The following is a 139,978-nucleotide window of genomic DNA, read 5'->3' on the forward strand; positions in this document are numbered from 1 at the left end:
GGTTAACTGGGGCTGAGGGCGGGGTTCGAGGCAGGAATGTACATTTATCCAGATTTTAAACAGCCACCTTGGCTGGGTGACTGGGAGACGGTGACTGGGGGACGGGTGACTGAGAGACGGGTGACTGGGAGACGGGTGACTGGGAGACGGGTGACTGGGAGACGGTGACTGGGAGACGGTGACTGGGAGACGGGTGACTGGGAGACGGTGACTGGGGGACGGGTGACTGGGAGACGGGTGACTGGGAGACGGGTGACTGGGAGACGGGTGACTGGGAGACGGGTGACTGGCAGCAGCGTCCCAGCCATCGGCACCAGGATGATGCTCACAAACACTTTGAGACTCCTCCTGACTGCAGCATTGCAGGAGAACCTCCACAAGACGTTAGGGCACTTACCTGTAGCTCGTGTTTTGCTGCTGCTTCTATTTATTCATTTGAGAGGAGCCGGAAGCTTTGGCTTCAGATTAGAAATCAGACTTTGTGCCTCCCCTGGTCAGCTCCAGACACTTCCAGAGCTGGAGCCAGGAAGGAACCACAAGCTCGTTAGCTGGGAAGCAGCGTTTTATGGAGGAGGTTGTTTATGTCTCACGTTAACAATAACACTTGAACCACTTCCGCATCTCCAGCAGCATCTGGGTCACTCCATCAGAGCACCTGCGCTGCGCAGGCCCTCAACCCTTACCAAGTGCTTCTGTCCGGACCAGATGGTCTCAGCTGGAGTGTTCTAATCCCCAAAGTGCCAGAGGGGTCACCAACAACCAGGTGGACTCGATGATGTTAAAGGTGTTTTCTAACCTAAATGATTCTGTGACGGGTGAGGGATGTGGACCCAAGCACAGGAGGAGGCGGCAAAGACCAGGAATAGCTCACCCCATCCTTCCATGTCTCTTCAGCTAAGAGATGGTTTAATTTCCCTTGTTCTTAAACCCTCTAGCCCTGTGTGTCCTTTCCAACCCTAACGATTCTATGGTTCTATGACACAGAAAGGTTTCACAAGCGCAGCCTGGAGGGTCGGGGAAGCAAAGGCAGGACAGCGAGGAAAGGGTTTGAAGAGTTGAGCTGGTTCATCTTGGTTTGGCTTTTCTATGGCACGGCACGTTCTGCTCGCTCACAGCCACCACTTCTGCCGAGCGTGTCGAGGGAGGGGAGGAGAGGAAGGACCCGCAGGGCCCCGGCCACAGAGCTCACACAGCCACCGCTCGCATCCCCAGGACCCGCAGCTGCCGACCTGCATTTGAGCTCTAGGAAAGCTCAGGCAACTGCATGTAAATATTTAGAGATATCCATATGCTAAAAATAGCCCCATCTCTGCAGCCACGGCTCTGGGCTGCCTGCAGGGAGTAAGTTACGCTCCCACGTAAAGGTTTGGCAGATGTGATCCACTTACACAGCCCTGGTGCCATGCAGGCATGGCGAGACCTCCCAGGTGTGAGCAGGAAGAGAGGACACAAACACCCTTTGGACTTGCAGCCTGGTGATCCGGGGCTGGAAACCAGCTTTCAGATCTGTGATGTGCTGCCTGGAAAACCAGAGTAACAATCCCAGGACCCCAGCCTGGTTTGGGTTGAAGGGACCTTAAAACTCACCCAGCTCCAACCCCTGCCACGGGCAGGGACACCTTCCACTAGGGCAGCTTGCTCCAAGTCCTGTCCCGAAGCTGCTATAAACCCCTTTGCATGCCCCAGGAGCCTGCTGTGAAACGTGGCTCCTCTGCAACGGGCGTGAGCAGAGAGGGACAAGACCCTGCAGGAACCATCACGGCTCAGATCAGGCACTGCCACCATCGGCTCCTCCACTTCCCAGCCTGCCCACAGCCTCTCCACCAACCCCTCCCCACGGTGGTTCCCAGCCCCAGGAGGTGCCAGCCTGGGGACAGGGAGCTGGGAATCGGGTGTAGACCGAGGTGGGCAGCGGGAGCCGGGGCAGGGATGCCGCAGTTACCCGCTGTGGTATCACTCTGTGACTTGCTGCTGCCCTCTGCAGTTGTTTCTCCGCGTTGTAAATGCAAAATACTGGTACCATGAAGGGATAATTCTAGCACTTTATGATAGCGAGTGAGGGCAGGGGACACGGCCTGTCTACCCGCGTTTGGAGAAACATCCCATGTTCCTCATGCACCCAAAATCCTGCCCACACGACCCTCCCTCCTTCTCCCCCACGCTGTGTAATGCTCAGCACTGCTGGAGCCCACTCAATCCTTTCACGCCTTGAGGAAAGCATTATGTGGCTCATCAGTAATAGTGACAAGACAAGGGGTAACAGGTTAAAACTTAAGCTTAGATTGGATCTAAGGAGGAAATTCTTTCCTGTTAGGGTGGTGAGGCACTGCAATGGGTTGCCCAGGGAAGCTGTGAATGCTCCATCCCTGGCAGTGTTCAAGGTCAGGTTGGACAGAGCCTTGGGTGAGATGGTTTAGTGGGAGGTGTCCCTGCCCATGGCAGGGGTTGGAAATGGATGATCTTAAGGTCCTTTCCAACCCTAACTATTCTCTGATTCTATCATTAAAATGGTTACAAATCCCTGAAATCTCAGCAGACATTTGCACTGAACCCCCAGGAATTCTCAGTGTGTAACCAAGTTCAATCCCTGTTTCATAAAGGAACTAAATCTCTCATGAACCACTGCAGGAGGGACTACTATGCACTGACCAGGAAACATACCCCGGGACAGCCAAATAGCTCACCAGACATGTACCACCGAGGGGCTCCTGTGGCTGCACAGGAGCATCAGCATGTGCTGAACATCACTCCCACTAGAGGAAGCTGAGTGAGGAGCATCTGCCTAATTCATCAGGAAAAGGTAAATCCATGGTCAAATCCACAGCTGCGTGGAAACCAACCCTGGGGAACTTCCTCAGTGAGCAAATGGTAAAGCTGGCAACAGCTGGGACACCCCAGATCAGATTAGAGAGGGAGCAGCAACAAGGAACAGGACACTGGGAACCAGAGGGATGAAGGGCTGGGGGATTCTGTCACCTTGTGCCTTACAGGGAAGTTGTTAAGACAAAGCAGGGTCAAACCGGCAAGATCTGTCCTGCAGGAAAACTTTACCCTCAGGTGATGAGAAAGCAAAGCCTCCAGAATCAGAAACATGAACTTAACAGTTGGAAAAGCACAAATATTTAGCAGGAACAGTGCCCCAGTAAGGATCTACCTTGAATAGTCCAGTCCTTTGGTTCCAAACTCTTGTTCTGAATTCATTCCAGCTTCACCCACGAGGAAGTTGAACGAAATGTTTCCTTCTCTAACAGAAAGCTAAACCTAAGCCTAAAGAGAAAGTCTCTGAGCTCAGAAAGCAGCATCTCAGTACAAGAATCTCTTTTATTTTTACAGTGCAGTGATTGAAACAACGTAGAAATTCCCCTCTCAAAACTGCATTTATATCACAATGTCTGTCAGAAGGCAACGCCTGTGTGTTGCTCTGTTTTTAATCACAAAATACTTCTCTGGACACCAGAAATCACAGTTCTGAACACTATACACTTCACTATTCCAAAGACTAATTTGTCATAATTTAAATCTATCTTATAAACAATTCCTTTTAAAAAAACGTGGAAGATAAAAAGAACTCAAGTATTAAACTCAAGGCCTTGATTATTATTATTTCCTCCTTTTTTTTAACAAAGATACTTTAAGAAATGTATCAAAATGGTAAGTGTGGCTGCCCCGGCTGCTAGTCAGGCTCTGTGACACACTGCTCCACGATTTCACGCAAGTTCGGGTTCTCCATCGCAGCTGCTACTCTCTCCTTGTCATTGATTTGCTTGTTGACTGCAAAACACCACATGAGAAGTGAAGTCAGAAGCAGTTTCTTCTCAGTGTTCTCTTTAGGTGGAAGATGCTATTTGCATAATGCCCCAGGTGAAGTCAGAACAAGAGCTGACAGGGCACTGGAAGTTCAAGTTACAGGGCCAAGAAGCTTGTGCCAGGCACAGTAGAAGGATGACAAGACAAGAGGCGTATGAGGGTGCTCAAGAGCCAGCAGTCAAAGGACAGAGGGTTAATAGGGGATTGGGAACAAAGCAAATGAAAGCTCAGTCACAGAAACAACCACCAGAAACCAAAGGTTTTTGTTACTTTTCTAGTTCAGGAAAAGAACGTCAGATGCTTTAATGGCGTATCTTGAAATGAAGTGTGAAATTTGCAGCTAATTAGTAGCCCAGGTTCTATTTCTAGTCACTGAATCAAAAAAACTTGATTTTTGCCACACAAAGACAGCTGATGCTTAAGAACAGAAAGTCCTGGGACACTGCCTGGCCAAAGGCTGTAAAAAGCTCCTTCAGACGGTGATGGGCCACAGCTCTGAAAGAATTCCAGTGTCCTCTAAGCTTTATTTTAAACCCCAATTGAGAAGCACGTATTTTTGTATGATGATGCTAAGATAGTGAGATCAACCAGTCAGGCGGTTCTTCATGTTAATGATTCAGCAGCACAGACTGGGGGGATTTCTGCTTGGTTCACTTTAAAGCTTTGACAGTGTATGCATTTACAAAAGGTTTGTAAGGTAGGGGAAGAAAAGGACTTCTCAAAAGCACACAGACACAAGGCTGAGGCAGCACTCATTCACAAGCTCCACTTACTGTCTTCTTCAGTGGAATGTGTACCTTCAGTTATGTAGATTTCCAGCTGGAGGGGAGAGCAGGAGTGTTAGATGCACACATCAACAGCTGAATAAATTCATTCCTGGAGGAAAAACTTGCACAGCACACATGCAGCGTTTGTCACGCACACTGATACAAGTGTACAGACAATGGAAGGGGATCGGCGGCAAGAGCTGAGCTTAGACTTCACTGCAACACAGTCACAAGACAACCTCCTCCCTCATCTCAGAGCAGCAGCACTAACACTTCTGTTCTTTGAAACTCTGGATTTGAAATTACCCTCTTCCAAGAGGCAAGAACCCAAATGACAGCTGCTGAGGTGAGGAAACCCCCTGAAGCCCAGCATTCAGAAGTGCAGCAAGAAATGGTCTTTTGTAAAGGAAAGAACCAAGTCATTCGCAGATCCCTTCAGATGCTACACTGTGCTCCAACATCCCCTCCCTCCACAGGCAAAGGACAAGCTCTAAAAAGACCCCACATCTTGGAAATTAGTTGACCCTGCAGCATACACCCTCTTAAAGAGAGCTTGGCATGCACTCATGTAGTTTAAAGGAAGTTCTAGAAAAGGTACTTTACCTTATGTCTAAAAGGCAAACATCTCTGAAGTTTTATTCTTAAACAAAGGCCTGTTTAAACAAAAGAGAGAAGAGATTTTCTTCTAAAATTCAAGGTTTGAGGTGCATTTTCAGAGAGTTCACATTTAACAATCAAAAACCAGTATAACTGACAACCTTCTTTTGTGTTCTGAGCAGCACAAGCCACAGGAGACTGAAGTTTGTGGTTTGACCCTTTGGATGTGGCTTCTCAGTTAAGCTCACACCCGCCTGACAAGCTTAGGTCTCTAAACACCTCCTAGACACAGGAAAGCAGAGGAGTGTTGTAGTTCATCTCTGGGAGTGAGATCCAAGCTCAGGGACACCCCCAGCACCAGCCCACTGCAGTTTCCCCACAAGGCCTGGCTTTGCAATGAGCTACCCACAGACAAAGCCACACCACAGCTCCAGTTTGCCCTTGGGCTGAGCCAGTGGTACCAGCAATAGAAGATACTCCCCAGAAGAGAAAATACTCCTCAATTAGAGTACTCTGTACAGACAGAGAAGTTTGGGAAACAAAACCCAAACTATTTACTGCCTCCATTTTTACATACACTACCCAGCTCTTTTAACCAGTTCCCACAGCACTGTCATGTAATAGCAGGAGTTGCTGTGCTTCAAAGGTCACAGGATACTGATAACTCACAATCAAACAGCCACCACAGACCTGGTGGACATTTAAGTGCTGAGAACACGATTAGCACAATGTTTAAGATCTGGTATGTGCATCATTGATCCTCAGGCCCGAGCCTTAACCCACTGACATTCCGAACAGGGTCAGCCTATAAATAACTTCCTAGTGCTTGGCATGCTAATGCTTTACTGCCTATTTTACTTTCTGCATAAACTTGCAAAGGTTTATTAAGGCATAAATACATGTACTTCTGCATTACATTAAAGACTTATTTTCCCTTAAATCTTTAAGACGCACTGGGATATCTCAGCATTGATATATAATGGTAAGAGATGTTAATCTTGGCACATTTAAACAAATCATTTTAGAGATCTCAGACATGATTTTCCAGATGCAATCTCTGCATAAATAAGAAAAAAAAAGGAAAAGCAGCCAGTGTAGATTCTCATTCAATTTAATGGCTTCCAAACTCCTAAGGGTTCAGAGCCTTCTTTGGTATCCTTGTTTTGCAGCGTGGGTTTGTTGTATGTGTGTGGGAATGAAGAACAGCCCTGCAGGTAAGGGGAAGATAAGAGAGATTTGGAGAACATGAAGAAGGAATTCTGGGCTACTTCCCACGAGATTTGAGAGCTTCCCTTTGAAGAGTTTCCCTAACTTGCTGAAAACAGATGGGTGTCCCCATATTTCCTCTGCTTTTGTGTCTGTTTCATTGCTAGCAGGGCTCTCAAGATGGTCAAACTGCTGACAAAGCAATACTCAATTTTAACCAAGACCGAAATTACTCAAACAACCTAAAGTTAACTTTACACTCACTAATACAGATGTAATGAAACGGGAATCTTACCAATGAGAGTAGCCAAAGAGCAATGAGGTACTGTTGGTGTAAACCTGATGATAACCAGATACTCGTCTTCTCCTATCTCCTGCACTTCAGCGCAGTTTTCTGTTACCACTTCCAGTTCTTCCAAAGTATTCGGCTTCTCCGGGTCCCGGATAGTACGGATTATATCTAGAGCAGAACACAAGTGACCAACAATAAAGGTAAAAGGCTCTTTTATTAGGAATCACCTTTTTTGTCGTTTGTTTGCCACCGTTTCCCCTTTTATTCTTTTTACATAAAGCTGCAGGGTGCTGCCTAAACTCCTCACTGCCTACAACCCAGCAGTGCCTCACAGCTCGATGATGTGTTTGGATCCTCAACGCAGCATTTCCAGAGGTAAAACCTCTCTGTATCTTACGGTAGCTGCAGTCACTCAGTAACAGCAATCTCCCCTTCGCTGGCTCACCGGCTGACCCTTCCGGAATGACTTGCCTTTCCAGGTGTGTCCAGCTCCTCTTGTCCAAGGTGATGAAACACCAAGGAAACTGCCCCCAGTGCAGGGGCTGAGCCCAGCCCTTTCCCGCACGCTCACCCGGGAGCTGGGAAGCAGCAGCACCCACGGCTCAAAGGGAGCAGGGATTCAGTTCCCAGCACGCTCCCTGCTCAGGATCCCACTAACAGGGACCGTGGCACATGCCCCGTCCCAAGGTCACAGCATCCAGCCGCAGCCGGGGGCTGGCGGTGGGGCTGGGGGAAGCTCACCCTTACATGGTGCTCCCCAGCACCCCAAGGGTGCCCCCTCCGCACCCCACAGCCCTGACAGCGATTCCAGCCCTCAAGCAGGACAAGCACCCTGCCCTCCAGCCCCACCCCCAGAGCAGCCGCCTTCACCCCAGCCCCTCAGGGCTCCACACACACCCCCTCAGCGCCCACAGGGGCTGGGCAGGGCCCGGCTTCCCCCCACCCCACCCCACCCCACCCCGCCAAGGGCACAGCAGCCGCGGCCGCCCTGTCCCCTCGCAGCGCCCCGCTCCTTCACCACCCGCCCCACAGCCCCCTGGCCCCAGCCCTGCTCGAGGGAGCCCCCAGCAGCCCCCCGACACTCACCGTAAACCTCGAGCGCCTTGTCCTGCTCCATGGCGTGGCTCCGGGGGGCATGGCAGCCCCTACGCAGCCCGGAGTACCGCAGCACCCTGCTCAGCGTGTGCGACAGCAGCCCCAGCACCAGCGACATCCTCCCGCTCCGCCATGGGAGAGCGCGAAACGGACCCTCGCGGCCACCGTCCTCCGCCAGCGGGAGCGCCTGAGGGGCGGAGCCTGGTAGCGATGGGCGGGGCCACGCCACAGAAGCTCCGCCCACTGGGGGGGCTGCGGTGCGCCCGGTGCTGTTCCCGGTGTCCCGCTGTTGTTGACCCTTCTCCGGTACCGCGGCGCCGTCAGGCCCGTCCGCTCCCGCACAAACACCCCGCCCCGCCGCGCTTTGCCCCGGGGAGCCGCACGCTTGGCAGCGGTCACGCTTCTAACGGACCGTGTCGGAGGGAGCCGGTTCCAGCTTCCTCAGGCGGCTCCGCCGCGCGCAGGGCCTGCACACAGGCCGCCGGGGGCAGCCGCCTGCCTCGGTCCCACCGGGCTCAGCGCCATCCTCTCAGGGGGACTGCAGCTCCCAGCGGGCATTGCCGCCCCGCCCGGCGGTGCTGGCCCGCGGGGCCTGCTGGGAGCTGCAGTCCTGCCGCGGGACTGGTGAGCGCCGTCAGCTGAGAGGAAGGAAGGGGCGTCCCGCCCAAGATGGCGGGGTGCCGGTAGGCCGGTGGCGGCGGCTCCGTGAGGGGATGGAGCGGGCGAGGCGGGAGCTGCGGGTGCTGCTGGCGCCCCTGTCCCGGGACGCGCGGGGCTCCCTGCGGGACGCGGCCCGCGTCCGGCTGAGCAGGGCCCAGGACGCTCTGGGCAGCCTCCTGGTCCCTGGTGGGATCTACCTGGAGTCCCTGGCGCCCGGCGGAGGCGGCCGGACCCGGGGCAGCGTCCTCCCGGGAGCCTGGGCGGAGTAAGTGGCGGGGGGCCGCGCAGGGCAAGGGGAGGCCGGACGGGGTCCCCGGCACCGCCCCGCTTCGGTGAGAGGCGCTGGGTGGGCCCCGGGAGGGAGGAGGCGCCGGGCAGGGGCTGAGGGGGCCTGAGGGAGCCTGGCCTCGAACGGGAGGCTCTGCACGGAAATGCCTTTGCTGGAGGGGGGGTTGATTTATATCGAGTTGTTTGTTCAGTTGTGGGTGTATCCATCATGGGAGATCGCAAAGGAAAAAAGGCAACGAAGAAAATGTGTGTGGTTTTGTCGAGTTTCTGGTGAACAGTTTCATAGAGCCCTGACTTCCCTGTCCGAGAGCAGGGGCAGGCTCCTGTGTGGGACAGCCGGCAATCACATGATGTTTTTCATCTGCTTTGGTAGCTTCTAATGCTGAGTCAAACCCACGGCCACACGGCAATTCTGGTGTGTCTGGTGACAAGCAGTGCCGGGGGGTTTCACTGAGGGGCCTCTCCGTGCTTCCTCTGCCCATTTCCCTCTTGTAGGAGAGCGGGGGTTGGAGACACACCTGGAGAGTCTGTCAGCCTGAGCCAAGGGGAGGCAAAGCATATGGGAATGGGCAGAATGCTCTGCTTCTCCCTAGCTGACAGCGCTGGTGCTCCTCGTCCAGGTCCCGAAGCGCAGCTCTGCTCACACTCATGCATGAATAAAAGAAGGAAACACACAGTGATAGAAATCCCCTGTATTCTTGAGAGGAAGAGCAGTAGGGGTTCCTCCTGTGCTGTCTTGCATTGCAGTCTCTGCTGGGGTGAAATACCTTCTAGTGTTGGGGAGGGATGGGGTAGGGGCAGCATCTGCACTGCAAAAGGTTAAGGTTACAAAGTACATCAGCCAGAACTGTTCAGTGTATGGAAGGTGGAAAGAGTGAGGTCAATAAACATACTGACTGTTGTATCTTCAGCTTCATGTGGGAGAGCACAGAAGATGATCCGCAAGCAGGCAAGACCAAAATACTGGCTCTTGGTAAAAGTCATGAACTGTTTGTCTATGAGTTCACTCTTGAAGATGGAAAATACAACCCGGCTTCCCTGCACAGTTGTAAGGAAGATACACTTAGAAAGCTCCTTGAAGTTAAAAACATTAGTGAGTACATTTCCATGTGTATTCTGTATTTGAAAGTATTCTAATTCTGCTTCTCCTGGTGGAAAAACGGAGGCGGTAGTGTTGCACGGGAGGGACGTGTCCCACTGACTTGAAGTGATCAGTAGCAGTGCTAGTGAAAAGTAATAGTGACATTTCTGTGTTCAAAGATGACGTTGTTGGGGGGAACGAAACTGTCGTCGGGTGAGGTGTTTGGGTGAGATGAGATTAAAATACACTTTTGATCTTGAAACTGATGGGAAGGAAATAGAGAAGGGTCTTCACTAACCCTGTGAAGAATAAGGATGCGTTCAAGCTCATGTTCTATGATTAGCACATGTAGTGTGCAGTTAGGATGCACAATCACTGCAGGCCTTTGATCTTCCACATGTTAAACAGTCTCTCTGGCTAAAGTGTTTTTATTTCTAAATGCAGCTTTTCTTTTCAGTGCTGACCATTATGTGGTGATTTTTTGTGTTCTCCGTAGTACTCTACATAAAAATCCAGCACTGTTTTAGGCAGCTGTTGTAAAATCAGTGCTGCTGGTGTAGAAAGTGAGATTTAAACCCAAGGCAGTCATATGTGTGTCTTCCTCCGTGACAACTTTTATTAAGGTGGTAGCAGAGGCAATGAATTTGAGCTGCAATTTTCTTGGGCTGTCTTTACAAATAAAAGGTACCAGACTATTATAATCCTAAAATACCTTTACATTTACAGGTCTGTCTTCAATTTTCTCTTTGAGGATACTGTCTTTTAAAAACAACAAGTGCACGCTGCTGCTCAATACCTTCATTGTTGTGCACCTTGCCTTTCATGGAGAAGACTCATCCTTACAGACGAGCAACTGCTTTACCCTTGATTTACCTCCACAAGTTTTGGATAGAATCACAGATGTCCACTTCTGCAGACGGATCCTGTTCCTGTTGGATAGCTCTGGCTGGATTTGTATCCTTTGTGGCAGTGAGTAGCTGTCAGTGTAAATGATCTGGAAGTACAAAGTTGTTTCTCTTTTCTGTCAGGGTCAAGCAGAAATTTCTTGAAAGACATTGGAGCATCTGTTTAGAAGATGCTTTCAATAAAGGGGTGTGTAGGGAAGTGCCAGATATTGCTGTAAAAATGTAGTCATGTATCGAATGTAGTTTTTCAACATGCCACTGGAAATCTGTTTCACACCGGAGTAACGGTTTTCGGTGTTTTGATAGGTGGGTTCCACATGTTGTGTTGTGCAGAGATGGACCACAAAGTCAGCAGCAGGTCGCCCTCTTCCACTTCTATGTCATCTCTTTGTTGCTCAGTCTCAGGCCTGGTGTTTTCTTTGACACTTTTTAAAGACATCTTTGACTCTTTTGATGGTGCAAATCTAGGAAGCATCAATGTAGCACTGTGGCAGGGGGACGTGAAGGGTGAGGCCACGAGTCCAACCACTGCAGTGCCACTCACTGCAGTGAGAGTGTCACACGATCTCAGTGCTGCTGTGATCATCAGTTCCTCCCACTGTGCCATCCTGGTGGATCTGAACATGTACTTCAGGTGTGTTTGTAGCAGAATTCCTGAGTGAAAGGTTTGAGTACAACTAACAAAAAGTGCCTGACCTTGGTATTGTAGTAGTTGAGGTGCTGAGCTTTTTAATTTGAGTTCCGGCTTTGTGGTAGAGGTGAAGTTTAACATTTATTTATTTTCAGACAGTTCCCTGAGCATTTGCTCTGTAAGAGGGATCCAGAAAAACTTCCAGTGAAGCCTCCTGAAGGACTTGATGAGGATGACCTTGCTAGTTCTGACTATAGCATGCAGCTCCTGTCCTTGCCTTTCCGCACAGACAGGTACATAATGAACATACCTCTATACCAGCCTGGGGTTTGCCTCCTTTACATCACTGATAACAAACTGCTGCCTCTTCTTTACTGGAGTTGTGGCAAGTAAAATCAGCTCATTTTGCTTTAAATCTTTTGATGTTAGGAAATGGGCCGAGACAACTTTACGTATGTCATCCGGCAGCTTCCAAACAGTAATTGCTGTTTAGGGTGTTACCTTTAGTTTGAACCAGTATTGACAGATCTTTGTATTCCAGGTACTTCACAGTTGTGTGTTTAGCGCAGATGAGCGCATGTGTATTTTGTGTTCATGTAAAACTTTTTAACCATGTTGTGACCATTAGTATTAGAGGCATAAATACTGATAAAATGTTTTAATTATAACTAGATGCCAATGTAAGAAATACTCAATTATGGAATTAATTTAATCTTACTTTTTTTTTAACTGATGGGGCATTTTCTGTGGAGAAAAGAAAATATTGTGCTAAAAATGCTCAGCTTGAGGGACATTGTCAGCTAGTGCAGCTGTGATCATTTAGCTCGGCTGCAAACAGTATTTACATAGAAATAAACAGGACATGTGAAGGTTAAAATGCAAGGTGCTGTGTGGAATCTATACGCTTAAAATACATGTTATTTAACTGAGAAAACTCATTATTCTTGGGGTAACACCTGGTGCTATAGGTGACTTCTTTCTTCACCCCAGGTCCTGGAAGGCGCACTTATCCTCGCTGTATGATAAAGTAAGGAGAAGAAAACCAGGTTCTCCAGATATGGTGAACGACTTGACTTTACCTTGGTATCAGTTTTTGAACCATCTTGAAGACCATGATCCTGAAATCTCTGAAGATTCTGAAACAGTGGTATCTTTTGTTCCATGGGTTCTTACCTGGGCACTGTCCAAGCCATCACAGAGCAGTGGTACAAACCCCAGGAATGCACCGCAGCAATGGAAGCAAATCCCCAAAGAAACACCACAAGAAGTGGTGAAACTGGAGTGTAAATTGGTGACTGGAGTTAAAGCCCTGTTTGTAGTACTGACAAATGACAGAGGGTTGACTCTTGCTGTCTGGGATTTCGAGTCGCAAGATGTGACCTATTACCGCTTTGGCAAAAATAGTGTATATGTGGATTGCAGCGAGGAGGTGCCACTATCTCTGCTTCTGACAGGTGAGGGGGTTTATAGAATTCTTCTCATGTAGCCTTCTGATAAAAGCCTTTTTTTTCTTAGTGCTCTTCTTTTCTGTCCCCTGTTGTCTGATTTTTAATGCATTCTTGCTGAGGTGAAATCCAAATGGGGCTACTGCACCTTCGCATCATTATTTAGGAAGAGAGGCACTAGATAGAAATCCTGCTGTGTAGCACCTTGCCGATTTATTTGTAATTGTGGTTTCATTCTTTCATTCAGAGCATGGTCTGTCCTTAGTTCTCTTTGGTGTAACTCAAGAAGAGTTTCTGAATAGACTGATGATCTACAGCAGCGCTGGAGTTGTAGATGCTGTTTGTCACCTCAATGGATGGGTTCGGTGTTCAATTCCCATACAAGCACTAGAGGTAAAGAAATCTGGTTTGTGTCTTGCAGATGACAAAAATGCTTCTTTAAAGTAATGAATTCAGTTTAGCAATGTTAATGGTGGGTTTAAATGCAATTAAAAGTATGCCTCAGTATCCTAGGGGCAAAAATTAGTGGTTTAGTTATTAAATAAACCATTGAAACAACGAGTAATGCAGGTGAGTAACCCAAAGGAAGTATTCAGAGTTCTGATTCTCACAGTACTTATCTTATATCCCAAATCAAACTCTGTAATAGATTGCTGAATTAACATTTTGCCTCTGAAGATAGGGGGCAGGGTTTTTGCAAAGCCTGTTAAAGGAGCATGGCAGGTACCTACCAGGTCATCTTGTTATTTTGGGCTACAGGTTCTCATAGTTTAAATGTCTTCTTTTTTTCTGCATGTTCACTTGGTCAACAAATCTGAAGTACAAATATTAGCAGTGAGCATACAGTACATATTTTAGAATACATAGCTAATTGTTCTGCTGCATGTTTGTCTAGGCAGGTTTGGAAAATCGTCAACTAGACACAGTAAACTTGTTTTTAAAAAGCAAAGAAAGTCTTTTCAGTCTGTCTGCACCCAGCTCTGGACCTGAGCAGTCTCCTCATAGTACATCCCAGTCTTACCTGAAAAGTAAGTAAAAAACTTTCAGCTACATAGAGGTTTAAATTGAATTGCCTTGGTATTTATGGCTGTGTTTGTAAGAACAGATTGAATTGCCTGTGCCTCTGTGTTTGGATGATGCTATATGGCAGCTTCTCTGCTTCTGGAAAATAAGGGAGAAATGATACATAATGTAAGGGGTTTTCTGGTTGTGTTCTGGTATTGGCATACGCATTGTAAGCATCTTGATGTGAAGGCAAAGCATGTTACATACATTGTTTGACACATTTTGTAGCATACCTTTATGACTTTCCACTGGAAGTTTATATCTATGTGAGCAGACATATGGTGGGTTGCAGATGGTTTAACTTCTTGTGTAAATGTTGCAGATTTGGAAGAGCTAAGGCCAGCTTTAAACTTGCTTTGCTCAGCAATCAAAGAAAATGATACAGAGTCTCACAGCAAACACTTTTCTGAGCAGCTGCTAAACCTCACCTTGACTTTCCTCACCAAGCAACTGGACGAAATCTTTGTGCACACTGAGGGTGAGATTACTCATTTTGAACCATATGTAGTAATGTGTCATTAGTTGTCGGAACCACTAAATTTTTTATATTAAAAAGCCTAGGTTTGCCTAGAAATAACAACAACAAAGTGCTAGAAAGAAGTGAATGAAAGATGTTGCTTAAAGGGAAACATGAGAAATTAATCTGGCTAGAGTATCTGTGTTAGCCCAAACAGCTACAGTCAGGCTCACAGGTCAGCCAGGATACTATCAACAGGATCTTTTTGGGATGGCTAAGAATGGCATGATGGGACTTGCAGCTATTGCTAAATGCTTGGTGGCAGTGCTGTTAAGTGGTATGAGCAGCCCTCAGCTGCTCCTGCTTTTCTCAATGCTACCACTGAAAATACTCTGGCAAAATATTTGTGTGGCTGTGGAATGGAATAGACCAGTTTAAGAAACTGATACAGCTGAAAATAAATAGCCTACCAGGTTATTTTTTATCTGGATCACTTCCCAGTCCGATCAACTGGGTGGCAAGAGAGTCACACATTCCAGGATAACCGAGGGGTGGCTGGGAGCAAGAGGCAGTGTCTGGTGGGTTGCAGACTCAATGTGGGACTGTGGGAATGCTTACTCTGGCACAGTTATGGAAAGATTGCTCTTTGCACTACAGCCTGAAAGGTTCAAGAATAGAGCCACAGCTCATAGCTAGTGAGTATTAAAATGGCAGCATTCCAGAGGGGAATTCTGTTTTGCTAGAGAAAGCTGTTGAGAGGGGGTGCCATGTCCCACCATACAGCATGCTGTCCTGCTGCTTGGGTCTGGGTTGCTGCCTCAGCAATGCTTCTTAGTCAATGGACCAACAGGCTCTGCATGTTAAAGCAGACCTTATTTCTTCTGAGAGTAAATGGTGCAGACCAGTAACTGTTCATCTCTTTTTTTCCTACGTGATTTTTAGTAGTCTTTGTTTCTTACTGCATGAATGTTAAGTTGAAAAGTCCCTGCGTTTTAAATGGGACTTACCCTGGTAATAATGGGATGGATTGATAAAAAAATTCAGTTCTTGTTTGCTTGTCCCTGAAGGAGAAAACACACAGTGAGGACAGGGGGTGCCTCTGGAGAATTGTGACTGTGTCTTGGCAGTGTGCTGGTAGTGGTGGGAGGTACCAGTACCTGCCCAGGTCACACTGCAGGACAGAGCTCTCTCCTCTGAGGTGTGTTCTGCTTATTAGTCAGGAGAACACATTCAACATTACCAAGCATTAAAAGTGCTGTATTGTTCATTTCTGTTTAACTGGTGTCTTGGATGCTTTTGACAGAACCTGATGAATTCCTGCAGAAGGCTGCAGATATTTTAACTGATTACGTTATTAAACTGAGACAATTCCTGAGAAAATATCCTCAACCACAAATAAAGCCCGTGCACACAGGAAGTGATCCTGATGAAGAGCTGCCTGAACTAGAAGAAAGCCACATGTGGGAAAAACTGACCCCAGAGGTAAAAATGAGTAATCAATTTCTTATAACGCTTCTTAAGTATATTTAAGGAAATTACTGATATGGAAATGTATTTAAAATGTGGAAAAAAAATCAGTGTAGGATTTATAAAGATTGTAACCCTGAAGATTATTGATATCAGTTCATTCCTTTTTTTCCCCTTTTTAGGAAGTCATTGCTGAGGCCATCTTAAACAACAAAATGCCAGAGGCCCAGACCTTCTTCCGGAAGCATCAGCATCCGGCTCAAAGTCTTCAGGAATTTACTCAGACAGGTTTGAACCTGGTCTATGACCGGCTTCTGAAGGACAACACCAGAGAGGCCTCAGAACTGTTAAGAAACATGGTGAGAGGTGTTCAGTAAGCATGCTGATCTCAACCCTTCTTGGTGACTAATGAAATACATGAGTGCTGAGAGGATGGGAAGCATTTAGGTGTCTTATGGATGCATTAATTCTGCCAGATACATGTATTACAGTGAAAATTAACTTGTTTTAAAGAACTGTTTGCTCACTAGTGCCTTCAGCATGCTGAGGAGCCTATTTGTGTGTATTGACTGATGTGATGATCAGCAAAGTGTAAAGGTGATTCTGGCAAGTCAGGTAGTAAAGGATATGCATGCTGGAGACATATCCAGCGTATCCTGATGTCATATCCAGACATGCTGGAGACATCTGGCAGACCCCTGGGTTATGCCATCTGTGGTAACTGGTGAAGTGAATATCACAGTTTGCCTTTAAAAGGTTATGTGCTTTGGAAAGTGAGCAGGTGCCCTCGTTCTGTCACCGTACAGTTTCTGTACGCTGCACACTGCATTTGTACAGTTTGCATACAATGAGTGTCTCCTTTTTGTTAGGGCTTTGATGTGAAGGAGGAATTGCGTAAGATCTGTTTCTACACAGTTGATAAGCACGTACGAGATCTGTTGGTAAGTGTAGTTTTCTGTCCAACTGATGTTCTCAGGTCTGAAGTCTGCTGTGTATTTATGCTGAGAGAAATAGCTGTATTGATCATGCTTTCAGAATGGGAACAGGCAGGTTTGTCCCTGCATCCTTACAGTGCAGTCGCTGGAACATGCCATTCACATGCCTGTGCTCTTTTGTATTTGCAGTTAAAGTAAAAATGGATTAAGAAGTCATTTCTGTGTTCTGGCTCTGATCTAGTTCCCATCTGCTTGCACACGCTGGGAAGTCCTGGCCCTCTTGTAATTTAAGTGTATTCACTCAATGCTTCCAGCTTTATTTCCTACAGTTGGTTGGTTAACTGCTTACACTTGCAGGATCATTTACAACTTTAATATCTTATAAGTAAATAAAAATTGTAATTGGAGGTTATACTTTCATTTGAATTAAAGGTGAAAATTTTACGAGAAGAAAATTATTTTTCTGAGAAAGAGAAGAAAATGATAGACTTTGTGCATCAGGTTGAAAGCTTTTACTCGGAATCCTCCCAAGAAAATAGAGAGATTCAATCTCTTGCCAGGTAATGCGGGCTTATTGGTTCTCATTATTAATTGATAATGTTAATAGGATTTGTAATATGCTGGTTTCTTCATGCCTTATGATTTATTGCACTAACAAACACAGTCTTCTGTAATTTAATTGTTTTCATGCTGGTCTTCATTTGCAGAACCAAGGGTCAGTGTGGGAACAGGTTACTTGTTTCATTAATGTAACAATCAGTTGCTGTCATGTTCTTTCCAGACTAAGCCATGATGTACGGTTATCAGTGTAACAGCAGTCTTCTGTTCATGTCATCACCTCCATAAATGAAGTATTTTTATAACAAATGATATAATTAGCATTATTAATCAAATGAAACATGTTTCAAATGGAATGTTTGCTCTAGTTTTGATTGCTGTAATAAAGCAATCTCCTTGAAAAATCATTTTACAGTTAATTGTAAAATGTCATGGTATTTATCAGTTGCTATGCCAGTTTGGGAAAAATGAGGTAATTCTCTGCTCATTGCTCTCGCATGAATTCTCAGACTTGTAGCTGAAGTAAGTCCCTCTTCAGGGGGAAGAACAACCCTCTTCAAAATGGACTGGCAAAATTTGCTGACCCTTGCATAGAATCATAGAATAGTTAGGGTTGGAAAGGACCTTAAGATCATCCAGTTCCAACCCCCCCTGCCATGGGCAGGGACACCTCACACTAAACCATCTCACCCAAGGCCTCATCCAACCTGGTCTTGAACACTGCCAGGGATGGAGCATTCACAACCTCCCTGGGCAACCCATTCCAGTGCCTCACCACCCTAACAGGAAGGAATTTCCTCTTTAGATTCAATCTAAACTTCCCCTGTTTAAGTCCTATCACTACAGTCCCTAATGAAGAATCCCTCCCCAGCATCCCTATAGGCCCCCTTCAGATACTGGAAGCTGCTCTGAGGTCTCCATGCAGCCTTCTCTTCTCCAGGCTGAACAGCCCCAACTTCCTCAGCCTGTCTTCATACGGGAGGTGCTCCAGTCCCTGATCATCCTCGTGGCCTCCTCTGGACTTGTTCCAACAGTTCCATGTCCTTTTTATGTTGAGGACACCAGAACTGTACACAATGCTCCAGGTGAGGTCTCACAGGAGCAGAGTAAAGAGGCAGGATCATCATCTATGTGTTAGACTGTTTTTAAAAGAGTACTAAAGAAGGTTCTACTGCAATTCTTCATTGCAGTTTCAAGAACTGGAGAAAGGAACAAGACATTTCTGGACATTCAGCTGTTCTGGACTCCTTGAGTTGCGATAGACGTCGGGTACCCAATAGGAGAGTCAGAGTGATGTTTAACTGGGCCCAGTGGTGGGATGAGCTCATTCAGGAAATGATTCTTCTCCCCAGAAAACCACGCCAAGGCAAGTGTTGTGTTACTGAGGATTCAGAAGAATTTGGAACTAAAAACGTGTCTTTGACTTAGTATTGTGTAGGAGTGGCACTGATACAAATAAAGTTTGTGCTACCACAGTAGCTCATTCAATTTTTGTCATTGAAAATGGGTGAAACAAGTGGTTTTATTCTGTTGTCTTCTGGCAGGGATCTGTGTTTTTCCTGTAGGGAAAAACTTGGAACTAGCTGAAAGGGACTTTTAAATGTCATCTTCTGCTATATTTTGTAGAGCTTATTACACTGTGGTATTACATTTAGCTTTTCCAACCTAAAGCTCTAGCAAGCTGTAACAGCATACTTAATCTCAACGTGATATTTGCAACCATTCATTAAAAATATGTACATGTATAAGTGTCACTATTTCCCTTGGTGGTGTCTGTGCTGATTTCATCACTTTGCCTTTCCGAAACACAGAGCTCAAGACATGTAATCCCGAGGTCCTTTGGATGCACTTGACAGCCCAGCATGATTGGCTTAATATTTGTTCCTGGATTGAAGAATCTGAGCCCAGCCAGGCCTTGTGTGGAGAAGCTAACTGGCCCCCACTTACTCCAGACATCATTGACAGGAACATGTTATGTAGTAGCTACATGAGGAATGACATATTAAACAAGCTGGCAAGGTATGTGCCCTTGATGCATTGTACAGCTTCCAGTCTTAGCTGAAGCCAAAATCAGATATTTACAGCAGTACATGTTAGTAACATCTTTGATATGTATTGATTTTTATATTGTATTTAGTGCCTTTTTTTTAAACAGCGCAAATCCATTAATAAATTGAATTTTAGTCTTGTACTTGCACTTTGTTATCTGAAAACAGTGAGAAACATGAGAGCAATAAAAATCCTCCATCAGCCCTTTGATCTTTCACAGTGATTACATTTCTGATGCCCATTTTAATGCACAGAGCATGTCACTCTTTATGCCTCATTCTCTGCAGTGAACTGTAGTAACTGTGGTATTGTTTGATACTGTCAAAGGTATTCTGGCGTGTTGTGTTTACCTCAGTAGTGAAGGTACTTCCCCAAGAAGGAAAGGTCTGCTTTGTTATTTTGAACTGAAAACACCCCTCAGAGCTTGCTGAAGAGGTAACTGTCTCATCAGTGCCTGTGCTTTCTCTCTTTCCTGATAGAAATGGAGTTTTTGTCTCTTCTGAGTTGGAAGATTTTGAACTTCTGCTCCAGAGACTGTCCTACCTCGGGGGAGTTCTGCAAACTCCTCACCCTGTTCCAAAGTACAGTGCTGCAGGTGGCTTGGACTTCCACGCTCGTTTCGTCCTTCACTGTTTAGAACATAATTTGCAGTATCTGTTATACACTTACTTAGACTATTACAGGTATGAAGGCTTTTCACCCCTCAAATCTTGTGCATATTTAAATAATGAAACACTTCTAATAGTTGGCAGTGAGAGTTTCCTCAACCCTTCTTGTTTGGCAAGAAAGGCTGCTTGGGTCACGGCAGGGTCATGCAGTGAAATACTGTGTGAGGGTTCGTGCTGTATTCTGAAGCTTTATTTAGGTCATCTCATCAATATGAATTTGTGCATCACTCATCAAAGGAAACAATTACAGTTGTCATTAGTATAATGTTATAAGCAATAGAATCTTAAAGGCACCAGGACAGCTGGTTCTTCGCAAACTCTCACTTGAGCACAAGTATGAGTTCAGTCTTGATACATTCACAAATAAAGAAATTGCTGGTTTGCATCTAAATAAGGATTAGCTGGGGTTGGAAGGATAAAGCAATATTTGGTATTGCAACTATATGAATGCATTCCTCTTAATGAGTACCTTGCAGTTAAAATTTCATAGCTGTAACTCCACTGTAACTGTGTAATTATTAAGAAAATAGAAATGGACCACAAAAAAGCCAATAATTTGGGGGGGGGGGGGGATTTGTTTGTTTGTATAATCAATTTTAGTTTGCATAAAAGACTGTGCAGAGTGGTATTTGTGAGTCAAGTCCCTTCTTCAGAAAGTGTTTGGGGTTGGCAGGTCTGGAAACTATTAGTTTGATTTACAGAGGCAAACAAGCACAGGAACAGAGAAGGGAGACGTCAGTGGTGCCACATGGGCTTAAGCTGCACAGCTTGTGGAGAAGGGTGGTGTGATTTGTCTGTTTCATCCAAGTGGATGGAATAAGCCACTGTAGGAGCAAGTTAGAAGCTCTTACTTTTTAATGCAGTGTTATACTGGGACAGAGGATGGTTACAAATCCTGTAATTTCACTCGTTTCCAGTTTAACTTCTTCAAATTGCCCAATTTTGGATAACAAGGAATTGCATGAAGCACATCCCTGGTTTGAATTCCTGGTGCAGTGTCGAGGGGTTGCCAGTAACCCACAAGGTAGGAGTCCAGCCATGCAGGACCTGGTCCCATGCTTATGCTGCTGAGTCTGGGGCACAGTTGGGTTTAATTCTCTGCTCTACTGCAGACCTTTTCATGTCCATGGCAAATCATCTGTATGTGCATTAATTCCTCATCTCTAAATTGAGGATTACAATTCCTGCTTAAACTGGACATAAAGATTTGGAGGCTGTAGATATGTTAGAAACTTTTTGTTTATGATCATCATTACCTCCAATTTGGTTACATTCCCAGCAGGTTGAACAGGAGAATTCATAAGAAAATCCATATATGTTAAAAGTAAAGATTCTTCTAGTTCTTGTGGTGCATTTTTAGTTCATTGCCTCTTGGATTATGTGTTTGCTTTTTGGGGGTTTTGTTGTTGCCATTGAAAATCAGTAAAATTTGTGCCCTTTCACTTCTTTTGGGAACATTTCAGCTTTTGTAGAGCCACACATTGATAAATGATAAAAATAAGCCCAAGTGAAGCTTTTTCAGGAAGTGTGAGCAGTGTAGGATAAAGAATTGAACCAATACAACGCTGAACTGTGGGACTCAATCCAAATCCACCTGTGTAGGTTAAGCTGTGGTTTGAAACTGGGAAAAGCTTAGTAAAATTTCGGACAGCTTTTCTTTGTTTATAAGTAAATTGAGAAAAATAACTGTTAACAACAAAACCCTAGCATTTTTCCGGGTCACAGAACAGTTGTAATGCATGATTTAATGATGTAGTACTCGTTTTGCATGAAATTAAATCTTTCTTCTTTTCTTTCAGATCCGAAGATGATTTTTCAGGCTAGTCTAGCAAATGCTCAGATCCTGATTCCTAGTAACCAAGCCAGTGTGAGTAGCATGCTGCTGGAAGGACGTACACTGTTAGCACTTGCTACTACAATGTATGCACCTGGAGGTATTGATCAGGTACTGTGTGCAGCAAATGGGACTTTCTGTGTTGTCTCCACATGCCAGGTTCCCATGAGGTAGTTTGGTGCATTCAGAGATTGTTTTATTATGTTCCTAATGCAGTTACTCCTTCCTAACAGAATCATTTTGCTTCCTTGCAATGCAGGTTCTTCAGAATGAAGATATGGAAAATCCTCTAAAGAAGGTTGATCCACAGCTCCTAAAAATGGCATTGACTCCTTACCCCAAGCTCAAAGCTGCTCTCTTTCCACCGTGTACTCCTCATGGAATTCTGCCACCTGACATCTCTCTCTACCATCTTGTTCAGGTACACAGAGTGCTTCTCAGTAGTGCTTTTTGGCAGAACAAAAGTAAACTAAGAGAAGCTTATTTTCAGCTAATGCCTGGAGGGTGGGGACCACATGTTGTTTCTTTGGAATCCTTCATTTGGAGATAAAGTTTATAGCTTCATTCTGAACAGGTTTTTAAATGGTATCTAAGTAGTGTGAGTCGCTTCCCCCTGTTCCTCAGACAGGTACAGACAGTGTTTAACTGCAGCAATCTGGCATGTGAGAGCAGTGATACTCTTGCTGTGCTTAGCGGGTAGGTTGTTCAGTATTACAGAAGTTAAAATGTTTTTTGAAATTTAGGATTAAAGGATAGTGTCTCCTGGAATGTCCTAACACATTCCTGGGCAAATGCCTTTCACTTCAGATCTGTGGTATGAGAAAACCTGAATGCTGGAAGAACTAATATGTATTATTCATTATTAGGGAAGTGCTGGCCTTGCTAAGATCACAGTTTAGAAAACACTTAAGCATGTTCTTCCCCTTTTGCCCTAGATCAAAGTTCACATCTTTCCTTGCACTTGTTTGTATTCAGATCATGCAGAGTAGATAAATATGCGCCTTTGAGAGAGAGCTGCACAAGGCAGATCACTGCTGGATAGCAGCACAGGCCATTCCTGATTCTCTGCTACTGTAGCTCCCTAAAATATTCCATAGTCTGATGTGAAAATCTTAAGCTGTCTCAATGTATTTTCTTTCTAATCTTTCAGTCATTAGTGCCCTTTGATCCCACTAAACTGTTTGGCTGGCAGTCAGCAAATACTCTTGCTGTGTCAGGTATGTTACTTTTCAAGTTTTCTATGCTTTCCTAGCCTGAGCACCTGGGATAAAACACCTTCCAGTGAAGTGACTTGGCAGATAAAGCTTACTCAAAATGCCAATTCTTTTACCAAAAAAATAGGGTCATTTACTAAAATTTGTTTTGAAATTAAGTCCTCAATAGGTTCCCTTTCTCCATTAAGCTCTTCACAGAGTTCTGTCTAAAGATATTATGAGACAGAAAAGCAATATTTTCTTCTAAAAGCAAGTTGAGGGTTTATAAGTGATCCAGAGTTCTGATTTTACAATGAGAATCGGAATTTCAGTGGGTTTGGGTACGCTGAGATTTGAATTAGGGCAAGAGGAGGGGTGCCTGATTGTCAGCTCATGTTTTGTAGCTGCAAGTCATTTTCTGTATGTAATCCAACTGTTTATCAGCTCATAATAATAATGATTCTTTCTAGATGCATCAAGTGACTTTCCTCACTTTTCATCCCCTGAACTGGTGAACAAATATGCTATAATGGAACGACTGGACTTTTTGTACTATTTGCACCATGGACGTCCATCATTTGCTTTTGGTACATTTTTGGTCCAGCAGTTAGTAAAGAGCAAATCCCCCAAACAGTTGTAAGTCTTCTCAACAATGACAGTCAGACAGTTCTTTTGAAGTTATAATCTAGCACATGGAGTAACATTTAATCCTTGCCAACAGCCATCAGGTGGTGTGCATGGCATCACTTGAAATTTTGGGTCTCGTAGGAGACTATTCAGTCTAGCATCAAGTAGGATAAAAATCAAATATCACCTGAGTGAGGGTGACCTTTGTGTTGAATTGCCTAAATAAATCTGCACAGTGAAAGTAAGGGATGAAAACTGTTCCAGTCATATCAAACACAGGTAGGCTTCTCTTCCAAGGACCTGAGCCTCTAGATCACTGTAGAAACAAGATGTCCCTTTGACTTTTCATTTAGTTAAATTAATAAGACAAATTTACTGGAGATTAAGAAGATAAATCTACTGGAGATTGAAGGAATTAAATGTTCTGGCTGAAGCTTCAAAACCATGTGGTCAAAAGGATACTTTCAAATTACACATCCTGCTTGAATATATTAAATTTACTATGAAGTATATTCAAAATTAGTAGGAATTACATCATAACAAATTGCTTTGTTTCTAGAATGCCTAGAATGCAGCTGTGTATTAGTCACTATTTGTTTCTTTTCCTCATTTCTATACAAATCAGTTTCACTTATGTAAACAGCAAAGATTCTAAAATATAAATACGAAACTTTTTGTTAATATAGATACGAAACTTACGGGTTGTAAGTTTCTTTCATGCTACTAAAGGCTGTACATTTAGTAAATCTTGTAAGTACTTGTTTATGGGAGGAATATTCATGTTTGGAAATTGGTTACAAATCACGTATGCTAACTTGCTCTTTCTGTTCCAGGATTCAGCAGGCAGGGAATGAAGCCTACGGTTTAGCTCTTTCTCTCTTCAGTGCACCTTCAGTAGGAGCAGCCTGTGCCTGTTTCCTGGAATTACTCGGTCTCGACAGCCTCAAACTCAGGGTTGATGTTAAAGTTGCAAACATGATTTTCAGTTACAGAACAAGACATAAAGATTCTCAGCACAGTCAAATAAGAGAATCTTTGGGTAAGGGTGTCTTCTGTTTGCTTTCAGTTAGGGTACTCTGTATACATTGGGAAGAGAAGCAGGGATGGGTTGAAAGATGCTTCTCAGGAATGCAGTAAAAGCATCCTGTCCATTGAAGGGCTGAGAATTTTGCTCTTTTATTCCTGCTTCATACTGACTTTGAGTGCATGTCAAACAGGGCAGGACTGTAATGTGACATGCAGCCAGACCTGCAGGAGTGTCTAACAGACACTATGCAACAGCTGGTGAAGGCTTAGTTTAATACTTAGTAAGGTTCAGCCTAATGTAATAATATAACTAGAGGATTAAACAAGGGGCCATTTCCAAATCTTTTTTCTCTCTCATACTTGAAAACTATCTTATAGCTGCAGTAAAATCAGATGTTCAAAGCTTTAATGAAATTATTAAATTTATAATAATAATTATTACTAAGGATTTATCCTAGGAATACCTTTAGAAACTTGAATTTCTAACCATAGGTCCACAGGTGTCTTTTTGTCCTAACTAGGAAACTATTTGGTACTTTTGAAAATATTACCCTTACTCTAATCCCAAATAACATCTCAAAAATAATAATATGTTCTTTTAAACAGTTGAAAAGTTAAGAAAATTGGCTGATGGTGACAAAGCAACTGCAGCAGAAATTCTTACCTCCTTAGAAGAAGCCTTTTGGGATGCAGTTGAGCAGCAAGGAATAATGAAGTGAGTAAATCATGATTTAAAGGATTATGCTGGCAAATGGAATTGAGCACTGAATTTTACCATTTGTGTGTTCAGATAATACAAAAAATATCCACATGGGCTTTATTGCAGTAAACTGAACAACAGTGTTTGAATTTAGAGTCTTGTCCTGGTATTTCAAATACTAGAGGTAGTAGAGGCATGTGGCAAGAATAAGGAGGTGCAGTCAGCATGTTGGACAAGCTGCTCCACAGAGTTCTTGCAGCACATTGAGAAGGGAACATCATTGACTTAGTTTCAAAACAAGCACTGTCCAGGTAGGGCAATGTATCTGCTGTGGTGGGTGGGAATGTCCACAGGGTGCAGGACTGGAGCTCCCACAATGGAATGTGACTTAATCTGTGGTGAAGTCCATGGAAGTGCTGGTGTGGCCATTTGCAGGCAGTGGATCTCAGGCCACGTGATGAGATTGTACATTGTTAACGTCTGGTATAAATGCGAGTTTATTACAGCTGAAGCTCTTTAAATCCCATACAGGACATGCAGTGACTCTAGAAGGCAGTGGTCTTTGGTAATGCAGTTCTGTAAACTCCATAATATCAGACTGAGTACGTCTTACCTGAAGGAATGTGCCAAATGCAATGACTGGCTGCAGTTCATCATCCAAAGCCAGCTGTACAGCTACCAGCCAGATGAGGTAAGCTACCTTTGTCTGATTTTAAGTGAAGACAGAGTTTGTCAAGAGTGTTCTTCCTGTGTGATGTTGAGAAAAAGAGGGAAAAAAATAGGTTCTTTTAACAAGGGAATATTACATTGTGGAGACAACATAGAGAGAAACCAAATCTTCCATTTTTGGTTTAGAATGTAATTTAAAAATTAATAAAATATTACTAGCATGTAAAAATGAAAAGCAGTTTGGGAAGGGTAATGTGAGGAGGCTAACTGGAAAATTCCAGGTAAGATGATAACGAGCAGGCCTAGGAATTTAACCTGGATCTTTTCACTGTGGTCTTGAAAAATATGTAATTACACAACAGCAACTAACCAGACACTTTTCATGGTGTGTTGGTAGTATGAGAGATATGACAGAAATGAGTGTCTCTATGAGGCATTTTAGCTTCATGTAGGAGGGTGAACTTCAGTATTTTATTAGACAGAACACTTCTCTAGGTCTCCAGAATTGTTCTAAAAGTCAGAATTGAAGAATGCTTTGTATTTTCTATGTATTTAATGCTTTGGTCCTTCTGCCCCCTCTTTCTCTTTGGATCTCACTCTGTATAGATGCTTTTGGTTCTTTTTTTCCTAGGTCATTTCTGTTCTTCAAGATTTCACTCCCACTTTACAAGATCACTTGATGTTGGCTTTGGAGAAGCTACCCGGTGTGTGTCCTGCTGCAGGGAGTGCTGGAAGCAGTGCTGCCAGTGTGCTTAAGGGCAGATATGCAGATAGCCTCTTCCAAATCCTTTTTCAGTGTCAGGGGAACTCAAACCCTTCACGTTACCTTTTGACTGCAGGATTGAGAGAGCAGGCTCCCATTCTGAGTGTCTTAGCAGCATGTTTCCAAGTGAGTATTGATGAAGTCATTCATCTCTTAGAAGAATAAGTAATGAAAAAGTGATGGTTGTGCGTAATCATGTGCAGTGGTAGATATGATTCTGTGATTCATTGAGGGGTTTTCTCGGTGTTTATAACAATTGTGACTATTGTGACACATTTCACCAAGTAGTACATAATGAGGTTATTCTATAAACCATCGTTCTGTCTTCTGACAGGATGCAAACATTCTTCATTGTCTCTGTGTTTGGGTAATTACTACTGTGGATGATGCTACCAGAGCTGAAGCAACAAACCATATTCAGAGCTCAGCAGAAAACCATGAATGGGATCTTCATGACCTGGCAGTTATCTGGAAAGTGTTTTTAAGAAAGCAAAAAAGTAGAACACTTCTGAATGGCTTCCAGCTCTTTTTAAAGGTATGGTAATGTCTTTTTAAGTGTATCTGGTATGGTGTTGAAGAGGTAGCCCACAGATTCTCCCTCTGTCTTGCTGTTAGTGGCCTGGATAACCTGGGTGCAGTCCACTGAAAATCCCAATCAAGTAGGAAAATCTTGAATGGAAGTTCTTCCAGTTATTACACATTTGCAAATCAAGTATCAGCCTTGCATGCAGTTTTAATAAATTGGAAGTTTATTGCTCTGCTACTGAGGAAGATAAATGCTACATTTATTGAGGTACTTTTAGGAAAGAATTCTAACCTGGTTTTGTGTCTGCAAGGATTCCCCTTTACTGCATATCCTGGAGATGTATGAACTGTGTATGAACTGTAAAAAATACAGTGAAGCTAAAACCAAACTGGACAAGTTTCAGGAAAGTTTCACAAAAGTAAGTATTCATTTTCTCTAAATGCCATTGCTTGACTCTTCCCTTACTAGAATGGGATCTAATGTTGTATATGAAAATAGTGACCAAGATGTTTCAGAAATGATTTCAGTTCTTCCCTTTCCATCACAGTTTTCTAGTTCCCTGAATATCCTGGTAATGAACATTTCATGTCATTACTGGTTTTCCTTCCTGCAATTCAAGCTAGAGCTACACTGGTTTACCTGTGTGCTGCTCACACAGCATATATGCTTATCAAGTATACAGAAGTATGACAGGAGCTATTGATCTAGCAATTTATTTTATCTATCCATTTCTGATCCCTCTTGCATCTTTTATCTCTTCCATGATTATCAGGAGTAATTTGCGGTCACCCTTTCATAAAATTTACTACTTTCGGATCAAAGTCAAACTTGCATCTGTAATAGATTGCTGTCCCTTTAGCAGTGGCAGTTCATTGTTTCTTAAAGGAGGAAGCAGATCCAGTGCCTTCCATTTCCAGCACAATTCCCACCAAAATGCAGAGTATAGTTGCAAAAAAAGAAAAACCCAACACTTAAAAGACTTTATCTACACAGCTTAAAACCGAAGATGAGCCAGCAGCCTCAGAATTCCCTGTGCAGTGGTTGGAATCACAAACCTTGTTTCTTCTTGAATTGATGATGCAGCAATGTAGAACGGAATATGAATTGGGAAAGCTCTTACAGCTGCTTGCTGCAGCAGATGGTCTTCTGCTTGATGGTAAATACGGCTTCCTCTGTTAGCTGGTGTACCTCTTTAATCTAAAGACCACCTAGAGTGTTTCTGGAGTGAGTGAAAGTATTTACTTTAAGTGTATTCATACTGTGTAAGGATTTATACAACCAGACTTGGTCCTTACAGTGAGTTGCAGTTGTGAAAGTGTAACTGTGTGCAAGTCTGGGAGAGTGATTATGTGCAAGTGTTGTGGAGGAGTGCACGGATTATCTGCAGAAGTATTTTACTTATGGATTTAGAGCTGACTTTCAGTCCCGTGAAAGCTTTAGAGTGTAAGATCTGTGCTCCTCTGGCAGGGTTGCACGCTGAAATAAGCAGCAGTTATTTCCTCAGGTTTAAAAGCCTTTAGATGTTTCTGCTCTCTTACAACAGGCCCCTACGTGAAGAAACTCTGTGCACTCAGTGAGATCCTCAAGGATTCCTCCATAGCAATTAATCGCTCCATCCTAACCAGTTCTGATCTGGAGACATTCCAGAGTGAGTGCAGATCGATTCTGGAGCAGCTGCAAGAGAAAGGGATGTTCTCACTGGCTCGGGAGGTAGCAGCACTGGCTGAATTGCCCGTGGACAGCGTAGTTACACAAGAGGTACAGTAGAGTTAAATAGCGATACTCACCTCTTACTCCTCCCAGTACTGGCAGTGTTGAGAACGTTAGTTCTCAGCCTTTTTGAAAACCATTTTTTTCTTTAAATCACTTTTTATTTTAAGTGCAAGTACAGCAGACAAGTTGGCTGTGGGTGCTGAGCTGAAAGGGACAGTGTAGCTTTCCTTATTCTCTTACTCTCTTCCCTTGCTATGCAGTCAGTTTTATTTGGTGAGTAAATAGGTGGATTTGTTGCATATTGAGACACTGAATATCAGTTCAGTTTCTCACTATGTTGGCCATCCAGTGTGAATTTTCTTTCTTGGAAAGACGGGTATTTAAACTCTCTGTGAATTTTGCAGGTTCTAAGAGATCTGCATCGTTTAAGAGAGCTTGGACTGTGGCACCAAACCCAGACAAGAACTGAATTCTGGAAGAAATGTAATGACAGCTTCATGAAAAACTCGGTCTCCAGCAAAGCTGCATCTCGTTTCTTTTTCGATCAGGCAAACACGGTATTTGAGTCTTTAGCTCATGAGAAGATAACCAGCATCATGGAGAGGCATTTGTTGCTTACCCTGGCTGGCCACTGGCTTGCCAAGAGTGACTCGGTGTCATTGCATGAGTTGGAGGCAATAGAGAAGCAGATCTGGATTTGTCGCATCGCACAACCGTCACCCACTGCTGAGGGGTCAGGCACAGCAAGATTCTCCTCCCATGTTGCTGTGAGCCCAGATCTTACCTTTGATGACTTAGCAAAGGAATTTTCTTTCTCAAAGCTACCTGCTCTCAACAGACCAGAGTACTTAAAACTAGAGGGGCTTGCATTCAGAGAGTCTCAGCAGACCTTGACTTGTGATGAGGAGCAGTCACTCAAGGTTCTGATCGGGTGCCTCCTCGATGAAGGCAGCGTGCATGAAGCCAGCCGTGTTTGCCAGTATTTCCACTTCTACAGCAGAGATGTTTCACTGGTTTTGCACTGCAGAGCTCTGGCCTCAGGGGAGGCTGATCTAGAGAACCTACACCCAGATATTCAGACTCTCCTTATAGCAAGAGAGAAGTCATCTGAAAGCAGCACATCTGAGCACAGCAGAGTCCTGAGTGGTGAGTAACTTCAGCCACATCACAAGTAATACCATTGTTGGGTTCCACTGGATTCTCCTCTTCTGTGACAGTGTTAATTTCCCTCAGCATTTCTGCAGGAAAGAAGGTCTCTGTGGCAGTGGGTTATCTCCTTGGTTCATAAATCCTCTGGTGAAAGGAATTTGAAGCCTTGTAACATACATTGCTTGTATGTGCTGCAGGCAGGGTGCTTCTGTAAACAGTTTCTATAGTCTCTTAACCATTCATTTTTTTATACTTCACATTTCTGTTCTGATAAAGTAGCACTGAGCTTCATCAATATTCCTGCTTTTGGAAGACACATGCTAGTAAATCTTGAGTGTGTTTCTGGATCTGAAACAAGGAAATGCTTTAAGTAATGATTCTCTGAGTACTCTGTACATTGTAAAGGGTTTAGTGTTTTGTATTAATAGCAAGGCTAAGGCTGATAATGTTGATATATAAAGTACTCTGTGCATATTTGTGAAGTCTGAATGAGAAAGCTTTCAGCTGGAACGTTACTTTCTGATACTAACATCTGTAAAGTTTAATAGAAACAGAAGGGAATAAATGAAGCCTAAGCTGCTGAACCCTTATGTTCTCATATGCCTAGAAATTGTACATCCGAGGTATTATTGAGTTCAGTTTTCAAAGACTGAGGAAGTGTTATGTATTTGCTGCAGATATCTGGAGCCTAGCTCCAAGGATAAAGCTTGTTGGTGTTACCAGTCTTTATGAGAAAGGAATTGACAGTGGTTTTGTTTCCAGCATCAGGCTTAGAAGACTGGACTCACATTGTGGCTCCACCTCCAGATGATCAAGTTGTTATCAGCCTGAAGGCTCTTATAGAAGAATGTGTCCATGGCAGGAATTACTGCAGACAGGTTCTCTGTTTATATGAGCTTTCTAAGGTATGTGTCTAGTAAGATTACTGGGGAAACATGTGGTTTGTATCAAGCTGTGCTGTGGAAGTTTCTGGAGGAAAGAATAATGAGTGGTGAAAGTACTCAGTGGGTGCCTGCAGCAAGCTTCAGAGGGGGAAATGGCCAAACCTTTGTGTGGAGAAATGGCCAGATGCTTCCTAGGTGTGAAGTGCTGGGATGAACTCGCCTCCCAGGCTCCCCAGGACCCTGCTCTGACTCCTCTGAGCCAGCTTGCAGCCTGGCTCTCTTTGATGTGCCTTTTTCATAATCTTTCAAGCAGATGTTGTTCATCTCACACTTTGCTTCAGGCCTTTGTTGTGGGATGCCTTCATAATGAACCCCAACCCAGGAGGAGACATAGAGATAGCAGCTGCCTTAGAAGTTTAGCACAGAAGTGCTCTGCAGGCTCCACAGTGACAGCTCCTTACTCAGAGGCTGCTCAGAGGAGTGGGTAATAACTTCCAAGTGGTTTGACCCAGACAGTGTCAGGAGGGGCAGCAGACTGTTGTTTGCTGCCTTTGTGCTCCTTGACGTTCAGAACTGCCTTCAGCCCAACTCTGCTTCTGCTTCAGAGGTGCTGCTGAACACTTCTTTCAGGGTACAGAACCCTTTTCCATGGTATTTGCTCATATTTTTGAAACATAGCATTAGGTTTTCCTGAATAAAAACATCAGTTTGTGTGCTGAAGACTTCAGAATTGCCTTTATCACAGAGCTTCCTTGATTTTCCTACCGAATTTTGCATACCTCAGATATTCAGAGGGAGGGCTTTCGGTTTGTGCTGCTACGTAGTTGTATGATTGGCTTGTTGCCTTTTATACCACTCATATACTTCTAGCCTGAAGCTGCATGTATCCCTACTATTGAATTAAGAGCTGATCATTGTGTTTAGGAGGTACATTTTTCAATGAATCTGTACACTTGTAAAGCTGTCGTATGTCACAGGAGAGTATTTACAGAGCCTCACCTCTGCCAGATGTAGCCAGTGTAAAAACGAGGATGTCTTTTTCGCTGTGAGCTTGTGGTATGTAGAGAAGAGGAGAAAGAACCTCAGGAGTGAAACCTACTCAGTAAAACACAATTCTTCCTTTGGGAGGATATGCTCCTGTCTTTCTTCTATGTATTTCAAGTGTTAAGGTTTATACTGGGCTAGGAAAATACCTCTGTTCATGGCAACTGCTCTGTGAGTATTAAACTTCAAATGCAGAGTAGTTACATGTCACCCTGATCTGGAGAGCACTAATACTTAAGATACCCAGGTGAACGTTACCTGACCTAAGGACAGATGATGTTTGCAGGTTTTGAACCTGGGTTCTGTCTGTTCTCCAGCTCTCCTCTCCTGCATCACCTCATTGCTAACAAGTCGTACTGGAGGTCAATAGATGTTCTGCGCTGGACCCTTTGCTGTGTAGGATCTTCTAAGTGCATGTGTGTTTCTTAGGAGCTGAACTGCTGCTACAGTGAGATGTCAGCCCAGGACCCTGAGAAGCTGCTTCGTGCCATCCTGTCATCCCGCCAGCCGGAGCGGTGCAAGAAGGCGCAGGCGTTCATCACCACGCAGGCTCTGCAGCCCAGCACCGTGGCAGAGCTGGTGGCTGAGGAAATCATGCAGGAGCTACTGGCATCTTCAGAACGGAAAGGTAGTAAAGAAGCTTGGTCTTGTATGTTAGCGGGTTTGGTTTGTAAGTGTGGTGTTCCTGTGTCTGCAAAACAGTCCTTGCTCTCGAGATACGTGAGTGTTGATTATAGTCAGTAATGTTTGGGCAGCTCTTGTACAAGGCTTGTAAACCTTGTGTACCTTACATAGGGTTTTGTATAAAATGTTTGCATACTTGTTCAGTGTGGATGAAGTTAGAGTGGTTTGTTTGGTTTATTTTTGTATTAACATAGCTAATCTCACCCTAACAAGTAGCACTTGGGACATAACTCACTCTCTCTCTGTGGACACAGGACAGAAACAGGTTGTGAACCCAGCAGCTGAGAGTCAGGCATTCCTACAGCTTGCTAAGCTCTGCCAGGATCATACATTGGTTGGCATGAAGTTACTGGATAAGATTTCCTCTGTACCTCATGGGGAACTGTCGTGCAGTAAGTAAATGGCAATTAATACTTGATGTAAGCAGTGCATTACTGAACATGGCATTACCTGGGTTAAAATCACAGCACAGAGCACAGATGCAGAGCTGCCTGGTAGCAGTGGCATGCTGGTGTATTCCTACACGTTTGTCAGCCTGCTTCTGCTGGAGGAGGTTGGAAGTTTTGTGTGTGGAATAAAATAATGTGTCAGAAAATGATCCAGAAAAACCCAGACTTTCCCACAGCTTGAGAAGCCAGACTGGATGCACGCTGTTATAGAAACTGTTACTACTTGAAACTGCACAGGACAGACCATAACAGCTCAACTTTCTAATCCAGTTCTGCTGTCTGTAACTGGAAGGGCTGTGTGTCCTCAGCAGCAATAGCATCAGTGGAGTGAGGCACAGGAATTAACCCCCTCAGTTTATTAGTTAATAAATACCTGAGCTCTTCCATTCTTCAGTTACAGAACTGCTGATCGTGGCTCACAACTGCTTCAGTTTGACTTGCCACATGGAGGGGATCACTCGAGTCCTCCAAGCAGCACGGCTGCTCACGGATGAGTATCTGGCACCTAATGAAGAGTACGGAGTCATGGTACGGGTCTTGATGCCCTGTGTGTTTATCCAGATGTGTGCAGAGGGTTCCATGTGCACATCAGCAGTAACTCTGCTGGTGAGCAGGGCAGGGGGAGCTGGGGGCTGGAATGGACACAGTCCTTCTCCTCTGGACAGCTGCCTTGTCCTGCCTGGCCCTAGAAGCTAAAAGTGGGTGTTTGGTCTGATGTGTGCAGGTCACAAAAGCTCTTAAAAGACTTCTCTGGAAAACAGAGGAGGAGACAGGGGAGCGGTGAAGTGGCAGCAGGGAAGTAGATCAGGATGGCAATGTCAGAGTAATTCAGCTGCTGGTCAAATGTGAGGATTTGCGTTACTGGGCTGTTGCACATCTTTATGTCCTGCCTTGGAAGGACTCCGGGAGTTGGAGACATGCCCGGTGTAAAGGTGTCATTGCTAGAAGGGTCACTGCCTATTTTAATTTGGTCAGATTACATCCTTTCACCTCACAGGAAAAAGGATGCAGTTGGTTGGTTGAAAACTTAAACCTCCGTGGCTCTGAGGGAGCATCTGCGTGCCTGATGCCCCTCACTGTGCCCTGTATCTGTATCGGCCAGCCCAGCACTGCCACATGCAGCCCCCTCCCTGCCATGGCCCTGACTGCTCAGACAGAGTGGGGTTTCTGCTTGCTTTGGGCTCCAGGCTCTCACTGCTGTTTCCACAGGTTCGTCTTCTCACTGGAATTGGCAGGTACAATGAGATGACCTACATATTTGAGCTGCTGCATGAGAAACACTACTTCGAAGTGCTCATGAGGAAGAAGTTAGACCCAGTAAGTGGAGGGGTACAAAGGGGGGAAGCTCGAGGAACTGTGTGGCTGCATCAGAACTGGTATTTACACACCAGAGTGCAGTTACCTGGGGATTTTAATTGCTAGAGTATGGGAAATCTCCATCAAGTTTTGCAGGAATAAGCTAATTCTGGAGTTTGTTCTGGTTTTAGTTCAACTATTTCAAATTAGTCCAGTGCTGCACCAAGTGCAGCGTTGAAACTTCAAGCTTTGGGTTGTCACTCAGATCTCATGTCCTGCTTTGGATTTACTTCCAGTTAAAGGTTTTAAAATCAGAAATATTTACTAAAATGGGAATAAAACAAAGGCTCTTCAAATCTTGATGGGATTTCCCTTCATCTGACCAGAGCGGGACACTGAAGACAGCTCTGCTGGATTACATCAAGCGCTGCCGGCCCGGGGACAGTGAGAAGCACAACATGATAGCCCTGTGCTTCAGCATGTGTCGAGAGATCGGGGAGAATCACGAGGCTGCTGCTTGCATACAGCTCAAACTCATTGAATCTCAGCCCTGGGGTGAGTGGAAACCAAGTCTGTTTCAGGAGGAGGACATGCAGGGTGACCGGTTTTGATGGCCAGTCTGGTCCTGATAACATCCTTTGGCTTCCAGCACTGGCTTTGCTCCATTAACCGAGCAGTCAGTGCTGTTTCTTTGTGCTTTTTTAGTACAAAATATCTTTTGTCAGACTTTTGTTGCTCTGAGGCACCCCTCGGGGGGCACACTTGGTACCAGGAGCTATTTTTGTAACTTACTTTGTCACATTATAAATAATTGGTTCTTTTTTTTCCCCATTTCAGAGGAGTCTCTTCGGGATGTTGCAAATTTAAAGAAACTGCTGATGAAAGCCCTGACGCTCTTCATTGATGCAGCAGAAAGTTATTCTAAGGTAAAATGAGATGTACAGAACTGGGAGCGCATAAGGAGTGAGCTGAACAGGGAGGACAAAGCAAGCTGTGCTAGGGAGGGATATGGAATCCTGTCCCAGGAGAAGGGGAGCAGAGGAATAATCCCTTGTGGCATCCCCCTGGTAGCACTGCTGCGTTCACAAGCAGATGACTGTTCCTTCCTTAGGCTCTACACTTTAGGGTTACAGTTGGGTCCCCCAGTTTTAGGAGTGGCCATGAGCTTAACTAGCAGGAGTAGAACAGTATAATGAGTTTAAAACCTAGTGTGGTTATGATGGAAGTAGTTCTGGTGGTGCGTGAAGCCTTGTTTAAGGCTCACAGTGATAACCCTGCAGTGGTCTAGAAGGTGGAGTGCTGGGTAAGGCTGAACTCATGCTTGCTGTCAGGAAGATTTTACTTCCCTTGAAAAACAAGCTCCTGTTTTCTGGTGTGTTTACAGGACTCCTGTGTGCGCCAGGCCCTGCGCTGCCGGCGGCTGACGAAGCTCATAACGCTCCAGCTGCACTTCCTCAGCACGGGTCAGAGCACGATGCTCATCAACCTCAGCAGGCAGGAGCTGATGGACTCCATCGTGGCCTTGCCTCGGTTCTACCAGGTGAGTTCAGCTCCCTCATCCGTTGCTGCTTCTGACCAGGGTTGTTTTACACAGCGGGTACCTGAGCACAGTGCTCAGCTCTGCCACGTGGCCACCATGCCTGTGACTGTTACCCCATGATACTGCCCACTCAGGAGCCAGCCTGGAAACAGAAGCACAGCTCTGATGGGGACCTGCAGTATTTTCAGTATCCTAAATACAGGAATGTCTCTGTGCCAGAACCACCTCTTTCTGCTCGGTCACTGCAGCTCTGTTCCTCTGCAGGCAGCCATTGTGGCCGAGGCATATGAGTTTGTGCCGGACTGGGCTGAAGTTCTGTACCAGCAAGTGGTCACCAAGGGAGACTTCACATACTTAGAAGAATTCAAACAACAAAGACCCCTGAAGCCCAGCATGTTTGAGGAGATCGCCAAGAAGTGAGTATTGTGTGGACAAGCTGGAATGTTCTTTCCTACTGGCTGCTTTAGAGGAGCACAGCCTCTTTTTAGGAATCGCAGTTCTTAGAGGTCTGTAGCAAATCAGTCTTAGCGGTGACTGTGAAGCCTTTCTAGTTCAAGTATGTGCACAATTATTTTCAGAGTTAAACAACACCCACCTACTGAAGCTGCTCTGAAGAACCTGAAGAAGCTGCTCACGTACTGTGAGGACATCTACACGTACTACAGGTTGGCTTATGACAACAAGTTCTACGACGTGGTGAACACGCTCCTGAAGGACGCTCAGACTGGCTGCTGCCTCAATGACATGTTGTCAAACTAGAGCCCGGCTTCCCGCAGGGTTAGTACTGACTCTTTAACAGGTATTTTATCCATCTGCTTACAGCAGTGTGCTGCTACGTGGAGGCTGCTCCAGAGAACTGGTGCTGGTTGTAAATATTGCAAGGGCTGAGGCTGGGTTAACCTAAAACTGTGTTTTGTATAATAAATCTGTTTACAAAACACGTGAGTAACCAGCCCTGCGGCCAGGGATGGCCCCTTGGAACCACAGGGAGCCAGCAGCCACTCGTGTCAGGCTGTGGCTCACCACGGGAATGGTGTCCAAACCAGCAACCAGCTGGAGGAGCAGGCCCGTACGTGGTGATGGAGTCAGCGGGAGTGTTAGTGAACTCCTTTGGAAGGCTGAGGTACGTGCCCAGATAATCCATGCTTTGGCTCTCATCTGATCAGACTGCTTTTGGTTCCTAGCTTAGTGATCGAGAGAATGCCTTGTACAACCCCTTAGGGCTGTACAGCAGATACTAACTTGCTGCTGGGAGTAAAATGTAGTGATGTATTCTTAGGGATCCTAACTCCCCTCCGTGCTTGGGCGGGTGGTTGGCCCTGACACTGGGTCAGGAGCTGCAATAGGCACTCTGCTGCTGAGGTGTTTTGGCAAATCAGGAGGGAAGGTAAGACTTGGACACTGCTTCAGGCAGAAACTGGGGTTCAGCTTGCATTCAGTACATGCCCCAAGTAACAGCAGCCTGCAGAGCTCCTGGCTAACACAGACACTAACTCCTGGCCCAGAGCAGGGGGAGGGCTCACAGCTGGAGGCATCACACAGACAGATGGCTTCTAAGTAAAATGAAGCAATGGGATCCCACTATCTCTAAACACTACCCCAGCAAAACCACCATTGCCATGGCAACCCAGCTAATTAGCAAAGATCTTGAGTTTACAGCTTAGAGCCTCTGCCTGGTTGCTGCACACCAGTGATGATGCTTCACCTGCGCAGTGTTTCAAAGCTGTCAGGGCAGCTCTGGAGGTTGTACACGGCTATGGTCATGGGGCACACAGGTACCACCATAGTTCAGGTCACTGCGCCTCTAAGAAACAGAATGTTGGGCAGGGAGGAGTAAGCCTGAGCAGAGCCCTACTGCAAACTGCAGTGCCAGTCAGTCTTGTCAGAGAAATGAGACCAAGCTGTTGTGGTTAGTCCCAGCACCGCAACCCCACCACCTCTTATTTTAAGACACTAACAGAACGGGTCCAGAGGCAGCCGGGGTGAGGTCCTCAATAGTGATTTTTATTAAATTAGTTGCTTTATAAAACACTGCAGATGTTGTAATTGTTAACATAACAATTTGCCCAACTGTAGCAACTCTTGCAGTTTGCTAAGCAAGTTTTTGTTGGTTTTAAATGAAAGAAAATGGCCGAGTTGTGAAAGATCTACCACAACCCAGGACAGCCCAAAAGGAAGTCATGGGTTTTTTACACTTAAACCAGGCAATTAACTGTTAAGGAATCCCAAACCCATACTGCTGCGTTAGTAGAAATCCAGATGAATGGAAACTAAACTTCATACTTAAGCCACAAAATCGTTCCTTTCCGCTCAGGTACCCTCCTGGCTCATGACCACCCCATGCCCACTCGAGCAGCGTCTCGAGTGCAGGATCCTCGCACTGAAGTTAGTGGCTCTCCTTCACAATACCCCAAATCCTCAAGCTCTAACGTAAGACAAAGCAATTGTAATACTAAGTGCACACCACACCCTCGCTGCAAACTGCGCTGGTTCAGCACAGGTCACTTAGGTAAGGCCAAGTCACTGAACCCTGCTGGGAATAACATTGTCCCCTGTCGAAACTCCAATTTAGTGGCTGTTACTGTGGAGTCAAATAGCAACAGTTACCCTGTATGAGAATCTGGGGGGGTTTACTGCAATTTACATAGCTTTGAACCATCCTGGGTCTAAGCCGTGACCAGGCACCCATCTGGACTTAAACCACCAGCACAGATACTGCAATTCTGATTGTAGCATTTGGCAGAATTTAAAGGAAGAAAAGTTGTGCTACATGTTTAAGGGATTATGGGCAACAGAAAAACAACAGAAAGGGAGATAAATGTCACATGAAGTCTTCAAAGTCTTGTACATATTCACCATCGTATCCTCCGTAGTCAGCCAGGTCGTCTTTCATCGTAGCCTTTAAACCACCACCCGGCACAACACCTTTTTTCTTCTTTTTGGCTTTATTCTGCTTAAATAGGAAGAGCACATTGACTTTCAGCTCCATAGCAATGAGTCAGTACCCCAATTCCAGTAACACCTCACGTCTCTGCGTATGAGCACTCACACAGCCACGCAATGAGCACGACTCCTACCCTGTGTTTCACCCTGCAATGCCATCAATTACAATCCATTCCTAGCACAGCTGTGGTATTTTCAGGTACCCCACAGCTCCCTCATGGACCTGCCCATGTTTTGTCTGTCATCCTATTTTACCCAGCTCTCAACAAGTAGAATAACAAAGTAAATGCAGCATCTGGTGTTCAGCTCTGTGAAATCACCAGTTTAATGAAGGAATCAAAGTGCTGAGGCACAGGGTGCCCAGAGAAGCTGTGGCTGCCCCAGCCATGGCAGTGTTCAAGGCCAGGGTGGATGTGTGATCATTTAATCTCCTGCTACTCCCAAACCATACCCAGCAGCTGAAGCAGTGTCCAAGAACTGCCCTCACCAGCCCAGCCCTTGCAGCCCTTACCACCACGCAGAAGCCTTACCTTTTCCTGTTTCTGTTTTTCACTGCATAGTACTGTCAACGTATTTGTGATCTTTTTCAAATCATCAACTTCCACTAAGTCAGGAAAAGAAAAAGGATTCTGTGTCAGTATTGTTTTCAAAGGCAGTTAAATAACCCAACACCACCACCCTGCAAGACGTAGAAATAAGCATCTCTGATGGGGATGGGCAATTACTTGCTTTAAATCAGCAGAATACAGGCTGAGTGAGTCTGGTCCCTGGAATCACAGTTAATGTTTGAAGGTCCCCAGATAAGCAGCCTCCTGTACAGGGAGACAATCCCTAACACAGTCTGTGGGAATGGAGTCGGGTGCTCAGTGGGGGAATGGATTCCTCCTTCAGTTGGTGTAAACACAGCTCAGTGGTGACACAGCCTCGAGCATTACCGCTCTGCCAGCAGCGTGCTCCGGAAGGGCTCCCATGACACTTACATGAAATACACACGTCCCGAACTAACGCTTCCAAGAAGCTGGCGTAATGTAAGGACTTCTCGTACTGTGTGATTTTCTCTTTTAGTAGCTTGCCAAATTCCGTAAAGTCATCTTTCGAGGAGGGATTCATGGCATCTATTCCACAAGTGTTATTTACACCTGCACGGGAAGACAGAGGTGTTACACAAACAGCCGTGAGCCCCGGGGTGACACCAGAGGAAGCAGTAACCTCGCTGACATTCGGGTCCAAACCCCCAGCCGAAGCTGAGCTCTGCTCACTGCTTCCACCACATAAAAGCCAACAGCCCCAGTTATGAGCCTCTATGGAAAGGTGTTTTACTCCAAAATGTAGTAATTTGCACCAGCTGTTCCCATTCCCTGGAGTAATGCACTCTACAGGAAGCCCCTTTCCCTTAAATAAAGAATTCCTGTCTTGAGCTCCCCAGTGCAAAGTTTAGCTGGTTCTTTGCAGCTGGTTTTGGTGCATCTCCGGCCCCTACTCTGCCAAGGACTCACAGAGAAGTATTTCCACCGAGTAGTAGCTGGATAATTCACTATAATCAAGGAAACACACTTTCATGTGTGGAGGATGCTGCTGCGAGTCAGGATCTCTGCTGATGCTGTCAGAGCACAAAACCAGGCTGATCTGCTCTAAATCCACCTCGTCTCCACCATCTCACTGCTCTGACCTGGCTGGCTTTCCCTCCTCCTGGCCTGCCACAGTTTGCCTGAAGGGAAGCACACTGGAGCGAGTTCTGCTGTGCCACAGTCCTCCAAAGCCTTGTTAGCTCCCTCTTGTAAAGCACTCAGAACATTCAGAGACAGCACTTCTGGGTTTTCTTTTTACACACTCGTCTCACTCAGCTTTTTACCACAAGTACCAGTGCGTCCAAGTGCAATGCTGGAAACTTCAGCCAGCCACCTCTTTCTCCTGCGGGCTCCTACTATTACCTGCTAAGGAAAAGCACCTCCTGTGCTAAAGCCGGTTTTGTGGTTCTTCCAATTAGTCCCCCTCACCGAGACGTGCCTCCAGCAGTTCCAATGCAACCCCTCTTTACTCTCAGTCACACAACCTGTGTGTGCCAACAGGCAGATCCTGCTCAGTTCCCTCTGCAGGTACCCCCCACCAGGCTGATTCCAGGACACAGCCCTCTGGGGCTGCTGCAGTTGCACCAACTCGCACTTACCAAAGGTTTCTTTTGCTAACTCCAGGTCTGACTCCTCTTGCAATTTCTTTAGTCGTAGCTTGTCTGCTAACTGTTCTTCTGGGGTGAGCTCCTTCTGCTCCTCTGGGGCCTCTAACTGCAGTAAGAAACGTAGACACGCTGTTACTCCTGCCCCTGAGCAGGGTAACACCACCGCATCGCTTAACAAACAGTCTACAGCAAGTGGGAAGCAGCGCCTCAGTTGTGTTTCACCGCTGCACGTTGTACCATGAGCAGCAGAGATGAGCATCGCTTCAGCAGCTGGCCCAATTACACATATTAAAGCTGATGCCCCCCCCCCCCCCATGTTACTCAGTGCAAGACTGAGGTTTGTTTTATCATAGTCAAGAGCTTTACAGGGCTTGTTCAACCTCAAAAGAATCAAACTGAGCCTGTCCTCTACATCTCTGAGACCCAGAAGGAAACAGGAGTTACCCTTTTTTTAAGCTCCTCTTGCTTCTTCTTCTGTAGCTTTTCTTTTTCTTTTATTTTTTCTGCTATTTTCTTTTTTTCGGAGACTTTTGGCTCTGTAACACATGGACACCAAAGCTCTCAACAACCAGGGCTTACTCCCAGCAAGCACAGTCATCCCTGGAGCTCCATCAGTGGCATCCGAACCCAGGGAGCTCCAGGACACACTTTGTCAGAACAAAACCAACCCCATTTAGTGGGTTTGATTCTTCAGATACACTCCAAACGAACCAACGTCTGCTCTGCTGTGCACAGAGCCACGTGTGCTTTAAGTCTTACCTTGTTTTACCTCTGTCTCCTTTACTTCCTCCTCTTCCTCCTCATCATCCCAGTTATCCTACAAAAAGAGTCTGAATTAAGATTTTTACAGATACTTACTTGTTCAGGTAACAAATGCGAAGAGCAGCAGCTCATGCACCACCTCTTTAAAGCCATTAATCTTATGTATGGAGTGAGGAAGTGGGGAGGAAGTTGAGCTGTACAAGGGCTTTTGGAGCTGATCAGGAGGCTTCAGGACCAGTTCTTACTTTGGAAACAGCAGCTTTTGGTTAAAGAATCAGAAAGCTTGTGTCAGGAGTCACAAAAACAGGTCACGGTCACATCAGCACCCACAGGAACTCATGGGCAGCACCGTGCTGCGGGAGCAGGGGAAGCAGCAGCAGCAGGCAGAGGGGATGCAGGGGACCTGGTGCCACACAGGAATACCGGCCCCTAACAGTCACCACACCGATGGCTCCTTCATCACCAAGGAGCTATTGACAGACTCTTGCCACAAATAAATCATTTAAATGCTCTCCAACAGCCACCACGTCCTCAGGTGTATTTTCAAGCAGTCTCAGCTGTGGCGTCTGCAGTAACTCTGCCTCCAGCTTTCACCTTCAGCAACCTTCAAGGGCAGGTTGGACACAGGGGCTTGGAGCAAGCTGCTCTAATGGAAGGTGTCCCAGCTTCCAAGGTCGCTTCCAAGCCAAACTGTTCTATGCCCACCATCTCTCACCTCCCGGCCACTGTCCTGTGCCCAATGGACGATCCATGGTTCAAACAAATACAGAAGAAGCAGTGTCTACAGAGCTGACCTGCCAATGTCACCTGCAGACTCTACAGCAGTAATTCCACAGGTTCTTCCTGATTGTTCCCTAGACCAGAGTTATGGGAATCCATATTCTTGTCCTAACCCCACTGCAAATTCAAGCCTGTGTCCTCCATGTGGAAATCACTGCTCTAAACTGGATCTGAAGGCACGTGCCAAGTACCACACGATGCTCGCACCACAAGTTAAAGGCGAGAAACTCACAGGAGTTCAGAACTTCAGTTACTGGTTTCCACTCAACCTGCAGGCTCAGGAGATGGCATCTGGCAAGACCTCCTTTACCCCAAATCACACACACTGTCAGGGCATCATTACAGACAAGCTTAAACCCCGTAAGTCCTGAACATTGTGATCTCGCCTCACCCAGCAATGCACATCATTGATTAAATCAAGTGATTTATTCAATTCTGAGGCTGCTACAGCACAGCAAATAGAAGGCAGGGGTGGAAGCACTGAGGACTTCAATGTGCTGACCCAAGCAAGGGAGCCACCGAGTCCATCCACCAGCTCACTCCAGTTAATTGGCACTTGGGAGGGCTCCAGCTTCCTTCCCCATTCCAAGGAGCTGACTTGAATTTGGAGCAGCATTACTTTAGCTCACATCTAATTAAGAGTTTGTTACACCCACTTTTTAAATAGCTCCTTCCATTACTGCTGCCTCAGCCCTTGCCCTGTCCTTCACGGGTCTTAAAGTCAAGTGTCTGAGAGCGCAAAACCCCAGAGCAGGGCACCCTGACCCTGCCCGTGGGGTAAAGGGGCTGAGGGCAGCTACTGCATGTCACCAGTATGGGCAAGGACTTCCATGTGAGGACAGGCTCACCCCCTCCCCACGTGCCTGCGCAGGGACAGGACATGATGGCAGAGCTTATTTGAATTGAATGTATTTGTAACTGGGGGCAGGGGAGCACCCACCCCTGTTCCTGTGGTTTGGAATTCCAGGGAACTTCCTAGGAGGGGAAGAAAATTACTCTCCTGTTGTATCTTCACACTGATACGAAGTAACTCAAAGATGATGTCTTTATCCCAGAGTGTTTCAGCAATGCACAGGTGCACTGAACTGAAGTGAGGCTCCTGGGAACATCATGTCCTGTCAACAAGCCCCTGAGGAGAGCAGCTCTCATGGCTTCCTGTGCTCCATCACATGGACCTCAAACACACAATAATGCACATTCTGCCCCCCAAACCCAGGAGACAGAACTGGGGAGCAACAGCCCCTCCAGCACACAGATTCCCACCAGACCCGTGAGCTCTCCTCCCTTCAGAGCTCAGTGTCTGGGTGGCCCTGGCTTTGCTACACACAGAATGGCCCAGGAGTGAGATGAGAGTTCCTTGGCTGAAGGCCCATCCTCTGGGAAACTTGTGCTCTGGGAAGCACCAGAGAGTTTTGTCACTGATGAAGATGCTAATTTTAAACCTGGGGAAGCCAAAGTTTCCCAACTGAACAGTTCCTGCAAGTTCATCCCTGAAAAATCTTCCAAAATAAACGCCAGGATCTGAATATAGAAACCCCATTCCAAACTGTGAAATACCAACCCTAAAGCCGCTCCTGCTCAGAAACCACACAGAGCTTCTGCTTTAGACCATGTCCTTTATCTTACACAGCCACTTCCCAAGGTGCAAACAGGGAAGCCAGAGCCCAAGAACCACCACAGGCTCAGCTCTGTGACCTTAGGCCTTCTGCAGAAGAGCAGATCAAAGCAGAACAGAGCAGCTTTCTCTGCTGGACCACTCCTCTCCGGCCCCGGCCCCAGCTCTAACCCATGACTCCTCTCAAAGAGTTAAGTAGTTGCATTCTTACTACATGTGCGAGAACCTTGTGTCCTTATCAAAGCCCAAGGGAGAGGTGTCCTTGAAGAGTAACCCCTGAGAGCGCACTTCTCTTGGACACATTCTATCCTGGCAGAGAAGTTCCTCACTTTCAAAGGCAGGAGGAAAAGCCTCACAGAAACAATGTCTCTAAAAGATGTGTGTGTACACACACTTACATGCAGAAATCACATATACGCCCACAGTTACACCTTAACCACACTACAAAGCACTGCAGCTACTCTACGCAGACACCTTTACTTTGCCGGCTGCAGTGGGATACCTTTGGGAGCTGAAGAGTGTGGGTGTTGCTACATTGAAGGAGGAAAATGGATAGCTTGTAGCTCACACCAACACCGTCACTGCTTTTCTGAGAGGAGATGAACCACTTCTGTCACAGCGACTGCAAGCAGCAGCTCAGCCCACGCTCAAGGACAGCGGCGCTGCTGCTGTCAGAGGTCCCGGTGGCAGTCAGTGGCCTCACACTGCGAGCAGCAGCACTGCTCCAGAGAGGTGACCAACAGCACCCAGGTCACCAGGGCCTGGCCGCTGCTGCGCCGCGAACAGAAAGGCCTTTTCAGTGGACATGTTTCCATTCCTCGCTCCTGCCATGCTGCTTGGCATCATTTCCCTCTTGTCCAGATGAACGTGGCACAAACCGAGGTTTCTGCGGCCTCCAGCTGCAGGGGCAGCTGGAACAGGCTTTTGGAAGCATCGGAAGTGAACATCTGCACATTTTTAACCCTGATTCCACGCAGACACCACTCGTGAAACACAGCAACCCCCCCTGTCATCTAATAAACCGATTTTAAGTAATTCAGGCACTACCAAATCCACAACCACACAGTAAGGCTGCTGCTGCCTTTTCAAATGATGAGCCCAAAGTGTGTGTGTGAAGTAGGCAAAAGGGGGGCAAAGGAGACCGCAGAAGTCTCTGGTCAACCACAGAGGCTCCAATTTAAAGCTTTCTTTGAATCCCATCCCAGTGCTTGCCCAGGAGCTCACCCCCACTCAGAGCAATGGGTCTGAAGTGCTGCGGAAGGCAGTGGGAGAGCGGCCGGCCCCCAGAGCAGCCAGGCAGCTGGGAAGCAGCAGGTGGATTCCCCTGAGCCTCTTCAGGCCTAGAAAGCGCCCGTGGGTCCGCCCTGCCCTGCCCTCCCCGGGAAGGCCGGCGGGCAGCGGGGGTGCACCCCGGGCGGCTCCGCGCGCTCAGAGCAGGGACTGGGGCCACCGGGCCCCGTCAGACGCGTCCTCCCCCGGCATTCCGGCCACTGTCACCCGCGGCCGCCGCTGGCCTTCGGGGCGCCGGCACCCGGGCCCGGCGCGGCCCCGCCGCAGACGCTTGGCCGCGACCGCCCGACCTCCCCCGCCGGGGCCTCCCCGCCCCGCCCGCGGCCCCAGCCCGGGCTGGGCCGCGCCGCCGGGCCCGCGGCCCCCGCACACGAGGCACCGTGTGGCAGCGGCCCCGCTCCCCGCCGGCCCCGCGGCCCGGCCGCACCTTCACGTCGTCCTCCTCATCCTCGCCGGCCCAGCGGTCCCCGGCCACTCCCGGCACCAGCCGCTTCGCCACCGGCTCCACCACCTCGAAGCTGTCGGCATCTGTGGGGAGAGGAGCGCGGTGAGCGCGGGGCGCGCGGGCCGGGGCAGCGGCGGGGGCAGCGGCCGCACCTACCCCACGAGTCCACCGCCTCCGCCGCCATCTTCCCCGCCACCGCTCGCAGGGCACGGCGAGGCGGCCGCTCCAGAGCGGCAGAGCCGGAGCCGCGCGCGGGGCACGCCGGGACGGTGGCGGACCGCTGGAGCTCCGCCCACCGCGGGGGCCGCGGGCGGTGCCGGGCGGGCTGAGGGGCCCCGGGCGCTGTGGCGGGGCGGCAGCTGCGGCCTGAGGGGAGCGATACCGGTGAGGCCGGAGCCGGGCCTGACCGCGGCCGGTGCGGGCCCTTCTCCCTCCTCAAGCGACAGCAAACGCGTAAGAGCTGGGGGGGGTCGCAGCCGGCTCCGTGCGCTGCGGGGAAGGGTTTCGCGTGCGAGGCAGGGAGGAAGAGAAGCTTCCAGGCTGATCCCCGCTCGGGTTTAGCCGCTTGCCAGGTACCACAACAGCAGGCACGGAGCTGCGGCTCCGGTAACCAGAGCCCGAACACCCCCGCGGCATCCTCGCCGCCGTGAGGGAAGCGGAACACGGTGAAAGCCGGGCCCTGGATTCACGCAGCGCGCCTGAAGTCAGTTCAAGGAGTGAGGAATTTGCTCCCGTTGCACTGGTGGGGAAATGAAGGCACAAAGGCCAAAAGCCCTGCTCGAGCCCAGCGTGGAGGGAGGGGAACAGCCCCGGAGGGCAGCGAACGGCCCGGTCTCAACATCTCTGCTTAGGAGGAGAAACTGATACAGAGGAGATCAATGGGGCCTTGTGGTTGTTTTACAGATGCCCACAGAGCACGTGGAAAAGGAGGCCTGGAGCAGAACAGCTCGGGAGGATGCGCTGTACCGATTACAAAGCACATCTGCTTTTCTCTCGTTGGGCCTCCAGTATCCTTAGCTTTTAAAACACACACGCACACAGAGAGCCCTCTTCTCCTTCCCTTTCAAAGGCTGAAAGCAGACATGGAGGAGTCTTTGCAGAGAACAAGAGTGTGCAGTGGAGGATCAGCTACAAACCGTAAATCCAGGAGCCAGAGCCCAACTCTTCCATAGAGACCTTTATGAACCTGTGCTAGAAACGACGGCAGCAGCAGCAGCACAACCTCACAGAACACGAGTTCTCTCCCAGCTGTATTTGACACCATGCAGCCCATCGCTGCAATGGCACTTTTGCAAGCATCAAACAGAAGAAAGGAAAAGAGTTATTACATGGGCAAGACAACCCAGGCAGCGCCAGGTCACACAGCGCCGCAGCTGCGCTCGCTTCCAACCACAGCCACTGCCTGTGATGCTGGGGAGGGGGTTGAAAGTTACCTTTGCCTTTACAGAGTGACTACGAGCGATGAAGTGCTGCATCCCTGCTGCGTCTCATCAGCTGCTCAGGACCCCGGCGTGAAGAACCCGAGGCGTGGGTTTGCTGCCACCAAGTCTTTGCTATGAGCCCTGTGGCACCCCTGAGCTTCACTCAGGTTCCATCGGCAGCACCCATAACTGACCGGAGCCCTGCAGCCTCCCTGCCACCATCTCGCTGTCTCTTCTTTCTCCCATCATGGGTAGCTCTCAGCTGGGTGGAAAGCAGGTAACAAATGTGACCCAGGGAGGGGGAGGAAGGCAGGAGAGAGAAAACCTCCCTGCATTCAGCCAGCCCAGGAATGCTTCTGCATTTTAAAACACACAGTCCCTTTTAACTCCAGTCCTCAAAGCAGTCTCTTGGTCTGAAGAGACACACAAGGGATTCCTTCTGCCAGGAAGACGCACTTCTAAACCCAAAGCCATTCACCTCCCTGCCTGTGTGACTGTGGTTGCTCCAGTTTTGCAGGTGTTGGTCTTTGATAAGGAGTTTCATGGCATGAAATACGGAAGCGGCCTGACTGCGGATCAAAGGTGCCGTCTGTCATCCTGCCACACACATCCAAGGAAGTCCCTTCACCAGAAAAATACTGCTTGTGAAACCCAATGCTCTCCATACAGTGGCAGACATTAACAGAGGAGTGACTTGTGTCCCGTGGCACCTGCTGGCACAGATTCCCCTCTCCGAGCTGGTTTCCCACAGTAGGTACTGTTGGTTTTCAAACCAGCAGCAGGATGTGAATGTTTGCTCTGAGGCTTTGACTGCGGTTAGGTTCCAGTTCATCCATCTGCACCACGCAGGCATTCATTTCACGTGGAAATCCAAGCTTTGCAAAGGTCTCCTCTCCACATCCTCCAAGGAGCGCTGCAGCGAGTGGGGGATGAAGGCACAGTTCTCTTTTCTCATTCCCCATACTTGGGCCGTCTCAGCACTAATCCCATCCTCACATGGAAGAGGAACAGTCCCAAGGGGCACAGGGCTGGTGCGGGCTGGGGCTTGCCTTGGGTCCTGTAGAAACTGCCAAGCTCCAAATCCCATCATCTACTTCAACACGCTGATTGACTCAAGTTTGTTCAGGCAAAGAAAAAAGGCTACGACTGGCCACGCAGCGCTGTGAGGAGGGCAGAGCCAGGAGGAAAAAGAAAGGAATCTGGGTATTTACCTGGTAAAGTCACAATGGGTTTGTGTTTCTGGACAGGTCTCTTTACTGAACAAGCAACTCTGCTGCTAAAGGTCCTGCCGGAGGCACCCACTCGGCCTCTCACCCACAACTTCCTGGTCTCACACTTGGGCATCCATTGGGAAGAGCTGCACACAGGGAGGGGACGATGTGCCATGGAAGGATGCTGGCTTCTCTCAGCAGGAGCAGCCCCAGGCTTGCCTCATCCTCCTCCTGCACCCCAGCTGTGGCTGCTCAAGGGCTTTGTTTGAAGGCAGTCTCCCTCCTCAGTGTGCCCGTGGTCCACAGCACTCATTTGGGAGACTTTTAATCAGGTCTTGACACGTTGCAGCCTTTCAGATACATTCCAAAAGTAATGACACATTTTCCTACCCAGATGGAAGGTGAAATGAATCAGTGGTGGAAAGGAAGCTAGGAACACCGAGGTGCACACTGTTCTAGCTATAGAGCAACTTAAAAAACCCCAAACACGCTGACCATGTATTGCCAAAATAAGCATGAAAGACATTACTTTGCTGTCAGAACGGAGAATGCTCTGACCTCCAACAGGGTACACATGGACATGCAAAAGGAACACACGATTGCCAGGCTCAAGGAAAAGACCACAAAACGAGACAACCTTTGGAAATAGGATGTTGTGTTTTCTAAGATTACACAGGGTTGGAATCAATGACAGAGCTGCAGGACTGCTGCATGCATGCATGCAGTCTGCTTGCAAGACTCGAGCAGTGCATGGAGTGGAGCCTCCCCAGCACCCGTGTCACCTCTGGCTCACACAGTCCATCCAGACCCAGGGCAGAGGCAGAGCTGAGCTTCCCCTCAAGGCTAACCAGGTGAAACTAGAACCTGAAGGGTTATTGTACCTTTGCTGCGTGCAAACAGCCTTCACACCAAGGTGTCTGACGTGTTCAGGAACTTACATCTGGGGGGAGGAGGACTCATTCTGCAAAGGAAGCTCAGGGTGATAAATACCAACTTGCAGCACATTACAATATCACTACTTCCTATGTTTATTCAGCAGTCTCTGTTACTCCTGCTCTGCAGCGATACAGAACTAAACCCTCTGCTTGCGTTTCCCCACACAGACACAGCTGTAAAGTGCAACGTGTGCTTTGGTTTCCTCAACTAAAGAAAGCACTTCTAGAATGGGGTCAGGCAAAGAGAGGAGCCCCGTGCCCAGGGACATGCTCTGAACAGACGATGGTCTCTTTACCGGCAGAGAAGAGCCACGAGCTGCTCCACAAAACCCGTTTCACTCTGGCTGAGCAGTGCATCTTAAAGCAGCTCTGTCACGGCAATGACTCGGGAGGCAGCTGGCAGAATTCCACAGCAAGCAGGGATTCACTGTTAAAGGAGTTAAAAATCCCAGGTTTAGGTTCACATTGTAAGGAACAACCAAAGAAAGAGTTGGCAAAGCATGGAGCAATCCAAACCCCGACCGCTCTTAGAACCCAGAGACACCTGAGAACCATCTCATGGCCACAAACCCGGGGGGGGGGGGGTGTGGGGGGTGCAGGAGCACGCGTCTGTGCAGAAGCAGATATAAAGGTCATGTTATGTACAGTTTATTTCAATAAAGACATAAGACAAACAGCGTAAAGATGCCCAGATGCCCTAGAGATAAATACATTTAAAAGATTCTCATTAAAATGAATCCATAGTATTTCTTTCCTGCAAGCAAAATACCTTTCTTTAAATACAAAAAAAATCAGTATTCTGAATTGCAAATGTTTTCACTTCTTTTGCAGAAAATCTGCCATGATGGTTTGCTTTTTAATGAAGAAGGATTTTCCACAAAACAGGCTTGCTCTACATGCTAAGTTCTTTAAACAGTTCAGTGACACAATGTGCTAGCTACATACACAACAGAGAATATAGTAAGAAAACACTCAACCTGATGAAAAGTTAAAATCTTCATTAATACACTGGAAAAAGTTGACATAATTCATGCCTTTTAAAATCAAAAATACAAAAATTAAATGTTTTCCTAAAAAGATTTTCCTTATTTTAAGGACTCATTTGAAAATGAAGCTGCATGTAATTTGTACAATAAAATTGTACAAGTAAACAGGTAATATACATAAAAAATTAATTGACATACTTCTCCATTAGCAGTTGTCCACCTTTAATCTCCAATACTGTACTTTCTGAACAAGCATACAAAATATCAAACTTCTCTTTAGAAAAAGTGCCGTTCTGTGACATCTCTTACACAAAACCAGTCCGCGCCTGGGCCGCGGTCATGCGGGCGGAGGCGTCCGACGTCTGCAACCTAAACCCTCTCTGAAAAGCCTCCTGCGGAGGACATGGACTCACCACTGGAACCCCCGGCGCCGAGGCTGCCGGCCCCTTCCCGGGCCCACGGCGGCAGCGAGGGGCTGCGGAGCGGGGGTACCCCCGGCGCGCGCACAGCTCCGCACCTGCCGCGTGGCACCGGCACCACCACGCACACCGGCAAGAGCCCAGCACGGCAGCCCCGGGGGAGGCAGCAGCGACCCAGCCGCCCGGCCCCGCGCCGCTGCTCCTCTCCAGACCTGCACCCACGGCATCGTCTGAGGTATTCCTTGTCCGTCTGTGCCACCGCGAGATACTGTCTGTCCAGCGCACGGGCCGCCAACGCTTTAAAACAGTCTGAATATTAGGAACTCTTACATCTTCTTATCTAGCCAGTCTCTTGATTTGCTGAAAAGATTCCAACTACAGTAGAGTATTACAGAAAGGAAAAGATAAATGCAGGGTGGGTTTTTTTCCTCTTTCTAAATGAAACTTACGTGGGCTAAAACTAGAGAGTATTTTAAACAAATATACAGTATGCAGGCAGACAAAGCAGGAAAACGGCCATCAACTGTTTAATAAAAAACTAGGAAAATTTGGCTATTTCCAGAAAAACTATGAAGCGCCTCAACTAAAAGGAATGCATAATGAAATTCTAATCTAATACAGGTCAAAAATGTAAAAAGGTTATAAACCTTAACAGGAAAAATAAAACAACTTTTTACTGGCCATTCCTGTTGAAATGAGAATCTTAAAAGTAACAGAAAAGTGGCTACAAACCCACTTAGAGCACCGAACAGAGAGAAAACACGAGTCCATTTTCAATCTCTGTTGTATCATAAAATCCTGTGTTTCTACAGGTCAAACTGCTGGTGGCAGAAACAGAATTCTTTATAAACCGCAGATGTCCTGGACATACAAAAACGTGTTGGAGTTGCACTAGTTCTAAAGACTCTTCTGTTCTAGCCTACCCACGGGCTTGTACGGTGGAGTACTGAACGTGTTCAACCTCAGCCATAGAAAGTCTCTTCCTGTAACCCTTGATTATTGTTGGGCACCAAAGATAAGAAAAGCAAGACGGGGTACAAAAATGCAAAATTTCAACAGTAATGGCAATGTTTTGTTTTAGTCCAAAAGGGTCCTGCATTTTCTCCCCCTTCAGTAATGAGGCAAAAGGCTTTAATCGGGGGGTAGCAAGTCATGCAAGCGAAATCTGTCTCTGATGTGAGGTCGGACATCTTCATTCTGCAGGGAGGGGAGAGAGAAAACAAAGGTGCGGGTTTCAGGACAGACACGCCTATAAACCCCATTACTTCAACAAGGTCAGCTTTCTACCACTGGCATTTTAATACAACAAAACATAAGCAGTCTCCCACTGCCTAAAGGGGCCAACATGAAACCTGGAGAGGGGCTTTGGCCAAGGGCCTGCAGGGCCAGGCCAAGGGGAATGGCTTTAACCTGCCCGAGGGGAGACTGAGCTGAGCTCTTAGGCAGAAGCTCTTCCCTGGGAGGGTGCTGAGGCGCTGGCACAGGGTGCCCAGAGAAGCTGTGGCTGCCCCATCCCTGGCAGTGCTCAAGGCCAGGTTGGACACAGGGGCTTGGAGCAAGCTGCTCTAGCCCATAAAAATACCTAAAAGAGGTAACTAAGGTTTGGGCAGTGGGTGGGGAAGAGCCACCTCGAGGAAACACTTACCAGCTCTACAAGTTTCTCCAGAAATGGAATCAATTTTAGGAGTTCATTGTCATTTTTATCCATGAACCAGCTTTCTATAGGAATTCCATTCGAAAGCTAACGTAAAGAGAGAATAAAACCATCAGCACACGGTTTATACTTAATTCGTCTAAAAATGTAACTTGTGAAATAGCACTTTGAGGAAAAATGTTTCAAGCTGAAGTTTATTAATACGTATTTTCCCTCTGAAGTTTGCATTGAACTTCACTTCCAAAATGCCTGCTTCCTTTGCATACCTCACTACACAGATTTCCACCTCAAAGCTGAAACAGAACTAGCCCTCGAAGCTCTGCAGGTCGGAAAGGTGCTGCTGTTCTGAGGCACTCTTACACTAAAGCACTGGTGGATGCTGTCTGTGTGCGTGCAAGTGAGGCTGAGCCAAAGAGCTCTTTGTTCTGCTGCTGCTTTGATGGAGGTGAGACGTTGGGGATCCCTCTCTGCATGCCGTCCCCAGTGTGACAGGAACGTCCCCCACACAGTGTGTAACCCCATAGCACCTCAGCGTGAGCCATTTTCACAGCTGCGGTCACCTCAGCCAGAGATCTGATCCTAATCCCTTCACTAGCATTAAGAAATGAACTCCACGCTAGAGACCAAGCACCAGACTTGGCAGCCTGCTGGCTTCTGCCAAAAAGCTAAGTGAGAAGCAAACGTGACGGGTTACGTGGTTCATCAGGAGTCACACAGTTTGCACTCAATCAGCTCTTCACTAAATGTAAGAGAAAGGCAAGCAAACCTGGCTGCTTTGCTAGGGTTTGGCTCACAAGCCATGGGGAAGCTGTTAAATCAGGCTGCAGCGGTTCACCTCTCCCCCGGCAGCACCATCCTCACCTGGTAAGCAAAGGCTTGCGGTGAATTGTCAATGATGATGGTTTTTGAAAGGTCTCTACCAAGAATGTTTAAATCCTTGATGTAGTTTCCTTGTACACAAACACAATGCTCGCGGAAGAGTCGATGCCTGCAAGTAAAGCAGAACACTAACGAATGAGACCAACTTGCACGGCATGGGGAAGAGCTGTCTCTGCCAGACGTTAGCCAGTTTTCTCCTCCTCCCATCCACCAGCTCCTTTGAAAAAAACTGTTCCCTTTTTCCCATTCTCTTTGGAGCTTTTTTCCCAGTAAAATGACCACTGAAGGTGATTTTACATCAGCCTCCTTCTGCGGGCAGCTCTTTGTATTTACCCAGAAAAGCTCCACTCAGATACAAGCAGTATCTGTGAGCAGAGCCTGCCTTCCAGCCTCTAGTGATGGATCAACACAGGGACCCAGGACACTCAAACGCTTTTGCAAGGCCCAAAGAGCAGAGATTCATCCTGCACAGGAGCCAACTTATTGGCTTTTACTGTCCCTTCCTTTTGCTGTCACAACCTGTGGCCTCCCCACACCACCACGTGCCAGAACACCACGTACCAGGGGTGTCTATGTTACCTACCTCTGTTTGCAATTAACCTATTTCAGTTATTAGAATGTGAAAAAAGCCTCAAGGCCAAAACATTCCAGTGAGTGCTTCCTTTCCCATTAGCCTACTCCCTTTTCACTTATTACACAAGAAATGGATGGCGAGACTACAAGGACCCAGTTTTAAAACATACCAGGAATAACACTCACGTTTCATGGAATATCACTGTAACTTAGAAACAAATTGTAAACCAGACAGATGTGGGCTCTCGCAGGGTTACTTCAGTGTCTTTAAGGCTCCTTGCATTTTTAAGTGAAGCTTTTAGAAGCTGCACACAGTGTGCTCAGTTTCAGAGAGGGGTTGAGCTCCTAATGTTGCTATGGAGGAAAATAAGCTGATGCCTCGGCAGCGAATGAATTTAAATATAGATTCTGAGTCACATGTGTGGAGCGCTGACAAGTCCACCTTGAGGCTGATGCCAAAGGGAATCATGCCTCCATGTCAGCTTTTCGGTGGCACATGAATCACAGCTAAATTCATGCATCACGTGAGTCTTTCCGCCGTTCTCAGAAGACTCTCTGGCTGTGTATTTTATTACCATTCTCCTGCTCTAAACCCAGTCCTGAATCACACATATTAGGCTCTTGGAGGAAGATTTTTAACACTAGGGATGCACACTTGGACACGCAACCTTCCTTAACGCGCATCCCCTCTGGCCGCGTGATGCGGGTAAGCTCAGACACTCCCAGGACTGGAAGTATCTGAAAGCCCAGTTTTAGCTGCCTGCTCAAAAGGCAGCGGCAGTCAGGCTACCAAAGCCAAAGCAGGATTGTGCTGTGCACGCCGTGCAAAAACAAGCAGTGAGATGACTGTTCCTGGATGAAAACCAGCAAACAGTTTATCTTCACACTCATCCAGAAAATGAGTTACCGTGTGCCCAAACTACTCAGCAAAACCAATGGATGCAGCCACCACCTCTGTCCAAATGGTTAGTTTATTATGTGTGTAATTAAAATCAAGTCTTTCCTGACAACTATTACAATAAGATGCTGCAGTGACATACCAAGGGCAGCATTTACACAGGCCTGGCTCTGTCCAGTTTATGCCCTTACTGGGGTTACCCCGTGCAGGTGAATCCCTGAGAGGAATCCTCTTTGGACTCAGCTTCCCCATGTAACATCCCCCCTCCTAGATAGCAATAACAGGAAGAATCTCATCCAGCAGAACATCTTTCCGCCCTAAGGAGCTGTTCTTGCAAAATGCCAATCACTGCCAAGCACACTCGCTATTAGGAAATGAAAAACTAAACCAGCTCCAATAGAAAACCCACAAACAAATTACTTTGTGAGTGAGAAAGAAAACCATGCTGACTGTAAGGATAACTATACAATTCACAACTTACAAGCAATCACTCGAGTTTGAGTAGTTCAGACCAAATAAATGGCTATGGGGTTTGGCCCCAGAGGGCAGTGTGAAGCTGCCTGGATTCATTCTACCCTCAGGGCAATAGCTCAATCACTTCATTTTTCTCTCACTCCTAGACCAGACAAATCCACAGAGACCCAGTTCAGTAAGACACACGCCATCAGCACATGCTTCAGCACACTGGATGCGAAACAGCACTTAGTTTGCTTACAAACACCAGGTACATTCAGTTTTCTGGGTTTACCTGACCAGTTGCTTTTTAGGGTCTAGTATGTTCAATAACTTGTCTGCGTACACCTTCTTAGAAGCGGTAAAAAGAATGATCTGTGGATTCAAGAGGGAAAAGCAATCATTTTGGGTATAAGGACGTGACTATAATTTGACAGTGAAATTCAGAGGCAGCATCTGGTGGGTTTTACCTCATAAATCTGAGACATACGTTCCAGGAATTCTCGGAAGAATGGCCTTAATCGGACATACACCTGCAGCAGAAATAGACTTTAATGAAGATTCAACACCTCAGCTATCACCTGCACTAAGTTCCAGTTTGTAAAGACAAGGTCACAATGAGCATTATGAACAAGGTAAACAGCAAATACTGACTTCCTGCAGAGTACTAACTGAACTAAACCAATACTGCATTAGCTCGCAGCCCAGGCAGCTCTAAGTGAAAGCATCAGATGATAAAATCAGGCTTAACAAATTCACTGGAACATTTGGTGGAATTAGAAATAACTTCAGCTACAATCTAAAAGTTGGACAACAAGCCAGAATGAAACTGGCTGCTTTGAGCAGGCATCCTGAACGAGCTTCACCAGCCGGGCAGCACCAGAGCAGCTTCCAGCTGATGTGTGCCAGCACAAAAAGGGTATTAATGCTTTCCCCGCACACAGGTAACAGCCGCTAATGGTAGTAGGTAGAGAGGATGGTATTTGGTTTGGAGATCGTCTTCAAGGGCTTGATTTCAAACTAAAAAGCTTACCCCCCATTATGGAAGAAACACAGATGTCACCTCAGGAACAGCCTCTTCAGCATCCCTCCTACAAACTCTCCTGGCAACCAAAGAGGGCAGCTGAGCGATCTGCCAGTACTTCAACTGCTGCTGATGTAAATAAACCCATTTTCTGGGTAATTTATTGTTCCTTTTACAGCTGGATGGAATTGTATCAGTCACAGCAGCCAGTTACACAGGCGTTAGATCAGAGATCAGTTACGGCTGTCGGGCTCCTCAGGGGTGGACACTGCTCCTGCCTTGGTTTTTAGTTTGGTTTTTTAGTCCTGGGATAACCGCAGCATCGCTGTAAGATGTTCTAGTTGAGATTACTGCCAAGCGGTTATAAATGGGCATCTATCTCAACACAACCTCTCTCTATCGCAGTATCAATCTCTCTCTAAGAAGGCGACATGTGAATGCAAACGAGAAACCCAGGAAACCCACTTTCCTGTCAGAACCTGTATTTCTCATTGCCGCTTGCCCAGACACACACTTCATTTAACAGTGCCCCCGGTGCAGGCTCACTGCTCTGGTTTCTCTGGCTTGTGGCACTGGCACAGCGTAAGGCAACGGCATCACTACCCCCAGCTGCACCAACCTGGCACAGAACTCTGACCCAAGCACAAGAATCAAGCAACCAAAGCAGAACAAAACACATCCCTCCCTGCCATGAGTAAATGTGAGAGATCACTTTTGAAAATAGAAGCCTAACAGTAATTTCCAGTGGTTTTAAAGGCTGAAAGTTTGTCAACAGCAACACATGCCGTCACCTGCTTCAAAGTCACTCACAAATGCACAACGTGTATGCGAAGACCCCTCACAGCCCTGTAGCAGGTTTTCAAGGTTATTTTTCTTCCCCCCAAACAATCAACTCATCCCATTGTTTCAACGGCAACAAAATCTAAATGTGCAAAACCTGAACTGTCAATGTCTTCCTTGTTCAAAATACACAGGACTTGAGCTCTCCCAAGGTGGAACTGGGAGGAAACAGTATTCCTTTCCCGCGTTAGAAAACCTGAACAAGACACATGTTCCACTTGGTGTCAAAATCCCTGGAATTACCAGACAGAAGTGCCTGAAGCGCAGCCAGCTGTGGCTCTTCAAGGGCCAGAAGTGGAATTCTAGAGGCTCTACTGAACTAAAATGAAGTTGTAGAATCAACTGGGTTGGAAAAGACCTTTAAGATCTTCAGGTCCAACCACTGAGTGAATGCGGCCAAATCCACCACTAAAGCATGTCACTAAGTGCCACATCAACATGAGACCAATCCCCACCTCACTACAACCCCCTTTGAGGTAGCTGTAGAGAGCGTCTTCCCAACCTAAGCCCAGATTTCTTGGTGGATGTGCCAAAGACACACCAATGCTTCCTGGCCTCCAGATCCAAAGCTTTATGGCTCTTCTGTTATTTCCCAGAAACGGAGAGGGGGTCACTCAAAGGGAGAGCCAGAATTCCCAAGCATTGCTTGCTTCATTCCACTGCAGTAACAAAGTAAAGCAGTTAAGTTATAGGTGACATGGAACATGTGTAACCCTGTATGCAGTAACTACAACTGACCTATGGAGCTCCAGAACATCTTTCAAGGATCACAAAAGTCAAAGGGAATTATTCTGAGGTAGATCAGTAAAGATGCCCTTCCAGTGAAGAACAGAAAGGACCTGCCTTTTGACTACAGGCAGGGAGCCGGGAAGGCAGCTCCAGAGCAGAACAAAGGGATGAGGCGATCTCGTACCTGGGACTTGAAGTCAGCAACAGAAACAAAACCTCTTTACCAAGGAAAAAGAGATTAATTGCTTCAGAAGATATGCTGCTTATCTCATTTATGTAAAGTACAACAAAGAGTACAAAGTCTGAAGTCTACAGCTGAAGAACTGTCATTGGTTTTTGTTCTCCAGTCAGATGTAAGGCAGCACTTAGCAGTGCTTAAGAAAATCAGCTGCACAAAGACTGGATTTTTACTAAGCCCAGACCTTAAAAACTGCCCTAATTTAGAGACTTTTTTTTTCAATGCAGAAAACAGGAACAAATTCATTGCCTCAGAAGCCTGACCTAAGCAAGCCCAACTCACCGCTAGCTTTTTTAATAGAAATCAGCTATGTGACTCAACCCGAGGTTTAAACCCTGGGTGTCAGTGCTGGAATCACAGTAATGCCATTTTTCAGTTGGCAGAACTCTGCTCCACGCTCAGTTCTTCTGCGTAACCCCAGGGAAGTTGTGAGAAACCACCTGGAGCAAACAAACCCGTATTTTTAGAAACCTTTCTTTAAAACCAGACCATCACCTGCAGTCACTGAAACAAGCACCAAGAGAGCCAAGTTCCTGGACGTCAAACTTGTGCTTGACTCCCAGGCCAGTGGAGTTTAGCTGGATTTTATAAGAGACCTTCTAGAACCTGAGTCAGCCTGGTTCTTATTGTTGCAGTACCCTGGGATGGCCAGGTCTGGAACATCTTTTCAGGAAAGGGCCTGGTTTGCCATACTCTTGCTGCAAGAGCATTGGCTTGATGCCTTCTGATAGGGAAGAAAATGGAAATGCTATGAACCCAGGCTCCCATTTGCAGTATTAACCAGGCCTCATGTGATATTCAGCAGGAAAAGAAGTGCTGTTTATTCTTTCTTAAAAAGAATGAATAGAGAACTGTCCAATATTTCTGGAAAACCTACACGGGAGTGGTACATAATACTAATGGAAAACATCTTCAGCAACGTCTCTTCCACATCTTGTATTTTTTCAGTGGGATATATTACACAATCCTTTATATATAGTAACTTGCTGGCTTCTACTTTGCTCGGACAGCTCAGTTGGCTGCTTCTCTGCTGCCAGCTGAAATTACTGCCAAAAGGAAATGCAGAGATATGAAATCAGCACAGGGCTGGTCCAGAGGTGCTGGTCAGACTGATAAGCAAAAGAAATACGCAAGAGAAAGTTTTATAAGCTGGTAAACAACTATTCACTGACTAAAACCGCTAAGAAGGGCATGAAATAACAAACTTCTTTCCAACTTTCGTCACAGAAGATTATTTGGATTTTGCATATTAAACCCTAGTGAAAGATGAACTTAACTGTACCCTTAAGATACTCATCTTGCTTATTAGCTGTTACCTAGTAAGAGATGAATGTTTGTCAGTGTCTAGTGTGATGAAAAAGCAGTAAAAACCAAACAGCGACCAGGGGAGTGTGCTTGAAGATAGCAGCTCACTTTCTCAGGCCTGCAAGAAGCTGCTGTTCCTCAGCAAATCCAGGCTGGACTCCAGAGAGAGCTAAGAGAAAACTCCAGGACCCACACAGTAGCTGTACTGTGTCAAGGGCTATCTATATAGGCTTGTGTACAATGCCACTGAATAAAGCTTTAGAAATATTGTAAGTCACTCTCTCCATTGACTTCAATTTCCTAAAGGCAAAAGCATAAACACACAGTCACTAAAAGACCCAGTTATAGACAGAAAGTACTTGAATCATACTGAGATCTAAGAGAAGGAAGTTAAAAACTGAAGCTTTAGTCTTCCTGGTGCTGTTAGCAGTGTCAAGAGCCTCTAAAGAACTACTTCTAGGGCTCCTTTCAAGGTCATCCTGGGAAGAAACTGTGCATGGCCATCACCAACAAAGTGATAAGATAAACCCATGTTTAAAGGTTATTCCAGATTCCAAAGGGGTTTATATGCAACAGCAAAGAAAAGTACTTTTAGAATCAGGAAAAATACCTGGACAATTGTCCTTTTAAGGTGCCTGATGACTGCCTCATTCTTCAAAGATACTACAGTGGGGTCCAATACCATGTGAACTACATGGTGGGGAAGCTGTGGCTGCTCCCACGTACACCCCACAAAAGGACCTGAGAACAACAGCCTGGATCAGTGCAGCATCTCTGGTAGTTGCTGGAAGACAGTTCCTTCTTCCCACTTGTTCCTCTAGGGCAGGTCAATGTAAGACACACACAGCAACCATCTCCTGAGGCAGAACAAACCTGAACCCTAGCAGTCCCCACAGGACAGTCCAATCACACTAATACCCAGCAGACTGGGTACACTACCGGGGAGTAACGAAGGCATGGGTGAAGTGTGCAACAAGCCTGATGACTGGACAGAACCTACTCAGTGTCAGGTGCTGAAGATGTCTTCTCTACAGAGAGAAACGCCCAGCCAATGTGGACTGCTTTTCCCTGTCAAGGGAGGAATGTTAACAGTTGGTGAGGAGCTGCTCCTGGGGAATGGCTAAACTGTTGGTGTTCCTGCCTCCACCTGCAGCACCTCTAACCCAGGACAACCCAATCTGCCAAAGCCCATACATTTAGAATCAGACAGTTGTTAAATGCTAGACAGTTTCTTACCTCTCCTGCAACAGGATGGTAACAAATACACACAGCAAGAATTCCTATGTTAAACAAAATAAAAGCTTCCATATTTGTCCATGCACAGTAATTACCTGGTAAATGACATCTTGAAAAAGAACTGGAAAAGTGAGTGCAGCATCTTCTAATTCATTTAGACTACAGTGCACTAAGGTTTCATCCTATTAAAACAAGAAAAGATGGCATAAAGGAAAGAAAACATTGTGAAAGGAATATTAAAAATAGAAGTGAGTTTCTGGATTTTTATGCTCATTTTAAGGTAGGTTTATTTAGTCTGGAAAATATTTTTATGCAAGTGCTGTCAAGATTGAAGAACTCTTAGAACGAATGAATTCATTACTCTTGCAGGGTTTTTTAAATCACTTACAACTGTGAGCTGGGGGCACAGTTATAAGCAGATATCTTCATTTTGTAGGCTCTCCTGTCAGTCAAACCTGCACCCATCACTGTGAATAATGTATCTGTTTATACGGGCACTGGAGGACACGCCAAGTGATGCTGGGCATGATAAACTAAACTAATGTTCCTGCCATCATTAACAGGCTCTGAAACAACTTTTCGAACAGGGAGACAAAGAGAAATTATTATCAAGACAAATATATTTTCTATGGATATCTGAAAAATCAACTCGTGACCTCTGAGCATAAATACGTTGTAAGAATTAGAAGATTTGTTCTTGATCAATCTTTATGCAAGACATGAAGCTGAATTTTCCCAGCTGTTCCATCTCAGTTTTCCCACACTGGATTTAGGAAAGCTTTATGGGGACAGATAACTCTTTGTTTGAGACAATAAGAGTTGTAATGCTTTTCTTCAGGCAGGATGTTAAGCACGCAGCTTGCACAGCAAGCTTTCTGCTCTTGCCACTATCATCTTTTCCCAATGCAAACTATATTTAACTGAAAATTGTGTAACATTGACAAAGCCTTTTTGTTGAAAGCAAACACTTCTAATTTCAGCAACAAGCAAAATGACAGAAATGCTGCAGAGCCCCTGCTTTTGGAATGTGTTTATAAAGACACTTACCAAGTCTAGAACTAAGGAGAATTCTGGTGTGCTTCTTGTTTTCAGTGGAAGAGCTGGCTTCCTGTTCAGTTGTTCTTCTGTTAGTGGTGGAACATGTTTGATGAAATAATACCTGGAAAGAATACAGATTTGGCTGTAGATATGCATCTCAAATTCATTACATGATGTTGAAGCCCCACTTAATATTTCAAATATTTAAGGCTGCACAAGAAGTATTTTAAATTGAAAAAAAACCACATCAATCTACATTTATTTTTTTAAGTTAAGAGCTTTTGGAATTCATTTCCATAATATAAAAATCTTCCAACTTAAATAAGAATGCCTTAGTCCAACACCCAAACCCACCAGTTTAGTATTTGCAGTACAAACATTAGCACTTACGGATCAAAGACTTCCCAGTCTTCTTCATACGTAGCTTCTGCATGGGCTGATGAGTAGCCACTGTCTGGAGATACTGGTGCTAAAATTCAACGAAAATGACCAAACCAAAAAATAAAACAAAACACCACAAGAGCTGGTCTTATTAGTGCAGTCTGCAGAAGTGACAGTCTGCCCTTGGTACGCCAGTGCCTCACACAGCAGTGGAAACCTCTCCCTGCAGCCCACCCTCTGTCCCCATGTGTCCTCAGAAACGGCCTGCACCGCTCCCAAGGAAGCCACCTGAGAGCCCAGTGTCCTCTCATGCCACAGAACATCATGACCTGGCTGAGCTGGGAGACCCCACACAGCCTCTGATAGTGGCTGGATGCTCACACGTGCCAGCCTAAGGAGGTAGCACAGCTCTTCCACCGGCAGCTCCCACAGCTGAGGGAGCCTCTGGAAACACAGCAACAGACCAGACCACAAGGTCTGGATGGAATCATGTATCCCACACCAGCCCCTCTATGCAGAGGTTGATTTCGCTTCCCTGGAGGCTCTAATATAAGAGATCAAAATGCTGCAAGTTGCTCTTCTGTGAGCAGCAAGGCCAGGATATGCATTTCTAATGGGGTGGCAGGCTTCAGTATGCATTCTGGAATCTTTTGTTTCCATCTGAGGAAGTGTTAGGAAGCCTACTGAGCTGTACTGGGAATAAGAGATAAGCTTTGGCAAAATCGTGTCTCTGGTGCATAAACCAGGTTTGTCTATTAGAGTAAAAATCACTGTTCCTACTGTTTGCACGCCCTAAGCAAATGTGAAATATCAGTTTCTAGAGAATGCAGGTGTTGGGGTTTCCCTGAGAGCACAATCACACACAGCTCCCACATGAGGGCAAGGCAAGCACAGGTTTCTTACCTGTAAGTGGTGGCAGGTCCCGGTCATTTGTTTCCTCCACCTCTTCCAAACCATTGTTGACAGTGGACCTGACCTGCACTGCTTGGCTAGTGTAAGCTGCCCCGTTGGTTGATGTTGCAGTACTTGTGGTAATCTCATCAACCTGTTCCATATCAAGCTGTTTGACTATCTCTTCAGCTTCAACAGCTTGTCCTGGAGAATCCGATCCTGATGTTCCTGGATTAAGATTTCAGTACATTCACAGTCATTATGAGGCTGAGTTACCCATCAGAATGCTGATATTACTGATCAGAATAATTGAAGATAGCCACATCTGACCCATGTTACAAAAATAAGACCCAAAAGGCCTCCTATGTTTGGGACAAGGAACTTAATACCAATTACTATTACATTTTTTTAAATGAAAGATACACCACTGGGTACTTACACCTGTAAAAGAAACAGTCTAATGCATATAAACTTATTGCTTCTTTTATTAATTATCAGCCCTTCAAAGACTTAAGGAACCCTTTATCAGGTAGTAGTAACTCCTGGTCTGTAAACCAGCACGTTAAGTGTACTGCCACTCAAAACAGCTTGCTCTTAAAAACCCCTATCATTCTGAGCTTTAATACGATCGGCTGGCCAGATAATACTCACCATTTTTATTTGCTGGTGAAAAAAAATTGAAAACAGGAGAAAATATGGTTCCCAGTAACGTGGTTCGGGGGGGGCTGCCCGTGGCAGGATTATCTTCTAGTTTTCCATTTTGCTTTACATGTTGGTTTGTCATTTCATAACTTCCAGCTTCTGTAAAAGAAAACTCATGAGGTACAATACCACGCTTCTGGTTTTCACACGTCCTCCCTTTAATCAGTATCATTTTCATTATAGGAAAGATCCCTCTTGTTCACAGTTCAACTTGGGCAATACCAAAGCAGCAGCCTCTCAGTCTTGAGATAAAAACTTAGCACCGTCTCAGCCCTACAATTTAGGAAGCACTTGTTGTTTACAGAAATTATGCTACACATTAACAAACAGCACAAGTTTAAATCCTTTAAATGAGCTTGATAATGGAAGACACTTCAAGCTGCTGTGCACCCTTCCCAGCACACAGCTGACAGTATCAGTGGGGTTCCACTAGATGGAGGCAAGAGAAAGTGTCAGTGAACTCCAGTGCCTGGAACCTCCAAGCTTCCCTATAATTAACGGTTCCCACACACAAACACACATCAAATACAGTTCCGAAGTAAAATACTTTTTAGTTGTTATCACAGATAACAAAGGGCATAAAATAAATCTTCACATTACAAAACAACACATAACAGTGAAGGTTTTCCATAAGTGTGCATGCACAGCAAGGTACATCCTAGAACTAGAAACTGCCATCTCGGGGCTGAGCTCCAAGACACAGCTCTGAGCCTGGAATAAAGAGAAGTTATTTACTTCTCAGTAACAGGTCTCTGTGCTGTCTGTACAAGTAGGGCAGCAACACAGGATTAGAGTGTTCACAAACCTCCATTCATCTGACTTTTCCGTCGCACTCGAGAGATCTGTTTGTTAGGCTTTTCTCCTGCTTGAGGTGTGGATGTGATCAAGTTGTTATCGATATCCCGCTCAATCCTACTTCTTTTTGCAGGATTTTCTCTTTCTTCCTTAAAATAGAAAAGGAGATAAAAAAGGAACATACTGAACAGTGCCTCTTTTCTCCAGTGGATACTACCAGAAAATGTCAGCTCTTAGAGAAAGTTTCACAAAAGATCCATTTATTGTTCTACTTCCAGATGCACAACATGCAAAATGTATCTGGCCAGCTGGCCATTTAAACCGACACAGCTCAAGGTAAATAGCAAAATATCAGGAAAGAAAACCTGGAACTTCTGTAGTAGAAAAACTGTCTCTATTTCTCTGGATAGCCCATTTATAAATATCTAAGCGCTGTGCAGCTTGGGACCTGTAGGTACAAGGCAACTAAAATGACATGGAACTTGATTTCTCTGCCTGTGAGGCATCCAGGAAGTAAAGTTTACAATAGCCCATGTGGAGGTCTCCACCACGCTCCCTACACAAAATGGGTTCCTCAGTTGTATACCTGGACAGAACCTGCTGCTATCCAATCCCTATCAGATGGCAAAACTCAGCTATTAAAAACATTGTAGACAAGGGTTATGGCCCAGTGAGTCTCTTACCTTAAGTAAATGGCTGTTCTTCCCTGTGGCACTTGCATGAATGATACAGAACCAAACACTTTTGCCCGTTTTCTGTGCATAAGTATAGGTATAGACACACATGTTTAAGACCCAAACCATTCTACGAGTGTCTTCCATGATTCTAAGACAGGTTTCTTGCCCTTTTCCCCTCAAAGCACTTACTACAGCTTAATAAACGGCAATCTGAAATCTAAAGCAGAACCATATAGAGGACACTGAAATGTGAGCTGTGAGACAATGCAAAATGAATTACATATCAAAATAAATGAGGACACAGACCATGCCAAAGTCAATGAACATTTCCATTTCAGTTACAGAATCACCCTCCTGGAGCTGCAGTTTCACAGCTTTAAAAAGAAAAGAGAAAGAGAGTTTGTGTGCTCCAAAAAAGGTAACTGGATCTTGTAGAAAGTTTAATCTAAAGCCCATGTGAAGAGTACAATGGCTGAGAGAAATACTAACACTCATGGAAGCGGGCTGACATGTGTCTCCCTGACCTGACACAAGAACAGGACAGCAGCTCAGCTCCTAGGACATCCGTGCAAAAGTTCAACACTGGGGAAAATGAGGGAAATTCACCTGTAAAAGCCATCAACTGGCCTTCATAAAATGAGCTGTGCTCTTGGTCTGCTTTATGGAAAACAAGTGCAGAAGCACTCCAGTAATCACACTGGCAACAGGTACCAGCAGAGGCAGGAAGAACTCACTGACTCGGGAGGCCCCTCTCATGCTCCCGAAGAGGAGATGTCACAGTGTGGTCAGAGAGCTCCCACTGCTGTGTCTGTGTTGTACTGGTCAATAGAATTCAATGGTGAGATCAGAATGATGTTATTGTGCTACTTGCTTTATACACTGAAAATTTAATTGGACAGATATAGGATTAAATGTACCTATTTTATGTATTTATATAACTATCTATTTGAATTCTATGATCTATTCAACTCAGTATAACCCATTATGATCAATAACCGTGCCATAAGAAACACGGTGATGTCACACCAACACAAACATGTTGCCTGTTGTTAGGTTGGTTCACAAATCCCGTGTGTATCAGGGAATGGGCTACACTGAGTCTCAAGTATGACATGCTCGAGGTCAGTGCACTGTCTGACAGTGCTAGTGCTAGAGCCCCAAATCAGGCAAGTTAAGAGGAACCTCTACAACGTCTCCAAAGTTGACATTTAGGAACGTTCACAGCACTCCCCACAGGCATCCATGTATTGGTTTTTCTGGTGTATCAGATCTGACACTTTGGAAATGACAAACACTGTTGTGCTCTCCATGCTGTTGCTGACTCGCCAGTGGGCTGTGTGTTAGTAAAGGACCTCGAGACCAGACCTGTCACCATCCACACTCAGAGCCGTATGTTAGTCTCTGGTTTCTCCAACTTAAATATCTTGAGGCTTTTTCAGGGTCTGTTTGTTTGAGGAGTATTTCCAACAACACATCTTTACCACACCAGACAACGAACGACCTGCGACTACGATCACAACCGAGATATACTTGTTCCAAAGACAGTTACTGCCGTAAATCCACATGCCCTCAGTGCACACCCAGAAAGGAGCTGCTCCACAAGTCATACCCGTGCACTATCGCAAAGAGTTATAACGTTTCCATGGCAGCCTCCAGACTACTTGGTTAAGTCATCAGCACTCTGGAAGATAGCCCGGCACTATCAATATCGTGCCATGCTAATGCCACTGGAACCACTCCAAGTCCTGCTAGGAGAGGACATGAAAGGAAACAGAGGAAAACGTGGACACTTTATATTAAAAACCCTGTCAAGGAAATAAAGAACGAAATGTAATCCAGAGCTTTGGGAGAGGAAGAGAAGCGGGGGAGAGGGAAAGCGAGCCCAGCCTCCCAGAGACAAAGGGAAGGAAAAGCAGACATACTTCCCTTATCTTAAAATTCCAGCCTAAAATGTTTTGCTTAGATTTCAGCATTTGTTGCAGTGGTTTTGCAGCCAAACTGTTGCACTGCTGAGCTACATTATCGATGGTGAATGCAGAAGAGATTAATTGTCGTGCCGTAATGAAAACCAAGATGTGATTTAACCCTTTCTCCTCACTGCAGTGCTCCTTTGTGGGTACCTCAGTGTTTCTATGGTAGTTAACACACGCCACTAAACATGAACTTTCACTCTAGTTTTACAATTTAAGAAGACACTGTTATTTTAGTTGAAAGTTATTTCTACTTCAGCTTGTTACAAAGTTACAGTTTCAACACTTGGATCAAACCCCAGAAAATACTTCAGACTGTCGATTTTTAGGTCTCATCTAGTTACTTTGGGATACATTTTAATTCACTTCTGACTTCGTGGCTACTCTTCTTTACAATTTACAGCTACATAATGGCAATGGTTGGGCTGCTGCCACCAAATTAAACTTCCTCTTTCACGGGGCCTCCCTTCACACACAAGAAAAACAGTTTCTTGAAGGTTTCGGAAGCAATTGCAAGGTTACATTCAGCCCATCAAAGTTACATATATATGTGTGTGTGTAAAATTTTCACCCTCAAAACATACATGCAACAGGCTCTAACAGGTGGAAATGGGTAAGGTTGGGGTTTCTGGCTGAAGACAGCTGGGATGTAGTGATTTAGCCCTGACAGCGTTCGTTTGACCCACTGAGGGGCAGCATTCACTGCAGTAATACACAGTAGTCACAGCAATGTCAGGATAGTTGAACTTGTGAGGTTTAACCTTTATTGACTGAGGAACTCCTAAACAACTGTGAATCGAATGGCTAAAATACTGAGCAACTTCATGCTTACAGAACTGCTTTTCTGAGTTAACAATTCTGGCAATTCCCAAGTTTCGGGAATGCTTCAAACAGAACTTAAAATTTTAGCTACTGAATTTATCAGTGAACATTTTCACAAAGCAATACCTTGGTGGCAAACCCTGGGCCTTCCTGAGCTGCCTTAAACACACCTACCACTGACTCCTGCAGGCTTTGCAGGTCTGCTTTGGTTCGTTTAATACCTGCTACAACCACCACAGGGGCTTGCTGTCTTCTAACTCTTGACAAGGATCTTTTGCTTCCATCACATTAAGAACCATTTCTTATAGCAACGTTTTAAATCAAATCTCACTGAACGTGCCCCAGTGAAACAGCAAAAGCAGCAGCCCACTGGTGCATACCTTGGGTGTGCTTCCTTTGATGAACTTTTTGATGGACGACAGCAGGCCGGTGTCATTCTTGGCGGGCCTGCCTCCACTGACAGGTAAGCTCTCCTCCACCTCCGAGTGTTTCCTCTTTGCCCTCAAAGCACGTGGTGTGTGGATCTGATTCGACTGCTGAGAAGCTTTCCGCGTTCTCAGCCTCATTTTCCTGTGTACCACATGTAAAGCTATAAAAGGAAAAAACACCAGGAATACTTTAGTCATTGAAGAAAAGAACTGAGCTCCAGATCATGAATTCAAAACATTATATAACACTGACAGTGTTCTGATGCACTAAGCTTTTACATCATGTAGATGGCTTAATTTAAATCAAACAGAAGAGCTATTTAAGTTAAAGCATAACACTGGCAGAAGAACAAATGAGTATAATCTGGCTGGGGATACATCTAACCATTAGACCAATGAGGTTTTTGCATAACCCTCCAACCCAAGTAGCAGGAACAAAAATTCTGCCTGCTTTTAAGATGAGCATTATGTGGTAGCTGGTGTCTTCAGCATCAAGTGACTAGACCAAATGACCTAGGCAGCCCTTTCCAGCCCTGTGCTCCTCATAATACTTCATTTTAAGTCTCCACACCAAATTTGGGCTGAGGCATAGATCTATATTCATGTCAAGTGTTCACAGAAGAAGAAATGAAATAAGACCGTGCATTCAGCTTGGTGAGGGTACAGCAGCCCAGCAACAGAACCCACGACTGATCTTCAATACAACTCTATCTGGGGATAAGATCCAACCACAGCAAAACTTGTGCAAGGGTGATATTTATTAAAGCTGAGTAAAGGACCATTCCAGGGAATGTGTCCCATTTATCTCTAACCTTTACCTGGGCTGCTGGTACAGCCAAATATAACTGCTCTTCTGGACCAAGGGACACCTCTCCAGCTGACGAAGCTCACGCTCAGGTCAATTTGAATGGGGGCTACTCCTGTGCTTAAAATTATGCACAGACAGGATCAGGAGCAGAAAAAAAGCAGCAGTAAGAAATCCCTGCGAGCTGTACTGCACAGAAACACTGGTAAGCAACTAACAGGCATTTCCCAGCCGAACTCATGGCAAAAAGCATTTTTTTTAAAGGGAAGCATATGCTTATCCTGATGGGAATGGGTATTTGCTTTTCTGAAGTTCATTTAGCAGGCATCTTCCTGCTGAAGAGACAGAATAAATAGTCTGTAACATTTAAAATACAAGCAATGTCACAACAGCTCTTCTGTTCAGGAAAAGGCAATGGTGGCACTGGAATGATTCAGACACACTGGGATAACAGCTTTCAAATGCTGTTCACAGCTAATGAGGAATACAATAACTACTGACACCACTGCTGGAAGGCTTAGCAGAAAAAGTGCTCAAGTGGTATTGTCAAGAGTGAAGTACTGCAGTTACATACAATATTTAACTGCCAGCAAGCATGGGATTTCAGTTTTCAGAGGCACATGTGCAGCACTTTCCACCAGCAGATCATACAACTGTTTTCAGGGAACGTCAAGATTCCTAAATGACAAAGCTACAGTGGAAGTGGACTCGTATGTGAGGTTCTTGGAAAGGCAACAGAAAACCATAGTCTACATTGATAAAAACTGGTTCTCACAAACTTGTGTCCTCTAGTAACAGAACCATTAAAACTCTGAGGTCCATGAGAGCATCTTTTCATTATTAATATTTGCACTTTGTTTAAAAGGATCCACTGTCCATGGAGGAAAGTGATGCAGAAAAATAATGAAAATAATCCCAGAGATTTTCATCCAATTTCCTGTCCCTGCTCCTTGCACCCGGAAAATAAAGAGAAACGCTCCTATAGCAAGACGTGAACCAACCCTGCCCGTTATCAGAACGTGCATCTCCACTTTGCTGTCTCACAAAGCGCTGCCAGGTGAAGTTTTAATTAATCACCTGTGGTCTCAAGCCACTCCAACTGCACAAACTACAGTCAGCCCTCTGTGCTGGGAGCAATCTGCAAAGCGGGTGTTACACACAAGGGCAGCAGTCAGAGAGATTGCTCATCCCTGAAATAGATGTTGAATATAAACGTGGACACAAGTGAGATTCTTATTTATCTGGTTTATAAACCTCTGTGAGGTGAGAAGAGAGCTGCACTGAATTACTCCAAGTTTTTGAGAGAGGATGAACAACTGCTTCCCATGGGGAATCAGGAGTTAAGGAAATGACACTAAACCGCAGTGGGATTTCCTATTTTCAAAGAAGTAAAGCACACGCATTAAAATGTTACTTACACATTTTGAAAACCTGGAAAACACCCTGCAACGTGACTGTGTGAAACAGCAGGCTTAAAACGCAAGAGGAATATGTAAGACACTGAAAGACAACTGACACCAGTGAGATTCCAGTGTGAGAATGAAACTATTGCTTCATTTGCTATACTGCAAGTTGCCCAATTCTTCTAGAACTGAAGGAACTATCAGGCAGGCACAAGATGAACCAATATAATGTCTGTCAACGGCAAGTATGTATTTATCCAGCAAGGAACCATTCAACTCATCTGTACACTGCTGCCAGAGTTCTTTGGCTCATTTCGCACCCTGGATATCAAGCCTGGGGTTATAAATATCTCTAATGGACTTAGCAACAGTTCCCTACAATCCTGTCAGCGACAGAAGTTTGCTTTCCTGAAGCCTGAGACCTTTGGCATGGATGGGTTTTGACTTACAGCCGTGTTTCTTTCCTGAAAGCAGCACAATGCAGACTAAGACACTTCACATACTCAGTCAAAGCACTCAAGTCTAAACACGCAGGTGATTTCCTTCCCTGGGTTCACTCAGTCTGGGTCTCCCTGCTCACACCACCAGTGTGAGCCCCTGAAGGGCTGTGTGACCACAGACTGCCACAGCCACCCAACGGGGCTGTGCTTGGGTCCCGCGCTGGGACAACAGCCCAACAGTCAGTGCATGGGGGGATCGCAGCAAACCACCCCAAATGACTTCTCTTTAGTTCTCTGTCGACGGATTCTCTTTCGGGAGCTTGCGGCTCAAAATCCTCCCTCTGTGAAGCCCTCTAGTTCCTCCTCATTGAGAAAAGTTGCTACTGAACTATTATCACAACATCATGAACCTGAAGCCAACTAAATACACGAGCAGCAAATACGCTGACCATTTAAAGACCCAGCTGATGTTTCTGTTCTATATGTGTTAAGCTCTCAAACCCCCTTCCTTCCTGAATTCCTTCTACAGTTCCAGTAAACCCAGAAAGTGGGGGGAAAGAGAACCCTCATTCTTCAAAAGAGAAATACACAGCAAAGAAGGACTAAATGGAATTCTCACTGAACAACGTGTGAGACACGAAAATAAGGAATGAAGGAGCTGTTAAAAAGCAGCAGCAGAGGAGCTACAGCTGCAGTAAATCCCCATTTTCCTGCATCCCCACACCCCAAGCTGTCAGGCACACCACCCTGTAAGTACTGCTCTTACTGCATGGCATGGGTAGGGTGTACCTACAGGAGAGACATTCCTGTGAATGACTCACTTCTCTAAGAGCATGCCTCCATGAGCTTTTCACCTGGGGAGCTACCCCACCACACGCAGTACTACTGCTTTACCTGCTTTTCCCCAAACCGCTAAAGGAAAATGAGGTGAGGCCCATCTAATTACAGGGTTTAAGACTTCCTGATACATCGGAACATTGGATGGAAAGGGTGCATTTGTTTTTCTCATCCGTTTCTCTCACACTGCAATGCCCAGGCCTCTCCCAGGCAGACCAGAGGCTACAAACCCTCCATGGACCTTGGAGAAGGTCCCAAGCTCCCCAGCACCACCAAAAGGGATATGCAGAGCTGGAGAGAGCTTGGGCACTCACCCAGCCAGGCTCCATGGGGCTGAGATGGACTCTGAGCTTCTCCTGGGGGGTGAGAGATAAATGGAAGAGGAAAGGATGGAACGTGTAGGACAAGAGGAAACGGCCTCAGGCTGCCCCAGGGCAGGTTTAGATGGAGCTGAGGAACAATTCCTGCCCCAGAGGGTGCTCAGGCATTGGAACAGGCTGCCCAGGGCAGGGCTGCAGTCACCATCCCTGCAAGTGTTCACACAGCGTGGAGATGAGGCCTCAGTGCCATGGGGCAGTGGTGGCCTCGGCAGGGCTGGGGGAAAGGTCTTTTCCAACCTGGCTGATTCTACAATGCTATCACATCAGCTCTGCTGGGACCCTCAGCAAGAGAGCTTCTGCTGCTACAGAGGACAATAACCTCCCCTTGTGGACATGGCCTGTGTTGAGGGAGTATGTTTTCCTGCCACCATAGCACACCTCCTTCCCAAGGGATGGAACTACACGCCATAAGGCTCCCTGTGCCCATACATCAGCTTTGGCCATCACGGGGCTGATGACCAGCGAGGGTGAAAAATTCACACTGCAAAACAAAGCATGCTGAAAAATGCTGTGGAATACATCCCATTAACCACCACAATGCTCTTCCTGCATTCCTTCCACAGCATTTCTTGAAACATTTCTTACACAAAGCCAAGAAGGCAGTAAAACTTGTTCTTTTTTCGAGATTTTGAGTGAGTGTCAACACGTGCTGCGTATGCTGTAGACAGAGATGGATACGTGCCCAACACACACAAAGCTGGGAACCATCCCCAAATCTAACAGCATCAGTGACAACTGATGTCTGGCTTTGAATCTGTGAGGTACCAGTGGCAGGTTCAGCATCTCACCATCAACCAGCTCAGATAATGCGGACCTCACTGCTGAGAAACTCTGCTCACTTCTCCCAGGGATTTCAGGACACACAAGCTGGAGCACAGCAGACGGATCCACAGAAAGAGGAGCCAAACCCAAGTATTTCTTCCGTTTCCTTTTAAACAAATAATGCCAGTCATGTTTCATCAGCACATTTCCTTACTGTGACGTGACCCAGATTTTGAGCATGAAGAAACATCCCAACAAGACGATGTGCTCATGGAGCTGGCTCAAGTCCATTCAACACTGGTGATGCTTTCAAGAAACACAAGATCTCATGCTAGTGAAGCCTGAGGCACCATGGAAAATGGACAAGAAGTTGGTAAGCCTTTGCCTGGTGGGGAGGGAGAAATATGGGACAAATGCTAACCCTCGTGTGATGAGATACCTGCCTGGACTCACAACAAAGCCAAGGAAAGCGACTTACAGATAAAGCCTTTCATCCAGACAGGCCCCAAAGCGCTTCACAGACTTCAAGGAAATGCTTGTTGTTAGTTCAGAGATGTTGAGACTTCCCCCCCCCCAGACACTCTTGGCCTTTCTTTAACCAACTTACTCTCCTTCCCTGGAAAACTACAGCAATTTCACGCTACTCCTGCCAACGTATTTTGGTTTTTACAACACACTGGATTACTGGCCACGGCTCGAATCTTTAAGTGTGTTTTTCTGCAACTGTCTGCTAAAGAGACAACTATTAACCAGGAAACCATGATTCGAGGAAGTCTGCAGTACAGTGTAGGTAAGAGCAAAACAAAAAGACAATGACTTCTAGAAAACAGCCGACCACAGTATGTGCTATTCAGCTGGTGGTGCTTGGTTAAGAAATCTGGATAAATGTATAAAGAAACCACAAGGTCCCTCAAAACTGTAGCTGGCAATTACAATGCTGGAAGATGCAATGCAACCCACACCCCTCACTTTCCATCTTTCATGGAAAGCACCTTCTCTCCTCCTCCCCATCTTTCAGGTTCAGTCATCCCAATCCAAAATAAAGCCATGCTTGAAGCCCATGGTCTTCAGCGCCTCATGTGAACCCCTGCTCCTCAGGGTGTCTGCCTGGGGCTCACACCCATCCCTCTGCTCTCCCAGAGCTCAAGCGCTTCCCCTAAAAGACACACTTTCTAAGAAAGACTTTGCCAAACAACAAAGGAGGCTTTTTATCACTGGCCTTAACAGGAGAAAGCTTTTCTGGTACTTCACTTTCTACCCCTGCAGTCATATTGCTAGACACCATTGTTCTGCCATTGTTTTGCCAGGGAGGCTTTGTTTTGAATATACTGTACTCATTTGGAACCAAAAGTTTATTCCCTCGTGGCCAAGATATTTTTCTCTTTGCAGCTTGTAATTAATTCACTCTTCTCGCTCTGGGTCTGACTGTTAACCAAGCAAGAGAAATGGAGAGCTAGGTTAGCTGTAGGACAGTTAATGCCAGAGCAGAACCCCAAAACCTGCTGCTGAAGACAGATCCTATTTACAACGAGAGATGTTGCTGAGACAAGAATTTGACATTAGGCACCACCGGACCCTGGCGCTCACCAGTAGCTGCGATGGTTTGAGATGGGAGTTTGCAGCACCCGAGTTTTAGCCGAGAGGGTAACAAATCCCCCCAGAACCAGCAGTGATCCTGGGCTGGGCTGGAGCAGCTGTCCCCAGGCACATTGGGCGCTCCGGACACTTAATCCATGCTGCAGGCACAGAGCAAGCCTATTTTTGGAAGTCATCTCCTTGTTGCAAGCCGTGGTAGAGCCAGGTTGCTAAACACTTCCTGAACAGCCCTTCCAGGATGCTGGCTGACCACAGACAAATCCTAATGACTTACAGGGTTTGACTGTTGTTTAATTGCTGCTCCGCACCAGTTCTCTTTTTAATTGAGAAAAACCCAACTAAACCACCCAACAGTAGTAACAAGCCCCACTGAGTCTGTGTTGGACTGTGGAAGCCACAGAGTAACTGGCGCGTTTGTTATGAGAAGCTAGTAATTTTTGCAAGGTCCACACAGAGAAGAGAGCTGCATTTTGCTTAACTGCTCCAGAAACCCTAATCTTGCTGTCCTTCACCTTAATCTCCCTGTGGGATCAGAACCACAATCACATATCCTGCAGGACTCTGTCAGGTTGCTATCTTTTAAAGGCTAGATAAGGCTTTTGGCTGCTCCTTTGGCCTTAGAAATAGCAGAGGGGTTTTATTGTAGGATAAAGCCTCTTTAAATGATAATACCATTCTTACTGCCCCGGAAAACAGTTTTCCTTGGTGCACTCTGTAGCTTCAGAACTTTTACAAATAGCTTACACCGTGCTCTCTGCCTTGCCTGGGGCTGCTGCCATGCTCCTCTCACACCTGGCTTTCCTGATTTAAAACACAAAACTCAACCAACTCTGCTGTTAAAAGCAGGGAAATGCCACCCCAGCCAAGATTCCCATCAGCCCATCGCACACATTTGAGACTCGCCCTTTCCCATGAAGGTGCTACTTTAACCCTGACACATTCATTGCCCTTTCTGGCCTGTTCCTCACACGGAGAACTTCATTCTTACAAACTGCAGTCTCTGAGATGAATGTGCTCATTTGTGCACATACACAAGTTAAAACTGATATGAAAACAAGTGCTCAGGTTTTAAGAGCTTTACCAGTGAGGGATGGCATGTTTTTACATACAACCTTAAAAACACAATATTGAGACATTAGCAACTTGAATCACATTGTGTTTCAATGAGCTGAAGACCTGTCTGATGATCCCATCCCAATGAGGCTATTTTACACACCTTATTTCCTTTCATTATTCTTTTCCCTATTATAATTTGGGTGAAAAATCCACAAGAAGAAAACAAACCTCAGTGACTACTCAGTGGGAAGTGATGGGAAGTTTCAATATGCCAATATTACAAAGTGTAACAAGCACAAGCCACTGACAGCAGCAGAAGTCCTGTACCCAGAACCGATCCGCATCCACACTATAATCTTCCATTCTTTGATGCTACCCTGAATTCTGCTTCTTTATTTCCCTAGGTAATTGCTTCCACTTTGGTCTAACATATCTCTGCCACTTTGAAATGCCTGAGGTGTAATGAAATAACTTTATGGCTGTAGAGCAGCAGATATGGCTCTGGAAGCAAACAGGGAACTGCTCTGTTGAGCAAGAAGACAGTTTGCCTCATGCCTTCCATTGGAAAGCTGCATCTGAGCAAAAGTTGGGAGCTACAGAACTATTGATGTGACTGTCAGTGATGCCTTGTGGTGCAGGTTTACATCCTTAAGAGGAAACATGCACGCATCTGTCACACTAGTAAAGCTGAATGGAACAGAGGCGGCTGGAGCTTCCGTCTCCACACTCGACCCTTAACCTGTATCTATAGATTTTAAAGCAGAGAAATGTGCAAGAACCAGAAGTGCTGATACCACCCATAAACCTACACAGTTGCTGGATTCTTCTTCCAACCATTCCCTGGTATGAGGAGGAAACCTGCCCTCCCCATCAGGGATCCCACAGAACATGAGGGCCCAGCCATGTTCCACAGCAAGGCCAGTCTGTTTGACAGTGGTTCACTCATTCCATTCCGAAGCAGTTACACTAATTTGGAAGAGTTTTCCAGATACTGAGGAGAGCTAATTTATCTTAAATAGCAAATACTTGGAAGCAAGTTAGCTGTCACCCATGTGCCACATGCTAGATACGACGATACGCCCAACACTTTTCATTAGAAGCACTGCAGAAACAATTTAGCAAAATCATGGCAAAGTATTTTTGATATTTAGAAGTGTTCTAATGAAAACAGCAGGAATGGAGCCCTCCCTCCCCTGCACCTCCTCCAGCTCAGGGGGTACCTTTTCCCTGTGCATTGTGGCCAGGCAGAAGGAAGGGAAAGGCAGTTCAAGGAGCCAGCCGTCCAGTCCTGCACTGACTTTGCTGCCTTTCAGAGCGCAGCTGAGACAGGAGCTGTCACTGTGCATGGCACAGGGGGCTCATCTCCTGTCCCCACTCAGCTCTCACCCCATGGCAGGGCTTGCTGCTGCCAGGCTGCAGCTCTGGCACAGCCCAAGCCCATCTAAACACCACCGTAGCCCTGCACCCTGCCTGAGGCCATGCTGGCACTCAGGACCCTCCATTTAGCCATATTTTTAGGCCAGCTTAGTAAACTGCAATGTTCCAGCACAGGAACAAGAGGTGGAACACAGCTCCTGGCAGGAGGAAGGACAGCCACAGCAGTAAACCAGCAAGCCCATGGCATGGGGGTGACGCGCTGCACCACAGCCTCCCGTGGCTAACTGCAGAACTTAACACAACCGCTCAGTGCTCAGCTCTCTGGCACAGTCAGATGGTATTGCTGGCACAGGGCTCTCCTGGATGGGGCTCAGAGCAGCTCACAGCAATACACAGGAGAGAGCTGGTCCCTATGGGCAGGACAGAGGAGGTCCCCCTGCTTAGAGCTTCACCAGGAGGATACAACCTGTGTCACTGTGTGCTCTCCAGGCCAAGGAGCACATCCTGGCCTGTACCACGGACTGGTCAGTGGGACTGCAGCAGCCTGACTGCTCCAGGCTGCTTTGGAAGCACAGCCTCATCTGCTTCACTATCAGCATGAGGCTGGGCTTGTGCTGATGCGATCACTGAAACTATTCAGGTTTCAAGTTTTCCTTTTCCAGCACGTTATTTTAACTAAGGCTATCCATCACAGATTTTTTAAGCAACAGTGTTTTATGCCATGGGTTTCATTTGCTTATTGTGCTCTTTGATGGGCTGCATTCCTTAGCATTAACATGAACAAGCTTTTTCTGTTACAGTTGATATTTTACAGCCTTGTTTCTAGAGAAAATAAGGCTTATACAACAGCACTGTCCATAAGTGTGTGCCAGTCCTCCCCTGGGAAACGTGGAGCCCACTGACAGACACCAACCAATTTCACAGGAGGGAAATCTCAAACTAAGTTCCTCCAAGCTCAAGGAAAATCAGACGCTCTGTAGGTAGGTCAGACCCTTTTAACACCTCCAACAAGCAACAAAGGGCCCCAGCCCAACCCTTCCCCACATCCTCTCTGGCTACACTTCCTAGCCTACCTCCAAAGGCCAGCTCCCAGCAGAGCCTGAGCAGTGGAGGAACAACCACACACCCACTCCCAGAACAGCCATCAGCTAAGCCAGTGCAGGCACTGCAGGAGGGGCTCCAGGGGAGGTGGGGGTACCCAAAACACTGCAGCCAGGGTACTCGGCAGAATTACAGGAGAGGAGGGCTGGAAGGCACAGAGGAATGGAGCCTGTGCAACAGACTGTGCTAACTCTGCTGTTCAAGAAACAATATCAAACAAACTGGAATATTTTAGCTTGTGACTATTTTATTAACAAGGTATTGATGATGCAACGTGACAATAACTCAAAAGCAGAGTTTGAAGAAAAATGCTGAGCACACCATTCATGTAGAAGGTTAACATCTTTTGCCCCTGTCCACTACAGGGGTCAAAACTCGCACCCACATTTCAAAACCTGTACATTAAAGTGTGTGTGGGGAATCATTCTCATCCTTTCAGCTTCACCTATGTTATAACACAGAAATTAGTTTTCTAAACTCTCTGAACACAGAGGATAAACCAAGTCCATCCTGATTAAACAAGCACCTATCTCAAACCAAGTTAGCTCAGCAGCCTGTGGGCAGACCCCGATGAGGAGTGTCCATCTATCCACACGGAGAAGAGCAGAGCTGAGCTATGAACTCACGTAACAGATGAAAAGGCATCTGCTCAGACATCCAGGAAACTCTGCACAGATTCACGGAATCTGATTCTATCCTGGGATGGTTGACTGAAGGCTTTTAGCCATCTTTTACACCCCCTCTTCGCATCAGATTTATCTCCTCTTCCATTACCGCCATGTGCTTCTCCGTTCACAAGGAGCTTAACACAAACAAAAACTTTAGAAGTGGCGAGGCATCTTCTGCCTTCCCATAAAGCAAAGTGATGTTTGACACAAATCTGCACCAATTCTTCAGTTTGGGTCTAGCGTGGGCTTTTGAAACAATTCTTACCATCCTCTTTTACAGTGCTTGGGTGCCCATAACAAAGCAGCTTATCACCTGGAGTGCTCAGACTGAAACTGAACTGGAGCATACACATCAACCACTGAAGCACATAGGACCAGATCACATTAAAGCCTCCAGAAATGCAAACAACATGGACATCAGGTCCTCGGCACCAACAGACGCATTCTATGGGCCCATTCCTCCCACACCACAGTACTCGACAATACAGATGAAGACTGACAACGCTCTGAGTAAGCTGATGTAACAGTAGTGGGTTCATCAGTGATTACTTCAGTTTAAAAATAAAACTAACCCAGCAAACAAAAAAAGCCCATCCCTTTTCCCCGTGATGCTGACAAAGTCTCAGCTACCTGAGGCACAGAGCTTCCAAACGTCCAGCAAACAGCACATGGACAACTACAGGCTTGCCTCTAACCTCGCAGTACCTGAGCTAAAAGGGAACAGAAAACACATGAAGAGGAGACAGTACAAAGAGCAATCTGCTTGAATAAACTTCCTACCATTGCAAGCGTGGACCACTGATGACAAGTGGTTATTTTCTAGTCTTAAGCTATTTTATGGTTTGGAACCCTATTACATTAACTGACTCAGGACCTTTGAGGGTGAACATTATCAAACATTTTCCAGGTACATAATAAACCCAGCTTGTATCAAAAGAGAATCATCTTCAAGAGGGTAATTAAACATGACACCTCTTCACCTGATCTGTATGTACAGAGCCCATTTCTCCAACTGAGCTTTCAAAGACTTTTCTCTTAAGAGTGCTAGTAAGCTTTCCAGTCCCCAGGAACATAAAATTAAGGAACTCTACATCCAGTAGCTACAGCTGCTTGAGTATCACTGCAGCTACACTGAAGTCTTCAAAAGCTTCTTCTAAATCTATATTTTTAAGTATTAAAAGTATCAAATTTCCATTATGTTTCTTGTTTTCTTCTTTAATATTCCTCAGTTCTGTCTTGATATGCAAAATGCACCAGCTTTCCCAAGTGTATTTAAAGTGATTTAATTACAACTACTTGGTCTTGATGAGAGTTTAAGGTGTCAAATAAATTGAGATAGGTAATTCAATCAAACATCCTATATTTAAATCTAGCTACACCAAGCCCACAAGTCAAATATTAAAGTACCTTTAATGTTCTCACAGATATTTCTGCTATCTGTACCTCCCACCCCTCACCCAAAAACATACCTTAAACCTTCAGTCCATACTAAGCTTCCCTTTAGCAAACACAGAAATATAATCACTGCCCATGTAACTACTAATAACTAACTTGCTCTTACACTCCTAATTTATTTCTTAACTGCTAACAGATGCTCTTCTTCATCATTTCTCAGGAACAGACAGACACAGATACAGGACTGCAGCACAGCCACACATTCAAGAGAACAAGCTGAGCCCTCACCTACAGGATTTATCTCCCCCCAGGTGATGGATTTGACTCAGGTGACCAGGCATGGCACCACAGCCCAAAGGCATTATTTCAGATAAAAGGAAGCCTGCTGCACCTAAATGAGCTCCCCCAGGACAGTAAAGTGAGAGAGGTACCTAGGAAAGGGAGAAACAAGAAGCAACTCGGGTAGTGCTATCTCTTTTGAAAAGGGTACTGGGAAATGAATTGAGGACAAAGGAGACCACGGAACCTTCAGAGCCAGCCCACTCCTTCCTGAAACAGTGAATACTTCAAAAACACCAGATATAAGACGTAAACTACAGAAGAAAGAGCCTAGAGGAAACTACAGTGGATGAGGATCCCACCACAGGGGTAAGAAATAAGTTCACCTGTATTAGACTGTCTGTCCTAGCATCTTCAGCCCCCAGGTACCAAGCAGGAAATACTGAGTGTTTCTGAAGCTCTATCTAGACTGAGGAAATCTACATTGGACTGTGTCTAAACCAAATGCTGCCTGTTAGAAATGTGAAAGGAAGGGCCAATACTGGTTTTCCCTAGTCACCCACAGCTAGGGCTGCAAGCCTCCCAGTGCATGCAAGTACAACTCGTGCTGCCCAAAGGAACCCCTCTGTGTAGGGGTTTTACCACTAACTAGGCTGGTATGGCTGTGCCAGGGAAGTCCTTGTGGGATAGTCTAATCCTTAGATTGAATTACCTGCCTTCTGCTAATTAGCACCTTCTAAAATACAGGGTGAATCAAAGCAATCATGTTTAGAATGGCCTCAAGTAAACAGTTATGATTTACACTGAATCAGGGCAGCTGAAGCTTCCAACAACTGCTCTGATTTGATGGGAGTTCCTGTTCATTTATTAACGTAAATTAGCTATTCCTAAACAAGGACAGGTTCCTTTCCTTGCATACGAGGCTTCAAGGATGCCAATGTGCCCTGCAGTATCACCTTCTGAGCCTCACGCTGCCGATAATGACACTCCTGCTGTGCTGCCACTGCGTGTGGTTGTGTATATAAAATAAAGTAATTTATTTATAGGTAAATTCTAATCCAAACGTCTTCCAGTCAGATTTTTTTTTTCTCCTAACACTTGGCACTTTGGCAATAAATAGCAGGATCCACTTTTTAGCATTGTACTACTTTAAGCATGCACACCTTATTTTCCAGAGGCAGTGAACAGCCCCTTCTAGTTAACCTTACTTTCATTATAATGTTATACTTGCATATTTATTGTAGTGGTGTAACTTTATGTGGTGTTTTATGTCTTCTAACCAGACTCCTCACCCAACAGAAAGAAGCTCTGACTGCACACAGGATTTGGGCACCCTCCAGTATCCACCCTCTTACACATGCACCTCAGGCATCCCCACCCCGCAGTGGGCTGAGCACCCTCATTGCACTGAACTCACCAGCTAGCCAGCTGCCCTTCAGGGTCTTTCTTAGCCAGGTGCATGGTGCTCTGATGGGGTTGAGCTCTCAAACATTTCCCCACGGGGAGGTGGATTTCTTATGTCACAATACAGCAGAACCCAATGTGGCTGCTGGATTAAGCCTGTCCTCCAGCGGCTGCCCATCCTCTCCCCTTGTCCACAGACCACAGCATCACCACAAATACTGACCCATCATGCAGTGAAACTGAGGCAACGAGGACCAGTATGTGATCACACAGCTGGTGGGGCTGGCAGTGGTGACACTCAGCTCATTACTTGACACTCAACTCATTACTTGCTTGCACCAGATTGTCCTGATAAGTATTTTCCTGGGATCAGGAGGTGCAATGAAAGAACTTCTCTGTAGTGAAGAGGACCTTCAGTTACTAATCAAAGTAATTACTGAAACTGATCTGATTGGGAAGTCATCTATTTACACCAAGTTAAGACTGCCAACTGGGAAGCCACTATCCAGCCCCTGAGACTGATTGCTTTAGATGTGGATGATTTCACACTTAATTTTTCAAGTGCTATTGAAAATGTCTTCATCTCTGAATGTAAAATATTTATTTTTCTAGAACACTAAATAATGGCCATGGAGGCAGCTCAGCCTGCAAACAGCACGCTGCATTGGCTGCAGGGTACCTCGCGCTATGGGAGCTTCTCCTCTGAACAGCCAGAAGAGATGCACCACACTGCACTCAACTCTGCACTTGAGCAAATTAACCCGTGTTCATTTGGGTCTGACACCACCAAACCCTCTCCCTGAGACAGCTCCTCTTTTAAACGAGCCTGGAAAGAGCTTACAGCTCCCTTACAGGAGCAGCAGTGTGGTTCAATTTAAAGAGTCTGGCTCTAAACACTGCAATCCGGGATTGATGCATCAGCTGGGCACTTCAGGTGGGTATGTGCATTTCCTGAAGACTTAACTGGGATCTATAAACATCAAAGGAACTTTTCATATGCAAGAGATGGAAAACAAGCTCCCATTTAAAATTTACAAGAGGTTGGTGCCAACACTTAGTGGTAATGGAAGCTTCCAGCAAATGAAAGAATTTCATTCAGACTTAGTCCTTTACTTTCTGGGCTAATAGGAGTAAGAACCATCATATCTGATCTAGTCACAGTAATGAATCAGAAAGGCACTTGACAGAGAGGAATGTTCCTGAGAAAGTATGGAATAAGGATGCAGTGGCAGGGGAAGTGTGTGTGTGTGTGGGGGGGAGCCTTTGAATCTGGGATGATCTTAATAGTCCTATGGGGACATGATCCAAGTCAAAAACCATCACAGATAGAACTGGCTCCCCTGCGGGGACGAGGCTGAAACCACACGGATGGGGAAGGACTTGCACGGGGTTTGAACAGGGAAAGCTGCAAACCCATACCCTGGGAGAGGCAGTGTTAAGAGTTATACAGTCCCACTGGCTCCAGCTGGGATCTTGCAACTATGACAATGATGTCTTGGAACTTCCAGATACTCCTTCAAAAGGGCAAGAAATCACAAGCTCCTCTCGGAGCACACGTGTGTCTAGAAATGCACATGAATTCTGAACTTCTGGTGAATTCCAGCCCTACTCCACACATCCTGCTTTTACGGACTCCTGGAATGGTGGAGGTTGGAAGGGAACTCAGGAGGTCACCTCAACCCCCCTGCTCAAGCTTTCCTGGCGAGCTCTTGCCAAAATAATTCTGTTTGACTGTCAGTACCTGTTCTTACAAAAATAGGCGACCATTCCAAGTTATTATTCCACTTATACCTATGGAAAAAGCTTCTTCCACAGGAATGAAATATTTGCATAGAAAACGTGATTCTCAAAGTCTCCTGCAAGCACTGTTTTTGCTGGTGTCGACCTCAGCAGCACAACAAGTGATCAAAGAAAAGAAAAGGCAGTACAGCATGGAAAAACTCCATAAGATGAAGACTACGTTTCCTTTTGAATTCATCAGGCTCTTTTCTTTTTAACTGCTTAATGCTCCTCAGCCCTCAGCAGTGGTCACATCAGCGTGGAGTTATCAGCACTTGTGGTGGAAGTCTGAAGGTGGAAAACTACTTTTAAATGATGAAAACCCAAGTCCAGCTCCAGCATTTGTGGGGTGTTTCCACGGGTGGAGAAGTGATCCAACTGTGCCATTAAATCTCCGGGACACACTGACAAGGGAATTTGTTCGCTAACTACAGAACTTTCTCAAAGGAAGCAGGAATGTCAGCTTCAGTGCGTACTCCACCAACTGGAACAGGATCAAGTCTTAACTAAGTTCCACACAATGTTTTCAGGGGAAAAGTGGAGAATGTTTTATGGAATTTAAGTTGGGATTTGGCCTGCGTCCTAGAACATATATCTTGTTATGGAAACTGCTGAAACACTTTCAAGTGGGCAAGCCACAAGTGTCCTTGGAGCTATCCAGTCAACTGGAAGTCACACAGGCAAACCCTCCTCAAGCAGAAAAGCTTGAAATTGGAAGGGGGGAGTGAGGGAGAGGCAAATAATCTTGGAAACTTATCTGTTAAACAGAACGGTTCGCTTGTGCCTACAGCATGAAGTAGTTACAACTTGTTTTCTCCTATTGTCACAGATCCAATATGTTACTCCAGCTAAATCATAATCTCTTCCTGCCTCGGTTCATCCATGTGTAAACCTGGTTCGCTAACTGTTACCTTAATGTGTCATGGGGCTTAATTAATAACACTTAGGTCTTTTAAGCCCTCTACAAACATTAACTACTTTGTATAACAACTCTCTGAGGTATTATTATCCCCATTTTACTGATGGAGAAATGGCAAAAGAGGCTGCGACTCATCGAAGGCAACAGAGGAATAGTTACACTTAGAGATCCTCTTCACAGACTAATGTATTGGAACAGTGGAAACTTATCAAGAAAGGCAAAGGCAATAACTACAATCTCAAAATTACTTTGTGAAGCGCATCACAAGCAACTGAAGACGATGAAAAACCCCACCAGACACAACGGGCTTGGGATCAGAGCAAGTGCTACAACCATCATCACGGAGGAAGAAATAGCCTAGGCTGAAGCTCACCAGAACAGCCACAAAGAAACACTAAGACCTGTCCTCTCACGCGCTCCCAAGTACCATAAAATCGAGCAACAGGCTGCACAGTCCTCCTTAGTAAGCGAGCAGACAATCAATGCGGCATGCAACATGCCAATACCTTACGCCGCGTTCCCGGTGTTGACAGGGAAGCCAATACCGGGCTGAGATGGCGGTGGTCCCGCACGTTACCGGCACAGCACGGCCGCCGGCCCCACCTCACGAGTGACAGCACGCGAAGTTGGTGTCCGCCGCCCGGGGTCTCCCCCCCCGGAGCCGCTGACAGGCGCGTCCAGCGCTGCCGCCAGCAACAGGCGCGTCCTGCGCGCTCGCTCCGCGGAGCCGGGCTCGGCCCGCCCGTGCGCAGCAGGGGCCGGGATGGAGCCCGCGGAGCTACGCCCCCTGAGCCAGCCCGACCCGGCCCGGACGCGCCCCCGGCGCACACAACGCAGCCCCCGCGGCGAGGAATGGGACGGGGCGGCGGGACGGGACGGGACGGGGGGCGGCCGGGAGGCGGAGGCGCTCCGCAGGCCTCGGCCTAGAGGGGGAGGCGGGGGGTGTCGGCGCGGGGGTGACAGCCGAGCCGCCCGCTCCTCCGGGGGCAGGGGGCTGGCCCGGGCGGGCTGCGCCGCCGCTCCGGCGCGGCCGGGGCTGTCCGGCCTCCGCGGCCGGCGCGGGGAGGTTGAGCGGGCAGGGACGGGGTGTCTCCGCAGGCAGCAGAGCGCCGCCGGAGGACGGCCGGGGCCGCGGGGCGCAGGGGCTCGCCGCGGGGCAGGCCCTGAGGGGAGGCTCCCGCCGGTCACTCCGTAGCGGCCACCCCTCGCCCTCCCACCTGATCCCGGGCTGGGACCCCGCGCTGCCCGAGCCGCCGCGTCGCTTACCTGCGGGTGCGGGGTGCCGGGGAGCAGGGCCCCGGTGTCCGGGCTCCCGGCGGCAGGGCCGGGCCGCGCGGGCTCCGCTCTGTTTACACCGCCGCCGGGGCTCCGCGCTCCGCCGCCGCTCAGCAGCCAGTCGCCATTTCCCGCCTACCGACCTGCTACACCGCACGGAGGGACCCGGATGGGGAGAGGGGCCGCCGCGCAGGCGCAGCCCGGCCGGGGGCGGGGGGCCCGGGGACGGCGGCGCCGGGGCAGGCCGGGAAGGAGGGAAGCCGGGGCCTGGCGCGGGGAGCGGCGCCCCGAGGCGGCGGGAGGGGGTCCGGCCGCCTGTTCCCCGGGCCGGGAGCCGCCGCCGGGACCGGGAGGCTGCGCTTCGGGCGCCGGGACCCAGGGTACCTCACACGGCGCAGCGGCGGCCGCCTCGCTCTGTTGGCGCCGGGCCGAGCCGCCCGCCCGCGGCCCCTGAGGTGAGGCGAGGGGCGAGCGCTGCGGGGCCCCGCGGAGCACGGGGAGGGGGGACGCGGGCGGCCGCGCAGTGAGGTGCGGGGGGCGGCCGCGCTCCCGCTGGGGCGCCCCAGGCGAGGGGAAGCCGCCGCTGGCGGCCCCCGGGAGGGAGCGTTCCCCGGAGGGGCGGCGCGGCTGCGGCCGGGAGGAGCTTCCCTGCGCTCCCCGGGGAGGAAGCGGCGCGGCGGGAAGCGGCGGGAGGGGTGGTCGCGGCCGCTGCAGCCGGAGGGGCGGGCGGCCCCGGGGGAGGCAGCCCCCGGTCAGGGGCCGCTTCCCTCCCTTCCCCGGCCGGCCGGGCCCGGCCTTCCCTCGGGGCTGGTTCCCGGCCGGAGCTGCCGCTCGCGTTCCGGGCTCATCTCTTCCAAGCGCAGGCAGCGCTGGTTCTGCGGTTTGAGCGGCTGTTGGAAGCCCCAGCGGGGCGTAGAGTGAAGTTCTAGTTCCACTTTCTCTTTGTTCTGTTGTGTTGTTTAGGCAGCCTTTTCCGTGTGAAGTGTCGAGGATGCTGCGGGCTTTAGCGGTTGAATGACTTAATGAAGTAGCTTGACCGTCTCATTCAGCGAAGTTTTAAGAGGATGTAGCGAGGTTTAGCTGTGTAATGGGAACCCTGCCGAACCTGTAGATTTGATTTTTCTTTCTGTTGGGGATCGCTTTTGTCCATGAAGCTTTTTAAACCGGACTCTTCAGCTCTTAGGTTAAAGCCTGTTACATTAGGATAACTCCTCAAGGTGCTGCTCAGAATGGCATGTTTTTACAGAAGTAGCTTGTATCCTCATTCCCTAACTTAGCAGTAGGCAGAACCCCACGCAGGTGCTGTCTGTTTCCTGTTCTACTACCCGTTGACTCTCTTCTTAGCTGGGTCATATTATGGCAGTCCCAGCTCTGTAATCACTTCAAACATTTATTGGCTTGTTAAACTGAACCACATCTGCAGCTGCAAAGCCAAGATTTGGTTAAGAATTCTAACACAGGACTCTGTATTCTTTAGCAGAAGACATAAAGCTAATTTTACCCCAGCTTCCTAAGGAAAGAGGGAATAAGGAGGCAGTGGAACAGTGCCTTCCTCATTCGGAACAGGCAGCCTTGTTCCTTTACAGCAGTGAAGGATTTCTAAGCACACTCACTACCCACAGCATCTGAGTGTTTTTTCTGCGATCAGCTGTGAAAAAGGTGAGTGTGGACATGTTAGACCTGCCCAAAGGGTGTCAGTCCTTTCAGAGGAAAGTACGGCGGGATAACTGTGCGATGGCTCGGCTCACGGCGTAAACCTAAAAGGACATTCACTGGTGCTTAGGAAGTAGGAGTTCTGAAAACTGGTAGGTGGAAATGCTTCCTCAAAGTGTGTAATTAGAAGGAAAGTGGCTGCCAGGGGAAATCCTTCAGCAGGATCTGAAGTAAGCAGAGCTGTGTGTGAACAACAAACCAGCTGCGTGCATTTATAATGAGAGCCAAAAACCCTTCAGAGGAGAGATTAAAGCCTATGACTGAGGGTTCAAACTCATCTCTGTGGGTACGAGTTGTACTTCTCTGAGATACAGAATATTAAAGCCTACCTTCTGCAGAGGTGTTGTGCTCTCACTGTGTTACCTGGTGCTGAGCTATGTCAGGAAGGGGGCTGGACCAGCAGGGCTGGGAGCCACATGCCAGGTGGGAACATGTGAAATCCTATTGCTGATGGGCAGTGCTGTGAAGGCAAGAGTTCAGAGGGCTGCCTGCTGTAACCCGCTCCCCACAGTGGAGCGGGTAGCAGGGGAAGAGCATCAGCTCTTCAGTGTGTGAAACGGCAAAAGGCTGCATAACGCCGTGTCTGCCTGCGGACACGGGAAGCGTTAGAGGCTTGGAGAGTGCAGTTGGCTCAGCAGCAGTGGGGTTTCCCCTGGCAGTGGGTTTCAGGCTCTCTGTCTGAGGTGTTCTAGGTGTGTATCTTCCTCACTTTACAGAGAAACTGAAGGGAAGGATGTGTAGTTGCCAGGACGTTGGGCACCCCTGAGATGGTGTACCCGGAATGTTCATTGGAAGGGCCACTCACCGAGGTTTTATAATTCCCTCTCACCTTTCCCCCCCCGCACAAGTCTTGCTGATCCATTGGCTTTGTGTTTATATGCTCATGTAAGCTGATGTGCTTTAGAGCAACGTCCCTGTCGTTGAGATCAAGTGCTGGTGAGTTCACCAGTTTCTCTGGTATTTCAGATACCTGCAGTTAGAGGATGTATTTCATTTCAGGTTCTGGTTTGCCATGCAGTGCTTCACAGCAAGAATGCACTGCTGGAGTCCTCTGTGTGTCAGGACCCGTGTGCAGGGATCACATTGTCCCTCCGAGTTCTTTTCCATAAGCTAAAACTCTAAACCTTGCCTTACCTTTTCTTTTTCAGGTGAAAAAGGTTTGATTCCCTGAGTAATGTGGGGGTTAAGACTCTTCCTTTAAGATTTCTCTGGTATCTCCCCATCCTTGTTGCAGGGATGCTTCGCGCTTTGAGTACAGTGGTTCGGTGCAGTTTATTTGGCTAAACTGAAAGCAGCTGTGACAGACTGAGAGCTGTTGTATAAACAAACCAGTTCTTGTCTGGGTTTATATTCCTTAAATTACCTATTCCCGGTATTTGTTGTTTCTTTGCTTATCTGAGGGGAATTAATTTTGTTCACCAGGTAAACAGAGCCCTGTGCCTCCCTGAAATGAGAAGCAGCTCCCAGGCTGTGACGGCTGGGATCCAATGTGTCCAGCCAGAGACTCCCTGTTCGCACTGCTGATAATCCTGCTGATGGGAGTCAGGATTCAGATGGCACCATATCCCCCGACAGAAACCAAGGCAAGCACAGCTTTAAGTGAACCTTTATGTGTGTTTGATCTAGCACATGTTTGATCATGAAACAATCCTGTGGGAATAGAAATGAACACCCGCAAGTGGCCAGCTTTAGGAGGTTAAACTGAGGGGTATCCACACTGGGAACCCTAGTGTGGCTGGAGTTTAATAGAGGCTGAGGCGTTAGAATGTTATGGGGTTTGCACTGGCATGAAGTTCTTGCATAAATACCATCACTCTGTTTCTGGCTGGCCTGAAAATTCCACTGCATTCCAGTCAATAGACATAGACCAGGTGGGTGGGTGGGTTTGGGGGGTTTGTTTCTTTGCTTTGGGATTTTTTCCTTTCTATTTTATTTGGTCCAGTGCTATACTAGAGAAATAACTTGGTCTCCCGAGTCCTGGAGTGAGCTGGGAAGCTCTAGCTAGTGCAGAGCACTGCTGTTTCTCCACAGTGGTGTGATGCACCAATCTCACATTTCCTAGTTAACTGTGGCAAGATGTTTTGATCCTATTCAATATTCTCATCTTTCTCCACCAGGAAAGGTCCCAGGTTACTTAAGGTTTAACTGAAAGTTCCATACTTGGATCCCAGGTTACTTTAAGTTCCGTATGTATCCTGGAGTAAGGACTGCAGGTGACAGCTGGATTTGTGGCATGCTGGAATTCTCCACAATACAGGTAAAGTAGTTATTTGCCAGGTACAGATGTTTTTTCAGAGGCTGGTGTTGAACAGTGAAATGGAATCTGTGACGAATTCGGGACCTCAAGGAACTTATTTCAAGTAAACCAGCATTTTTTGATGCAGCTTTCCTCCAATACGTAAAGAAAACAGTTGTATGAAATATATAGAGCAAAACCTTTTGTACACTCCAGCACTTAAATTCTCTTCCCTTGGGAACATGTAAGAACATTTGGACAGCTCTTAATCACTTTTGTTGATTCACTGCTTTGAGGATGTGCATCCAGCGTTGATGCACACTGTGTTTTGAGTAACACAATGTCAGGAGTTCAGCTGAAACCTGGGCTTTTCTGGTGGCATGTGGAAGTTGAAGGAATTGCTTTTGCTGTGCTCTGTTGGGGGCGGGTAAATCCTTTAGTTGCAGTAAGATCCTCGAAGGAGTGAACTTGTGGAGCGGTGGCGGGTTCTCCACAACCACCAGTTCGCACCACACTTGTTCAGGCAAATCCAGGAGAGCTTGAAGTGAGCAGGGAACAGTTACGTGTGCAGAGAAGTGCCTGATCGTGGGTGTACATCAAGTGACAGACAAAGACCTGGCTCCTCTTCCTCTTTTAGCACTGGTTTGGCCTTGGGCAAGCCACACTGGATGGGGGAGGAGATTCAATGTAGCATGTTATAACTGAGTTCATGCAGAGGGTCTCCTGCGTGTGTCAGTGCTAAGGTGAAGCAGAAGCAGATGGTGACATGTGTCAGGTGTAGTCAGCCTATTTTCCAGGTGCATCGTGGTGTGATTCACCAAAAACAATGTTCTGTTGCCAAACACTTGCTTAGGAGAGAGCTTTTGTTCTGCAGGCTTTGGGTTTTTCACTGTTGATGGGTTTGGCTGTATGGAAATGTGAAATGATGAGATTTAATAAAGTACACCATTAGCTATTCAGTGTCCATTTCCATCTGGTCACTTTGAAGCAGAATGCTCTTTGCAGCTGCTAAAATCCTGAAGGCTGTGGTTGGGTTTGATCTGTTTCACATGGAGCCGGTTTTACCTTTTGCTGGGAGATCACCATCAGCTCCTTTGGGTTTCCAAATGTTTAAAGTAAACCAGGCTCAATGGCAAGCCTTGGCTTTTGTGGGATCCGTGTGACTTTGGGAAAGCCTCAGCAAAGCTGCGTACTGCAAACCACAAGGTGGGACAGCTGGGAGGAGCTGGAGTAAACGGAGTCATTTCTCCCTGCAGGTGCCTGCATCTCATCCTTCAGCCTCGGCAGCAGCGTCCTTGACTTGCTGTTTTGTTCTGTGTTACAGAGATACTTGGAGCCATGTGGCCGTGCCTGTGCTGAGGTTTCCCCCTGGCAGGATGAACCCCTCTGGTTTCACGCTTAACTACATTCAAAGACTGAGTCAAATTATCTAATCATCTTAAGAGGCAAATGGAGTATTTAGCATTATCAGTAGTTAGTTTCCTCCCAATCCTTTTTTTGTGGGGGGGAGAGGAAGGGCCATGGAAGCGGGGAGGAGGTGGGGAAAACTGGCAGAGAGGACATGAAGTGAATTCTGGTTGGTGGGAGGATTTTTCCCCTCCTCAGCAAGCTCAGCCTTTATCAGCTTCAAGTTCCGTGCGTACCTCTGAGGTACAGGGGAGGACCCGTGTTTTAAACTGGAACACAGATTTATTCTCTGATTTTCAGCAACCTGATTGATCTGAGCTGCAATGGAGCAACACTTGCATAAGCTAAGGAAGCTTGGAGCCCATTTGTATGCTAATGCCTCTTCACATCAGGTTTCTCTTCGGGGCTGGGCATAAACCCAAAGCGCTGCCGGATCAAAACCGACTCAGGAATACGTAGTTTCTTAGTTTAACCTTGGGCAAACCGTTTTGGCACCTCATCATTCATTTACGCGGCCTGGGAGTGCTTTTCCAGTACAGCCCTTTGTAATGGGGGTGGCAGGTTTGGTTCTTTATGCAGAGGTGGTTTGCTCCATAGTTTTGCATTTGAAATCCTGAGGAAATGGGACAATTGCAAGAGTTTTCTTGGCCTTTGATATGGTACCAGCTCTGGGTGGTGGAGGAATGTGGTATTTTCCTCAGCCAGGTGCATGTTCATGAGTTTCTGCCTGGTCTGTGCTTTAAGGCTGTACAACGCTGCTGTTCTTTAATTAGAAAATGGGCAGAGATGCTGGTGTTTACATGGACGCAGATAATTCAGTGTGTTCAAAGCAGCTCACCCTGCTGCCACGGGCTGCCCTGGTTGAATATCCCCATTAGCCCCCTGGGTACCAAGGCCGGGGCTGTGCTCCTTGTCCCTCAGAGGACGAGGCTGTTGGCTGTCCTCACACTTCACACCACATGTAACAGCTGTTGAGCCCGTGCAGCTTCCATCCCTCCTTGGTTTGGGCACGTAGGAGCCCGTAGCTCAGGAGCTCCCATGTTCCAGCACCGCAGCAGAGGGCCGGATCTCTGCCTGGAGAAGCCCGTTCCCTTCTGTGTGGTCATGCAACAACTGACATCATTCCAAGTTCTCCAGTGCAGTCACAACCCAGCGGCTGATGCTTCCCCCCTTTTCCTTCAGCTCCAGGTCTGTCGTTGGGAAGTCTCTGAGCTGTTGTGGTGAGGAGCCGTGTTTGATTCCTTGTGTGAACCAGTCCCACCCAACACGGGAGCCAGTTTCGTGTCAGAGTCTGGCTGGTGCTTTGGGGGAAGCAGATGTGGAAGTCGCTTGCTCGGGAATGTGGAGAGGTTTTGTGTGCTGCCATTTCCATGGAAACGGGTACGGGCTCGGCACAGGGACCTCAATCCCATTTATAAACCAAAACCTGACACGTTCAGCACTTTCACTCATGAACACAGCCAGTGGTGCTGAGCAGAGCCTGGCCCTTGGCTGGGTACCCTCATGAGAGTCAGCAGAGCAGTGACTGTTTCAAACTAATGCTTTTAAAGGTGAGGTGGTGTTTGTTCACCCTCTGTTAGAGAAACAGGCATTGGTTGGGTTGTGTTCAACACATGCTGTTCTGCACTATCACACTTGTGTCACCTCTTCAGGCCTCCACCCCCCTCAAAGGAGGGGCAGTAGGGGTTGGGTGAGAACTGTGGTAATGGCTCCACGTGTGAAGAACTGTTAAGTGGCTCCTGAGCACAGATGGATCACTGGGTGGCCGCAGCCCTTAGCACCAAGTGGAAAGAAGCAAGCCCTACTTCTGGGGGCTACTTTGCCTCTGGGGACACTTGCTTTAGGAAGAGCTCACCTACAGCCAAAGAGGTTATCCCCATTCAAGCATCACTACAGCACTCACAAATAGGGTTAAGCTAGCAGGATTTTGCACAGGAACAACTCTGACCTGGAGGATGAGGAGCTCCTGAAGGATGAAGGTGCCTGGCTGTGGTCCTGCACCTTCAGCGTGATGGTTCAGATGGTGTCTTCCAGCTCAAGCAGTGCCCAGATGCTGCTCCTCACTGAAGCAAGCACCCTGATGCTCTGGAGCCATGGTCCCAGCTTTTGGAAGCAGGCACAGTGGAAGGAGGAGGGCAGTGAGGAACTGCTGGAGGAGCCCCGGGAAGGACAAGGTGGGACAGGGCTGGCTGGGGGAAGAAGGAGCAAGAGCCATGAGGAAGCCACCTACAGCCACCCCGAGCACGGAGTGTTGCTCAACACAGTCTGGCCCCTTCCCAAAAGAACACAGAATTGGCTTTTTTTACCAAAGTGGAATTTGACAGAACAATTCCCCTTAGAAATAAAATTCTTTAAGCACTGCATCACCGAATAACGAAGGGTAAAGTGCTTGGTCACCTAAATTGGATTCCTTAAAAGGATACCCACCGAGATCAAGCTGCTTCTATAGGGGCTGTGCTAATGCCAGATACTTCCCAAAACACAGAGGCAGAGCAGCTGCTGCTGGAGGAGCTCAGTGCTTGTGGAAAGGGAAGCGGTAGCACTCACCCCTTGTGAACCTTCACTGAGCCTGGGGGTGCATCATCAGCCACCCTCCTTCTGCTCTCCAAGGAGGCACCGACCATGGCAGAGGTGAAATCTTCTTCCAAGACAAATGTTTGTGTGTCACCTTCATGTCTCTGTATTGCCCCTTCCTTGGCTGATCATGAAATAAGCCATAAAACTGTATCAGTTTCTCAAACAAAGAACGGAGAAACCCACAAAGTGTAGGAGTTGAGGCCAGGCATCCCCCTGGGCCAGGGTCAGGCTGTTTCACCAGCTTCAAATACTATGAAAAAAAACAATTTCTTGGTTTGCCCAACCAGTTCTGACCTGTAAGTACGCCCAGACCCAGTGGGTGCATCGCAAGGCTGCTGCAGCAACCATTTCAGCGATGGAGGGGCAGGGGGTCAGCACAGGAAGCTAAGGATAAGTGTCCATTTTTATTGTCATTGACCTAAAGAAACAATGTGGGGCTTTTCTAAATATAAAGTAAGAGACAGCCTGGGGCAAGAAGACAAGAAAAGTTCTATGTAATAAACTGATTGTACATATAATAGTTATAGCAAAACTATAAGGATAAAATTCACCTGTTTGCCAACATCAGTTATCCAACAGCTTTGTCACTCTGCATCTTGTCCAGCAGTAACCAGGCTACAGAGAAAGTCGGAATGAACAGAATCACCTTAAGGATCCTTCCTGCCACTTACCACCTCGCTGAAGATGGTAAATGTACTAACCCAGGCCCCGAGCACCAAGGGACCACTGCTTGTGACACAGAAAAGGGGGGGGTCTGTTGTTTTCACAAGCCCCCCCTCAAGCAGAGTCAAAGGAATAACACAAAATGGGTTTAGTGTTCTAAGAGGCAAGCAGCTAAAAGCACCTCAGCTTCCACAAAGCCCAAAGTTAGTCCAACTGTAAAGAGTCAAAGAGAAACACCAGAAGCCTCACATACCTTAAACAATTTATTAGAACCCATAACTGTTGCTTTCATTAGAAGAATTCAAGTTAACACCTAATTCAGGGTGAAATTACATTGTAAGACAAAAAATAAATCATAGAGCTTAAATAGAGCATTTGCAGAAGGCTGCAGTTCCTGGAGCCCTGGCACAAGTTCCTGCTTCTCGTGGGGTTTTAGTAGGGGAGCTAATGCTGAGCAGGTTCAGTGTCTGGTTTTTGCACCATGCAGAGGGCTCTTCCCCATCTGCCTCCCAGAAGTGTGGAATGAAGAACTCGAGCCTCAAACAAAACCCCCTTGAGATGCCGTGCCAGAGGCTGAAAGGTTTTATTTCTTCTCTATGTGAAGCCAGGGTCAGAGATCCCTGCAGCCTAATAAAGAATTGTACAACCTGTGGCTTGTTGGAGGTTCACTGACGGGCACTGAGCAAACCTCAGCTGTGGCTCCAGATCAGAACCTGAGTACAGACAGACCGTCCACCCGCCCGGGTCCCGGGCCCCCTGTTCACAGTAGCCCTTTTGGAGAAGCAGGTTGGGTTCAGAACCTTAATTTCCACAGGTGCAGATCAACAGAATCATTCCCAGGAAATTCAGAAAGTGCTGGAACACAGAATACAAAACGTATTGAACTTGCAAACCTTCTGCTACAGCAAATCAAAACGTGGAACGTGGCAAACAGAGACCTGCATCAAAGCATTAAACTGCAAATTAACTCGTGTGACAACAGGATGGATGCTGCTGGACAGCAGGAGCACACACAACGTCCCTGCAGAGCCGCACAGACCTGCCCGCCTCTCCCTACCACAAGTGCTCTCTTTAGCACATCCACCCAGGTCTCCTACAAGCCCTGCTGCTTTATTTCTATCACCTTTTAAACCAAGCTATTACACAACTATTTCAGGCTGTTTCAAAGCACTGGAATTCTAATAACTGCTGCTTTCCAGCTCTAGCTATGAGATTTGGTCGCTGTGATCAGAACCGAGGTGGTTCGTGCTGCCAGGGAGCGGCACTTCCCTCGGATACATGGAGGAGGGAGCAGTTCTCGAAACATCCTGTTCTCATTCCCAACTGAGAGCTCACCTGCGGAACACAACACGGCACGCATGAGGAAGGTGGGAGTGCTGGCCCTCAGACAGGTACTGTAGAAAAGGAGTCCTTTGGCTGTACAGTGTTTCCACAGTGGATTTGTTACATGAGATACAAACTGTACAAGTTCTCCAGTTTACAAAGTTCTCTAAATGGCAGAAACAAGTCAGCCCGTATTTATAACGCCAGTTGGAAGCGTCAAGATTATTACAGAGAAGGAACAGTCTAAGTAATTGGCTCAATGTAACAACAAAAATGTAGTTTTAATACAATCTGCAATAGTACAACTATGCACATATGTACACAATGGCCTCCTGGTACTCGCTGACTGCTGAGTATGTGATGCTTTTTGTTACCAGCTCCCTTTAAGGTAAGGAACCCAAAGCAGGAATGGTTCAGTTCTGCAGCACGTCGGGTCCCACGGGTGCAGCCTTGTCCTGTCCCTGTTCACAGCTCACAGGACGCCGTCACTGAAGCGGGGCTTGCCATAGTCGAGGTCGTTCTGTAGGTCCCGTTCTTCATCATCTACAAATGAAGCACTCGGGTCAAACCTGATGTAATGCTACTGAAAAGACATCTAAGCAGCTACGGCATACATCCACACTGAGTGTGTGCCTGGGTTTGGGAATGAACTCACTGGGGAACACACAGAGAACACACATGAGCCTGGGGTGGCTGTCGGCTCCTGGGACAGCATCCTCAGCTCTACTGCTGCAACCCTGCTGCAGAGATGGAGTAACTCAGGAGGTGATGAAACAGTTTAAACTCACTGCTGTGATTTGAGAGTTTTCCTATGAGGATTTCAAACTCCCCCACTACAGCCCAGCTCCACGCTCAGCTGCTTTGCAAAGCTCCAGTAACACTTTTCAGCCCATTCTGGAGCTCAGGCTGGCACCTCATGTGCACCTCAGGGTGGTACCACCCCCTCCAGGCTACAGTGACACTGTTCCCACCCACTGCTCGGGCTGGACCACCGGTGCATCTTCCACTGCTGACTGGTGTCAGTGCTTCACACACCATCACCTCCCATCTCCCACCTCCAACCCGCGGGTGAGAGCTGGAGAAAGGCTTTTAAAAACAGGAACGGCAGCTCCCAGCCCCTTCCAGGCTCTTGCCAGTGAAATCCCTGTTCTCCCTCCCAGCACTGCTGAAGAACCAGCAACATGTTCTGCTCTTCACAGCTGGCCCAAGCCTACGCTGTGATACACACCTGACCCGCCAGGCAAGATGCCTCCTCTTGACCTGCAGAGTAGCTGCGTGCTCTGCTGGGAACACAGAGCAAGGCCAGTACGTTGCCTCTCCAGGCTGCCACATCCTTCAGCTCATCCTTACAATGGATTTACAGCTCTGTCCTGGATGGGAAGGGTGAAGATGCCCCATCCCTGGCAGTGCTCAAGGCCAGGTCGGACAGGGCTTGGAGCAGCCTTCTCTAGTGGAAGGTGTCCCTGCCCATGGCAGGGGTTGGAGCTGGAGGAGCTTTAAGGTCCCTTCCCACACAAACCAGGCTGGGAATCTCCAAGATGTTCCACCTTGTCTTTCAGATCCACACTGCCCATCTCTCCACCACTCTACTCTGCCCTGCTTCTTGATTTCTGCTCCTTGGATTTTTGTTTTTGAGCCTCATGAAAAACCATAAAGTTAAAACCCCCACCTGGTGCAGCCTCAGAACGCCCATTTCCTGCAGCACGTGCAAAAAATCCATCAGGGAAATGCACATTCAGTGTTTCTTCAAGTGAGGTTATAAAACACATTCTAATACTCTGCCCTCTACCTGCACTAACTCCACTCTGTCCCGAGTGGGTTCCAGCCTGCTTCCCCCAGGAACTGACCAAGCCCTTGTTTCCTTTCACAGCCCTTCCTGTGCTTCAGAGCTGGGCTGTGCCTTTACAGTCGCAAAGATGCTGGTTCACAGGAATGGAAAGCAAAGATCTCCCTCGGTGTGAAGCTGTCTGAAGCCCTTCAACGCTCTTACAACAACTATCCACCAGCCCCTGAGCGAGGTGGGCACCTCCTCCCAGCAGAGAGCCTGAAGCTTACCTACAAGATGTGCTGCTGTTCAGTGAGGAGCCACTCGCACAGCACAGGGCGTCACTTGATGCATGGACCGACTCCTCCCCTGCCCGGCCACCACAAACCACACTGACTACAGCAGAAGCCAACACTTCAAATCCCCGCAGGCAGGGGCAGGGATGGACACTGGGCTGCCAGGCTGGACACATCCCTCAGGTTTGTGTATTTGCCTCTCGTAACTTCAGCCCAAGGCCCACACATTTCTAGTGGCCACAGAAACCATGTTTGATGGAGCCGCTTTGTTTGCATGTGCCGGGTGCCTCGTTCCAGCCTGATGCAGAACCAGGTGATGTTTTCCTAATCATTTTTCGACAGGAATTGTTTCTTTCCTCCCCTACCCGAGTCCAACCCCCTCCTGAACCCCCTCCATGATCCCACCCTCACACACATCCCTGTGAAGAACAGACACTTCCCCTGACACACTGTCCCTGGAGGCACCTCTCCCTGCGCTGTGTGACTTGTGCCTTGGGACAAGTCAACAGCAAGTCATTAGGGAACAGCACAACAGAGGGCTTGGAAAGTTGGGTTTGAGGCAGTATCATGCACTGCTCAGACCACTGTTGGTTAAAAGGATTCCAGAAGTCACTCTGTCTTCACCACCAGGTACTAAACCATTGTCTCTGTACAGATACAGGGCAGGGGATCAAATAACAGGTTTTCACCAAGTCCAATCGTAAGGCCAGCCCAGCAGTGAGCTGACAAGTACCACATCTATGGGGAGCCTGCTCTACGAAGCCACTTTCATCAAGAGCTCTTATTTTTACAAACATCCCTTGCACAACAAGCTACATGAGCACAATCTCTGTGGTCTTTAACACTTTTCCTCCACTAATGCCTGTATCCTGCCCACCCTTTTGTACCTGGTATACAGGAACACTGTTCACATTGCTGGCAATAGCTGTAACACACATGGGATTAACTCTTGCTACCTAAAGCCCATAGTTTCCCCACGAAGGCCACTGTAGTGATGTCCTCATGCCAACAAGGACACGAGTGTGGAGCTCTGAGGCCTCCTCCTGCCTCTTCCCATACTCCTGGTAAAGACAGGCCCAAGGGCTGACTAAGGCAGCTGGTAGAAGTTGGGAGAGCTTCAGGAACAGTTCCCTGGCCTTGGTTAAGTGCCAAGAGTTGTCTTGTGAAGTCCAGTTAAGGAGCCGGTGAGGAGCAGAGCATCACCCCCTGCTCACCAAGGGGAACTGACCTAAACCTGAAGCATCCAAGCCACCGGCTACTGCAATGTGCAGGGCAGAGCTTGGACACACAGACACGCAGTGACCACCCTTGCCAGTGACACGACCGTAACCACTGCTTGAGGGTAACACCAGAATGCACTGCTAGCTCAGAGCAGAGTGTAACAGCAGCAGCACAGGTCTCATTTCTATCACCAAGTGCACTAATTGCCCTGGTTCTGATCCACACTTTCCTTTTGCTTGCTCATGAGTTTCAAACCACCAGCCTGGCCAAAAACCCGCTTACACTGCACAGCTTAATGCGTGCCCACAGAAATCAGGTGCTTTGTACCAGCTTTCCCCATTAATTATGCTTGGACAGCAACTGAATACGTGTCTGAAACACTACCATGAGAAACTGCATTACGAGGATAAAAATCAGGATGCCCACAGAACATCAGTCAGGGTTTGGGGAGGGGAGTGGGGGGTTCCCCTCTATTTTGCACTCAATGGAAAAAACTATATATGCTTATGGAAATGTTTTCCCCTCCAGACATGCAAACCTCTCACAGACTGTGACCAACAATAGGTGGAGGATGGCAGAGAGCATGGCGGGTCCACAGCACACAGCGATGGAGGTGATGCTCAGCAGCGCATGCAGAGGTGGTGACATGCACGGGTGGGTGTTAGGCTGCAGCGGGTCAGCCGCTCGCAGGGTGGGTTAGGAGGAAAGCAGGAGCTGTTGAATCTGTGTACAAGGCACAAAGATCACACTGGGGATCCCCAGCTGAGACCTTGCTGTGTACGGCCTCAGGGTGGATACGACAAAAGGAGTAGTCACAAAAACGACACTTCTGTGTTTGAAATGGCTTTAGGAGCATCCAAGGCTGCATCCCAGGGAGGTGGGAACCACATCTGGGAAATCTGAGTGTCTTGACTCTCCAGCAGAAGCTGCACAACCAAAATAAGGTACTAGAAGCCTCTCACTGCCCACAGCCAGAGCGTCGCTCTCAAGCACGAGCAGGACCAAATTGAAGGATTGCCTAAAGCCCATTCATTTCATATGGGAAGTTTGTGATCAGGTCAATGTAGAAAGGCTTTACACAAATTCAACAAGGAAACTCAGAATGGATTTTGTCACAATGGGATGGAGGTAAGGCCCAAGCTCACCTTGGACGTCTTCTTCTCCACCATCACCATCCTCTTCCTCATTGTAAGCCAGCTCAGCCTGTTTGTCTGCCTCATACTCACCCACGTTACCATCATCCCCATTATAATCTGCCAGTTTAGAACCCTGCTGCGGATCAACAGGGGACTCATTCTCATCAAAGAATCGGCCTGTGAAGTAGGCAAAGGATTAAGTCAGAAGCAGAGAGAAAAGAAACAGGGAGACTCTAAATGAAAGCAGACGGCAGGTTAGGAGAGGGCTGGGGTAGCTTCAGCTGGAGGAGGAAGGGGGACAGGGGAGAAGCAAGTCCTGGAATATCTCCATGCTGAGTCCCTCAGCATTTGGCTCATTACAAGCTTCGCTCTCAGAGGCAAGGGCTGGAGTAAGAGCCCAAACAAAACCTCCACCTTCCATTACCCAAACGCCAGCACAAGTTCTCTGAACACGCTGAAGAGCAGACACAGGGGGTTGTACCCAGGCTTTATGTCTGAGGACCACCAGCATTTTCCTACTTACAGCAGAGCAACAGACTGCAGACCCTGTATGCGGGTCCCTCTGCTGAGCACACACCACACCATCAAGGCTGAAACCCCAGCAAAGCTCTGCCTGGTGCCTCTGAAGTGACTGGTTTTAAGTACCTAATTGATTTGGCTTTACACTGGGGTTTCCTATTAGGCTTCAACAGTTTCCAAAATGTTCTGAATCCAGTATTTTTGTCTCCCAACAAAGAATTAAGAATAGTTCCAGACACTGAAACAATGCACAAAAAGCCACAAGAATTAGCTGGAGCTCCGCAACGACGAGAGAGTCGCCCAAGCACACAATGAAAGATTAATGGTGTGATGTCAAGTTCAGAGCTGGTGGTTAATGGGGTACAAGCAGATCTGTTCAAGTCAACGCAGTTCACTCTGCGTGCCCGTCGCTTCAGGAATGTGACAGTGGGCCTGCAGAGGATCCAAGTGCAGAGGGATGATGTGGAAATGAAACAACAGGATTAAAGTGCGATACAATCGTTACAGGCTGGAAAGGGACTGAGAACACACTCTGAGGGGCAGATGTTAAGCAGTTCACAGTGGAAGCAATTAAAGAGGGAATTAAAGCTGAAGGACATGAGTTTAGCACCAGGATTAAAGAGAGGTTGGGGTTGCAATGGACAGATGTAAAACTGAAATGATTTCTTAATGAAAACTCTCCGTGTGGCAGCCCACAAAGCCCAGGACAGAACCAGTAACACCCTGCTGTCTGGATGGGGAGGAAAAGCAGAGGAATCGCATCTGGTGAGGCTCGGGTGTACAGAAACAGGAATTAGTTATTTTCACAAACTAGAAGAAACTATGATCTGCTTAGAAATGAGAAGTGTAGCGTCTTATTCTCTGTTCATCCCCAGCCGAGTAATCCTTGCTGTTTGTATTTTTGGCCACTACATCCTATATAAAAAGCAGACAGAACTGTACAACTCACACATGTCAAATATAAAACAAGCCATGGAAGACACCCAAGTGCACTGAAAAACAGTGTGCCCAGCTCTGCACCTCGAAATCAAAATTTAAAAGGAAAACACATTTTGGGAAGAAATTCCCTGATTCTGAAAGCAGGGAGGTAGGACAGATCCCCTGAGCACTGCTTACTGGTCCATGGGCTGGGTGCACAACAAGGTCTGAAGCATTCAGTAACCAACACCCAGCCAGGTAATCACCCCCAGTGGAAGCTGTGTGCCAGACTGGGCTCCTCCACACGAGGGGCATGGATGTGGCACTGATGGACCTTTCCAAACAGCCACTGCCGACCCCTGGGAAATAAATCTGCCACAAACCTGGAGCAGCTATTTGAATGGGTGATAAAGTTTCTCCCTCACTGCATAGTTACATCGAAGCTACTCCAAATATGAAGGAGCAAAGAGAAAAGGAAATGTGATGATAACCGACTTGCAGCCTGCAGTGGAGCCATCCCACTCGCTGCTCCTGCCTGCAAAGCCAGGTCCCTTCATTCCCCCTTTCCCGGGGAGGACAGCACATCCATTTGAACACCCCAACCACTGAAACACGAGGCTCTGTCACTTCAGCTGTGGGCACCTGGCAAGCACAGGGTCTTCAAGCAGCTCCTTGGATAAAACTGTGTTGTACATCTCAGGATACAGGGTGGAAGCACAGCTTGCCAGGTTGCACATCAGTTTGGAATACCCCTATCCCCGCTTCAACAGAACATCCATGAGGGATATTAAAATCCCTGAAGCCTTCCCAAAAGATCTGTTTCTGAAAGACAACAGTAAATTGATGCCTGTTCCCTACCTCTTCAGCCCTTTGCTTTTCAGAGCTTTTTCCCCTCTCATACTAAACCCTGTTTTTTTCTCTCCCCTGAATTCCTTCCAGCTTCCCATCATCTTTGATATTTAAAGCCAGAGGCTGGCCTAGGTAAAACAGAGTTAGCTACTGCATCTCATCATCCTGACATCCTGTTATCACATCCCAGGGGAAAACCTCACTTCAAACGTTTGTTAGTGACCAACACCCACTGTTGCCCACATCGGTTTGCCCGAACTGCATCACTCACTCTGGGCAGGAACTTCCCTGTTCTTGATTGCAGACTGCTTCATGTTCACCAGCTTTTATGTTGTGAAGCTGCATCTCCTACATCGGTGGTCATCCAGCACTCAAAATACCAACCACCACCAAGCAGAGGATGCACCTTTGTGAACCTCACAGAAGCTTTGCAAATAAAACCATTAGCAATACCTATGCCTGGAACAGTCTTTTGTGCACCCACCAAATAGTGGTTTATTCCTGACCAGGTCTCCATTCATCTGCCTACAACAAAGCCAGGTTCCTGCTTTTGCTGCTCTCTTTCCTTTGAGGACACACTTTCAGATCCCTTCCCTTGGTCACAGTCTGTTCCTGAGAAATCCGTGCTAACCACTTGTCATGTTTAAACTGATGGAGGGCTTGTTCTGGTGCCTTTCCAGGCCTCAGAGCTGCTGGGTCTCTGGAATTCCTCACATCCTCCCTCCATTCACGTTCTAAAGATGTCTTTCTGAGAGAGGTACCATCACACTACAGAGTTGTTCATGGTTCAGAAGCCATTCCAGGTGGGCTCTTAAACCTCTCAGGCACTTTCAGTTATCTACAGGTTTACTCTAAGGAAGGGAACTGCCCAAGCTAAAACTTGTGACAGAAGTGAATTCACAATTTCATGTCCCCAAGAGTGACTCCAGCTTCCAGAATCCTCTTCACTGGTCACTGAAACCAGTTCAGGATTCTACTTCACCAAAACCACTATTTCTGTACCACTGTGTATCTGATCCACAGCATTCATACATGCCTCTGTTGTGAGAAAAGGATTCTGTAGCCTCCTAATTCTCATGGCTCTGAGGATGCTGCTTTGATGTAACAACCTGCCATCTTGGAGTACAGCATGATTTTAATAATAGAAACCAAAGCCTAAATGGAAACTACTTAGCTGTGAGCACAAAGAAGTGTAAAGTTGAATTTATAATAGCTATAGAAAGAAAAATCTTATTTGGCTTTAAAAAAAAAACAACAAAACAACCCAAAAAGATTTTTCGGCATAGGGGTTTTTTCTTCCAAGTTCCCCTTCCTCACCCAAATGCTTAACAATCAGAATTAGTCCTTTTAAAATAACTAGGTTACAGTACACCCAGTCAGAATACTCTATACTATACTCTATACTAATACTTAGGAGTGTTGTATCTCCACTGATACCATAGGAAACTTCAGTGTGACGTTCCCACAGGAAGATGCTGTAGGTGTAATACTCTCCCGGTGTTATGACAGAGACATCTCACAGCTGTGCATGGCTGTGCAATTCTTACCTGCTGCCTGCCCACTAAGCCTCAGCAGCATCACCACCATCACACACAACACACACATGATTTGGTCCTGTCTATCAGCTCCTTCCTTGAACAGGCACGGAAGAGAAGGGTTCTGGAAGACTTCTCACAGAGAAGGACAAACCTCTGGCCAGTACAAATGCACCACCCAAAGACCCTCTATATAAGGGCTGAACTCTTACGATACTGTCCAAAACTTCATTTAAGTAATAGTGTGAATATAAGTAACTATCATACATGTGTCAAAGGTTTTGACTTAATCTATTTAAATGTGTAGTAACTTCCAAAAGCATTTGTAATTCCTGTAAGCAAATATTTTTCTTAATGCCTGAATACAGATCCATATATATATATATATATATATATATATATATGAAAGATGCCTCATTAAGGTGTATCTTTTACACACTAGCACATTACATTTCAGGCTTACTCTCCAGAAGACCACCTGCTGTAATGGTTCCCACTTCCCAGACACGCACTATTACAGACAGAAACTGAAGTGATTTTACTCTATTGAAGCATATGATATTAGCAACTTACTTTGCTTCATCTTCTGCAAGTCACTGACTCTGCTCTTTGGGATTTTGATATGGTCTGTCTCAATTTTGTGTTCCTTCTGGCCTTCCATGGTTTCTTCAAAATTCAAGTGCTGGAGAGAATTGGGAGGGATCTGCTTGACAATGTCTGCGTTTCCATCAGCATCACTGCGCACACCTACAGAGCAAGGAAGCATGTTCAGTTTTACGTGGTTCCAAATGCAGGCTGTAAAGCTACTGCAAAAGAGAATTCCTCACAGTTAACACACAATCAATCCAAGTCGTCACCTTCTCAGGTGATTTTCTGTATGTACTTAAGTGCTTGATGAAGCCCAGAACAATAATATGTTCATGTATTTCTTTATTCTCCTGGTAAAATTCAGCTTTTCAAGTCTACTGAGCATCATTTCTTGCTTCAGAGCTATGATATGAGAAGAAGCTTGCAGAAGGTCACAGCAGTTATGCTGCAAATAATAACTATAATAACACATAACCAAGGAGTACAGAAAGCCCTGGTACCCCCTGAAATCCCCATCAACCTGCTGCTGCTGAACTGCAAGTTTCCTTCAGCAAGCTTTTCACTTGCTGTCTTTAATGTTTCCTCATTAATCAAAGTCAAAAAGCACTGCCTCAGAACAACAGGAAAGGAACTATTTAAAAGATCTGACATTTAGAAATAATAAACTCTAAAAACGTACAGAGGCTTCGAGCTCACCAGTTCTGGTGCTCTCATCTGCTTATGCAGCCACTGCCAAGGGAAAGAAATTCAGAAATGCTTCTGCTGCCCCTTTTTCCAAAGGGCCCAAGGATGGGCATAATAAACTTGAAGCTGTTTGCTGTGTCACACACATGTAACAAGCATGTTACACTGAATGGCTGTTAGCAGGGCAGTATTTGAACTTGCCAAAGGTGCAGATAGACTCTAACCTTATCTTTGACATTAAAGCAAAGTGACTTGATCCACAAGCATTAAATTTCAGTGTATTTTATATGGATTCATGCCCTTTCTAACTGCAATTCTTCCAACCCGTCACCGCAGTACTTTTAATTCTCTCATATCCTAACTCTCCCCCAGTCACCCTCAAGTGAGCTGCTCACAGGAGCAGGAGGACATTGAGCAACTTAACCACTGTTTAATCTCCAAACAGAACAGGCTACCAACAGATCTACAATCAACTCCCGGTGATGTGTTGCAGCCCTGGGTAATGAGTACCCCCAAGGGGAGATACCAATTTCAATTACTCTCCTCTGCCCAGTGCAGAAATCTTGAAGCACTTCTCTTTGAAACTTGTAACTCTCTCATTTGGCTGAAGTTGGTCAAAAGACTCAGAAATTAATGGGGGATGGATAAAAAGATCACAGAACCTCAGTGCCACAGGAAGCCAGACTAAGGACACGTGCAGCCTTGTATCCTGCAGAGACTGATCATTGGCTTGCTTTTTGCAAGCACATCAAACACCACGAAGGGTCTGGCTATGCACATCTGACACTCAGGGCAGCAGACATTAACAGTGGGTTTCCTATAAAATGCTGACTTGCCACCTGCTAGAAAGATCTTTACCTGGTGCCAGATTTGGAGCATGAGGCTGCTCAGTTGGAAGATTTAACACAGGTTGATGAGCTTCACTTTTAGGAGCTGAAATGAGTGGCTTCTTTAAAGCTAAAACAAAATGCAAGGACAAAAGCATGAAACAGGCAGTGTATACCAGATCTTCCCCTAACAACCCTGCCAACTTTGTTGTTGTTTTCTTGGTTTTAAGCCATAGATTACAATATAAAAGACAAGATTTCTGGGACAAAAATAATGAAGTTATCAGCATTCAGCTGAGACCTCAAACCTCAAAAGCACAGTAAAAATTACCCCATTTTACACCCCACTTGAATATTATTACCATAGAGAAATTTTAAAACTTTGCTTTCACTATGAAACACATGGTATTCAAACAGAATATATACAACACCAAGAACCCAAATGTGAAAGTATGAGAATACTTCTAACCAGTGGGAGTGTCTTCAGCTTTAGCAGGGTCATTATCCTCTATTTCAGGCATTCCTGCATCTCCTCCTGGTTTGATTTTCTCTGTAAGACAAGAATAGAATAGGCTGCCTTATTAACAGTCAATCTCCCTCTTGTGGAAGACTCTAGGACCAGGAGAAAAGTCCTTTATCCACAGAATGCATCCGATATTGATAACACAGCTACAATACTCCTTGTGCTGCACTGCAGACTGCTCTGGAGCAGCACTCCCAAAATCAGTGCAGTCTCCAGAAAAGGATGGGAAACAGACGTACTGCTCTTGGGAGCTGAGGTCAGAAAGCCTGCTGCAAGAAGCTGACTGGAACAGACACTGAACTGATACCAAAATGTGCTGATTCAGCAGCACAAGAAGTAGAAACAGAGGGAACCCCCATCTGTCTTTTAACGAGGCCTTCAGGGAGGACACAACCACACTAATTACTCATTAGGAGCCTTCTGTACAGCTGCTGATAACCAGAGGTTCCCACTGTTCCTCCCAGCTAGACATTGCTCAGTGGTTTCAAGGCTTCTCACCCCCAGCCACCAGCTCTCCAACAGGATGCTCCTTCCCTGGCTCACCCCGAGATAATTCACTGTTCTACTTCAGAGAAATGCAGGATTCTGTATGAGGACACCACAGACTGGCTCATTATCCATCAGAAATAACAAACCTAACAGATACCTTTGCCATTTACAACGTGATCTGAAGGCTGCTCATTCTTTACTGTGTTTTTATCCTCTGTCTCTGGAACAGTCTTAGGTATCGGCTGGTCATCATTATTGGGACTTACTTCAGTGTCTTTACTGGACTGAATTTTTTGTGTGTCCTGTTAAAACGAATTCAGAAGGAACCAGCATTAAACACACCCCTGAAAATGACAAACCAAACACCCTCAAATTCAGGATTACTTTAGGTTGCAAAACAGCATTTCTGAATGACATGATCACCAAAGTGACCAACAGCAGAATTCCTCCACCTACAAACCCAACTCCTGGAGTAGGAGATGACAGGATGGACACAGGACACAAAATGTGAAATAAAGCAGGGCTGTGAGACATTTATATTGGTGTATGTGGCTCAAGTGTAAAACAAACAGGTTAAGGTGTCACTGGCCTTGAGCCTCAGATCAGAGACTCTGAAACTATTCTAGATTTTAAGACTGAAATCTACTTTAACTTTACCTTATCGTTGCCTGTTTGTAAACAGAGACAAGTAAGGAAACTAGATTTAAAGAAAAGCAGGTTATTTCATCTGCTTGTAGGAAAGAGGCCCGTGTTCTAGTGGCAGCTTGCACCACATAATTACACCCCTGATACCATTCAAACGCCATTGTTATTTGCATCACATTAGCACCTCAAGGCCTCAACAGAGATCAGGTTCCCCTTTGCAGTAATCTATACAAGGCTGTAAGGACACGGATCCTGCCCTAGAGAGCTGTAAAGTAATATCCATTTTACAGAGAAGAAACTGAAATCCTTCACAATGATGTCATGTAGGAAGGCTGCAGCAGAGCAAGGAATTAAGCCCCATCTCCAAGGCTCAGTTCACTGACAGCAGAACAGGCAGATGTGTGTACTCTGATACTCATTTAGGGCTGCTCAGGAACATACTTAACCAAAAGGTAGGGAAGAAATGTCCAAAGCCTCCACATATCTGCAATGCTCAGTCAAACAAACAGGACATCAGACTCTAACCCAACAAAACTTTGCTGTGCATTACCTTCTGTTCCCGCATAACTTGGTCCATTAATTTCTTGATGTTTTCTTCATGCTGCAGTCTCATTTCCTTGATCTGCTGCCCACACTGCAGACTTGATTAGAAACACATTGTTAGTTACATTTCATTTGTTGCATCTGCTCTCCCATAAATAAAATAAGGGGAAAAATATGAAGCGGCACAGAAAGCCAAACCTGAGTTAGAACAAGAATAGTGTCCAAACAGTCTTGCCCTGGAATGGAGTGGAAATGGACTGAATACAGAAAGAAAGCAGAACTGGATAAAAACAGGGACAGAGCAGTAAAACAGGAAAAGAAACAGAAGGGCCTCGAATGTGTCTCCAAACCCTGGAAAGCAACGGGAAAGTCGAACTCCACAGTTAACCTGTCAGCACACATTAACTCCTCCAGGAAAGCAAGATCTCCCCTCATGGCTCTCAGCAAAGAAGATGCACAACTACCACTATCAGTTACTGATACCAACTCAAATAACAGGATCTGGATGACACAGCTCAGGATCCCAACTTTTCCAATGAGCCACATCACCATCAACCCAATTCAACAAAACTCCTGTCTCCCACAAACCCACTAATACTCAACACCAAAGAGTAAAGAATAAAGAATACAAATAAAGGCTGAGGTCAGCTTCAAATTCCAATCTACACAATGCTGTCTACTTCAGTGAAAGAAATAAAATTACACTCCTAGAGCTGTGTCCTAGAGAATCATAGAACACTCAACTGGACTCCTCCAAGCATTTGCTAACCAAGATCTCCAACTTAAAAAAAAAAATGCATTGACTTAAAATTGTCCAATGCTGAACAACTCCAGTAAGTGAGCTTTTTCTTGGATCATGAGTCACTTCAGGGGGAGGAGCAGAACACCACGAGAAATAGAACTCTGAAATCAACCAACCAGCTAAGTCACGGTCACATCACCAAGTGAGCACACGCGAGTTCGAGGATTAGCAGAAACAGCATTAATTTGCACTTTTACTAAGCACAGACTTCCACTACACACACAGAAACCCACAGTTACCACCGTTCTTGAAGGCCTACCTGTCATACTCCAGCCTCCTTGCAAGGTACGTGTTGTTCTTCTTGTACTCGTGCAGCTGATCCTCCTGGCGAATGAATTCCTGACGCAGCTCTGCCAGTTGTTCTAGAGCAAACAGCAAAAACCAACACGAAACAGAAAGAGAAGAAGCTACAACTGGCAGTATTGCCAAGTAAGTTAAAAACATGCTCAAGCTTTATGTTATTCCTTCTAGATATACTTTAAAGATCCTTTAAGTAACTTGACAAAGATGCCAATTTACTCGTGTTTGCCAGATGTCAGTGTGAATTACAGAACAATTCTCATACCATGCCAAAACCCCTAAGTTTTTCTTTACCTTTTCACTCAGAAGACTCACACAATGCTAGTTCACCCATCTGTTGGAAATCTCCTTAATTTCCTGAAAGATTCTGCCATTCTGAGTGACACAGAAGTACTACTAGGTTGGTGATGATGAAATATTCTTCTGCTGCAGAAAGTGTACAACAGAAGGTACCTTCACACTACCCATAAAGCCAATACGTATTTCCTGTCTTCACAGTTGTTCTGGAAGTTCCTCTCCCTGCTCCTCAGGCTACAAATAATTGTCATGCTTCCTGCTATTTTAAGTAGCACCTCCAGAGACAGAGGCAGAAGTGCCAAGTATGTTGTCTGCAGGCGTGTTCGAAGTTTGGCATCAGCTGCTCGAGGTCACTCTGAAACCCACACAGGAGCATTGCAGGCACTGTCATCATGGCTGCATAGAACAGCCCCAGCAGATGTTTTCTGGACCTTTTCTAACTCAAACGTTGAGTATCACAATGCTGTTGATCCAAACTGGGCTGAACTGTGTATTTGGTCATGAAAATTATTCTAGTCTCTTGGAAGCGAGCAGTGTCAGAACATGTTCTTTCTGCAGACAGTAGAGCAAAAGCCAACCTTTTGCTTATCCAGAGTAGGCAATAAACACATATAGTGACATTTCATAGAATGGTTGGGTTGAAGGGACCTTAAAGCTCATCCAGCTCCAACCCCCTGCCATGGGCAGGGACACCTGCCACTACAGCAGCTTGCTCCAAGCCCCGTCCAGCCTGGCCTTGAACACTGCCAGGGATGGGGCATTTCACTTTATACAATGCTCCAGCACCACTTGGTCTCTCATTTAAGATGTTTTCGGCAGTACCCAGGCAGTGAAAACACACAACTTCCCAGCCTGCCAAACCACCGTTGAGCCACGAGCTCCTTACCCTTCAAACGATGTATGTCTGCCATCTGATAGGATATGTTGTTCTGCAGCTTAATCTGAAAGGAAGAAACAGTGGTGTAAGTACAGAGCATCAGCAGGTCAGAGGCTGAAGGCTCAGGCATGTTTGTTTGCTTTGTAAAGACATTGTACATAAAGGATTATCAGAATGACGTGTGGAGCTCCTGTAAACACAAGGGATGTATATTTAGTTACCTGTAAGTGATACCAGCAACCTGAGCGCTGTCTTTAGGCCTTGCTAACAAGGACTTCAATTGATTTCCAGAACGTATTTCTATCCAAAAAAGCCCATTCTGTCAGCACTAAAGAAGCACACTGCATCCTGACACTGCAGGAGGCCTCGGAGCATCCCCAGTGTCAAAGGCAAGGGTATAAAAATAAGCAGAGCATCAGCAGCACAGCCACTCTTTACCTAATGGCTATTTAAAGTAAATCAGTGATGTGATGCTACCAAATATTCACCACACACGCTTTATTTTTGAGAGGGAATCCGACACCACAGCCTTCCACACCAGCTTTTCATTGGGTATTTTTAGTAAGGAAATAAATAGTTACAAGAAATGAGAAATGCATGTGCATTAAGTAAAGATGATTTGCCTTGTTCTTACACAAAGACAGCAGAAACAAAGAGAAAGATGCACATGCAGAACATACTGAGAAAGGATGAAAAACCCCACAACTCATCAGGCAACACTGATGCTGTAATTCTTTCTCTTGCAGCTTCGTGATCGATGTAAGCAGTAACTCTAGAAAGGGAGCTGAAACAGGGCTGTGACTCTCAGGTTGCAAGGTCAGAACTACCTCTTGAATAGCAAACTGAGGCACAAGCAGCCCTGCTCTGGCATGGGACATACTCAGGCTACTGCAATTCCCACAGGGATCCTGAAGCTCAGTGGCCGAGTTGGTCACCTACATTTCCTGTTGGACCAAACAAGAGACATGTCCTTACTTTAAGGCTTCCCCACCCACCTCTGCCTTCCCTTTCAGCAAATTATTCACGTCTTTAAACACAAAACCATGCATGAAGGCTTTTTGAGAGACGCACACACTCTGGACCTGGGATTCAATGCGTCCCACATGGCTGAGGCAGCACTTCCACCTTCAGGAGCCCTCCGGCCGTACCAGCACTGCTGAAGCCGTGATGTTCCGCAGAACACAGCGTACAGGGAGGCACGGGTCCAGGGAAGAGCTCCAGCCACATCCCAGAGGCTCCTCACGGAACAGCGTGCTCCGGCCAGCACTTGCTCTGTGCCAGACTGCAGTGTCCTGGCTCAGCACTGCATACATGGGCAATGCTGGCAGCAAACCCTGGCCCAGGCTGAGAACCAAGCCAAGAGGTACTGCCACCACGCTCCCACCTTGGGGGGAAGGCTCAGCCACTTCACAGGCTTTTCCCAAAACTAGGAAGAATGGCAAATGATGCAATCTCCTGGTAACCCGAGATCCCTGACCACGTTGCTCTGAAACACATACAAAATGGGAACAGCCCAGGGATGCTTGAGGAGCAGCCTCGGCACGTTCAAGCCACACATTGGAGCAACAGTCACACACATGCTCTGCCCACCAAGAGGTTCAGGGCACTCCAGTTACAGGATGCACAAAGAACAACACTCAATTAAATGAAAGCCTGTGTTGGACTTCACACAGAAGCACAGGCAGAAGTAACCACTGAGCCCTTCTATTCCAACAGGCACTCAGCTCTCCATCAAGCCATGGGGGAACAGGTACAAACCATGATGGTTGAGCATTAACCAAAAGCACCTTTCCTATTTTGCAAAGCCACCGACAATAATGACCAAGTCTTCCCTCTCCTCCGCTCTAAAGCGGTTCTTTCCCAGAGCCCAGTAAATCTACCAACAAAGGAGGGAAGTGGCAGGTTCTGTTTTCAAACCTTCATCTATCAGAATTCATCATACATGAACTCTTCCTCCTGGCTTGCTTCTGCTCATCCCATAAAACACTGGGCTTGCCACAGGCTGGGGGTGGGCTGCCTGTCTGCTACACGGTTTGATTTGGAGATAGCATCAGTTTTATCACAATCTTTCATCTTGGTGATGTTGAGTTCCAGAGAGAAGTGACAGGATTTATATCCAAAACAGCTCAGCTGACAGCAAATGTCCCTCATCTGAAGGAGAGGAAGGGAAGAAGCTTTTTTATGATTCATGGGATCTGTTCCACCTACACATACAAAAAAACACACTCCACAAACCATGGCACAAGTCCAGTTCTTTCTGAGCTGTGTCCCCCTTTAGTCCTATTTGTATGTTCTGTTTCTCAGCAGCTTCTCAGATCCATTCCAAAGCACTTGGGATGTACAAAAGAAATTCTCTGGAGCCCGATGAGCTCCGCACAGGGAAGAAACATCGGAAATCCTGCGCATGCCAGAGCTCTGTACATGCAAGACAACCCTCCCAGTGCTGCCTGGAGGGTAACACACTGTCCTGTAATGAAAGCTGAGGTGAGAAGAGGAAGTCAGGAGCAGGCTGGAGCTTCTCTCTATGGATGGTGGGACAGAACACAGATGGTGCTGCTTTCTGATAATGATAAAGTCATGCAGTAACTTCCCTGGGGGGCATTTCCTTACCCAACAAGAGCACCCTCCAAGGTGCCTGTCCAAGCAGCACGAGTGTTCATGCCAACACATTGCTAAGGCATGTGCAGGAACAGCACAGGAGAGCTGCTCAAAAGCCTCTTTGCATAAGACTCTTCTAATGTTGCCAACTGCCTTTTTCAGAATAGGCTCTGCTATGACCATGCTATTAGTACAGCATCAGGGATGACAGTGAGCATCAGGAGCATGTGGTAAGCATGGAAGATCATTCAGTATCACAGCTTTGCAAACTGAGGAGCTATCAAGGAGTTCTGGCAACAAATAACATAGCCAGCTGCTCCCAAGGATGTTTTACCCCACAGCTCCATCCTGTGAAGCACCACTCGGGGCACCAGCCATAGCTCTGGGATGAGACAGGCGCAATGGCAACCACAGAGCTCTGAACCCCCCCACACTGGGTGGCTGCCATCTGGCAGCTCTCCACCAGACATCCCTGCCCTTCATCTTACTGAGCTTATTGCAAAGGGATGTGCAAAGTGATGGCGGGGGGGAAGCAGTATGCTGCAAAGGAAACTAATGGTACCCACACACATCACCTCCCAGACAGCAGGGCAATCACTGCCCGCCTGCCTCCAGAGCTCCTCTGGTTGTTCCGGGGTCCAAGAGACCACCATGAGCTCATCGCATTGTGACAGGAGAAGAAAACCCCAAGAACTCAGGCTTTTTCTTTTCTAACTGAAACCCCACAAGACACTAGGTCACACTCCTACACTTGGTCCCAAGAGCAAACATCCTGGTGCAGTGAATGGCATGCTGCAAACGTGGCAGGAGGGAGGAGACACACAAGGGTCTGGGCTCGACTACAGACACCACTGAGTGAGGAGAAAGCTGCCTGCAGAAACCCAAGTTGCTTCAACACTGGGAAATGAACACCCAGTTTGCATTACCACAAGGCAAAGAAAGCCTTAAAGAAACCACCAGAAAAGCATCTCTCACAGGAGTTTTGTATGAAACAAGCGAAGACCTGCTGTGATCACTTGCTACCTGGGAGTTACCAGTGATGGTGTTTGGTTCTGGCTTTTGCATTTCACAAATGGATTGCTGGTAAAACCCAGTTTGTTCCAAGAACATCCTTGCCAAATTCTATTTTCAGAGAAAAACAGTTATCCTTCAAGCCTTTTTTGGTCAGACACTTTATACCTTCTACTCACTACTTCTTTCTATGACAGATCTTTATTCCCTAAAGCAGAGCTTTATTCTCTAGTCACTTAAAGGGTTTTTTTTAGAAGGAAAACCAGCCAGGATTGTTGCCACCGAGAACATTATAGGAGTTCACATGGGAGGAAAGGAGAAAGGGACAGGGACTGGTTATTGATAAACCAGGCTGCTGCTCTTGCCTGTTAAGGCCCACTAAACATTTTGAACAAAAGGGGATATTCAAAAGCTACTGGCTCCTTTGGCCTTAAGTGGCAGCTTCTAGAACAAAGAGTGAGGATCCAAGGCATATACTGCAGCATGCACACAATAACAATAAAATTAAGTGGTGCATTTTGCTGCTCACATTTCTCCTGGTCCCCTCCTGACTCGGAGTGTCCAAAGACTGGCCAGGTTTATTGAGAACAAAGTGGTCAGCAGGCAGGTACAGCTCAACAGCACCTTGGTTTGCATCATGCATCAGAGCAGGCTCTGGCTTCCAGCAACCCTTGCCAGGCACCCTCACTTCACCCCCTCATTTCCTTGCCTGGTGTCCTATTGTAAAACATCACAGCCTTACAGAAATGTACAAAATGTCTTGTATTAAAAGCCAGCCTTGCCACGCAGCCCAGTGACTGATGGCTTACTTGAATGTCACTGAGGAGCTGGACACCTGTCAGCCAATGATGCACAAAACAAGTTCGTTGCCCTATGAATGCAGGCTCAGTAACAGGAACCCAACCTCATCCACAGAAAGAGCAGCCACACCACCAGCATCCACTTACAGTACTCCCCTTGAAGACCCTTGGCCACTTCTCCAACAGCCCACAGCTTGGAGGCAGTTTCAATGCATCTACCAACCATCAGCAGCCTTCCTCCATTGATTTCTCCAGCCCAGCTGTGAGCTCCCCTTATTTTAGTGCCCTCAACAGCCCAAGAAAGGGAGCTCCAGCTCAGGGCACTGACCACCACCTGTACTGTTTTCAAGCTACTCCCACCTTTGGGTGCTTGCTTTTACTAAGAGGGCAAAGAACAACTATACCTATTTGTCCTCTATTTGCATACGGAAGTTCAATTCAAAAAAGCCAACAATGAAAAAAAAAAAGCCCAAACCAAAACACCCAAACGTTTTGAAAACTGCTGGTTTTCTGCCTTCTGCAAGGGGAAACAGCTTTGTTACAACCTAACTGCTCTGGAATCACAGAATCGTTCAGGCTGGAATCCAACCGCTTCAATTTCGGTTCAGCTCTTACTCAGACTTTGACATGGATAGAATACCTATTTATTAATTAAATCTAGATTTCAGAGTATCAAGGATTATTCACCCCGGTGTTAGTGGCATTAGTTTCCAGCCGAGAGCACTGGTCCCCTGTGACAAATCTGATCAGGCTTTTTATTCCAATCTCAGAAAACAAAAATAAACTCAAAGTGCCACGTTTGCTGAACACACAAATGGGTTCATTTTAATGGTTCGGCAGGAAAGAAAACGTAACTTCAACACAAAGTTCATTGGCTTGAAGGAGGCTCATTCTGTAATGAGATGTGCATGTATTTAGCTTCTTCTGGGACAATTAAATGCATTTTCTTACACTGCTCATCAAATGTGTCTCATGAAAGGGGCCGGAAAACAAATTCAGAGAGTAACGAGGCTGAGAGCGTGACATTTCCATAAATCCCATGGAGAGAAACAGCGTTCACCCAGCAGAACCGGGAACTGCATACGAACAGTACCCGCTGCCGTGCACGGCTGAGTACAAGCGCTCGCCCGTGTAACTCCTCTGTACCAGCTGCCTGGGATCATCATGAAAGTTGATGCACGAACTCCTCCTCCCTTCCACAACAAAAGAAATCCCCAGGCCGCCCGCACACACCAGGGCAGGCTGGATTTCACACTGGCCTGTTCCTTCCCAGCTAAGGAAAATGACACGTTGCCTCAGCAGCAGCAGGGTTTTGTGCCCCAAGCACAGGCAGGGACCAGGCTGTGCTGTGCCAGGGGAGCTCAGGGCGCTGCACCTGGGCGTCAGACTTGTGTCATTTTCCTTGAGGCCAAACTAACCGTCGTTTTAAGGCTGTGAACAGCTTTTTGATCACACAAGGTCAGCAGACGAGGAAAGCTGAAGGAAAATGAACACATTTAAAAACAGCAGTCTGGAAATCAGCGGGCTCTCGGGTTTCCACTGTCCGCACACACACTGCCCGTGCTGGGCATTTTCAGCTCTTTTCTGGGATGCTTTCAGAAACCCGAGCATGCTGCGAATGTTCCAACTGCGACCAAGCCCGACACAGCTCCGGGGGCTCGGTTCACCCGCCCGGGGCCGCAGGGAGCCCGGCCACCGGGCAGAGCCTCCCGTCTCCCCCTCTTTACCTTGCTGTCCTCGCACTTCTTCACCTGGCCGTCCCTGGCCTGCAGCTGGCTGCTCAGGTGGCTGTAGTCGGCCTCCTTCTGCTCCAGTTGCTTCTTGTGGGAGTCCACCTTGCCCATGAGGTCCGAGTTTCTCTTCTCCAGGCGGCCCCGGGCCACCTCGGTGCGCTTGGCCTGGCTCTGCAGCTCGGCCAGCTCCTCCTGCAGCAGCGCCTGGCGGGACGAGGCGTTCCAGCAGTTGAAGGCGAGGATGGCGATCACCACCACCAGCGCCACGAACACGAGCGAGGGCAGCCGGCCGCCCCTCCGGTTCGCCCCGAAGCCCACCATGGGGGAGAGCGCCCGCCGGGGCCTTCACCCGCTCCCCGCCTCCGCCCGAGCCTCACAGGGGAGCAGCAGGGTCAGGCTGGGGGCTGCTCAGGGAGCCCAACGCCGGGCAGAGGCGCTGCCCCGGCAGACCGGGGGCATCCCCGGCGGGGGGGGACGGACACGAAGCGGCTGCGCGGGGCGGGCGGACACGGAGCCGAGCCGGGCTCTACCCGCGCCGCCGGAGCTGGGTCAGGCCGCCACCGCGGCACCGCACCGCACCGCGCCGCGCCGGCCGGCACCGGGCTCTTCCGCCTGGCGTCCCGCCCCTTCCGCCGCTGCCTCCCGCGAGAGCCCGGCCTCCGCCCGCCGCCGCGCCGCCATCTTGTGCGGGAGGGACGGGGAGGGTGGTGCGGCGGGGGTGGTTCTGTCCCGGGACACAGGGACAAGGCACCGGCACCACCGGCACCAGCGGCACTAACAGCACTAACACGTCCATCCCCTGCGGCACCGGCACCGGGACCCGGGGCTGCGGGCTGGGCCGAAACCACGGGGGAGGAAGCGGTGTTGGCTGCTCAGCGCGTCTCCTGACACGCGTTTCCTGAGGGGAGGCGGATGGCAACAAAGGCGGGCATGGGAGTTTGCACCGCCTCAGAGCCTGCACACACACGGGGACACACGGGGACACAGACACACACACACCCATACACCCCTTCCCGTAGTGGTATCGGTTCCACTGCACTCCTGTGGCCCGGCGCCTCGGGCTTGAAGCGGTTTGTACAACCGGAGCCCTTCAGGCTGCAGGACGGTGCTGGGGGGATGTGGAGAGCCAAGGGGAGCGGTTTTCCTCCGGAAAGAAAGAAGAAGAACACCGTGTAAGGATTAACGTGCAAACCACATTGCTGAGGTGCAGCAGGCGCCATGCACCATGCAGAACCTGTCGGCTGTGGTGGTGGCACACCGTGTGTATATATCCCTTTCTTGCACTCACTCTATACCATATTCGCATGCCAATATTTGCATATTGGCACTTCTAATGGCTTCTGTGCTGGTAGGCAATTCATTTGCCAATCTGCTTGCTGCAGATGGCGGTGTCGGTTCGTGTGCTAAATGTAGCGTGGCGAATCACAGCTCACGGTGCACAGCTCCGCTCCGCTCCGCTCAGCCCGTTCTGCCCCGTGCGCCCCTTCTGTGCAAACCTGAACGCTGTGGGGAGGAAACGTTTGTCTCAATAATGTGAATGCAGTATAAGCGTAACGAGTTTGAGCTCAGAACAGCGGGGGTTGAGGTGCGCTGGTTTCTCACCAACTTGTGCAAGTCCGCTCAGAAATCTCTCTGCATAAAATCACAGATCCAGGGAATGGTTTGGGTGGAAGGGACCTTAAAGCCCATCCAGCTCCAGCCCCTGCCGCGGGCAGGGACCCCTTCCACTGGAGCAGCTTGCTCCAAGCCCCTGTGTCCAACCTGGCCTTGAGCACTGCCAGGGATGGGGCAGCCACAGCTTCTCTGGGCACCCTGTGCCAGCGCCTCAGCACCCTCACAGGGAAGAGCTTCTGCCTGAGAGCTCAGCTCAGTCTCCCCTCGGGCAGGTTGAAGCCTGTCCCTGCAGGCCCTTGTCCCTCTCTGGTGTTCCTGCTGGGACTTCCTTTGGTGTTTCTTGGCTGCAGCGTTGCTCTGACTCACTCCAGAGTGGTTTTTTCTTTTTAAATAGTGGAGCTACAACTGTAGAGTTAAGAATGTTCTACATAATTAGATCTAGAATAGTGGATACACTGCATAAGAGAGCACGCTGATTTAATAATCTATTCAGCATTACAGAAAATTGAGAGATTTTAAAAGCATATAATTAAATAGCCTAAGATACTGTTCCCTCCCGACTGCAGCAGAGCAAAGCTCTTCTTTTCGCATGCATTACAAGCTTGTATTTTTTGCAAGCATTCTGAATACAGAACTTAAATTAGCCATGACTTTAGCATGTGCTTTCAAAAGTGATTAACATGCTCCATCTGTTGGTAAGCTGAGCAACTGTCCAGATGAGCCGCAGAGCCTGCTACCATTCCCGTGCAGAGCTGCAAGAGTGCAGTGAAGGAGCAAGGCATTGGTACCCAAAAGAGAGTAGCAGGGTCGTGCAGGGATGTTCAATGCGATTGTGGCTGAGGGAGATGCTCAAAGTACAGGGGTCTTGTGAAGTGGCTGCCACCTCCTTAGGGCTGTACCAAGCATTTTGGTTACTTGTTTGCCAGAATAGCAGTTGGTAAAGACAGTTAATTTCAGTTTCAGCACATTTTAAGAGTCCTCGCATGTGGTCATTTTGGAGGATGCTGTTAGGCCTTTGTAGGGACCATCCAGTCACAGCCTGGATTTGTGTCAGCTTGAGAAAGGCATACATCACGGAACTGAGGTCCTTTGGAACCTCTTGGGTACCGTTTCTAGATTGAGGATCTACTCACACTCTGATTACCATTGTCTGCTTGGTTTGTCTTTGGGTTTAAAAGCAACAACTGCTGTGGTTTGTTCCCATAAAACTTTGTTCAGTCAGAGCACAGGTGAAGTGCGTGGTGTGATTAAACCCAGCAGCAGTCGAGCTCTAAGTGAACACTAAATATATATTGAAGTGAATATACCTGGCACTGGGCACTGACACAGCGCTCTGCAGAAAGGTGAGACATTTCCTCCTCTTACAGCAAAACACTGAGCATAAAACTGCAGGAACAGTGACATAGAGACATGATGAGCATGCTGCTGTTACATTAGTGTGCTGTTCTCACGAGCTGATGCTGTGTCAGAGTAATCCCAAACCTTCCCGACAGCTCTTCCTTCATTTGGGATTGTATCAAAACTCATTGCAACAGGAAGATAGATTGAACAGTGTTTTGAGGTTTAGTAAGTATTTCTGTCTTGGAAGAACCTTTGTGTCTGTAAGGGTGATCTGTCTTGTCAAAATCAGAAGAGGCTCCATTCCTCCAGCACTTCCAGAGAGCTCAGCTGCTACTTCCCGTGTGCTGTTCCAGAGGGAGCAGAGAGGAGCAGGCTCTGACTTACACAGAGAGTACAAAAAGATGTGGAAAAGCTGCAGGCTGTCACACCATCACGTCATGCACATATGTGTACCTGGACATACATGTGCATGTTACAAGTACACATTATAACAAAGCAGTGCATGCAAGCTCGTCACATTCCATGCTGCTGCTTTTTCCTTCCTTCCTTCGAGGCATTTTGCTGTATTTGCACAGGTGTACAGATATTCCCATCATGCATCAAAAGCTTCTTTTGTCCTTGGAGTAGTGACAAAAGGGGAACTACTGAGCACAAGGTCAGGTAGGCAGCCCATCAGTTCAGGCTTCTCTTTTGAGCACACCCTTGGGCAGACCTGCCCAGCAGGGTACCAGTTCTTAGGGAGGGAGGGCAACATGCAGTAGGGATTGCCTACCTGTACCTTCAATTGTGCAACCCCAATTGAATACTTAAGGGGGGGGGGGGGGGGGAAGAAGACGGGGGGGAAAGCTAGAAAGAAAACATCATTTGGGGAGTGGAAGAAAGTGAATGGATCGTGGTACCTGGGTCAGGGTAAAGAATCCTGGCAGAGGTGCACAAGGAGGCACAGACCCACTTCCTTGGTTCTGAGTGCGATTCAGAAGCATCTCAGCCCCATCTTCACCATGTCTGAAATAAAAGGTAACTTTGTCTGCAAAAGACATTTAAGGCATGTTGGCTGCTTTTTCCTCTTACGGATAAAGGTGGCATTTAGAACAGCTTGAAAAGAGGGTGCAATGGAAGCAGTCCATGTTTATGTATGTGGCTGAAATGGTATCAAGTTCGTTTATGGGCACCTGAGATTTGGAAGTCTGGCTGAGGATCAGTAATGTGGAGCGGGGTATCAGCATCACTCTCGTGTAACACGCTGCGTTATGAAAACAAGCACAGGAACATCTGGGCTGCCTCATCAAATGGCAGCACCTTCTGAAGAAAGCCCTTCCTGCAGAGTGCAGCTGTAGCCAGGGAATAGCGCTTGGCTCGGAGCCCCTGCCCAGGTTGGGAGCAGGAAGCGCATCTGTTGCGAGGAGCAGCTGGGGAGGTGCAGTGCACAGTTTGGCATTTAGGAAAGAGGTGCTTTTCCACATGTGGAAGTTTGTTTTCCTTTTCACAGGAGCAGCCACATCTCCTTGTGCAGCTCCCAGGTGCCTCTGGAATTCCTCTAACAGCAGATGACATTTGCAGCGAGGATAAATCCATAGGTGTTGGCAGGAGCTCCTGTAGGTTATTGTAGTAATTATTGCCAAGGCAAAGCACAGATTTGGGCTGCCTGTTTGCAGGGAGCTGCTGTGTGGGGAGTGAAGAGCCGGTGTTGCACTGGAAATGCAATGTACTTGGGCTTCAGAGGGAAGCTGAGGATGGCAGCTGAGGATGGAGGCTCTGTTCAGCTGCTCCCAGAGGAACTCCTGGGGCATGCAGACTGGACTGGGAATGCACGGAGCCGGTGCAGGGAGGGAGACGCCCCTTTTCCCTGGAGCAGGAGGGGAAAGCATCGCTGCAGGTTTCTGTGGAAAGGGAGCAGCCTCAAAGGCACACGACTGCAGCAGGTCCCTGTGGCTGCTGCTGCGGAAAGGAATCTGGGGTGCAGGCACACACCAAGGGGAGATGCTGTGCGTGGTGGAGCGAAGGACAGGCTGCACCTCGAAACGGGGGGTGCTCCCTTCTGTGCTGGGGGAGCTTGCAGGGGGCAGTGCCACCCAGTCCCCAGGGCAGAGAACCGATCGTGAACCCCGCAGAGAGCCCAGAACGGGAGGAAAAAAGCAGTATCCCTGGAGAAGGGGGAAGCTGTGGCCCCTGAGTAGGTGTGGAAAGCTTCTGGGGATTCCCTGCCCTCCAGGGGAGAGGTTCATGTGCTGTGAAGAGGCTGCTGTGGCTCAGCAAGAGTGAGGACAAGTATTTTAATGTGGTGGTGGTTGTGGCTCTTTTGTCTCCAGTGTGGCTGTGGCTCCACAAAGCATCCATATTCCATTGCTGGTTTGGTTTGTTGCTGGGAAACTCAAGCAGAGCAGGAAAAGAACAGTTCACACTTAAATCTGTTAAATGTAAATGAGATCCTGTGGGACAAAGGGAGCACTTCTCTGGCCTGAGGGGGTGGTGCTGTGCCAGGTCTCAAAGGCCCCACTGCAGCCAATGGAATTCATGGAGCAGCTTAAAACATCATAAGCATTTTTATAGGAATGCTTTAGGCAACACAAATCACAGGCTTGGCCTCCAGGAGTGGGTGGGATGGTTCTGGAAGTCACACAAGGGTGTATCCACATGTGGGGAATTATTGCTGGATGTCCTAGAACCATAGAATGATTTATCTGGGGGAATTAGAGAGTCCAGGGTGATACAAGTTCCAGAGCATGCCCTTAAAGCTTCAAGAAGATGTACCAGGATGTACGTATTACCTGCTTTCCCATTCATTATGGTCACAATACACACATTTATACATTCCAAGGGCAGGTACTGTCTATTTTTCCTCACCCTAGGACAATGAAGCCCTGTCTCAACTATGGTTGCTGGAATTGCCTTCTAATAAAGACTCCATATGCAGAATTATATCAATGCATAACTTTAAATGCTGCAATCTAGATGGGGTAACGGTTGAACTTGATGCTCATAAAGGTCTTCAACCTAGTTGATTCTGTGGTTCTATGACAGTGTCCTGGTGTCCAGTGCCTGCCCGGAGGTGCCAGCGCCTGCCATCCCGGCACTAGATGGTGCCAGGCACCACCGCTGCTCCATGGAGAGGAGATCCAATTGCACGAGGCTTCCATCTGCACCGAGAGCTGTAAAACCCCGCTGCAAACACTGTTCATCAATTATGGCAGAAGTACCGGGTTCAGATAGAATCAGCAATTAAGGACAAATACTTATTAAGGATTAAGGGATTCCATGAGAGCTCGCTGGGCCATGAGAAGTCGTGCTAGAGCCTGGCTAATTCTTTTGCTTTACCCAACTTGCACACAAATGGAGGTGCTCTTTACTGCTAATGCTCTGGAAGACAATTGGAAATGGCAGTTCCAAGGGGAGAGTTTTAAACACTGAGTAATTTGGTACACGCAGGTGGTCCTGATTTGTGGATCTGCTCCAACGTGTCCAGAGGAGGCCATGCAGCTGCTGTGAGGGCTGGAGCAGCTCTGCTCTGGAGCCAGGCTGAGAGAGCTGGGCTGGGTCAGCCTGGAGAGAAGACTCCTGAAGGGGAGACCTGAGAGCAGCTCCAGTGCCTGAAGGGGCTGCAGGAAACCTGGAGAGGGGCTTGGGACAAGGGATGTAGGGACAGGCCAAGGGGAATGGCTTTAACCTGCCAGAGGGGAGACTGAGATGAGCTCTTAGCCAGAAGCTCTTCCCTGTGAGGGTGCTGAGGCGCTGGCACAGGGTGCCCAGAGAAGCTGTGGCTGCCCCATCCCTGGCAGTGTTCAAGGCCAGGTTGGACACAGGAGCTTGAAGCAAGCTGCTCCAGTGGAAGGGGTCCCTGCCTGAGGCAGGGGTTGGAGCTGGAGAAGTTTTAAGGTCCCTTCCAACCTGAACCAGTCTGGGATTCTATGATCCTATGTCTGCCTGAGTGCAGAAGTGCCACTGTGTCAACAGACCAGTTCCTAATGTTGTTCATGCCCCTCATGCAGTTTCCAGTTATGATTCCTAGCTTAGTGGGTTGGTTCGTTTTCTGGTAGACACCTTCCTTTGTCCTCAGCAGAAAGGAAACCAAGTGATGATTACAACACATGGCTGGGAAAGCGCTTTTGTCGTCCCGCAGAAGCTCCTGTGTTTGTTTCTTCCTTCCCGGTGGAACCCCCAGGAGCTGGATGATAAACACTGCTCAGGATTTTGGCAGGTTTTCCCTATTGCTCCAGAGGAGCTGGCGTTGCAGCGTGGGAAAAGCAGCACTTTATTGAGCCGAGGGCTCCAGGAGCCGGCCGTGCCCGTTGCGCCCCGTCCTGTTTTCAGTGCTATGAAGCGTGTGCACTTCCAGGTTAATGGGGGTGTCTGCAAGAGCAGCCCTCGCAACGGCTGACCTGTGCTGCCCGTCCGGCGCAGAGCTGGCTCAGCCCGCTCCCGCCGTGCTCACCACCTAACGGAGGGGTCATCTTCGCTGGGGCTCCTCCAGTCCGGGAGCCTTGCAGAGAGCACCGGGTAGCACCGGCGGCCTGGGCAGGGCGGAGGAGGAAGGAGGAGACCCTTGGCAGTGGTGTTCCAGCTCCCTGGTGTGCCGGCGCCTGGATCAGGTGGGTGACAGAACCCTCAAACCCGGAGGTGCTGGTGTCCTTCCTGAGCGGGGGCAGGCAGGACACGTGCTTTAAGGTGACTTCCCAAGCCTCTTCTAGATCTGTCGCTGTAGGAAAATCCTGCTCTCCAATCTTAAGGGCAGCAGAAGCACATGCTGTGTAGATGCTCCTGCGAAGGTGAAAGGAATATCGAGCTGGGTTAAGGAAAAGCTGACACAGGTCAGGAATGTGATATGTTTTCAAGATCAAATGGCTCCATTAAGGTCAGGGAAGTGCTTGTGTCCTTGGAAGTTAGAGCTGGCCTGAAGTACCATGTCTGTGCAGGGCACTGAGAAACTGAAGTCTTTGATGTGGTAAATTAGGCTGCAAATGAGTTAAATAATGGTTCCAGAGAAAATTCCTATTTCCTTAGCGCTGTGAATATGATTCTTGCTATTCCTGCCAGTGCTCCCTGTCCTCCATCACGCACCCGCTCCAAATTCCTTGTTGTTTTCCAAGTGCCAAATAGCTTCCCTGTCGTCACCCATCTCTTTAACTGTTCAGTCTCATTAAGGCCTGTGAGCCACGAGATGCAGAACAAGAGGGTCAATTGTGCTCCTTGGTGTGCTTCCATGGTGGGAGCCTGGAGGAGCTCCACGGAATGCGCTGCAGGAAATTTCCATCAGCCTCAGCAGTTGCTCGGGACCGGCCGCTTAGGGGGAGCCGGCTCAGAGCGCTCCCACCTCCGAAGGGCGCTGAAGATGAGCCATTAGTGCGAGGAGCTGCTCCCAGGGAGCTGGGACACTGCACGGGAATGAGAAGAGGGAACTGGTGTGGGAGCCAGCCAGGCTGCCTCATTACTGAGCTGTCCTTGGGAGTGCTGCTGCCGGGGAGCCTCATCCTGCCCGGAGCTGGGAGAGGGAAAAGCAGGGCGGGTGGACGCAGGGAAACACCTTGAACAGCCGTAGCAGCTCTCCCTCTCCAGGAGGTACCATCACCAGTATCCTGCCCGCCTTTACTGCACACACTGGTTTCTCAAGGAGCAGAGCAGCCATTGTGACTGGGAGAAACAGCAGCGGTGCCTTTGAGACTCGGCTTCTCTCTTCCTGAGAGCAGAGCTGGTGCCTTCTGACCTCCCTCCCTCCTTGAAGGCATGTTAGAAGCTGAGTTCTTGTTCCTCCGATGAGGAGAAATGATGGAGCTTTTCACAGCAGCTGGTTTACTTTTCTCCCTTCTAAATCCCTTTTCCAGTGGACTGCAGTTGGCATCAAGAGCATTCCTGGGAGGAGCAGAGAGATCAGGAAGAAAAATGTCTCTCAGCGCTGCTTCAGCAATGGGCCTAATTTAATGGGATGGCTGCGACCCAGGTTGGAGGTTGAGCAGTGAAGAGATGCAATTCAGAGAAGAGAGGATAGGTCATGTAAATAACACTATCACCCAGTGCGTTGCTGTGAGCAAGCAGAATGTGAGCTGGGGAGGAATCTGTCTTTGTCAGGGACTCCTGCTGAGCCATTTCTCTGTGGATCAGCTGCACGTAAACTTAATCTGCTTATACAGCAGCTGAGATGCCCTCGATGCCCTCACCTCATCCCTGCGTTTAGCTGGAGTCACCAAATACCAGGGGAGCACAAATTCCATGCACGTTTGGGAGGTGAGCACCCTCAAGCCTCTCTCCACCGCAGGTCACTGGGCAGGCCAGGCTTGAGGGGGTGAAGCCCTGTCCGAGGACCTGTCAGGGTGGAAGGGGATGGGCAGCAGCATCACCAGGACTCCTGTGGCTGAATCCCAGCCTGACAAGCATCTTACCCCAGGCACCGTGTGCTGGGGGCTCCGCAGAGGAAGGCCTGGGCAGTGGGGTTGGAGCAGCAGCACTGTGTGCCCTGGGTACAACCCCAGGAGCTCAACGGTCCCAATGAGAAAATGCAGAATAAATCTATTTTAGTCCTAATTTTAAATCACCTCAGTGTGTAGGTTGTGCAGTTCAGTACCATGCTTGTAAGCACGAGTAACAAGTGTGTACTTTAACCTGCTTCCTTTTTCTGTCTCTTTCATTGAGAGTCTCATTTAGCTCAGCCTTTGTTTTATAATAACATCTCTAATAACATTGCAAGGGCCGGTCAGAATTACCCCATGATTCTTCCCCGGATTCACTGTTGATTTGTAGGCAGAAACACAGGGGGATCAGTTGCATTTAATACAGTCATTGTTGCCCACACACGGTGCTTTGACCTGTTATTACCTTGCCTATATGGGCCAGTACAACTCCTGGCCTTCTGTAATCTAGTGCTACCTTCAGCTGCACATGGGAGACACTAGAGTGGCTATTCAGTTCACAGTGAACTCATCAAGGCCTGTGCTCCTGTAATTTCCTGTAACAAATGCTTGCAAGGTCATTGCCATGGGGATGATTCACGTTAGACTCCCAGGGATGCTGCTACCTGCTCCTGCAGAGCTCTGCAGCATCCAGCTCCACGCTGGGCACGTTCCAGTTCCAGTCTGAAATACTTATCTGTGCAAAACACCTGATGTCAGGACACTCCTTTCCAGCTGCATCACAGCAGAGCAGGGAAGCCTTTGGAGGGACTGTTCGACAGCTTGAGGGAACCCTGTGTTTCCATGGCAAAGCGTTTGGGATTGGGAAGGTCTGGGGTCAGTCCGTGCACCCTTGACTTCCCTGTTGTAGCTGGTGTTCTGTAGGCTCGATCACATACACCCCAAAAGGTGCTTTTAGCTTTTCTAGCTTTTCTCTCTGGAGGAGGCCCACGGCCAAAGCAGTCTGAAAATGCTTCTTCCATTGCTTTACCTTTCCATCGTATTTTAGAAGAACAGCAAGACCTCCCTAGCCTTAAACTGCTGTGTCCTAAGAAGAACACACCAGCTTGTTTTTCATGCCCCCCCCCCCCCATCCTCACAACCCTTGGGAGTGTTCTTGGTTAGCACCACACACAGCAACACCCTCTTGTCATCACCTGAGCTCCTCCAACACTCTCAGTCTCAAAATTAATTAGATTAAAGTGTTTAAAAGAATCGCTTTCACGGTGAGCCATGAGCAGGAAGCAAGATGCTGCTCTTCATTGAAGGAGGCAGGACTCGTGTTATATCAGTTAATTGGTTCAACTGAAACCTGGATAATTCACTTACTTCAGAGTGACTGGGGTTTAATAATAAGCCCCATTGATGTAATAGCGTCGCAGTGCTCAGACGCACGGAGAGGTGCAGCAGGTTCCACGCACGGGGTTGGGATGATGAATCGAGTCCTGAGTGGTGCTGAGCATGGCTGCAGCTGGAGAGCAGGCACTGAGGGCAAGAGCCTGCTGGGGATGAAGGGAGGAGATGACAGCAGGCGGCCAGAGAGGAGCAATTATTGCTGGGGACCTCTTGAGAAAGGTCAGCCTCAAGTGGCTTTGTGCAGCCTCCAGCGCCCGCTCCTCAGGACTGTTCCAGTGATCTACATTCAGAGCCCGGTTCTTCCATGCACTGGAGCTCTGCAGCCACACCATTGCCTGTCTGCAAGACCCCCCCGAGCTCTTGTGCCACGTGCCCACTCGTGGCAGCAGTGTCAGGTCTGCAAAGCCTGTGTGCCCAGGAAGCGGTGCCTGCCGGGCCGGCACAGGGTGATTGTAGCACTGAAGGGCAAGGGAAGGACTGGAGACCCATCAGGAGGCGTATGCAGGGGCAGGACACAGATGGAAATTGGGTGGCTTAGTTCTGCTGTTCACTGAATTACTGTTCTGTCTCCCCAAAGAGACACTCAGCTGCTTCCTGAGGGCTCTGGTGAGACCCCCCTGCAGTCCCGTGCCCAGCTCTGGGGTCCTGACATCAGAAGGACTTGGAGCTTCATTTTGGAATTCATAGAATTCTGGAATCATTCTGAGTCTATGGTGTTTGTGTGTAAGTGGCACTGTACCTGACACGTACCTCTCAGTCCTTTTTGAGCCTGGCTCCTTCCTCTGAGCTTCTCTACAATCCACTCTGCTGGGACTTGGGATCCTGAGCCAGGACTGGGCCATGGGCACATCCCACACTGGAGACCCACAGCTCCATCCCGGCTCTGCCCTAGACCTTACAGTCCGCCTGCCGAGTGTGGAGCAGTGGGAATCCTTCCTCTTCACCAGCCCGTTCCTGAATGAATTTCACTTGAAGGCTGGATTAGGTTGCAGAGAGCCCTGGAGCAGAGGCTGGGCTGGCTCTGATCTTGCCATGCATGCCCCGTGCTTGCGGAGGAGCTCGTTTGTCTCCTCACCCCTGCAAGGTTTCTGTTCTGGCCATTCCACTGCGTTATCTCCCAGTGTCTTTGTGCAAGGTTTGCTCTCGGGGCCTCTCTTTAATCTGGGCCAGACACTGAGGTTATTGGTGGAAGTTCTGAGACACCCTGACTAATCTGTCTGTGTGCGTTAGATTTGTGGGTGATTTCACTGCAAAGGTCAGTTGTGCCATGGTGCTTGGTAGCACTCTTCATTCAGATGTACAAAAGGATTCATTTTTAGATTAGACAATCAATCAACTTCTTCAACAGTTTTCTATGGAGGAGAAAGAAGTCAGCTCCCCCCAGGTCCTATCCTGTCGCATTAACACAGGATGCAGCCTTACAAGATCGGAAAGTGCTTTGGAATGTATCTTTTTCTCTACTTGGCTTTTATATGCTTCAATATTTTTCCAGAGTTGACACTATTGAAGCTTACTTTTAAAAGTATTTATGCCAAAGACAGTTGGGGAATAGGACACCGCAGGAAGAGGTACCACAAGCAGGAAGAGGTACCACAGGTAGGAAGAGGTACCACAAAGGGGTGTCGAGTGTATGAGACTGTGCTGGAAAATGTGATTCTCAGTGGGTCCTTTGACATGCATTTGTTGTGGTCACGGTGAAGTTGTGTTCATCTGAGCAGCTCATCCTCACCTTCACATTACCAACCTTACAAACTTTTCATAAAGCTTTTTACTGAAGTTTTCAGCTTCACAATCACCAGGTGCAACCATCGGTGAGGATACCTGACGTGAGCCCAGGGATCCTGGCACTGGGGTTGACCTCTTGGCCAGTTTGTGCTGGTTGAGACCAAGGGGAAGGGAGGCACTTCAGGGGGCTCTGCCCATCCACCACGTTGCCACTGGTGAGGGTCAGCATGCGGAGGAGCTGGACGTGTTCCTTGGATCCAGACTCCTGCTGCGAGCCAGGCAGTAAAACATCAGATGCTGTCTGAGCCATGGATCCGAGCCAGAGTCCGTGTTTCCTTCCAGCAGCACTGCAATGTTCCCCTCTGTCTAGACTGTTTCATGTCCTTTTCAGTGCCTTTTTTGTGCCTGGAATTTTGTGGCAGCAGCCTGGGGGCACAGTAGCCTAGCCCTGGAGAAACAGCCCTCGAGACAAAGAGATGCGTTAAGACAGTTTACACTCACATGCAGCGCTGTATCCATAAGGAGCAGCTCCAGCCTTTCTTTGAGGCTGTCTCATACGCAGCTTATGCAAATATTCCTAAGGCTGTTTTGTACCTACCTGCTAGGGTATCTGCTGGAAGGAGATCCGCTCATTTCCCTTCTACATCTCACTGAGCACAGAATCACAAGGGTTAAGGTCTTTGTCTGGTAGAGGACATGTTAGAAACTGCTGGTTCAAAAAGATTAGGCACAGTAATTAAAGCATAATTGCTATTAATAGTTGTCTTCCTAATCAGACTTATCTCTGTGTTGCTCCTTACCTCAGAGGAGGTTTTCCTCTCCATGTTTTTCATTTGTTATGGATTAAACTGAAGCCAGACCCTGGTCACAAACACGTTTGGATAAGTGTGAATTGAATGAGTCCTGCACCCACACCGAGCTGCCGAAAGGGATGTTTTCCTCTTGTGGTGCTTGCCTAGCACTGCTGTCAGGCAGCAGCTTCTGGTAAGCTCAGTGACAATGGTGCACTGAGAGCAGGACAGACCCTGGCTCTTCATAAATAAGGACGAATGGCTTCTGAATGTGTGTGTGCTCCCCTGCAAACCATCATTGCACAGCAGTTCAGGTTTTGGTCCCTTCCTGTCTCTACCCCAGCAGAGCCACTTGCTGTGTGTCTGTCTGTGCCTTCCCTCTAAGCTTGGGATCTGTATATCCTGATAGCAGTATCTATACTGCTCATATAGAGTGTTCTATACGTGAGGTATCCCACTGCCCCTAGGAATGTTTGTGATTTCTGTGTCTGTCACGAAGGGGGAAGGTTTTAAGTGGTCAGGGGCTATCACCAAATCAAACCAGGGCTTCCCTTGACAGTGTCTGAGCCCAGGGCAAGGCCCCTGCTCACCCACAAAACCAAGCTGCTTCTAACAGGATATCTTTCATCCATTGCAATCCTGCTTTTAGATAGGGCATCTCCTGAGTGATTCCTGCCTCTGTGGCTGTATCATTCATCTGAGCTGTTAAGCAGGAGCTGGCTGCTCAGACAGGGGCATCTCCATTGCAAGTCTCAGAGCAGGAGCTGGGAGTGCCACATGTCCCTCATTTCTTTTGCAAGCAAGGTGCTAAGGAGGACAGCTTGTGAGACCTGCAGATCCCAGCCCTTGACCCAGCACTTGCGGGGGCTTCAGACTTGCAGACCAGCACAACTCAATCTCATGCCAGCTACGTTCTGTTGGAACATCTGCATCAGCTCCGTGGCAGAGCCAGCTGTGCCCTGTCATTCCTGACTTCCCCAGCATCACTTTGAGCAAGGAGAAGAGATTTTCCTTTCTGTTGTTCCTGTCTATCACACTCCTCTGTTCTTCCTCACTTTCTGCTCTTCGCCTGTTTCTTCTTGCTTCCTTTAGCATCCTTTCCAATACTCACACCCCCCGAAGTGCAGCTGTGCAACTGCAGGAGAAATCCCCAACCAATCTGCCAGCCCTTTGAAGAATGGTTGTGTTCTTCCATGTCAGCTTAATTACTGCATCCCATTGAGGGCGTGAAGGCCTCTGGGAGGGGGGAGAAGAGGCAGCTCTGAATGTGGCATTCAGCCTGGGGACTGTGCCTGGGGATTGCAGTTCTCCGCTGGGATGCTGCCTGTCATCTGGCCTCCAGCATCTTTCTGTGCTGTATTAATAGGGGTTGGATTCTTATGGACAGGGACCCCTTCCACTGGAGCAGCTTGCTCCAAGCCCCTGTGTCCAACCTGCCCTTGAGCACTGCCAGGGATGGGGCAGCCACAGCTTCTCTGGGCACCCTGTGCCAGCGCCTCACAGTCTTGTCCTGGGCCATGGGGAAGATGCTGATGTCCCCTGTATCCTTCTCTGATGTCAGCCACTTTGGGCAGGATGAGACCCAGTGGTGCAAGCCATCTTCTTCAGCAGCAGGGGTTAGCCCCTGAGAAGCCATCGGGGTGCTTTGTTGCTGTGCTCCGTGTCAAACCCGATAACCCCATAAAAGTGGGGAAACTCCTCGGAAGCCTTTACAAAGAGCTTTCTTTTGGAAAGCCCCACAAGAGAAGGAGCATCTCAGGTTTTCTCCTGGCCACGCGCACTTCCAGCCATCAAAGTGCGTGATGAACTGTGACACGTCAGGGTTCAGTTACATCTCCTGTCACAGGAGGCAGCTTTTAAGGGGCTTTTAACCAGGAACCTGGACGAAGAAAGGTTTTTCTCCTTGCGGAAGTTCAACAAAGCAGCTTGCAGAGGCCTGGGAAGCTGGGGGTCACTACAGCCCTCTCGTGGGTCATCAGGGGGGTGTCCAGCTCACCAGGTCAGCTGTGTGGTTTTCACTCAACTGCCACCTTCTCGGACGTTTCACTTTGTGGGTATAAGGTGATGCCGGAGGGTGAGAGACAGCTGAGCCCTGACGATGAAAACCAAATCACTGACCAGTAAACAGCAAATAGGCAGAACTGTGCCTGTGCTCTGGGATGGGGCGTTCAGCAAAGGATCATCTTGGGGATGTACAGGGGTGTGAGGTGCAGCCTGGAACACTGTGGGGACCCCTATGATGCTCACAGCCCCTGGGTGCTCCCACCCGTGCCTTCTGGGTTATGGGAACGCAGGAGGATAAGGCTGCTTTGCTCCAAACCCCGGGAGACGTTGGCCTCCACATCTTGTCGTGCTTCTGCAGGAACAGATGTAACCTATTTGTTGGATGCCTGAAGGGTGTTAGGGAAAGGTCAGTGGTTAGAATGCAGATGACACACTTTAAAAGTGCACTAAAATAGCACAGTTTGTTGGATTGGAACCGTGAGGAGCAGAATGTTTGGTGTTAAGGGAGGGATTGATTTACAGCCCCCTTTGAGCTTCGTGGCCTCTTTTGTGTGGAGGACTATGAAGAGCAGGTAGTTTTGCCTTGTTATAAGATATTCATACAGTTGTTCAAGGGGCTGAAGTCAGAACTAGAGTCAGCTTCTGTGAGTGACGTGATGTGCACCCATGCACTGTCTGAACTCCTCATTTCCTGTACACAGGCCGGACCCCGCTGGTGGTCCCTTGTGACCATCCCGTCTGAGTTTTGGCACCAGCGAGCAGGACAACCTCACACCGCTGCTGAGCATGGCCACTGAGGTGTGTGCTCCACCTCTGCGCTCCCAGGTGGCCAGCTCACGGTGGGATTATGCAGTTTAAAGAAGCGGGATGCTCCCTTCCCTAAGGGACCATATTGATGCTGAAGATGCTTTTGTGGTCTGTCAGCGAGCTGCACATGTGGGCAAACGGGTACGTCACAGAAATCATCACCAAACACCCCTTAACAAGCGTTTTCTGAGTTAGGCTGCACTGGACCATGAGCTCTTTTCACTCATTCTAACTGCACAAGTCACGCGCTCGGGCAGGCTCCGTGTGTCACCCACTGCTTGCTGCTGCTGGTCAGTGCGGGTGGGAAGAGGAGCTGTTACAGCCGGGACTTACTCTAACAGCTGCAAGGTGGTTCCTAAGGAAAGGAATCAGCTTCATGGTGGCTGGAGTTTGGACGGAAAGGGGAGATGGAAGAGATCTCCACTAAGGCGAAGTTATTCAGTGTGTGCTGTGCTGCGTGTGTGCTGCTGAGCCAGCCTGTGCTGCTTTGTCCTGTACCTGGTTCCCACACAGGACTGCTCCGATCCCTAGCCTGGATCTCATTTGCTCAGTCCCACTTGTATCTGCTGCAGCAAACTGACCTCTCAGCTGAAAGGACTGCTCTCATTTTCACTGTGCTCATGCTATCGCAGCGGCGTGTTACGGGCTGAGACCGTATGTGGGACCCCACTGAGGCACTGCCGTTGTAAGCTGATGCAGCCTCAGGAATACAGAGGAGCTGCTTCCCCCTTCCCCTGGTGCCTGGTGGGTGACACTGAGGCAAACGTGATCTGAAATGGGAAGAATCAGGGTGTGGAGCTGGGTTCGCCCCAGAGTTCGGATGAGGAAACCATGCCCACAGGCTCCTGTGGGGCTGCACCACGGCTGCCCAGGGCAGTGCAGGTCAGAATTTGGCTCAAAACAAAAAGCTGCTCCAACACTGCCCCATCTCCTACAGCTTCCTTCATCTTCAGTCCCCAGAGAAGCAGTTGTGGAGCAAACCCATCAGTGACAGCAGTCTGTCAGCATGTCTTCCTAGTCCTGTCACTGGAAAGCCATCCTTGGTAAGAGCAGATTGTCTTCCTTCAACATGTCCACATGCTGAAGGAGGGGTGGATTTGCTTGTCTAACTCCAGATTGGAAACTTCCTCTGAGCCATGAAAGCAAAGGCAGAAAACAGCTCCCTGTATCCTTCTGGGAATAAAACCAGATTACAGCCTGAGCCAGTCAAACAGATAAGACCACTCTAGTTTAATGAGAGTGGCCCAGTGAAGCAGCCAAGGGACTTCCCTCCAGGAATGCTCTCTGCAGGGCATCCATCACTCACTGCCAGCCCGGACCAGGACTGAGGTTGGCATCCAAAAATGGAGACAGAACAACTCATCCTCCTCCAGCACAAGCAAACGAGAGCAAGTCCATGACAACCGTTTCCTTTGGTCACCCCAGGGATGTGGTGCTCCAGGCAGGTGCCTGCAGCCAAAGCAAACTGAGCAGCACTGCAGGAACTGCAGGATGTCTCCCGTCCTCCTGTCTCTGCAACACGGGGGAGTGGGATGGGAACTACCTCAGCTGATAGTGTCTCAGTGGTAGGACTGGCACTAATTCTTCCTGAAGGTGGCAACAAGTTGCTTTGCTGCAGGTGGGAGAGTTGATGGATGTGAGGAGGATGTGGGGTGGATCCAAGGAGGCAGGGATGCTGCTCCGTGCCTCTGCCAGCACGAATCCCTCTGCATGGACCATCTCAGTCATGGCCAGCAGTGAGTGTTATCTCCACATTGTCTCAAACTGTACCATAGCTCCTTGCTCTGGGATTCATTAACTGCTCCCAGTGATGGATCTGCAATGGGCAGGGGGGGCTTTACCCTTACTCTTGTTTGTTGTGCTGAACCCCCTGAAACACTGAAGTGCAGCATTTCCTGCCCTGCTTGCTCCCTCTCCTTAGGGAGAGATGGGTCAGCAGCCTCTCGTGGATGGCCAGGATGTGTGAGTGATGAGTCAGTGTCTCCAGCTGAGGGATGCTGCCCAGCCCATGACTCAGTCCTACTGCATCGATGCAAATGCTGCAGTGTCCAGCTGGGTGCTCCTCACCTGGGAAGTCTTTCCTGCTCAGTCCCTCCTGGGGAAGAGGCTGCTGTGCCGAAGGTGCTTTTTAAGGTGGTCATAAGGAGCTTGGTCTGCAGAGCCCCTGCGCTGGTTGTGGGGTTCATCGGGAGCAGGGATGCACCCACCAAGGGCCCTTGTGGAGAGCATGGATGCAGGAGGCAGGGGATGCCCACACCCACCTCCGATGTGTGTTTGAGGAGTAGCTGCACACAGCGTCAATAAACTTACTGCTGCCATTCAGCAGCCTCAAAGTCAGACTGGGGGAAGCAGGCTCTGGGAGGAGGGGGGGAGCAAGGCATGAGCTGCGTTAGGAACCAGGCTCTGCAGCAGCCGGGAGCGTGCCTGCCCAGAGCCGCCTGCCTCACCCCGGGGCTCAATAATGCACCGGTGCTGTAAGCGCCCCTGTTATAATTAGAGGTGCGCTGACCTGTGTGACAGCAGCGAGCTGTCAAATGCCACCCACGGGCTGGTGAGTGGATGAGTAATTTGCATCCCCACCGTCTGGAGGAGGAGCAGCAGGAAAAGGAGGAGCAGAAGAAGCAGGAGGAGAGGAGAAGGCGAAGGAGAAGGAAGAAAAAGGAGGAGGAAAATAGGAGGAGGAGGCGGAGGCAGGGTCACGCTCTCACCTGGTTACTGTTGCTTGGGAAACCACTCCCTCTGCATCCACTTCTTCAGTACTGTGGTTCTGCCTTCCACAAAGGCAATATCGTGATGGGGCATCTTCAACCCCAGCCCAGGTGCCAGGGAAGAGGGGTGGAAATGCCCTGAGCGATTTGTGAGAACAAGCCCCTAAACATGTTAGTGTTTTCAGGGCAGCATCGGGGAGCACACTTGTAACGGGGGGTGTGCCCCGGGCTGCGGGCGGCTGCTGCACTCTGCAGGTGACATTTTGGCTCCACAGAAAGAAGGGATGAGCTCCAGGGCCAGGGTCTCTCCTGGGGACCAGGAGGAGCGTGGGAAGGGCTTAGCTGGGCTCTGCTCCTCACCCTCCCTCTGCTCCCAGAGGGACCTGTTCAGGCCCGTTTATACCAACTGATGTATCTGAGAGGACAGAGGCCTCCAGGGTCCCTGGGTGAGGTGAGCAGGAGTCAGTGCCATGTGCTGGGGGATGTGAAAAGCCTGGGGACACAAAGGACCCCCTGGCTCCAGAGAGGAGTCTTTGCTTTGACTTTGTACTGTGACTCTGACGTTCGGAGCTTTGAATGGGGAGGGTGGCTGTTAGCAGTGGAGCCTTCCTGTCCTGCAGGTAGCCAAGCCTCCAGCTGGCAGCAGCACAGCTTCGCTCTCACATCGGCTCCTGATCACAAGCGCTGGCACTTTCTGAGATTCCTAAATGATGACATTAATCATTTGCTATTTTTATCCACTCTATCAGAAACATTTGGTAATTCCATTTTGTTTCTCATTTTCAGGCTGCTTCCCAGGGACTCGCCCCCCCTCTTCTCCTTGGCTAGATGCATCCTCTGTGCCTCCATATCTCCTTTCCATGGCTCGGGATTAGAGTGAGCCGAAGTTAACAACTGACTCTTCATCCGCTCGACCTCTTCACTTTGCAGAAAACATCACCGGTTTTAATGTTGAAGCTGTTTGTGCTGTAGGAAAGAGCTGTGGTTGCAGCACCCCTTCCCGTCCATGAAGGACCGGTGTGTTTGGGGCAGCACTGTGCCCTTTTGCTGGAGACATGGGTGTCCAACGTCAGCACCTCCCTTGAGTCACCATCACTTCTAATGTCACTTTGATCTGGCAGAAAGAGAAACATCCCTGAGCTCAAGATCTTCCTATCTGCAACTCCAGGGCATGTAACTGCCGAGCAGCAAGTGCGTTTTATGCTGCTGTAAGAAGTAACTCAGCTCCAGCAATATGGTGGCTCGATTTGCCTTATTTATCTGCATCATTTCACATGAAAGAGAAATGCCCCCGTGTGACTTCATGTGGGCGCTTTGTCTCCCTTGCTGTGGTTACAGGTAAAGGCTGCTCCGCAGACCCCTGTATAAAGATGACCCTTTCGGGCAGTTGGCCTGGGTTAACCCCCAGACCAGACAAACAGAAACGGTTTCGCCTGTGGCTGGGAGCCAGGCTCAACCTGGACCCTTCGGAAGCGTCTCCCGTGTGAGCACGGAGGGGGCAGAGGCAGGACGTGCGCCCGCAGGTCCGTGGCCACCGCGTCCTGCTGAGCTCGTACTTTGCTGCTTCACTTCAGAAATGTCAGCACTTCCCGTTCCCATGGGAACCCCGGCTTTTCCATCGGCACTCGGCTGCCTTTAAGGATGCCGGGGCTGGAGGGGCTGTGGTCTTCTGTGTGCAGAGCTTCCTGGATCCCAGCTCAGTGGAGAGGGCTGGATCCTGCTCCTCCGGCTCCAGGCTTCCAGGGGCAGCCTCGGCCAAAGCTGTAACAGGGAGAAGGGGTCAGAAACTGATGGAAACTATAAGAGGCCTGATCGTAAGCTCATAGGAAAGGGCAGGATCGTCCCAGGGCAGAGGGAAGTGTGGTGGGTGCATAAGCACCATGTGAAATGAGTAACTGCTCCAGTGGAAGGTGCCCCTGCCCTTGGCAGGGGGGTGGAACTGGGTGAGCTTTAAGATCCCTTCCAGCCCAAACCAGTCTGGGATTCTGTGGTTCTATGAAATACCTTTCTGATGATGAAACTCACATTCCCAGAGTAAAAACCTCATTCTGCTGCTATTGCAAATCTCCAAGTCAAGAGGATCCATTTGCTATTGAAGTAATCTGTAATGTGATAAAATACCAGCAGGACTTTGTGAGGTTCAGCCAGTCAGCACTTCCAGGGCTTTATATCCTGGAACACACTGAGTTAATACAATTCACCAACCACACACTGAGTTCACTGGGTTTGTGGGTGCCAAGGTGGGGTGGCAAGATACTTCTATCTGCGTTGCTCAGATTTAAAATGCTGCTGCTTAAAAAAGATCCTTTTCAGAGCATAGGACGTGTGAAACACTGCGAGCTGCTGACAGGTACCATGGCAATGGGCTCTGCCAGCAGAGCAGCTTCTCCTATTGACTGAACTCTTTTCCACTCCATATTTATGAGTGTTCCCACTCCTGCAGGATGCTGACACCTCTTCCAGGTGTTGCGAGTGTCTCGGTCTGGGAGCGTGCAGCCTGTACCCCTGCTCCTGCTGGGCAGAGCGAATCTGGTTTCAGGTCTGCCTGTGCCCAGCATGGGATGGTGGGAACCGGGACACACACCATGCTCAGGCGCCAGCCTGGGGAGTGACACTGAGATCGGGCTCCCACCACTGATGCTCCGAGATAGCGCTCGCATCGCACTGTTCCCATCAAACATCACCCCGCCTCCAGAGCCCCATCCCTGCCCGCGCTCACAACACGGGCTGGGAATTCTTCACCTTCTGCTCTTTGTCTCGCTTGGTCTCCCAGCTCCCTTTGTGTTGCACCAGCCCTTGCTAACGGTCAGGCTCTGCCACCTCGCCTCATTCACCAGGCAGCGCTGGCACGGTTCTCTCCAGTGGGCTGTATCTTTGCTGAGTGCTTGGTAGGTGCAAATTGCAGCTTCTCAGAGCTGCTCGTGTGTTGGAGAGAGCAAGAGGCCACCCTGGTCATTGCTGCTGTGCCAAAGGGAAGAGCCCTGCGAGGCTCTGCTCTGCTCCTTGTGGCCATGCCGTCCTGTGCTGGTTGTGCCAAGTCCCCTCATCGCCGCCCAGTGCCCCTGGATCATTTGACCATAGATCTTTGCTCTGGGACCATTTTGCCACGGCTGCAGACACAGTGATGGTTTCTGCTCTGTGCCGGTGTCCCCTGCTGAAGTGCATCTGATGCTGCTTTTTGTTGTGTAGGGTTTCCTCAGTGGCACAGTGGTGGATTTGTTATGCAGGGGTGTAACACGGTCATTTCAGCTGACTAATAAACTGCAGCACTGTGTAATGCCATCTTCCTGTTCTGCTGGGAGATGCACATGGGCATCACATCCGCAAGAAGGCTGGTTCACCCCCCGGAAGAGATGCTACAGGAGGGGTGGGAGAGGGAGGACTTGTATGTGCTTCCAGGCAGGAGAAAGCAGCCCAGCAGGGTCCTGCTCAAACCTGAGCATAGCTCCTCCAGCGCACGCGTGCCTCCTGTCCTGACACACTGTGCCCCACAGCGCTGCACACTCGGGCTGGGGGGATCTCCATCCAGTTTGTGCTGGGTTGCTCCTCCCATCCCCACCAGCCATCCGTGGCCATGGCAGTGCCCAGACCAGTGCCAAAGAGGCTCCATCAAAGAGCTTAATGGAGCCTGGGCATGGATCCCCGTGCCCCATTCGCAGTGTCACTGTGGGTACAGTGGTGACATCGCTCCCTGCCCCGGTACCCACCATCAGCGCCCGTGGTCCCAGCACAGTGTGGAAGCCGAGCAGTGCCGTGCGTGGTGCTGAGCCGGCACTGCATCCTGCGGGGGGGGCCACGCCGGTGCCGTGTGCCTGAGCTCCAGGAAGCTGGATGTTCAGAACAGGAAGGTTAATTGCTGTTTGCTTTCAAAGCCTTTATCTCCTTTTTTACCTCCTCTTTCTTTCATCTTCTTTTTGAAGAACAGCTTTTAGAAGTCTGGTTTTCAGGGTCCAAAGCAGCTGCAGGCCCAGGACCAGTGGGAATAAGCAGAGGAGACCCAACTCAGGGCTGTGGTGTGCAGGAACCTGCCTCCCCGTAAGACAGGTTCTGCAGAAACGGGGTATGTGTGGGGAGCCATTGAGCCCAGCTCCCAAGGCTGGTGTGAGCCCCGTCTGCTTCATTGCTCGTCTCAGCCTCTCTGCTTTGATTCCCAGCTGCCGGCACCATCTCTGCCTCCCTTTTTTGAAGAAAAGAACCTTTAACCATCGTGTTTTCTTTTCCGCAAAGATAGTTGCGTACTTTAATAAAGCCAGCTCTCAGTACCCGTTAAACAGATGGAGCTCGGAGGGTATTTTTGCAGCCTCTCAGGGATTTTACT

General features: G+C 47.9%; 5 protein-coding genes and 1 long non-coding RNA gene across 13 annotated transcripts; 2 read left to right on the forward strand and 4 right to left on the reverse strand.

Moving 5' to 3' along the window:
- Nucleotides 1-3,301: 3,301 nt before the first annotated feature.
- Nucleotides 3,302-7,980, reverse strand: CIAO2A (cytosolic iron-sulfur assembly component 2A). 3 transcript variants are annotated; one of them, XM_062642739.1, is made up of 5 exons: nt 7,756-7,976; nt 6,673-6,837; nt 5,178-5,227; nt 4,581-4,626; nt 3,302-3,771 (listed from the first exon to the last, which is right to left on the reverse strand). In XM_062642739.1, exons 1-5 carry the CDS (start codon nt 7,880-7,882, stop codon nt 3,674-3,676), a joined length of 486 nt encoding a protein of 161 aa, XP_062498723.1. In that variant the 5' UTR covers nt 7,883-7,976; the 3' UTR covers nt 3,302-3,673. The 3 variants fall into 3 exon arrangements, with proteins under 3 accessions (XP_062498723.1, XP_062498724.1, XP_062498725.1); XM_062642740.1 differs by lacking the exon at nt 5,178-5,227 and having other exon boundaries at nt 7,756-7,979; XM_062642741.1 differs by lacking the exons at nt 3,302-3,771; nt 4,581-4,626; nt 5,178-5,227 and adding an exon at nt 6,486-6,569 and having other exon boundaries at nt 7,756-7,980.
- A 390-nt stretch (nt 7,981-8,370) lies between these two features.
- On the forward strand, nt 8,371-37,339 carry SPG11 (SPG11 vesicle trafficking associated, spatacsin). Its single transcript, XM_062642656.1, has 40 exons — nt 8,371-8,689; nt 9,624-9,805; nt 10,520-10,747; nt 11,134-11,332; nt 11,485-11,622; nt 12,320-12,783; nt 13,022-13,167; nt 13,670-13,802; nt 14,162-14,317; nt 15,600-15,778; nt 15,946-16,122; nt 16,633-16,704; nt 17,131-17,258; nt 18,447-18,622; nt 19,068-19,275; nt 19,785-19,988; nt 20,891-20,997; nt 21,773-21,918; nt 22,067-22,228; nt 22,958-23,024; nt 23,471-23,636; nt 24,461-24,666; nt 25,260-25,368; nt 25,885-26,044; nt 26,654-26,911; nt 27,120-27,320; nt 27,622-27,729; nt 28,305-28,467; nt 28,855-29,069; nt 29,429-30,170; nt 30,936-31,078; nt 32,531-32,729; nt 33,040-33,177; nt 33,629-33,762; nt 34,444-34,551; nt 34,917-35,085; nt 35,368-35,456; nt 35,915-36,070; nt 36,335-36,486; nt 36,649-37,339. The coding sequence occupies exons 1-40, from the start codon at nt 8,478-8,480 to the stop codon at nt 36,827-36,829; spliced, it is 7,281 nt and encodes a 2,426-aa protein (XP_062498640.1). The 5' UTR covers nt 8,371-8,477; the 3' UTR covers nt 36,830-37,339.
- Nucleotides 37,340-38,053: 714 nt separating this feature from the next.
- EIF3J (eukaryotic translation initiation factor 3 subunit J) lies at nt 38,054-46,378 on the reverse strand. 2 transcript variants are annotated; one of them, XM_062642733.1, is made up of 8 exons: nt 46,238-46,378; nt 46,064-46,164; nt 41,949-42,006; nt 41,634-41,725; nt 41,181-41,295; nt 39,994-40,152; nt 39,544-39,617; nt 38,054-39,020 (listed from the first exon to the last, which is right to left on the reverse strand). In XM_062642733.1, the coding sequence occupies exons 1-8, from the start codon at nt 46,263-46,265 to the stop codon at nt 38,892-38,894; spliced, it is 756 nt and encodes a 251-aa protein (XP_062498717.1). In that variant the 5' UTR covers nt 46,266-46,378; the 3' UTR covers nt 38,054-38,891. The 2 variants fall into 2 exon arrangements, with proteins under 2 accessions (XP_062498717.1, XP_062498716.1); XM_062642732.1 differs by having other exon boundaries at nt 38,054-39,023.
- A 5,184-nt stretch (nt 46,379-51,562) lies between these two features.
- CTDSPL2 (CTD small phosphatase like 2) lies at nt 51,563-86,306 on the reverse strand. Of its 4 annotated transcripts, none has more exons than XM_062642713.1 (13): nt 86,054-86,306; nt 68,539-68,747; nt 64,700-64,838; nt 63,844-63,993; nt 63,205-63,420; nt 62,311-62,389; nt 61,930-62,041; nt 60,978-61,064; nt 55,981-56,043; nt 55,806-55,885; nt 53,569-53,695; nt 52,699-52,794; nt 51,563-52,250 (listed from the first exon to the last, which is right to left on the reverse strand). In XM_062642713.1, the coding sequence occupies exons 2-13, from the start codon at nt 68,722-68,724 to the stop codon at nt 52,185-52,187; spliced, it is 1,401 nt and encodes a 466-aa protein (XP_062498697.1). In that variant the 5' UTR covers nt 68,725-68,747; nt 86,054-86,306; the 3' UTR covers nt 51,563-52,184. The 4 variants fall into 4 exon arrangements, with proteins under 4 accessions (XP_062498697.1, XP_062498699.1, XP_062498698.1 ...); XM_062642715.1 differs by lacking the exon at nt 86,054-86,306 and adding an exon at nt 85,294-85,384; XM_062642714.1 differs by lacking the exon at nt 86,054-86,306 and adding an exon at nt 82,103-82,378.
- Nucleotides 86,307-86,322: 16 nt separating this feature from the next.
- On the forward strand, nt 86,323-90,966 carry LOC134176080 (uncharacterized). The gene is made up of 2 exons (XR_009969242.1): nt 86,323-86,517; nt 89,198-90,966. It is a non-coding gene; the product is annotated as an uncharacterized LOC134176080 (long non-coding RNA).
- Nucleotides 90,967-94,908: 3,942 nt separating this feature from the next.
- GOLM2 (golgi membrane protein 2) lies at nt 94,909-117,406 on the reverse strand. Of its 2 annotated transcripts, XM_062642718.1 has the most exons (10): nt 116,932-117,406; nt 110,805-110,859; nt 109,581-109,683; nt 108,527-108,617; nt 107,489-107,633; nt 106,789-106,869; nt 106,351-106,449; nt 104,794-104,967; nt 100,409-100,576; nt 94,909-96,524 (listed from the first exon to the last, which is right to left on the reverse strand). In XM_062642718.1, the coding sequence occupies exons 1-10, from the start codon at nt 117,256-117,258 to the stop codon at nt 96,454-96,456; spliced, it is 1,314 nt and encodes a 437-aa protein (XP_062498702.1). In that variant the 5' UTR covers nt 117,259-117,406; the 3' UTR covers nt 94,909-96,453. The 2 variants fall into 2 exon arrangements, with proteins under 2 accessions (XP_062498702.1, XP_062498703.1); XM_062642719.1 differs by lacking the exon at nt 100,409-100,576.
- Nucleotides 117,407-139,978: the final 22,572 nt, after the last annotated feature.

The sequence above is a fragment of the Pezoporus occidentalis genome, unplaced genomic scaffold (assembly GCF_034315485.1).
Source record: "Pezoporus occidentalis ecotype Australia unplaced genomic scaffold, CSIRO_AGI_Poc_V1 ctg72, whole genome shotgun sequence".
Lineage (NCBI taxonomy): Eukaryota > Metazoa > Chordata > Aves > Psittaciformes > Psittacidae > Pezoporus > Pezoporus occidentalis.

Excerpts from the sequence above, each read along its gene's own strand:
- CIAO2A (XM_062642739.1), bottom strand. The coding sequence starts at position 7,882 with ATGTCGCTGGTGCTGGGGCTGCTGTCGCACACGCTGAGCAGGGTGCTG. Across the intron at positions 5,228-6,672 it reads CTCTTTGGCTACTCTCATTG|GCCTTTGTTTAAGAATAAAA; the intron begins GTAAGATTCCCG and ends TTGTTTAAACAG. Across the intron at positions 3,772-4,580 it reads ACATTCCACTGAAGAAGACA|TCAACAAGCAAATCAATGAC; the intron begins GTAAGTGGAGCT and ends GGTGTTTTGCAG.
- SPG11 (XM_062642656.1), top strand. The coding sequence starts at position 8,478 with ATGGAGCGGGCGAGGCGGGAGCTGCGGGTGCTGCTGGCGCCCCTGTCC. Across the intron at positions 16,705-17,130 it reads AGCACGTACGAGATCTGTTG|GTGAAAATTTTACGAGAAGA; the intron begins GTAAGTGTAGTT and ends TTTGAATTAAAG. Across the intron at positions 31,079-32,530 it reads GTTTATATGAGCTTTCTAAG|GAGCTGAACTGCTGCTACAG; the intron begins GTATGTGTCTAG and ends TGTGTTTCTTAG.
- EIF3J (XM_062642732.1), bottom strand. The coding sequence starts at position 46,265 with ATGGCGGCGGAGGCGGTGGACTCGTGGG. Across the intron at positions 41,296-41,633 it reads AAGAGGAGCTTAAAAAAAGG|TTAGAGGCCCCAGAGGAGCA; the intron begins GTAACTCCTGTT and ends TTCTTACTGCAG. Across the intron at positions 39,024-39,543 it reads AAAAACAGAAACAGGAAAAG|CAGAATAAAGCCAAAAAGAA; the intron begins GTAAGGCTTCTG and ends TTCCTATTTAAG.
- CTDSPL2 (XM_062642713.1), bottom strand. The coding sequence starts at position 68,724 with ATGAGGCTGAGAACGCGGAAAGCTTCTCAGCAGTCGAATCAGATCCAC. Across the intron at positions 63,994-64,699 it reads GAAAAGTCAGATGAATGGAG|AAGCTGGAAGTTATGAAATG; the intron begins GTTTGTGAACAC and ends TTTCTTTTACAG. Across the intron at positions 62,390-63,204 it reads GGACCTGCCACCACTTACAG|CACCAGTATCTCCAGACAGT; the intron begins GTAAGAAACCTG and ends GTTGAATTTTAG.
- GOLM2 (XM_062642718.1), bottom strand. The coding sequence starts at position 117,258 with ATGGTGGGCTTCGGGGCGAACCGGAGGGGCGGCCGGCTGCCCTCGCTC. Across the intron at positions 108,618-109,580 it reads AGGAGGCTGGAGTATGACAG|TCTGCAGTGTGGGCAGCAGA; the intron begins GTAGGCCTTCAA and ends TTTCTAATCAAG. Across the intron at positions 100,577-104,793 it reads CTTGCAGAAGATGAAGCAAA|GCCGATTCTTTGATGAGAAT; the intron begins GTAAGTTGCTAA and ends CCTACTTCACAG.